This window comes from Dermochelys coriacea, chromosome 9 (assembly GCF_009764565.3).
Source record: "Dermochelys coriacea isolate rDerCor1 chromosome 9, rDerCor1.pri.v4, whole genome shotgun sequence".
In the NCBI taxonomy this organism is placed as follows: Eukaryota; Metazoa; Chordata; order Testudines; family Dermochelyidae; genus Dermochelys; species Dermochelys coriacea.
The window spans coordinates 54,951,248-55,095,426 of record NC_050076.1 but is presented as its reverse complement, the minus strand read 5'-3'; the positions used below and the strand labels follow the sequence as shown (position 1 = coordinate 55,095,426).

General features: G+C 47.5%; 1 protein-coding gene across 1 annotated transcript; it reads right to left on the bottom strand.

Annotated features, from left to right (window-relative positions):
- Positions 1–24,296: 24,296 nt before the first annotated feature.
- Positions 24,297–141,419, bottom strand: RAB6B (RAB6B, member RAS oncogene family). Its single transcript, XM_038417644.2, is given in 10 exon segments — positions 24,297–25,294; positions 38,512–38,578; positions 43,162–43,255; positions 47,755–47,866; positions 57,049–57,154; positions 60,979–61,032; positions 79,936–79,994; positions 141,119–141,248; positions 141,250–141,326; positions 141,329–141,419. Coding segments are annotated over 10 exon segments (840 nt in total). The 5' UTR covers positions 141,405–141,419; the 3' UTR covers positions 24,297–25,229.
- Between the last annotated feature and the right edge of the window lie 2,760 nt (positions 141,420–144,179).

Genomic DNA, 144,179 nt, shown 5'->3' with positions numbered 1-144,179 from the left:
AGCAATTGCCCCTCCCTTCCCTTTTTTATTTTTGCAAGTTACTCACTGTCCAGAGAACTCTACTGCTGCTCCCCACCAACTTCCCCTCCCCAAGCCCAGCAGTTATTCAGGCTCTAATGCCACTGACCAGCTCTTTTTGCTTGGTTAATTCTGTAACCCTTCTGCCAGGTGGAGCTAGCAACCACATGGGCCGGGTTCAGTTCAACTAGGGGTTGCTTTTCAACAATACAACACAAAACTTGGGACAATTACACACCACCCCAGGGTGCCTCTAAGAGGCAATACTTCTTCTTGGAGTATGTCCCTATGGGTGCTCCACTGTAGGTGTAGGTGTGCTCCTGTGCCTCTAATCAGAGATTTTTGGTAGCAGGGTCCTGTTGAGCCCGGTTGTATGTGCCCTCCCTCCCTCATGGTCTGCCTGGAGGCTATTTAGCACTGCACAGGGGAACCCCCCTCACTTCCTTCTCTACCGCCTTTGGCCTCAGACTGGATGAGCAGTTGTCCCTTATCTGTGTCATTAGCATAAGTAGTGTTTGTTTTAAGAACAGGAGTACTTGTGGCACCTTAGAGACTAACAAATTTATTTGAGCTTAAGCTTTTGTGGGCTACAGCTCACTTCATCGGATGCTTTCAGTTGTTCTCCTTAAAAGTAATGAGGCTAGTGTTTCTTTATTTTATTTTATTCCTTTGGATTAAAAAAAAAAAGACAGAGAGAGAGAGAACTTCAGTTTTCTGCCCTGTCTGGGGGGATCCCCCCCTTCAGGCACCTAGTAGACTCATAATTTTTTTTTTCAATTAAAAAAAAAAAGAAGTAAAGACATTCTTCTGCATTCCTCCCTGCTAGAGGATGACAGCTCCTGCCCAGGGGCTTGCTTGGCTCTCTCTGCTCCAAGTGGTGCCCCTCCTGCCAGGAGTCAATTCCTGTAATGACCAGACACTCACTATGCCTAGGAGAGCCTCACAGAAGTGCTTTACCTGCCACAGGAGCTGGAAGCTGAAGTTCAAACTCCTCCCGATGGAGAAAACACTTCAGTCTGCAGGGGACTCCGGTGGGTGCTGACCCCGGATCATCCCCAGAGCCTTCACTTCAAAAGGGGTTGAGTGGTGAAGAGGAAAAGAAGAGAGAGAGAAAAAAAGCCACCAGCAGACTCCCCCCTGAAAGGCTCATAAAAAGAGCTCCTCCGAGCAACTGGCCAGCCAAAGGGGTTCCCCCGTGGAGCCACCTCAGCACCGACCCAAACACACGGGTTCTGAGTAGCTGGCCAGCCAGTGGGGCTCAGCAGCTCCACACGGAGAAGGGGCCCCCTGCTGTGAGCTCTGCCCTGTGGCACGACTCCACAGTTATGCTCTGAGGCAAAGGTATTGCCCCCTAAAGAGGGGGCAATTAGAATCATAGAATATCAGGGTTGGAAGGGACCTCAGGAGATCATCTAGTTCAACCCCCTGCTCAAAGCAGGACCAATCCCAAATTTTTGCCCCAGATCCCTAAATGGCCCCCTCAAGGATTGAACTCACAACCCTGAGTTTAGCAGGCCAATGCTCAAACCACTGAGCTATCCCTCCCCACTAAAAGAGTGGCACAGCAAAACCCTTTGGTACCAGGTGCAACAAAACTCCTGTCTAGGAAGTGTTCTGCACCTTCCCAACCATCTATACTTGACAACATACTGCAGACACTCCTCTGTGGTAACACATGTGCTCTGGTACTCTGGAGACCTGTGGTCTCAGTACCCAGGGAGAGACAATTACCGTACCATCTCTAAAATAGTGGCACCAACAAACTTTCTGTACTGGGCACAACAAAACTCTCATTTAGGGAGTGCTCTGCCCAACTATTGGTACTGACAACGTACCACAAACACTCTTCTGTGGTACCAAATGAACCCATGGTACTGCATGAGCTCTGGTACCCTGGAGACATGATGGTTGGGGAAGAACCACAATCCCCATTACTTGGTACCAGGACTCCAGTATCGAGCACATCCTGGCACCCAGAATCATTCCTGGCACTGGGCTATATACTGCCAATACCCCAGTCAGTGCCACCCTTACCCACTGATAGAAAAGGAGTACTTGTGGCACCTTAGAGACTAACAAATTTATTAGAGCATAAGCTTTCGTGAGCTACAGCTCACTTCATCGGATGCATTTCATTCATTCATTACCCACTGATGAATCTGACACTGGCCAGGAGGAGATCATTTCCCTGGCCCCTCATCGTGGTCCACCATCACACTACAAGGGTCCTCCCCAATTCCATCAAGCCAACCTAAAATCATGGTAGAGGCCCCCTGAGGTAAGCTCACCACCCCTGCCCGCCTTCCTCCCTTGCCCCACCAAAGCCATATTGTAATTCTTGGGCAACGTACACACACATGTCGCAACCCTCCCTGGTGTCTCTCAGGGAGAGTCCACCAGAAGGTTTGCTACAGCCTGGCTGTCCAGAGCACCTGAGCTGGGGCAGGAGAAAGCTTTTGCAGAACAGGAAAAAAGAACCCGAAGAGGAAGCTACCTCTCCAGCACACTTCTCCTCATCTCTCCCAGATGAGGCTGTGCTGCCCAGCCCTCATCACTAGGTGAAGATTTAAGAACTTTCTGGATCTTACCAAGGGGGTGGCAGATGAGCTGCAGATTCCCCTACAGGAGGTGGCAGATACATATCACAAGTTGGTGGAAATTCTGCACACCACCTTCTCATCTAGAATTGTCCTCCCAATTAATGAAGCAATTCTGGATCCTACCAAAGTCATCTGGCAGACACCAGCCTCCATCGCACCAACCAGCAACAGAGTGTAAAAAACAAACAAAACAAAACAAAAACAAAAAAAAAACAAAAAACCCCCCAAAACACCTATATCTCTACCCAAAGAGGCAGACTTTGTTTTCAATAGCCACAACCCAGCTCCATCATAGCGGATGTGGTTAATGCACAAAGCAAGCAACATAATGCCAAGTCAACTCCATACGATCAGGCTTGGCAAGATGGCATATTCAGCGACAACATTGCTGTTTAAAATCATAAATTTCCAAACTGTAGTGGCCAAATACAATTTTATTAATTATGGGAAACCCAGTGTTCTGGAACATTACTGGAAACACAAAAAGAACAGATTCAGATCATTCTTAGAGTCAGTCAGTTAATAGCCAGACTGGTCCTAGAGACAGCACTGGATGTAGCTGTTACAGCTGCCCACCCAGTCTCCATGACAGTGGTACTGAGGCGGGTTGTGGGGTTTTGTTTTGTCTTTTTGGCTACAAAGAGCTACAGACTTCCAGTTTGAAGGGCCAAACTCTTTGCAGAGAAGACAAATTTTCTCTCCACATCCTGAAGGATTCTCAGGCCATGTTATACTCCTTAAGAATCTACACTGTGGGGCAGAAGAGAAGATATATCTCTCAACTGCACCACAGGTCACAACCTTCTCAATACCCATCATCTCAGTGCTCTTATGAGCCACAATGTAAGAGGACCAGGGCTCAAAAGTGAGAACAGTCTGCATCCCAGTCCGTGACCTCTCAAACTGCCTCTTATAAGTACTTTGATGAGCTGGTCGAGAGCCTGAACAATGATACCTTACAGCATCAGCTGTCATCTATACACTGTCACGCCACTCAGAAGTCACCTTGCCCTACTTCACAGCAGTTAGGACCAGCTCTAGAGCAAGGAGATTGATTTCTAGCCCTGAACCTACAGGATGCTTACTTCCATATCTCAATACAACCATCGTACAGGAGATTTCCTACTGCTTACCTTTGGGGCAGGATCATTAACTTGGATTTGAATAGAGATTGGGAGTGGCTAGATCTTTACACATATTGAATCTATTTCCCTATGTTAAGTATCCTCACATCCTCACAGTATTCTTGTCAACTGTCTAAATGGGCCATCTTGATTATCACTACAAAAGTTTTTTTCTCCTGCTGATAATAGCGCATCTTAATTAATTAGCCTCTTACCGTTTGTGTGGCAACTTCCACCTTCTCTGTATGTATATATGTATATCTATATATATCTATATATATCTTCTTACTATATGTTCCATTCTATGCATCCGATGAAGTGGGCTGTAGCCGAGGAAAGCTTATGCTCAAATAAATTTGTTAAGTCTCTAAGGTGCCACAAGTACTCCTGTTCTTTATTCACTGGCAGTTAGTTGCCCTCAAGTGGGGAAAGGGCCCACTTGTATGTCTTTTCCCAGTTTCCTACTCTATCCAAGATTCTTTTGAAAATTCTTTTGAAAATTCTTTTGAAAATGAGACAAAGCGAGAGTTATTCTGATTGCCCCTCTTGACCATGACAAGTCTGGCTCCCTTACCTGACACAGATGGCAATATGCCCTCCTGTTTCTCTTCAGCCCATCCCTCATCCACTCTCTCAAAACAATGGGCTGATCCTTCACCCCAACCCGTGGATCTTCTGCCTCCAGGCTTGGCTCCTTCTTAGTTCCAAGACTTAGAGGCAGAATGCTCTGACGAGCTGAAAGATGTGTTGCAACACAACCAAAAGTTGACAACGCAACATATTTATCTACAAAATGGAAACAACTCCAAGTTTGTGTCATTCCAAACAAACAGACCCAACCTCATCTTTCCTCCCTCTGATTTTGCACTACATTTTAAACTCTCACTCAGGACCCTTAAGGTACATCTCGTGGCAAAAACAGCTTCCCACTTGGTGTTTGCTCACCCACTAATGCGTAGATTCTTTAAGGGCATTGGGAATCTCTTCCCTCATGTGACACCATCTGCAGACTTTAACCTAGTTCTCAGGGCCTTGACTAGACCTCCCTTCAAGTCCAGGGCAACTTGTTCTCTCTTATACCTGTCCATGAAGAGAGCATTTCTAATTTCCATCACCTCAGCTAGGCACATATGAGAAATAGAATCACAGAATATCAGGGTTGGAAGGGACCTCAGGAAGTCATCTAGTCCAACCCCTGCTCAAAGCAGGACCAATCCCCAATTTTTGCCCCAGATCCCTAAATGGCCCCCTCAAGGATTGAATTTACAACCCTGGGTTTAGCAGGTCAATGCTCAAACCACTGAGCTATCCCTCCCCCTGATGGCACAGCCATCATTCACAGCATTTTTTTTTTTAAACACAAAGTAACTCTAAGGCCATATCCCAAGTTTCTCCCTACTTTCTCTGCACTTTCCGTATGACTCAACAGATCCATCTCCCTGTTTTTTCCCAAAACCACATTGACACCTGGGAGAAAATTTTGCATATGCTAGATATTAGAAGGACATTACCATTCTACTTGGACAGGACTAAGGACTTCAGGAAATCCCTTAAACTCTTCCTTTCGTCCACAGAAAGATCCAAAAGCTCTGTGATATCGGCTCAAAGACTATCCAAAAGGGTCTCTAGTTGCATTAATCACTTATCAAGGGCGCAACTTGCTTCTGTCCAGAGTCCATATGCACTCCACAAGGTCAGTTTCTACCTCAATCACATTCCGTAGGGATACCCCTATCTCAGCAATCTATAGAGCAGGGGTCAGCAACCTTTCAGAAGTGGTGTGCCAAGTCTTCATTTATTCACTTTAATTTAAGGTTTCGCAGGTCAGTATTGCAGTTTAACATTTTTAGAAGGTTTCTTTCTATAAGTCTATATATTATATAACTAAACTATTGTCATATTTAAAGTAAACAAGGTTTTCAAAATGTTTAAGAAGCTTCATTTAAAATTAAATTAAAATGCTGATCTTACGCATCTGGGGTTCTGTTCACCTAGGCCAGCAGTAGGCTGAGCGGTGCCTGCAGCCGGGGCCCCGGCTGGCAAGGGGCTGGCAGCCAGAACCCCAGACTAGCAAGGGGCTGAGTGGTGCCGGCGGCTAGGACCCCAGACCAGCAGTGGGCTGAGAGGCTCAGCCCGCTGCCACTCAGCCCACTGCTGGTTTGGGGTTCCATCCACTGGCTCCTGCCAGCCAGGGTCCTGGCTGCTGGCCCCGCTCAGCCCGCTGCTGGTCTGGGATCCCAGCCCTGCCCACAGAGAGTGGATACCTACCTTCTCCTTGATTCTAGCCCATTCTCTTCCTCTCTCTCTGCACTGAGCTGAGGGTGTGAGTGCACTGAGCACAGGGCTGGGGGTGAAAAAGCAGGCTGGGGGTTGGGGTGTAGGGTCTGGCCAGGAGCTAGAATGAGAGAGGAGGCTCAGGGTTGGGGCAGGAGGTTTGGGTGTGGAGTGCTTACCTGGGCAGTTCCCATTTGGTGCGAGGGGTGCAGGTGGGAATGTGTGTGTGTGGGGTGTGTGTTTGTGTGCAGGAGCTCCCGTTTGGTGCTCTGGGTGGGGGTGGGAATGTGGGGAGTGCAAGAGTCAGGGCATGAGGTGTGGGGGGCTGGGTGTGTATGAGAGGATGCAGGAATCACGGCAGAGAGCTGGGGGCATGTGTGGGGGGTGCTGGAGTCAGGGCTGGGGTCATGGGGGGGAGCAGGGGTCAGGGCAGGAGGCTGGGGTGTGTGGGAGGTGCAGGGGTCAGGGCAGAGGGCTGGAGTTGTGGGCTAGGGTCCTGGGGGTGCTCCCAATCCCCTGCCCAGAGCGGCTCATGGCAGGGGGCTGGAGGGGATATGCCCTGATTCCACCCCTCTTCCCCAAGGCCCTGTCCTCACCTCTTCTCTGCCTCCTCCCCGGAGCAGCGAGCGCACTGCAGCCGCTTCTCCCCCTCCCCTGCAAGGGCCATCAGCTGATCGGCAGCAGGGAGGGAGAGGAGGAGGGGCAGGAACCCAGCACAGTGGGGGAGGGGGAACCTTGCCTTCCCTGCAGCAGCAGCAGCTGACAGGACCAAGCTTCTTCACCCTGCCCCTGTGGAGGATGGGGGGGCGGGGAGTGGAGAAAAGCGGGCTGGGATGGGCAGGATTTTTAATGGCATGCCGCTGCCTGCCATGGTCCCGGCCATCAGCCCCGCTCAGCCTGCTGCCGGCCTGGGTTCAGCAGCGGGCTGAGTGGGGCCGGGGGCTGGGACCCAGCAGGCAGCACAGTGCCATTAAAAATCAGCTCACGTGCCGTCTTTGGCACGTGTGCCATAGGTTGCTGACCTCTGCTATAGAGCAACAACTTGGGCCTCTGCCCATACTTGTGCAGAACATTATGTGATCACTGAAGATTTGGCCGCTGACCCCATCTTCCACTCCACAGTGCTCTCTGTAGTAAAAGACTCCACTCCGAAGTCCCAGCCTCCAGTGGTGGGTACTGCTCGAAGTCACCTACAGTGGAGCACCCGCAGAGACACTACTTGAAGAAGTAGTTACTCACCTTCTAGATGTGTGTCCCTATGGATGCTCCACAACCACCCTCCTCCCCTCTACTTGGGAGTTCTCTATTGGGCTCTGTGCTAGAGAAGGAAGTGAGGGGAGTTCACCTGTGCAGTGCTAAATAGCCTCAAGGCAGACCACGAGGGAGGGAGAGCGCATGCGAGAGCTCAATGGGACACTGCTATCAAAAATCTCTGATTAGAGGCGCAGGGGCACACCTACACCTACAGTGGAACACCCATCGGGGGACACATCTTGAAGAAAAGACGGTGACCTACCTTTTGTAACTGTCGTAACTGTTCTTTGAGATGTGTTGTTCAAGTCCATTACAATTAGGTGTGCACGCACCGTGTGCATGGACATCGGAAACTTTTTCCCTTAGCAGCTCCTGTCAGGACAACAGGGGAGCCCCCCTAGAGTGGTGCCCTCCTGGCAGTGTATATATTACCCCGCCGGCCCGACCAGCCTTTGGTTCCTTCTTGCCATAGACTCTGACAGAGGGGAAGGGGGTTGGGTATTGTAATGGACATGAACAAGACATCTTAAAGAACAACAGTTACGAAAGGTAGGTAACGGTCTTTTCTTCTTTGAGTGATTGTTCATGTCCATTCCAATTAGGTGACTTCCAAGCTTACCATTGGAGGAGGGTAGGAATCATGGAACGATTGATTGAAGAACAGCTCTGCTGACTGCCACATCATCTCTGGCCTGTTGGTTAACAGCATAGTGGGCTGTAAATGTGTGCACTGAAGACCAGGTGGCTGCTTTACAGATCTCCTGGATAGGGACCTGAGCCAAAAAAGCTGTCGAAGATGCCTGTGCTCTGGTTGAATGGGCTGTGATTGCTGGGGTTGGGGCCTTGGCCAACTCATAGCATGTGTGAATGCAGTCTGCAATCGAGGACGATATGCGTTGTGCAGAGACAGGAAGAACCTTCATTCTATCAGCTATGGCGACGAACAATTGGGTCGACTTGTGGAAAGGTTTTCTGCACTCTGTGTAGAAAGCCAGGGCTCTCTGGACATCCAGCGTGTGTAGGCTGCAGTGTCTTGGGCTCATGTGGGGTTTTGGAAAGAACACGGGTAAGCAAATGTCCTGACCCATGTGGAATTGAGAGACCACCTTGGGAGAAACTTCGGGTGTGGTCTAAGCTGCACCTTGTCCTTTTGAAACGCCATATAAGGCGGTTAAGAGGTGAGGGCTCTCAGCTCGGACAATCTCCTTGCCAATGTAATGGCCACCAGGAACACCACCTTCCAAGAAAGGTAGAGGAGGGAACAGGTGGCCAGGGGCTCAAACGGTGGGCTCATGAGTTTGGAGAGGTTCAGGTTCCAGGTTGGGACTGGTGGGTGAGAATATGGGAACACCCTCTCCAGACCTTCGAGGAATCACCCCACCATGGGATTAGAAAATACCGAGTGCCCAGACTCCCCTGGATGGAAAGCTGAAAGGGCTGCCAGGTGTACTGTGATGGAGGAATGAGATAGACCCTGATGCTTAAGGTGTAGGAGGTATTCTAAAATAACTGGGATGGTAGCCTGCAGCGGTTGAAGGCACTTGGGTTCACACCAACAGGAAAACCTTTTCCATTTTGCCAAGTAGGTAGACCTGGTGGAAGGTTTCCTACTGCTGAGGAGAATTTGTCTCACTGACTGAGAGCACTGGCTCTCCATGGGATTTAGCCATGGAGTTTCCACGCCATGAGATGCAGAGATTGCAGGTTCGGGTGAAGGAGGTCTTGCATGATCAGATCTGGGTGGAGGGGCAGGGCAATCGGGGTGTCTACGGAAAGTTCTAGTAGGGTTGTATACCAATGCTGTCGGGGCCAACACGGGTCGATCATGATCACCGTTGCCCTGTCTCTGCGAATTCTGAGGAGGACCCGGTGGACAAACGGGTAGGAGGGAAGGCATACTTCAGATCATTGTATTAAGAATACATAGGTAATCGAGCCTGGACTGTGGTTTTGGAATGAGCAGAACTGAGGGCACTGTCTGTTGCTCTTGGTAGCAAAGAGGTCTACTTGGAGATAACCCCACTTCTGGAAGACTGACTGTATGATGTCCGATCTGATTGACCACTCGTGCATGTGGTATGACTTGCTGAGGCAATCCGCAAGCTCGTTCGGCACTCCTGGAATGTAGGATGCTTTGAGCTGAATGGATCGGGCTATACAGAAGTCCCAGAGAAGGAGAGCCTCATGGCAGAGAGGTGAGGAGTGGTCTCCGTCTTGTTTGTTTATATAGAACATGGTGATGGTATTGTCTGTCAGGACTGTCATGCTGTGACCTTGCAATGTGGCGTGAAAGGTTTGGCAGGCCAGACGAATGGCCCTGAGCTCCTTCAGGTTGATATGGAGAGGTATCTCATCCCTCGACCACAATCCTTGTGTCCTCAGGTCCCCTAAGTGTGCACCCCAGCCCAGATATGATGTGTCTGTTACTAACGTCAGAGAAGGTTGGGCCTTGGTGAAGGGGACCCCCTGAACAGACCACTGGTTGGTCCAGCCACCAGCGCAGGTATTGTAGAACATGTTCTGGGATCATCACCATGATGAGGTCCAGGGGGTCTCTGTATGGATGGTAAGACAGTGCGAGCCACACTTGCAAGGGTCTGAGTCTCAGTCGGGCATGCTTGACCTCGTGCGTGCATGCTGCCATATGTCCTATTAGCTGTAGGCAACATCTGACTTTGGTAGTGGGATACCAAAGCACTGAATTTACAATCTGCTCTATGGCTTGGAATCTGGGCTCTGGAAGGCTCGCTTTTGCCTGTACCAAGTCCAGGACTGCCCCTATAAACTCTAACCTTTGGGTGGGTATGAGAGAAGATTTGAGCACATTGAGGAGGATCCCCAGTCTGTGAAATGTGTCCATGACCATCGCCATGTGGGACTGGACCTCGTCCTTGGAACAACCTGTGAGAAGCCAGTCATCGAGGTACGGGTACACTCAAACTTGCCTTTTCCGCAGGAAGGTTGCCACCACCGACATGCATTTCATGAACACTCAGGGGGTGGTGGACAGGCCGAACGGGAAAACCATGAACTGGTAGTGATGTTGGTTTATGACAAACCAGAGGAAGCATCAGTGCGCCGGATGAATAGCGATATGGAAGTATGCATCCTTCATGTCGAGGGCAGCGTACCAATCTCCCATATCCAGCGATGGAATGATAGTGCTTAGGGAGACCATGCAGAACTGAAGTTTGACCATAAATTTGTTGAGTCCATGAAGGTCTAAATGGGTCGAAGACCTCCCTTTGGCTTGGGGATTAGGAAGTAACGGGAGTAAAATCCCTTTCCCCTTAGCTCTTGTGGAAACTCCTCCATCACTCCTATCTCGAGGAGTGAACGAACCTCCTGCATAAGGAGTTTCTCGTGAGAGGGGTCCCTGAAGAGGGACAGGGAAGGTGGGTAGGAGGGAGGGGAGGAGGAGAACTGGAGAGAGTATCCCACCTGTACCATGTGTAGGACCCAGTGGTCTGATGTTATATGGAACCACACACAGTAGAAGTGGGACAGTCGGTTTAAAAACCGTGGGGATGGATCGGGGAACTGGGTTGGTACACTGTCCTTGGGCGTGCCTTCAAAACCCTTGCTTGTTTCTGGGTTGGGGTTTATTTTGGCCCTGGTTAGGCATGTGTTCTGTCTCCGCCTATTATTTCTGCCCCGCCTGCGATACAGCTCCTGCCTGGGTCGGGGTTGATACTGCCTCTGCTGCGGAGGCTGAGGCCTGAAGGGCTTTCTCTGGGTTGCCGGCATATGCATCCCTAGTGACTTCAGGGTGGCCCGAGAATCCTTAAGGCCATGCAGCCTGGAGTCTGTTTGCTCCGAGAAAAGGCCCAAACCCTCGAAAGGAAAGTCTTGGAGGGTATTCTGGACCTCTGGAGGGAGGCCTGATGCCTGGAGCCATGCTGAACGTTGCATGACTACCCCCGAGGCAATGGTTCTGGCTGCAGAGTCCGCTGAATTGAGGGAGGCTTGTAAGGAAGTCTTAGTCACTGCCTTCCCTTCCTTGATTAAAGTCGCAAACTCAGAGTGAGAGTCCTGGGGCAGGTGATCCTTAAACTTGAACATGGCTGTCCAAGAGTTGAAATTATGTCTATTAAGGTTCGCCTGCTGGTTGGCTATGCATAACTGGAGGAGGAGTAGATCTTCCTACCGAAGAGGTCCAAATGCTTGGCTTCCAGGAACTCAGGACTCATAGCTACTGGAGGGAGTAAAGTATTTCTGTTCTATGCACCTGGCCATTGGTGTGATGGAGACCGGGGTCTACCATATTGTTTTGTAATTCATTTGTATGGTCTTTATGAGAGGAAGTGTGACTTGGAGGGACACTCGGGTGTCAGAGTATCCACCATCAGATCCTCCTGCTCAGCGGTTTCTTCCGCTTGGAGGCCCATATTGAGGGTGATCCTATGGAGTAGCTCCTGCTGAGCCCTGTGGTCGATCAGTGGTGGTCCTGAGACTCCACCGCCTCATTTAGGGAAAAGGAGGAAGTGAGGTGCTGCAAGTTGCCCTCATCTAGACCCTCCAGTGTGTCCTCATATGCCTGGGACACTTCAGGGCTCTGCGGGGCTGACACGTCTCGGGGTGTCACAGAGCTTGGTGCCACCTCGGGTATTGGGTCTGGGGGTGCTGGTTGCTCTTGTGGGTCCAGGGGCAGCCTAGAGAGAGTGGCCTCCCTTGTCCTTGATGCATGCCTGGGACCTGGAATGGCATCGCACAGATTGTCCAGACCTAGAGGCTCTGGAGGAGATGCCCTGTTGCTGGTGCTAGGCCCATGGGGTCCAGAAGGGCCACTGACCTGGAGGAGGCCATCGAGGCTGCCATGCTGGTTGGGATTCTCTGCTGGCTATTGTTCGATGTCTGCTATAGCTAGAGCAACCGGAGTCAACCTCAGAGCCGGAGGATGCTGACGGAGAGGACCAGAGCGGTGCCGAACATTGAGTGGTCGCAGGGTGCCGGGGAACCGGGGAGCCGTGCCTGGCTGATCGGGACTGCGAACAGTACTGGGAGTCTCGGGACTGGGATCAGTGTCTCACACTCGGTGCCGGTGACATCATCAGTGCCGTACTCTGGTGCCGGGCAACTGATGGTGTCAGGGACCGGTGTGCAGTCGCTGAGGGCACTGCTGGCTGGTTCACCTCCGGTGCCGTAACCTCATGCTGGGTCGTGGGCACCGGGGAATAATAGGACGCCGAGCTAGAATGGGAGTGGTGCCCTGAGCAGTGCCAAGATAGTGACCTCGAGCGGCACACCATTGCTGGCTTCCCTCTGGACAGCACCCTTTTAGGTGGTGCTGGAGGCTTCTCCCTGCACGGGAGGAGGTTTGGCGCCAACAACTCAATGAGGATTTTTGCTGCCTCGAAAGTGTCGGGTATGGAGGGGTGTTTGAGGACCTCCTCCAGCCCTTCGTCGGCACTGAATCCGGCGGGTACCAGACTCAATGGGGCCTGAGGTGCTGGAGTCGACGGTGCCGGTTCTTGGCTCAGGTCCGCAATATGTCTTTGCGTGCCGGGGGCATCTTTGAGCAGCTTAGTAGCTCTTTGGGGAGAGCGTCCTCTTTCCCCTTGCTTGTGCTGCTTAGTCGGTGCCAGAGAGGTCGACCAGTGCTGAAGTTGGTCGTCCCGTCTCAGTGTCCGTGATTTGCGGTGCTGGGTCACGCATGGATGCCAGGGCACTTTGCACTGAGGAAGCCGGTGTCAGTTGGTCAGAGGCTCATGGTTATAACACTGCCTCCATGAGCAATTGCTTAAGACAAAAGACTCTTTCTTTCTTGGTGCGTGGCTTAAAGGCCTTGCAGATTTTGCAGCGCTCTGCCTGATAAGACTCTCCCAGACACCAGAGACAGGAGTCGTGGGGGTCACTGTTAGGCATAGACTTGAGGCACGTGGTGCAAGCTTTGAAACCCTGGGCTTGCGGCATGCCCCGCAGCCCAGGGCTGGTGCTGGAACTAGCTTCCAGACACCTGAAAACAATGGAATTCTAATCAACTGATAACTATCTAAGAACAACTCTAACTAGAAGACTGAAAGGCTAAGGGATCACTCGCAAGCGAGAGAGAGAGAGAGAGAGAGAGAACGTTCCAACGCCTCCACGGACAATAAGAAGGAACTGAAGGGGGGGGCCAGGCCGGCAGGGTAATATATACACCACCATGAGAACACCACTTTAGGAGGCTCCCCTGCCGTCCCGACGGGAGCTGCTAAGGGAAAAAGCTTCCAATGTCTGTGCACGCAGCACGCACACACCTAATTGGAATGGACGAGAACAATCACTTGAAGAAGAGCCATTGTTGTTGCACAAGGTGAGTAACTTCTTCTTCCCCTCTTGCAAGCACAGAGTTTGAGTGTAGCAAAACCTTTTAATAAGAGGAGAAAAGTAACTCAGCATTAATTTGGGAAAACACCGCAATGAGGGTTAATAAATACAAACCATCAGCAAAAGACCCACCCCCAAGTAAGTTGGGCAGTGTCCTTTTCCCCTCAGGGTCTTAAGTCCAGCAACCCAAAAGTCCCTTTAACGTACCCGTCCCTTCTGTGCTCCCCACTCACAGTTGCTATGTGTCCTTGGCCAATGCAGCCCCAGAGTTCAGAGGTTCATCTGCAGAGTTCACCTCCCACCCTGGGAGGAAGGCAGAGAGGGTAAGGAGGCACCTTACACGCTCTGTTGCTCAGGCACTCGCTCGTCACCCTGCCAGCCAATTGCTGCACTTCTCTGCAGGGCTCTGCTCTGGCTCTCTCTACCAGCTACCCTGCTGGCCGCTTGCCACGCCTCTCCACCAGCGACCCAGCTGACCACTCAGCAAGATGTCTTCAGGACCCAGCACTTAACACAGTGATTTCAGCTGTTAGTGAGGGAGCCTCACTGTTGGTGCACACTGGGCAGTTTCTTGCAATAGAGACACTGTCCCAAAGTAGGTCTAATACTTAGACCTATGTATCAGTGATTTCAGCTCTGCAGCATATAATAAGACTCTCAATTGAGTCTAAATTAGCTTTTTTATTATACTATGGAGAGAGGAAGGGTCAAATGGTGTCTAGGACCCTTAAACAGGGCCCACACCACCAGGTCCAAGTACATGTTTTTTTTCATTTGCTATTATAAAAAAAAAATCAATGTTTTTATCAAACTCCCCTTCCCCCGATGTTTTACCTAGAATTGTTTTTTGTGTGTGTTTTTTTGTTTTGTTTTGTTTAAATAAATCTGTAGGAAGTTTGGAAAAACATTCCCCACAAAAAATAGGAGTCCGCTCTGCCCAGTGAGTGTAGACACTGCCATTCTGATCTGGCAGCATTGCACACCTGTTTTATTCTCTCTTTGCAGAGATGTAAATGCTACACAAGGTGCAAGAGTGAAGAGGCCAAACTTACATTCCCTGTATAGGCCAGAGATGCAAACTCCAGGGTCACTCAGCCAACCTGGATCCAAATCAGTGAGCAGTGGCTTCAAAACAGAGAGAGGGCCAGCCCTGCTCCGGCTGCTTCACACTGCTCCACAGATGCAAAGCCGGTTGGAAAGCTGGCTTAGTCAGCTACTCAGGGATCCCGCCAGGGTGAAGGAATTTTTGGAGGGTGGAGAGCTGGCTCAGCTGGAACCTACACACAGCTCTGTGCTCCCTATCTTGGAGGATGACCAGAAGAATGGGGGATTAACCAGAATGCTGCTATACTTTGGTGATCCCTGACTGGGCTGTAGTCTCCTTAGGGCTGCAACCAGCCATTGTAATTTAGAGCAGACCTGAGGCTGCTCTAAACTATGGTGGCAACAGTAGCGGGGTAGAACTGGATCTTGGGAAGGGGAGACTTAAATGGCTTCTTGGCACCCCACCCTCCACAGCCTCCCTGGGCCAGAGCTCCTGGGAATTGTTTTGGCAATAATGAGAAGGCCCATCAGATCTGCAGGAGTTAGTGATACACACTCACATTCTTTGTCTTGAATCCAGTCCATAGTCCGGTTTGTTAACCAGTCCCCAGCTGCATTTCTCATAGCCTGGCCTGGACGTTTGTTCTGGAGAACAGTTGAGCATGTGAATCAGGTTTCCAGACCCTGCCAATTTAACAGGCCAAACATGACAAACACCACGCAGCATTATTATCAATGCACTGATTACGCTGGGCCTGATTCAATCCAGGGTGTAATGCCTCTGGCTCCAAGACCTTAGCAGAATGAAGTGATCCTGGTAAAGAGCCAGCGATTATTTGTCATGCAGTGTGTGAGCTTGGAACTCTCAGCCACAGGTACTCACAGCCCCTCTGTGGTCATAATTAACTTGATAACCACTGGAACTGGTCAGGAACTTATCATTTTTATCAAGGTTTCATTGAAAATCCCCAAACTGAATTTTTATTTTCATTGAATACCTGAAAATTTTTGAAAAAAATTGACTTGTTTGGCAAAAATTTCTGTTTGGTGCTAAAGCCATTTTCCATCTCTAAAATGTTTTGAGGGAAAATTTTTGACCAGCCCTGTTAATGGTGGTGTGATGGGCTGACTCCCTTGACTTTATTCCCAGTAGTACTGCCTGGCTTCTGTGGTCCGTGCATGACTCCTGGAGGCAGGGAATTGGGGAGTAGCCTGTACTAGCTCTTTGTTAGTTCAGACTTGCCATAGTGACACATAGGTGGAACGAACCCAGAGGGGTCTGTAGTGGATCCTTGGTGATAATACAGCTGAGGCAGTGGGATTTTACTAGAATGACAAGCACAGAAAGGTTAACTGAGATCTCTGCCCAACCAGCACTTGTAGGTATAGTGATGAGTGACCCCCTCACAGAAATAACCACCAAAAGCACAAACATAGACCACTTGAGCTAAAGGATTAACTTCATTATCTGGTAGCAGTAGCAGGCTCTTATCCTACATGATCCACTTGGCCAGTGGGTTACATAGATGTTGGCTTTAATAAGGCAGCCCTTGGAAACAATCCATTGGGAGAGTAGGTTCTGTCACTGAAAAAACCCACGCAAGAGACTGTGCTTGAGAAGAAGTCAGTTTATTGTTTGTTTGACTAACATGCTAAGTCTTTTATACACAGTTTTATGGAAGGTTAACATGGCAGTCTGCACCCTCTGAGCCAAAAAGAAACTGAAACACCATGATGAGAACTGCCTACAGCCAGTCAAGTGATGAGGGAGGAGTCAGAGTGAGGAGTAGAAAGGGAAGATGAGAAGGGTGAGAAGAGAGGATGGAGAAGGGCTACTCAACTGATAAGCCACAATGTGATTTTGGCCTCACAAGCCAAGAAAGCCATCGCTTTGGTGAAGTAACTTAAAAGCTTGTTGACCGATCCAAGGAGGCAGCTGTTTGGCTTCCTTTGTGATAACTTTGTGATAACCCAGTAGAGAACCAGGTTTAGCTCCCTCAAGTTAGTTTGTAATTTCCCCATGTGGGTTGGTTTTGATTAAGTTTTCAGTTTTACGCTCATTTCATTTATCATTTGACCATCACTGTGAATGTTTAATTTGTTTCTTACACTTATCGGAACTTACTTTTGACTTGAACCACTTTAAATCCTGATGCTGGTAGGTTCTTGGCTTGTTTTCTGATGACCCCAAAGCAATGCCTTGGATTTATTTGTGCATCTTTTTGCCAGCTATAAGGGTTGAAATCAGAGGCTAGAACTCTGTGCATTTAGTCCATTCAGTTTCATCCCTCATGTTGAGTAGCTGCAAAGAATCCTGGTGCTATTTGCTCAATGGGCTGGTTTGGAGGCGTTGATAATCTGACACTTATGCATGATCTTCCATCCCTCAAAGTGAAACACAAACTATACCCAGTACATACAGGAATCAAGTCATAGCTGAAATGCAGCCACTGCTGAAGTTGACCATAGCAACTTTTTAATAACACGTGCATTAGTACAACACAACAGTTTAGGACATCAAGTGAGGAATAATATCACATACAACTGACACTTCTAGAAGAATTTAGGTAGAATGTAATTTCTATCATAAAAATTTGGCCAGAGCTAACAGCCCTCCTGATGCAAAAAATGACAGTTTTTTTTCCCATAAGCACAAGTGTGAACAAGGACACCTCCAACAGCATGGAGCCCTTCAGCACGTAGCTGTGGTATTGGTTCTGTGTTGAGTGAGAGGGAAGAGTGTCACATTCTGAACCTTCAAGATCTTCTGGAGTGGGAGCAATCTAGGCTCATAGAGGAAAGGGGAGAGCATCGAGGGATGGAGAGCTGTAGAGAGAGGTCTGGGTATAGGATGAGGCTCTGTCTTCTTCTAAGAGCAACTGAATTTCAGTGTCAAAACAGAGGGGGCTGTGTCACATTCTGGGACCACCGTAGCCATGTAACATGGCTATGGCTTTCTCTCCTGTCACTCTCCTCTTAAAAGCTGGTTTTGCTGTTCAAGGGTCTCATATTTATTAATGGCAACAGACTGGCCAGGATCCTAGCCTGGAAAATCATCCTGTAACATATTCCTCACTCCCCCTTTGTACTCCCCACAGCCTTAGTGTGTTCTCCTTTGACTTCCCTGAGAAAGTAGAGACAATTTGATTCTGCTTCCTTTCTTGGTGCCCTGACTACAATTTGCAAGGGTCTGGGACTTCCTACATCTCCCAAATGCCATCATGTCGGTTTAATGGTTCTCATATGTTCTTTTTGGAGGTTTCGCCGTGTCCCAAAAGTGTCCAGTTACCTGACTCTAAGTCAGGGATCAGCAACCTTTGGCACGCAGCCCTTCAGGGAAAACCACTGGCGGGTTGGGATGGTTTGTTTATCTGCAGCGTCCGCAGGTTCAGCCGATCGCAGCTCCCACTGGCCGCAGTTCGCTGTTCCAGGCCAATGGCAGGGTGCGGGGGAAGAGAAGGTATTATCCTATTTTAAAGTGATATGAGTTTGTAAGGAAAACTAGGTTCTCTGGGGAAATTCTGTTAACTACCATATTTCCTTTAACAGATTTTTGAGAAGGAGACAGCCATCTAATTCCATTGGCACCTCTAACAGAATAAGTTATTTAACAGATCTCAGTCTGCTGTTGGTTTTCCCCCTAAAAGCATGGGGGACTATTCTAGGGCAGGGGTTCCCAAACTTGGTTCGCGGCTTGTTCAGGGTAAGCCCCTAGCGGGCCGCAGGATACTTTGTTTACCTGAGCATCCGCAGGTATGGCCACTCGTAGCTCCCAGTGGCTGCAGTTCACCATTCCTGGCCAATGGGAGCTGTGGGAAGCGGTGGTGCTCTAGGGATATCTGCAGTTCTGGGATTTAGTGTTCCCATTGCACTCTTATATGGGACACAATGTTTGGAACATTGCAGTAATTCATTTATCTGGTATGGACTCACCTAGCTTCAGTCTTATCTGCCTGAACACCTGAAGTTTGTTACTGTGGGCCCTTCCTCTTCTATCATTACATATATGGTTTCAAAGATGTCCCTGGGGAGAGTTTGGTTTCTGCTTGTCTAGATTTACATGCACCTTCAGGTCAATAAGTTATTGGTGATGGACATCAATGGTCTCTGGTGTCAGATGTACATAAAAGCTATCTAGTTCTGGGGCAGATGGAGACAAAATGAGGTTCATATCAATCAAAACCATTGGGCCTCCAAACTTATTTGTGTATTTCCCATAATATGCTTGCAAAATTGGGTATAAACATCACCCAGTGCAATATCACCACTGGGAAGGCACTTCCCCTAGGATTAATCTGTAGCCCCATGCACATGAATGCTAGACCCCTATCCTATGCTCCCCACTCACACATCCCATCTCCAAACATGGTTCCCAAGCCCCTAAACTACCATGTCCTCATATACCTAAAAAATAATATTTATGTGTATCTTATTGTAACATTTGACATTAAGCTTTTCAATGGAATTGAAATTTATCCTTCCTTCTTCTTCCCCTTTGCACTGTCTCTTTTCTTCAGTCTAGTTAGTCTGTGAATTTGAGAACATTTCAATTATTTTTTTTCTCTGCCCATTTTCCTCTCCTCCATCTGACTAGCTCTCTCTGGCATTTCTAATGCACCCAGGGCATTTCTTCAGGTTTCTCTTCTATCTGATTCAACCCGTCTTCACCTCCTTAGTTGTTATCTCCCTATCTTCCCCATCTATATTTTCTCACATTCCTTCCTGGTACATTGATCTCAGTTTCTTTTTCTCCTTCCCTGCTTTCTTAACCCTTTCTCTCTCTCTCAGCTCTTCTTTCCCCTTTTCCTTTCGTTCCCTGTGTTCTCACCTTCCTCCATCATTCTTTTCTCTCTCATATTGCTCCCCTTTGAAATGCCAGGGGCCTGTTTTCTCCTCTGGGAGAAGGGGGATCCCATAGTTTTTTCCTGTCTTCTGGAGTGGAGAGTCTGTTCTTTTTTTCCTCTTCCCTCTGGGATCCATTAGGGGCCTGTCTTTCTTCGGTAGGGGCTGTTCCGACTCCCTCACATTGGCCCCACATTCTCCTTCACCCCTGAGATGGGGATGAGGTGTCTGTCTGAGCGCTCCAGGAAGGACTGGCCTCACAGTAGGTCTCCTGTTTCTTGTTAGAGTATCCTTAGTGCCACATAGACACCCAGTGGCCCTGCAGGAGACAGCAGCCCATTGTGCCTATTGCCAACATTCACTGCTGTGGAACTGGCAGCTGCCAGATGTTCTGTTCAGGGCTTGGCTCCACCTGTGCTTCACATCCGACCTAGCTGTGCCTAAAACACCATGACTTTGATTGCTCTTGCTGCCATACAGGGATCCTTTGGAGCGGTTCATCAAAGCGGCAGAGTCAATGGCTTAGGGGTAGCAATGACAAAGGCAGTTAAGCTTTTTATGATCTCAGCATGGTTACATCCATCCCTGCTCATTATCTTGTCATAGTTTTCATTCTGATACTATGGCTCTGAATGAAGACTGACAAGGAAGAACTGTTCTTGATGGGTCCCTCTAACACAGTGCTCATCTATCCACCCCAGTTGCTTCTTCTGAGGGCGGTTCCATTTCTCCCACTTCCAAAGCTGATATTCTTGGAGCCATCGCTGCCCTGGCTTTTCTTCAGAAGTCTACATTAGTTTTACTGAAAAGATGTCAAAGCACAATAACCTCCCCAGCATGCTTTCACCCCTTGACACCGAGATGAATAGGTACCAAGGGCAAGTCCCTAGTTAGACTTAGAAAACCTTTTAAAATGATTTGGTTAGCATTGATTTTTCTCTAACTTTTTTCCATTTCATCTGGTTTTATCATTTGCGAAGTGCTCTCTGATGTTCCCATGAAATATGCTAGAGAAGTAAAATTGGAGGGAGTCTTACTGGTAACTGTTTAAATCAATTATGTCCCAGGGATTTTCCATACCATAGATGGTCCATGTCCTTCCGCCCTCAGAAGGTTCCATATGACTGGCTCTTGTGCATACAAATGACAAGTCAGCTTCAGATAGCATCACCCCCAACAAAGGGCTAATTCAAGGTTCCGTTCCAGTTTTCAGAATGAAATTTAACAACACTGCATTCCTGACAGCATGGGAGGCAAACAGGAGCGGAAAGTACAGTGATGACAATGTAGCAAATAAAGAGATTTGGTTATTAACACAATGAATGGGACATAGTATAAGGCTGGAAAAAATTAAAGCGTACATGACATGAGAGTCTATATAAGTGATGTGACCGGGGGGAGAGAGGGGGAGCAGAGAGAGTAGGAAAACTGCCTTCTGACCAAGCAGAACTGATTACTAATGCAACGAGGGAGGAGGTAAACAAAATTCTAAATACCTCATATTCAGGTCTGGCTGCAAGTCACATTGAGACAAACCACTCTTATACTGAAGCTCGGCTATCATTTCTCTAAGGCTACTTATGAGGGGAAAAGAAAAAGGCTAAAGGTTCTCCAGATTGTGTGTGTGCATCTGTATGTGGAGCGGGGAGGTTTATTTTTCTACAGGAATATTGCATGAGGAAAGCTACTTCATGAAGCAAAAATCAGTACATTCATTAAGTTCACCCAGTATCCTGTCACTCAGGCCAAGTACTATACTAAAGATAAGACAATACACTGCAACCCAGGTGACACTGAATTGGTTTAAATTGCTGTGAGGTAACAGGCAATCTTTCAACAACCACCATTGTTCTCTGTGTTTGTGTTTACACTGAGTGTGCATCTGCACAACTCCCACATACAGATGAAGTGGATGTGGAGCTGTTTCCATGTGCATTTTTTTCTTGCTTAATGCACATCTATGTGTTATTTTATTAATGAGATGACAAATCACAAGTTATTTGACAATAACAAGAACCTCTTTTTCCCACACATTTCATTTTCCACAACTGTTGTCTAAAGCAGTTGCATGTCATAACAACAGTGGGTGAAACAAAAAGTATATGGTGTGTGTGTGTGTGTGTGTGTGCATGTGCCTGTGTGTGAGCGAATGGATGAGATTGATATCTATATCTATATCTATATCTATCTCCCACTGTTGTTATGACATGCAACTGCTTTAGACAACAGTTGTGGAAAATGAAATGTGTGGGAATAAGAGGTTCTTGTTATTGTCAAATAACTTATGATTTGTCATCTCATCAATAAAATAACACATAGATATGCATTAAGCAAGAAAAAAATGCACATGGAAACAGCTCCACATCCACTTCATCTGTATATGGGAGTTGTGCAGATGCACACTCAGTGTAAACACAAACACAGAGAACAATGGTGGTTGTTGAAAGATTGCCTGTTACCTCACAGCAATTTAAACCAATTCAGTGTCACCTGGGTTGCAGTGTATTGTCTTATCTTTAGTATAGTACTTGGCCTGAGTGACAGGATACTGGGTGAACTTAATGAATGTACTGATTTTTGCTTCATGAAGTATATATATATGTAAAATGTGTGTACACAATACAAAAATTACATCCATGTTACCAAAACAGTCTTCCCTTCTTAGAAGTCAAGACCTCCCCGATTCATCAACCACCTGCCTTTCTTTACTCATACAGAAAATGTTCCATAATAAAGAGCAACCATCATATATGGGCCAGTCAGTTGAAAAGTACGGTGGCCCCACTGGACAAACTTTATGATTTTGCGGTGATCTACAGGAGTGGCTTTGGCCACCATTTTGGAGCTGGAAGAGTTGGTGGACACTTAGTGCTCAATCCCCATTGAAAGTGAAACACATCTGAATATTGCCCAGGCTCAAACAGGCGCTTTCCAACAGGAACAGGATTTTTTTAAAAAAGGTATCAACTGTTTGCAAATACTTACTCCTATTTAAGGGTGAATGCAAAATGGTGGCCACTGTTAACCATGGTGAATGGAATTCCATGGGTCAACCATACTTTTTAAGTGATAGTAATGTAGTTTTTCCATATAGTCACTATAGCATGTGTGCCTCTCTTCTACTATACCCATGAGGAAAAAAAAACAACCAGTACATTATACTTCAAGAACTAGGCCCATACAACATTAGCAACTAAAAATTCTTAAAAACATTGATTGCTATACCAGTATTTCTGCACATACCCCCTCTGGGATAGTATAATACTGTGTAATGCATGATGGTGAGACTTACATGTATTGAACACTCTGTCTGGGAGTTGGGTAGTCACCCCTAAAATGTGAGATAAGAAGTGTATTACACTGCCCCCATCATATATTTCCCCTCTGTTTATCTCTCTCTAAATCAGGGGTGGGCAAACTTTTTTGGTCCGAAGGCCCCTTTGGGGAATAGAAATTGTATGGCGGGCCATGATGCTCACAAAATTGGGGTTGTGGTGTGGGAGGGGGTGTGGGCAGTGGTGAGCTGGAGCCGGTTTGCTGGAACTGGTCATTAAATTTAGAAGCCTTTTTAGAATCGGTTGTCCCAAGGGCTTCTAAATTTAACAACGGGCCAAAAGTGGCACCTTAGGCACCGACTCTGTGGGTGCTCCAGGGCTGGAGCACCCATGGGGAAAATTTGGTGGGTGCAAAGCACCCACTGGCAGCTCCCCTCCGCGTCCCCCGTCTGCAACTCCTCTCCGCCCCTGAGTTACGCTCTGCCCCACTCTGCATCTCTGCCCCCGCCTCCCCCCCCCGGCTTCCCATGAATCAGCTGTTCACACGGGAAGCCTCGGAGGGCTGAGAAGCAAGCAGTGGCTTCGCACTCAGGCCCAGGGAAGCGGAGGTGGAGCGGAGGTGAGCTGGGGTCAGGGGGGCACGAGGAGGGCCGCCCGTGCCAAAGCAGGTAACCCGGGAGGCGTGCAGCGGAACTGCTCCCTGCCCCAGCTCACCCCTGCCTCCCTGGGCCTGAGCGCAAAGCCGCCTCTTGCTTCTCAGCCCTCTCAGGCTTCCCGCGTGAACAGCTGATTCTCGGGAAGCTGGGGGGGAGGGGCCTTCAGGGAAGGAGGTGGAGGTGGAGCGGAGGTGAGCTGGGGCGGGGCGTGGGGTGGGGAGCTGCCGGTGGGGGCTCTGCACCCACCAAGTTTTCCCCGTGGGTCCTCCAACCCCGGAGCACCCACGGAGTTGGTGCCTAAGGTGCCACTTTTGATGTGATCAGTGGGGGGAGCAGCCGCTCCCCCTGCTCCCCCCCCCTGCTATGCTACCCCACCCCTAGGAGCCAGAGGGACCTGCCAGATGCTTCCTGGGAGCCGCCCCAGGTAAGCACCACCAGGACTCCCCACCTCGCCCCCGGCAGGTCCCTCTGGCTCTTAGGGACAGGGTGGGCACCCACTATTGTGGTCCACGAGACCCTCCTGCCCAGTTCCGAGGGCAGTCAGGGGACAGGGGCCCCAGGGGTGGGTGGGGATAGGCCACGACCCCCTCCTGGGGTTAGGAGGGAACCGGTTGTTAAGATTTTGGTAGCTCATCACTGGGTCCGGGCTTTGGGGTGGGGCTGGGGATGAGGAGTTTGGGGTGTAGGAGGGTGCTCTGGGCTGGGACCGAGGGGTTTGGAGGGCAGGAGAGGGATCAGAGCTGGGGTAGGGGTGCAGGAAGGGGTGCAGGTTCCGGTTGGGAGTGCAGACTTTAGGGTGGGGCTGGGGATGAGAGGTTTGGGGTGCAGGAGGGTGTTCTGGGTGTGGGGAGAGGCTCAGGGGTGCAGGCTCCGAGTGGTGCTGGGTTGGGGGGGCTGCATCTCAAGCGGCTCCCAGAAGCAGCGGCATGTCCCTTCTCTGGCTCCTACGTGGAGGCGCAGCCAGGCTTCCCCATCTGCTGGCACTGCCCCTGCAGTCCCCATTGGAGCACCGGAAGAGGTCATTGGAGTGCATAGCAGCCGAAGCAGGGCCATCCCGTGGCTTCCAGGAGCCGTGTGGTGCAGCCCCCCGACCCTGTGCCCCTGCCAGAGCGCTGGAGCAGGGCCACACCACGTGGTGCAGCCCCCGACCCAGCACCCTGGCTGGAGCAAGGGCCGAGCCGTGTGGTGTGGCTTGGAGGCCGGCTTAAAACAGCTCATGGGCAGGATCCGGCCTGCGGGCCGTCGTTTGCCCACCCCTGCTCTAAATCTAAATATGGAGATATAGTTAGAGCTATCACATCACACACTTATTTTATATATTTGCTGCATGATTTGTTCTACCATCAAATCTTTTACTGTACCGTTAACGTTTTGTTTAACCCATCAAGGACTAGTTTGCTACAAGCGATGTTCTATGTCAAATGCTGAAACTAACCAGACTGTAGTATTCTGGGGAGCTTTTCTGTAAGTTTACAAATATACAAAAACAAAAGACCAACCTCTTTCCAAAAAAAAACCATGTCACTACTTTTCATCTGGCAAAAAGTTGTATACACATGATTTAAACTTTCCTTTTTAAATGTTGAACTGGTTTTGGCAATTTTAATAAAGTACAATATATTACAACCAAACCAAAAAAAATAGCAAGTTTCAGTAACAGCTGTTAAGAGTGATGTAATCTGAACATTTTCACTCACCCCTCCCCAGAGACAGAGAGAAAAAAAATCCTCCCCCATCCGATAACTCAATTTGTTTCTTTAGGAAGCTAACCAATAGGAAGCAACACAACAAGCGTGTGGTATCAAATGAAGCTGACCAATCCTGTGCTCTGTATTAGCAAGAACACCCGCCTTCACTGGCTGGAGGATCCTGTGGTTTGTCCAACTTGATGTCAATCACTGATGGAGGAAAGAAAGGTTAAGGAAGATGATGATATCATTACTCAAGGTAAACCTGTGGATTCTGGGTGCCGGGGCAGTTACCGCTGCTTGATTTCTGGCAGGTGGGAATTAATTTTAGTGTGCATGGAAGTGATATACCAACTGGCAGCAAGCACAGTGCAGGTTGGTGCTGTGTATATCCACCCACCTATGCCCTAAGCCATCTCTACAGGACTTCTGCTTCACATGGAGGAGCCCCAAAATTTCTGCCAAAGCATTTCCATCCAGACTTGTAGTGTCCGCTGCTTTGGTCTGGGCAGAGATTGCCAAGTGTGCTGAGTTGGGCAGGGGATTTGGCAGACAAATATCCTCTAAGACAAAAGCACCAAACTCAAATCACATGGGACTGAAATCTGAAAGCTGTTCCGCGTACAGGCACACCTGGGAGCCGAGGCACGGACCCAGGGGGCTAGCCCCTCGCACCACCGTGGCCACACCACTATTTTAGACATGAGCTTGCTCAAAGCTAGTGTGTATAGGTCTACCTACCTGGACCTACACCTCTGGCTGCAGGGAGATGTACCTGTCCTCCAAAGGCTCTAGGGGGGAATTTGCTACAGAAAGAAGTGGTGTGGGAAGCTTTGCTGTAAGGTACTGCCTCCCCCCACCCCCACCAGCTCTTTTCCTCCTAGGAAAGGTGCCAAATAAGCTATAAACATGTACACTAGCCATAAAACATGGGAGCAAAATTGCAAGTACCCCACCCTGCTCTCACGTAGCAGGACTACAGGCCCTTGTTCTGCTGTGACGAATGTCGTGGAACCAAGAAGGCCAAACCTCCCCTGGCCCTAATGCCACTTGCTGCTGCTGCTGCTTTAAAACGACACAGCAATTCCATCTGGCTGTGCGCTAAATGCAGCTGATTTAATAATTCACAGGCTTCCCCGAACAAAGAGTTGAACTGAGGTGCACATGAACAGCCACAGCCAATGCTGAGAGCTGTGGCTGCCAACGCACGCAAAGATAAATACATTAAAAAATAATGAGCTGGGCTGATGTGCTGCGGAGAGGCAGTGTGACAAGCCACTTGCTAGCCTGGGCATGCAGGAATTTCTCAACAGATAGGTATGTTAAGGCTCAAGGCTAATCCTGGCCTCCTGGACCTGAGTATCCTACCTTAATGGTTCCAAGAGAGGACATCAGGTCCTCATCTTGCCTGAAACTAGCTTCTTCCCTGAATCCTCCAAAGGGACTACCAGCTCATCTCATCTGACCTCTTGTACCTCACAAGCCACTAGCCCCACCCAGCACGAACACACTAAATCCAACACCTGAAATGCGACCAAAGAATTACAGCCCCCTAGGAGACTAGACTATTACATGCCATGGAAGAGATTGGGAGGGACTGAAGTGCACCAGTGTGCGAGGCCGCGGCACTGAATCATAGAAGATTAGGGTTGGAATAGACCTCAGGAGGTCATCTAGTCCAACCCTCTGCTCAAAGGAGGACCAACACCAACTAAATCATCCCAGCCAGGACTTTGCCAAGCCAAGCCTTAAAAATCTCTAAGGATGGAGATTCCACCATCTCCCTAGGTAACCCATTCCGTGCTTCACCACCTTCCTAGTGAAATAGTATTTCCTAATATCCAACCTAGACCTCCCCCACTGAACTTGAGACCATTGCTCCTTGTTCTGTCATCTGCCACCACTGAGCACTGCCTAACTTCATTCCCTTTGGAACCTCCCTTCAGGTAGTTGAAGGCTACTATCAAATCCCCCCTCACTCTTCTCTTCTGCAGACTAAAGAAGCTCAGTTCCCTCAGTGTCTCCTCATAAGTCATGTGTCCCATCCCCCTAATCATTTTCATTGCCCTCCACTGGACTCTCTCCAATGTGTCCACATCCCTTCTGTGAGGGGCCCAAAACTGGATGCAATACTCCAGATGTGGCCTCACCAGTGCGAATAATCACTTCCCTTGATCTGCTGGCAATGCTCCTACTAATGCAGCCCAACATGCCATTAGCCTTCTTGGCAACAAGGGCACACTGCTGACTCATATCCAGCTTCTCACCCACTGTAATCCCCAGGTCCTTTTCTGCAGAACTGCCTCTTAGCCAGTCGGTCCCCAGCCTGTAACTGTCTATGGGATTCTTCCATCCTAAGGGCAGGACTCTGCACTTGTCCTTGTTGAACCTCATCAGATTTCTTTTAGCCCAATCATCCAATTTGTCTAGGTCAGTCTGGGCCCTATCCCTTCCTTCCAGCGTATCTACCTCTCCCCCAGCTTAGTGTCATCCATGACCTTGCTGAGGGTGCAATCCATCCCATCATCAAGATCATTAATGAAGATGTTTAACAAAATCAGCCCCAGGACAGACCCCTGGGGAACTCTGCTTGATACCAGCTGCCAACTAGACATAGAGGAAATCACTGGATGGTGACATCAAGAAAATGCCAACTAGACATCACTGGCAGCAAAATGATTAAATGAGAGAGACCCAGATAATCCTGGCAAGTGACCCTGCATGCACCTGCTATAGAGGAAGGTGGAAAACCCCCGAGGTTCATATCAATCTGACTTGGGGGAAAATTCCTTTCTGCCCCGTGAGGCAATCAGTTAGACCCTGAGCATCTGAACCCAAATCAGTCAGCCCAGCACCTGAGTGAAAGAATGCATGGTGCTATCTGAGAGCCCTGGCACATCCCAGCCAATGGCCCTCACTGATGCTTTCAGAGGAAGGAGATTAAAAAAAAACAACCCTCTCAGAATACATGAGTGGGAAAAATGCCTTTCTGACCCCTGCTCGTTGTTCCACATGGCCTGCCCCCATATTGTTTGCCGTGTGATGGGGTTGGGATTCCTTTGCCTTATCCTCTCCCATGGTTTTTAATCCATTTGCCCAAATGTCTAGTTCATGGCTCTGTTTCCTCAAAAACTTCGGGGCAGGTGACTGAGGAGGGACAAGTGCTGGGGAGAAGGAGTTGGGAGACAGGTCAGCGTCCTTGCCACCCAAGTCAGGGGGAGTTAGGCTCCTGTGAGGATCTGCGCTCCAGAAGAAGGCCCCTGAAGGGAGAGGCCAGGAGTGAATATGACAGATACCACTGGCTCCAATACTGAGCACGGCACTTTTAACTGCCCGCCTCCCACCCCATAGATCCGCCAATGGGCTGATAATCCATTGCGCTTGTGGAATGTTCACTACAGAAGGTGTTAAGTGTTATTTCCCAGCCTACTCCATATTACAGCTGCAGCGAGAGATACCCGTGACACAGAGCCATGAAAAGCCAGAAAACTGACTACTGGGCTCTCTGGGGCAGATTGTCAAAGGTTGTTAGGTGCTGAAAAACGCAGATGGGTGCCTAGTGGGTTATCTCATACCTAAGCAGGTTAGGTGCCTAGCTCCCATCGACTTCACTTGGAGCTGCAAGTGTTTAGCACATCCGGGAAACAAGTGCAAGTCCAGTGCTAGTGCTAGTGTAGACAGGGCTCCCAGCGGTCATCATTGGCCTAAGTACCATGTCCTCTAGCTTGGCTTAGAGCAGGTCTGCTCTAAGGTCCAGTGGGGCCAATGCGGGCAGTCATAGGCCCTTGTTTGCACTAGGGCCTGCAACAAGCACCAAACCTGGGCAGAGCATTTCAAAGCTGCCTAATGGATCTGGATGCCCAATTCCCATGAATATTAACTGAGGTCCTTTAGTTGGCTGTGGAAATCTCAGTCTTAGGGCTCAAACTGTGGAGGGCCATGATGCATAGGGCTGCGGGGGTGGCAGCCTCACAGCTCTGCAGAATCCTTCACACCACTGGGATCAGGAGGGAGCGCCTGGCCTGCTCCGAGGTTGCTGGGGCTCAGCTCAGCATGGCAACAGAAAGACATCCCTAGCGCACGGCTGCGAGTGGGAAGGGATCACAGCAGGCAGCATCGAGTGGGGTGCTGGGCACAGCTGATCGGAGGAGCTGCACTACAGGGGAATGCTAATTAGGTGCACACCTCATCACAAGAGCTCATGCCATTTCCTGGGAGGCAGCTTTTGCTCCCATGGTAACAGGGACAGGAATCATTAGCCTGGGCCCCTGCCTTGTGAGGAGGAACGGTCCTGCCCAGCCAGGCTTCCAGACATCTCCTCCTGGGCCAGGTGCTGGCGCCTTCAGTGAAATGATGGCACAGAACAGTTCCCTGGTGGGGCAGACCGGGTGGTTTTCACTGACACTGCGACAGTATTAGGATTTCCCCTGCTGTTGAGGCCTTTGTGGAACAGAAGTGTCCTTCAGCTCTGAAACTCTGCCTGGCTCCGTTAGCTGAACTGGGGATGGAATTTAGGATTTTCAGAGCCTACATTAGAGTCTGCCTGGTCATGGTTGAAGGAGGCTGCAGCACTCACAGCACCGTCCAGACAACTGGCAGGCACAGTCCCAGGCATTGGCCCTTCTGTGCCGCCTCCGAGTGCTTTGTTGTGGGGTGCGGAGTCCTGACACTATGGAGTCAGCAACTTCTGTGGGCTTCTCTTGGCCTCAGATGCTGGCTGCTGCTCCACACTCCCTCTCACCTGCCTGTGTGCCTCCAGGCCAGTGCTTGGAGAAGAAGAAACCAGCCCCTAGCTTCATTAATTTAAAGCAAGTGCACCTGGATAGCTCCTTCATCAGGTGTGTTTACCCCTCACATGGATTTTCCGTTGCTCCCCATCGCTGGCCGGGAGGGACTCACTGTCACCTTCAGTGGCCATGGCAACTGGGTTTGAAGAAAGGGCCCAGTCTTGTCTCCCCTCAGGGCTTTCAGCAAATCTGAGGGACAAGAGTGGCCAAAGGCTCCAGTTCTGTCCCCTCTTGTAGTCTGCAGGGACACTGACTCGGTTGCCCCACTACCTGGCAGACCCCAGGGAAGGGTGTGGGAGAGGGAGGGTGGAATGCCAGAACTGGCCATCTGCACCAGGGGCCATATGCAGGCTCTGACCTGCCCCTGAGACAACCTGAGCCAGGCACACCTCATTGCAAATTAAGGGGCACATCCTCAAGCACAGCTGTCTTCTCCATTCCCTCCCACAGTGCTGCGCTTCCATTCACCTCTGCTATCTGCCCATCTTTGACTCTGAACTCCCCTTCCCCTCCTCCTGTCCTGCTACCTGTCAATCTGTCCATCACGTCAGTCACTGTGCATCTCACTGCCTAGCTGGGCAGCCTCATCCAGACCAGTCTGGAGTCCCCTCCTGGAGTTGTCACACTGACTTCCAATCTGCACAGTGCCCCCAACGCTGGGGAAACAATCCCCACCCAAGAACTGTGTTGGTCCTGGGTACAGGAGGGGCTTCACTCACCAGCATCTCCATCTCATGAGGGCTTCATACAGAGACTGAATACCCTTTTGGATGATGCTTTAGCCAAGCAGTGCAAACCCATACAGATTTAAGTAAACACACTGATATCACAACCAACCCCCACCCCCCACCCAGGGTGAGCTGTGTCCTTGAACTGGGAGCCATTGACATCAATGCCCTTTAGGAGGGGGGAGCCCCTAGGACTTGGGGCTTAGCAGTCACAGCGCACTGGGGCAGTTTAAACCCTCTCTCGTCTGCACAGGGATTGATCAGAGAGCTCAAATGGCTTCTGTATTGAACACCCCCTGCTGCAGTGCATAATAAATACCATTGAATAGCTGCCAGTGTTGTGTAAATATTAACTGGGATTGGCTCAAGGCTGTCACTCCACTGTCTCAGGTCAGGGGAAGCCTTGCTGATACCGTGTGGGGACAATAGCAACTTGACACAAGCTGTCCTCATTCAGAAAACACTCCCTCCCTGCACTGTTCACTAAGGAACTATTTGCTGCTCCCTCTCTCCTGGCCCTGGGGGAGTCATTATTGCTGTGTTTAATTTAAAAACAGGGAACTTCTCTGTAATAAATACATTTTAATTGGAGCAGAACCATTTGTCGCCCAGCTGGAGGAACTGCTACATTGATGCTTTTCTTTTTGTTCATTCAGTAATTGGAGAAGGGAGACTATTAGCTTGGTCTAATGAGAGCACTAGTGTCTGCCAGAGCTTAGCTGTGGTGGAAGGGAACATTTTCTGTCTGCACACTGCACCTGCACACTGGGTACAGAGCAGTTTGCCCTGTAAGCTTCCTGATAACCCCAAATCTGCCCTCAGATGCTCCTCCAGTGGATGGCTGAGCAGTAGTCCAGAAGCACAAATGACTAAGGAAAGGTTATGAGGGGAGCCCAGGGAGACATGAGGAAATCCACCAAACCGTTCACTTTATCCTCTTTGTTATTAGCGCTTCACGACTGAGAACTAATGAGGGGTGAATCTAAAAAGGGATGTTTCAAATAGGAATCAGAAAGCTCAGCAGCTTTCCCAATCTCATCTGAAGCTTCCAGTCTGCAAAGCGTAGAAGATGAGCTGTACTGCAAGATTTCTGATCCTGACAAGTTTAGGCCCTGGTCCTGCAATGAGCTCTGGCTAGGCAGACCCTTCCTGACTTAACTAAGGCTCAGTGTTGGTAAGGTGATCATAGAAATGTATGGCTGGAAAGGATCTGAAGAGATCATCAAGTTCTGCCCCCTCGGCAAAGGCAAGGCCAAGTAAACATAAATGATCTCTGAGGGCACTTGTCCAACCTGTTCTAAACCACTCCCAATGACAGGAATTCTGCAGCCCTCCCTAGGGAACGTGTTCCAGAGTTTAATTCTCCTTAGAGTTAGAAAGTTTGTCCTAGTATCCACCTAATTCCATCTTGCTGCAGACTAAGCTGCTCACTTCTTGCCCTACCCTGTGTCGAGTTCAGAGCCTTTGTGTGAGTCAAAAGTACCATGAAAAATAATAGTCTCCTTCATGGTATTATGGTACTTTGATCACACTATAATAAGGGTACTGTGTGATTAAAGTGTGGCTACATTGTAGTTACAGTGTAATTCAAGTGCGATTTTTGCTTTTCAGTGTGTAATCACCAGCACCATTTATATCACGAGTGGGTTAGCTACACCACTGAATTACTTATCAATACCCCTTGTGGGTATATCCAGGTATATTAACTACATCGTATTCAGGTTGTAATGCCTCTCAGTCATGAAGCCAACTTTCCGGTGACAGGGATCAGCACTAATCACAGATCTCAGAAAGCAAAACCATAGTAGCACTATACTGTAATTGCAGTTACAGGACCCTTTGTAGCAAGCATGGAGGATACTTTTGGCTGGAAGGAGAAAGGGCCGAGGAAAAATCTACAAAACGTACTGAAAGTTTTGGAATTCAGGCACAGTCGAGTTTGAGCTTCTAGGTAACTCACTGTGTGACTTCTCTGATCCAAAAGGGGTGGGCCAGCCCTCCTGCGAACAACTCCCAGCATGCCCCCCTGCAAAACTGGAAAGATAAGTTGGTTTAGGTCACTATGCTGCCTGTTCTGCTAGCCCTATGGGATGGCAGCTGGGAACAGCGATCCCTGGACAATACCTTTCCTTGAGGCAGAAGCAGCAACCGCCTGATGTATTTCCTTTGGAAGGCTGGGTAGAAATCCAAGAGTCCAGCACTAAAGATATTGATCCTACTGCTGAGCTCTTTTACAGAGCTGCAACCCAGGCTCATGGAGGGGACGATAGAGCTGTGATGGGTTGTCAGTCCCAACAGAAAAACAAACCCATCTGCTGCTGGCAGACTTCATCCACTGGCGACTTTACACCACCCACCAGGGAGGGATGCAATGAGGGAAGCAAATTCTGATGTCAGCTTTGGGTCTCAGAGCTCTGGGTGTCTCCCTTCTCAGGTACCTTTGTCACTAGTCATTTTATAAAGCACATGTTCTAGAGCCTTAAACAGGAGAGGTCTGTTTGAGAGATGTGCTCACACAGCATGCTGGATGCACACCTGATGATGCAGCTAGATATACAAGGCACCTCCCTGCTGCAGCCTAGCCTGCACACAGAGATGTACCCATAGAAGGACAAGTGGAACTGTGGAGTTCTGCTGGTTTGGAGGCCCTGTAAATCCACTAGGATCTCCACAGGAGCCCAGCTCGCAGCGGCTACCTGGGGGACATACTGAATCAGTGCATACCCCAGCTGTCTTGGCCATCCACCCCTGCTGGCAAGTGCAACCCCAGATGTCCTGGCCCTGTAGCATTAGAAAGCCTGCTGCAATCTTCCTCCCAGGCAACCAGCATCTGCCCCAGCTTCAGGTCTTACAGCTAAGCTTTCTCTGTCATTCTGCCTTTGTGCATTACTATATCAAACTCAAGAATTTCCTTTCTATTCTGCCTGTGTCATTACATTTTGTATGAAGAATACTGTCTAAAAACATTGTGAGGTCTTACGTAAACCAGTAAGATATGGCAGAGTGTGGCCATACGCTTCAACCTCCATAGATTCAATGATGTTAGATAAAATTCCTGCACTCTGGAGTGTCTTACTTCTATGGGAGAATGGTTCCATTTGAAAATTAAAACCCCAGTTTATGGAAGAGAAATCCAGATTCTGTTGCTTCTCAAGCTTTCAAACTGTGGTGATGGCAGAGGCACCACTGCATGGATGAATCAGAATGAGCCTGGCTTTTGTGTTTGACCTGATACCCTAGTAAACTGGGTTAGGGCTCTTTGCTGATACACTGGTCTGATTTGTAATGCCAAAGCTCCTGCCTGTGCTAGCCAATGCGGAATAAAAAGGTGAGGAAACAAAAGCAAAATCTAAAGAGTGCTAGGCATGAACCACACAGAGGTATGGAAGGATGAGATTTGTATCGGCAAATGTGGATCTCACTGTACATACACAAACTGATGAAACAATATTTCCATTAATAATAATCCAAATGTGCAGCTAGTCACGTGAGAAAAATGTGGTTTGAGAATGTTTTACAGTTTGATTTAAGGAGCTTTACTTTGTATATTTTGTCATGTGATGTTGTCAGTTGTGTTTTAATGGTTATAAAGCTTTAATTTTTTGAATTTCAACATCTATTGTCATTAAATAATTATTGTCTGGCTCTCACCATAATTTCCCACAATCATGAACATTTAATTAGATAAACACTGAAAAAATGCTTAACACACATGATTTGGTGCAACTGTAAAAATGTAAGTCGAAAAAATAGGCTTAAAAATAAACATCAAAATACATCTGTCAAAATTATAAAAAAACTCAAACTCCAATCCTGCCAAGCCCAGCCATAAAGCATTGAGCCAGGCCTTCAGCCTCCAAGTAGTTACATGGGCCCTGTGGAACCGAAGGAAAAGAACCAGTGCATTAACGACTCTTTTCCTTCTAGCATGTTGGATGTGACTGCATAGTCACAGGGGACATACACATAAGTGCTTGATGGCTTCTCTCCACTTGAGTGAGTTTGTTTGGAGGCCTAAGGGTATTTTATTAGCTGCGCAACTCTAACACCCTCTAGTTGGCCTCTGCGTTGGGAAAGCATGGCTCGTCTCCCAGCATTCCAAAAGCATCAGACCAGAAAAATGGTATGTCCCAGACTGCTGCTTCAATACTGACATTCCATGGAATGCTCCGCTTTCCAAATGGCCTCTACACATTCCCGTGGGGTATTAAGTGGTCACAAGTTTCTCCATTATTGCTGTCCTTAACCTGGGGGAAGAAATAATGTCCCTTAGACGATGCTATTCTCTGTTTGGAGCAGTGCTCGAGTCTTAGCAGAGAAGTGCCGGAATGGTACTGGTGTTCCATTCCTCAGTGCTGGAGGTACCGGAATGCTGATCCCAAAGAAGTGCTGGAATGGCATTCTGGCATAACTTGGGCCCTGGCTTGGCTGCAGGACTAAGGTTACTGGGACATTATGTTATCAGAGCAGAATTAGGAGTAACATCGCTTGGGCATTGGAACTTCAGGCTGTGCTGACTGGGGCTGCTCTTTGGAGCAGGTCCAGTGTGTAGACAGAGCCTAGCAGGCAGTAGGCATTACTGGAATACTGATATAATAACAACAGCAATACTTCAGCTGGTTTTACTGCATTTGCTTGGCATGAGGAGCAAGATTTTGAGCATTGGCACTTTCTGGTGGCTTGGAGGAAAAAACTGGGGCATCAATTTTAAGCCCTGAGTGTGGCTCCCATGCACCCACTAGTGCCAGGGCTGTACAATGACTGTGTAACCCAATGCAGGGACCATGCTGTACTAAACAATGGTTCACACAAAGCCTTAGGGAATATTGCAGAGGCCAACAGTATTATCCACTGTGCCAGGAAATCTTTACCTTCCATCAGACGGACCATGACGATGGGCTCCTTTATAAAAATAATAAAAAAGAAGCTAGAGAGCCACCTGGACAACTGCCAGGGAAGTATGGAAAGACTTGGGTTAATTTTATCAGCTGAAGGATGAGGCGGCTAGGCCATGATTTTCAAGAGTGCAGCACACTGGGCGCTGAGGTCTTGAAAATCTGGCCAGGAGCGTCCCCTTGGGAGCGGCTAGGTGCTGAGCACTTTGGGCTCCCTGTCCTGTTTTAGGGGCAGAGCTCTTTTGAAAACCTGGCCTGCACCATGACTCTTGAGCCCTTTTGACAATGATACCTTGCTGGACAGGAACCCCTGGAATCTTGATTCATCCCAGCTCCTTTGTGCTCACTTTGTACCTCTCTTTCTCTGCTCTCTGTCTAGAACCCAGGCCAGCCTGCTCCCAGTGGGCACCCTGTACTGGAGGAGGCAGCCTGAGGGAAAAACTCAGCTTCTCCATTCCCAGCCTGGCTCTTCGCTGCAGGGAACAATGCTGTGTGGGGTGCTGGCTGTGCGATGGGCACAGCTACTGCCATGCTGGCTTGTCTCCACGGGAGTGAGGAGCCGGAAGAGCACTGGCTGTGGGGGAGCTCACAGCTACAACTGGGTTCCATGTCACACCCTGCCTGAGAGGGGACAGTAGTCTTTTTTGGTAGAAACTGAAGCTAATTCCTGCCTCTGCCAGCCAGTGACTCTGTGTGTGCAGGGCTGGAGCTGTAACAAATCCAGCTCATCACAAGTGCACACCAGCCCCCCAGCTCTCTTCAGCTGTTGCTGGACGTAATGACTGATGGGTGCTGGCTCTTTTATGCAAGGGAAGTTTTCATCTGCTAGGCCCTCCACACCCTTGGCCAAAGATAAGTCCTGGCCTGTTACAAAACACCACCCCTCCCCTAAGCCCCACTCCTGACATGGGGCTTCGCCACCCTCCCGGGTCTTACCAGAGCCCCCAGTACTCCCCAGTGCCCCTGGGTGGTGACTGAGCAATTGACTACAACCAGACACCGCGTGTGTGTGTGTGTGTGTGTGTGTGTGTGTGTGTGTGTGTGTGTGTGTGTGTGAGAGAGAGAGAGAGAGAGAGAGAGAGAGAGAGAGAGAGAAGCATGCAGCACTGACCATGGGTTCTGTGGATAGATTATACCAGCACCAAATGCACACTGGAAAAAAGAACTCTGCCTTGGTGCTATTCACAGTCCAACCCAGACATGATGTACAGTCCAAGGGAAGTGGCCTACAAGTACTGGCCATGTGGCACTTTTATCTGCAGCCTGTCTCTGACTTGCTTGGCTCTGAGAAGCCTCACGAAACACTGCACCATTCCCCATGGATTGTATGCACAACATGAAGGCCACTGGCCCAAGGCAGGCACAGATAGCAAGTGGGCTACAGTGGCACATACAAGGAAAAACCCCAACTGCTGGAACCACTGTTGGCAATTAAAACTTTAATACACAAACCACACATCAGTGACCATAGCTAGCCAGGGCTGGCTTCTCTAAGTATTTAGTTGTCGGATGCAAACAACCATCCAATGAGATTTTCCAAAGCACCCAAGCAGGGCTGGTGCCTAATTCCAATCGATTTCAATGGGAGTTAGGCACCAAACCCACTCAGGTGCTTTGGAAAATCCCCCTAGGCACCTATTGGCATCATCAGGCTCCTAACTCCCTAACTCTGACCTTCAGTGTCTCTCAAAGGAGCATCCTGGCCCCACGCATGCCACTAACAGCCACAAATCTGTTGCCTCTGTGCTCAACTCCTCTGACCCAGGGGATTTCTCTCACTCTCCAACTCCAGGTATGGTTTCTTTGCCCAACCCCGTCACCCTTGCACCTGGCCACTCCCGTGAGGACTCCTTCCCTTTATGTACAAGGCTTCCTTCGTCCTCTCCTCATCACGTCCACACACACACATTATTAAGTCCTCAACCCCCTCTTTCCAGTGCTGTTCCCCACATCAGCCCTATTTTCTACAGGTCTGGTGACACGGAGCAGCCCAGCCCCGAATAATCCCAGCTGGAATTCCCAGCCCACTCTGTGCAAACAAGGACAAGGGACGGTGCACTGGAGGATCGGGTTCTGCAGCTTTATGGATGTTTGTCTGCTCCGAAGTATTGTATATAGGATTCATGACTAGCTAAGATTGGGAACCCCTAGCACACAATAGTATGTGCTTGGGCACAGAGTAGCCCCATTGAAGTCAATGTGGTTACTCACATGAGTAACTCCACACCCATGTGAGTGAGGAGTTCACAGCCTTCCCTGCCTGTGGACAGGACAGAAATGACCTGTCTGAACAAAAGGCCCTGGCACTGTTTGCTGATTGCAAACGTGAGCCATCCAGGAAGTCTTGTGTTTTCATCCACTGGCTCACGCCTGCTCTGTGAGGCTGAGACAGGCCTGGGGGTCTGCAGGGGAAATGGGCTCAGGGGCCCGTGCTGGGCCTTTGCACAGCTCTGGAGGGGAGGCAGGTGTGGGACACCATTGTGTCTGCATGTACATCTGACAACAGGGGATGTGGAGTCAGCAAACTCTGCTGTGCCACCAGGATTCTCACAGGACTTGAGCAAATGCAGGTGTGGGACTACATGTCACATGTGGGATAACGTATGGGGATGTGGGCTCGGAGTTCACCCAGCAGCTCAGACAGCTCAACAGCGCCTAGGCTCAGGGCATGAACATGTCCATGCATGTGTCACATGGCAGGCTCCGAGTCCTGCGGTCATCAGGCAGTGCAAGGATGCCTTAGGTCCAGGTGCCGTGCTTCATCTGCCCATACTGTAGACAATGGTGCCAGGGCCTGTTTCAGATGGCGTCAGGGTGCCCAGGCTTGAAGTGCTGGGCTGGACTCAGAGAACTATGCCATCACTACACTGTTTGTAGGCTCTGAGTGCACAGCCATGCTGTGTAACTGTCACCTCCCTGAGCCTCAGTTTCCCTTGAGGGACAATGTACTAACCTTTGAGATCGATGGCTGAACAGTGCAATAGAAGAGCTTGGTAGTTTCATTAAAAAAAGGATACTTCCTTCTTTGCTCTTCTCTTGAACGCTCTCCATGCCGGGCAGGGCAGATGCAACACGTCGGAACAGCTGGCGTAGGTCGGGGGGTAAGAGAGAGAAGGAATCTGTCACTGAAGTTCAGGGTTTGTATCCATAGCCATCACTTTTCATTCTGTATTTGACACAACTGAGAACAGCAAAACTCATTATGTGCAATGTTGGTGAAGCTAAGTTGGGGGCTAAGACATGTGTCACTTCCACTCTGGTGTGACCAGGTCAATGTGTAAGGTCTTGATCATGGTAGAAAACTCAAACTGGTGTAACTAAATGGATTTAAAAATCACTTTATACCGATTTAACTTAATCCAGGAAATAAACGGATTAAACTAACCCTGTATAAACATGATTTACACTGGTTTAAGTGCAGCTACATAATGGATTTTCATCAGTGTAACTAAATCAGTTTAGTAATGCAAGCAGGGTCTGAATGAGTTCTCCCTGACACTAGCCAGGAGGGGGACAGACTTCAGGAGAAAACTGTATTTACATGAACACATCTACTCTGCCAAGATGTCCAGCAGATAGAGTGGTGTTGTTCAAAGTGATCAACTTTGGCTGGTGTTGGGTTGCAAATCACTTTCGCACTGAATGCAGGGGCAGTGAAAGGTTGTTATTAGTGTTGTTGTCTTTATTGTCTGAGTAAAGAGGATTAGAACTGTGCTTAACTGTCCCAAATGAGGGGGTCATCCCCATCTGAAAGGACCTCGTTCAGCCAGGGGCTCGAATGCCACACCCCTGTGAAAGTAAGAGGAGTGGGGACAGGTGTCCTAGCCAGGAGGTGTGCCTTTTCCATAAGGGTCCCTGGGCTGATTTAACCTGTTCCTCCCACTGTTCAAAGATAGAACTAAATAGGCTCTATTAGGAGCCATTGTTATTTTAGGTTTCAGAGTAGCAGCCGTGTTAGTCTGTATTCGCAAAAAGAAAAGGAGTACTTGTGGCACCTTAGAGACTAACAAATTTATTAGAGCATAAGCTTTCGTGAGCTACAGCTCACTTCATCGGATGCATTTGGTGGAAAAAACAGAGGAGAGATTTATATACACACACAGAGAACATGAAACAATGGGTTTATCATACACACTGTAAGGAGAGTGATCACTTAAGATAAGCCATCACCCACAGCAGGGGGGGGAAAGGAGGAAAACCTTCCATGGTGACAAGCAGGTAGGCTAATTCCAGCAGCTAACAAGAATATCAGAGGAACAGTGGGGGGTGGGGTGGGGGGGAGAAATACCATGGGGAAATAGTTTTACTTTGTGTAATGACTCATCCATTCCCAGTCTCTATTCAAGCCTAAGTTAATTGTATCCAGTTTGCAAATTAATTCCAATTCAGCAGTCTCTCGTTGGAGTCTGTTTTTGAAGCTTTTTTGTTGAAGTACAGCCACTCTTAGGTCTGTGATCGAGTGACCAGAGAGATTGAAGTGTTCTCCAACTGGTTTTTGAATGTTATAATTCTTGACGTCTGATTTGTGTCCATTCATTCTTTTACGTAGAGACTGTCCAGTTTGGCCAATGTACATGGCAGAGGGGCATTGCTGGCACATGATGGCATATATCACATTGGTAGATGCGCAGGTGAACGAGCCTCTGATAGTGTGGCTGATGTGATTAGGCCCTATGATGGTATCCATATGATGATATGTCCACATATCTATTCAGGGGATACCATCATAGGGCCTAATCACATCAGCCACACTATCAGAGGCTCCTTCACCTGCGCATCTACCAATGTGATATATGCCATCATGTGCCAGCAATGCCCCTCTGCCATGTACATTGGCCAAACTGGACAGTCTCTACGTAAAAGAATGAATGGACACAAATCAGACGTCAAGAATTATAACATTCAAAAACCAGTTGGAGAACACTTCAATCTCTCTGGTCACTCGATCACAGACCTAAGAGTGGCTGTACTTCAACAAAAAAGCTTCAAAAACAGACTCCAACGAGAGACTGCTGAATTGGAATTAATTTGCAAACTGGATACAATTAACTTAGGCTTGAATAGAGACTGGGAATGGATGAGTCATTACACAAAGTAAAACTATTTCCCCATGGTATTTCTCCCCCCCACCCCACCGTTCCTCTGATATTCTTGTTAACTGCTGGAATTAGCCTACCTGCTTGTCACCATGGAAGGTTTTCCTCCTTTCCCCCCCCTGCTGTGGGTGATGGCTTATCTTAAGTGATCACTCTCCTTACAGTGTGTATGATAAACCCATTGTTTCATGTTCTCTGTGTGTGTGTATATAAATCTCTCCTCTGTTTTTTCCACCAAATGCATCCGATGAAGTGAGCTGTAGCTCACGAAAGCTTATGCTCTAATAAATTTGTTAGTCTCTAAGGTGCCACAAGTACTCCTTTTCTTATTGTTATTTTAAGTGCTTAATTGGGAGCTGAAATCACTTGCGGTGGGACAGCAGTTCTGTGCAGCCTGCTAAAAGCTGAAAATCACTAAGAGACTGACCAGCAGAGGGGAAGGTGGCAGCAGAAGGTAACTGACAGTTGGCTGGCAGAAGTGGAATGAGCGGCTGGTGAGGTGGCCAGCAAGAGTAAGTGCTCAGATGGTGGAGAAAGCAAGGTTCCTTCTTCCCTGGGTGGGAGGTGAACTCACACAGATGTACCTCTGAACCCTGAGTCCTCACTAACCAAGGACAACCGCTGTGAGTGGGTCATGGTGAGGGAGCAGAGGGGGGCACAGCAAAGGAACTTTTTTTTCAGAACTCAGGAACACGAGGCAGAAGACTCTGCCCCATGCACTCCGGGGTGGGTGTCCTGCACACAGTTTTATGATTTTGAATCCTGCTTGTGGCATTTTCCCTAATTAATGTTGGGTGAATTCCACTCTGGTTTGTCTGTGAAAGTGTTAAGATGTTTTCTTTGGCAAGAGAAAAGAGAGTTACTTGGAAATGATGCAAGGAACATGTCTGATTTAAACAGAGAGAAGCAATTTACTCACATGACTGGATGACTTGCCCAAAGCTCTAAGAAGGTTAATTTAAGTTTGACATGTGCTGAGCAATCCTTCATTTCCTTCCACTAGAATCAAAGATCACCTTTGATTTTGTCACCTGTTTCCTGGCTGGATGTTGAGAGACATGGCACCAGCAGAGGAAGTAGCTAGACATCTAGGGCAGATTCCCAGCTGGTATAAACTGGCATCCCTTCATTTAAACTACAGTGATTTCCACTAGGTGGGGAGCTGGCCCTTCAAAGTTATCATTTGCACCTTCAGTTTACTGCGCCAAATAAGACTGTTTCTGAAAACCACTCCCCTGTATGTCTATTGCCTCCAGTCTGCGATATTGCATATTAGCATATTGTGTTAGTAAAGTGCTCTCAGAGCTATCAGTCATAAACTTCTTCCATGGAAGCTATTAGCATACATGGAGCCTTCCTTTCTGTAGTGTGGTGCAATGTGTGCTCATATTGCATTACTCTGTAAAGTAAATAACCTCAGCCAGGGAACAGCCATCCCCATCTGTAGTAAACATGCAATCTGAGATACTGCATGCGTTATGTGAAAAATCGTATTTTCTTCTTCTCAAATAATTTCTAAACATTTACATTAGATGATTAATTACAGGAGCACTGCTCATGTATCGCAAGTATGAGGCACTTTTATATCACATCTCATTCAGCAGAAGGAATGAGGTGATTTCTATCTGGAGGCCAGGACAAATATCTGTTAGAATTGACTGTTATTATCATTGTAGTTTAGTGAATCTACATCTGCTTTGCTGCTGCAGCTGTAGAGCAAAAGACAATGGCTAGTATTTAGATTTATCTCGAAGCTAATGCTGTGCTCAGGTGTCCTGTCCATTACACTTTTCAAATCCTACATTCATGGATCTAAACCAAGTCCTGGCTGTACAGTGACCTGGGACTTCTTTCCCTGAGATGCAAAAGGGAATACACATCCCTGTTTATTCATTTGTTCTAGTGAGATATTTACCTTTTGGTCATTATTATTGGTTATTTATATGGTAGTAGCCCTCAGGGCCCCAGTGCAGTCACCACAACAACAGGTAACAAACAATTATCAACAGGTTTTAACAGAGTGAAAAGACAGCTCGCACTGCAAAGATAGCACTGAGCAGTGATCTCACCTCCAGAGCTGTTGCAGCAGCTAACATGAAAGGGCCTCCCTGTTGTAATGGATTCAGTTTAATTAAATCTAGCAATCTGTTTCTGAGTCAAAGTTTTTCTTCGTCTACAACTGCCCAGCTGGCATGGAAGCTGCCCACGCAATCCTTCCTATTAGAGCCACACCTGCCTAACTCTATTCAGAGTTCAGTGTTGAGTTGTGCAGACCACGTCAGAGAAAGAGGCATGTATGCTGTCATGCTCAGAATGATATTGCAATGGGAAGCATCCTACTTGGGGCCTCACATGTGTGATCCCAGTTTTTATATGTGCAAAAAGCACATCATGTCTTGCAAATCTATCCCTCCAGAGGGCACCAGGAGGAATCTAAGAGTGCTCTACATAGAAATGAACAACGGATGGAGGGGAAGGTGGCAGAGCTTTCTGCTTCTATAGCCAGTAAAGATACAATATTGCATCCTTATGATCTTGCTACAATTCTGGCTGGAGCAGGTCTTCCCTTACCTGTTTTACATTGTAGCCTGTCTTTGCACTGGTCTCGATAAACATGACACTCAGTTCTTTGGCTCTCTGTTCTCCCTCTTCAATTGTTATCTGCCTGAGGACACACAGGAGAGAAGGGAAAACCGTAACTGTTCTAACTTTGCTGGGAAGGACTGGGGAAGGGCCTAGCTTAAAAGTCTGGAGGGAGAAAGGGGAAGAGAATTGCAGTTGTCTATGGTCTTGAACACAGGCCTGTTTCCTCGCACCTCAGAGCGCAGATGGTTGAGGTCTTGTGCCTACAAAGCCACAAGAGCCCACAAATAGATGCCATCAATTGTGCCTCTGTGACATGGGCTGCCTGGCAGACAAAGTTCAGGCAAGGGAGGGTTTCAGTACCTAAATCCTTTGTGACTCAGCAAACAGAACGAGGGGGAGCTGAAGAGCGCATAGGAGTGTTTGAACCCCAGGGAGGGGGAGCCAAGCCCGGTCTGATCACACTTTAAAAAGATGCTCAATCTGCTGAGAGTGGGAGCCTCATTTCGGCATCCTCAAGCAGGCAGGACATATTTTGTGGGTGGAGCTTGGAAGAGTCGAACCAGTCGAATCAATGTTCCCCTCCTGCATTCGGCCCCAGGTGTGTGGGTGAGGACAGCATGAGATGGGAAAATCATTTGAACCCCTTTCCTGGCTGGACTCTCAGTTTCTATTCTGTGCCCATCAAAGCAGCACTGTCCTGTGAGCTTGGCTTCTGGGCTGCAGCAGGAACCTTCTTTACATGCCCTGGGCATGTTGATCATTAAGGACATACCAGGCATGGGGCAGCACTGGAGGGTTAATGAATACATTGCCGACCTTTCTCTGTGCTGGCACAGGGTATGAGGTTCGATTGGCACTAAACAGTATTCTCCTCTTCTTGGATTCTAGCAAAGTGCCTAGTGCAGAGGGTCCCAGCGTGGGCGTGAGTGAATGCAGACAATGAATCCCTCTGCCAGTACAGGCTGGCTTCTCTAGATCAGTTTTCTGATCAAATGGTGGAAAAAGTAGATTCTCCAGCTGCCCCTGCAGTCACCAGATCTGAGCTGTCCCACACAGGATGTCTACACTGCACTTAGACATCTGCGGCTGGCCCAGGCCACTGGACTTGGGCCACAGGCACTGACTTCTACTGGCATGAATGGGTGCTCGACCTCCCTCTGCCCCAGCCCCACCCTGACTCCACCCCTGCCCCACCCCCTCCTACTCCCATTCCAACCTCTTCCCCAGAGTCCCCACCCCAACTCTGACCCCATTCCAACCCCTTCCCCAAATCTCCGCCTCGGCCCCGCCTCCTCCTCTGAGCGTGCCACGTACCGTTCCTCCCTCCTTCCTCCCTCCCTCCAGGAGCTTGCTACAGCTGTTTGGTGGCAGCAAGCGCTAGGAGGTAGGTGGAGGAGCGGGGATGCAGCATGTTCAGGGAAGGAGGAGGAGGTGCAGGGCAGGGAGCTTGGCTGCCGGTGGGTGCAGAGCACCAACTAATTTTTCCCTGTGGGTGCTCCAGCCCCGGACACCCATGGAATCAGCGCCTATGCACAGGGCTGTTTCATTGTGGTGTAGACAGGCTGGCACTGCAGCCCGAGCTCTGGGACCCTCCCACTGCACAGGGTCCTAGAGCCTGGGCACCAGCACTGCAGTTAAACAGCCACTTAGCCAGAGCTCCATCAGCTCGAGTCCGGGGGCACGGACCAGTCATGGGTGTCTAAGTGCAATGTAGACATAACCTAGATCAGTCTGTCTTCATAGGGCAGTCAGCCGTCTGATGCCAGTCAAATCCATTCTTCTGACTTACTGACATCCACATTCCCTGCCTCCTCAGCGGCTTTCTGGAGGCCTGAAGGAACAACCGGCGCCTCAGACCTCTCCTTGGAGAAGTGGGAGAACAGTGGAAACTGGAAGTCCTGCAAAGCTTAGCTTGATGCAGCCCTTCTTCCGTCTCCTCTCACCGCAGACAGGCCCTGGGCATGCCCACTGCTAGGCTGCAAGAATGCATCGATGGAGGAGAGACAGTGCATGTGCAGGCCCAACGGACATAGCTACCGAAGTTCTCCATCAGCAGCGGAGGGACTCAGACACACCTGCAGCGGAGCACCCCCAGGGACACACTTCTCTAAGATGAATGCCAAATTCCTCAGCAGTGGCGACAGAGGGGGGAATTGGAGGCTCTTCTAGCTGTTAATGGGTTGAAGGCTGGCTGCTGTTTGGTCCCTTTCCCTGCCCTCTACCTGCAGCTCCTTTTGCCCACAGATTGCTGGATAGCTGCCTGGAGCCACTTGGTCTGATGTTTCCCGGTGTCTTGGAGGGCCACAAGGAGAGTGGGGGCCCTCCCCCACCTCCCAGCAGTATGAGTGTGATTCTGACAACTCAGCTTTCTTCAGCGGAAACCAGGAACTCCACCTCCCTCTGCCTGCCCAGATCTCTACTATCACACCCCCCTACCATCTCCAGAGCACAGGCTCCCTTCCTGTCTCTCTACTTTATCCACCCCCTGCACCCTCTTGCTCACTCTGTCTATTCCGCCCCAGAATCTGGAATACTCCATCTCTCCATCCCCAGAGCGACAGTTCTCCCCTGCAGTACCCATTCTTTGCTACCAGATTGCTCTTGCTGCCCTCTAGCACACTCACCTTCTCCGTTCAATCGGCGTGGCACTGATGCTGAAGGGATGCTATCCTTGCAATCTGTGCTCCAGGATGGGAAGAGGCTGTGGCTCTATTCCACTCCTGCAGGAGGCTGGGTCCCCAGCTCTCTAGCTCCCAGAGAGCTGTTTCACAGGGTGTCTTGAAATTCAAAGCCCTTATTTCCCTACCACTGAATTCCAACTGTTCTGTTCACCAGGATGCTGGAGGGAGCTCCTATTAGACATCTACCTAGAAGTACTGCATTTCTTGCAAAGAGTTTATCTTTTTGTTCCATTTTGTCCCCCTCCCCTCCCATTTACTCTGGTGAATTTCAGTGGAATTCCATTTCCTCCTGGAATTTTTTTGTCAGCAGCTTTTAAAATGTTGGCAGTGTGACCAAGTTGATAGTGCACTGGACTGGGCCGCAGGAGACCTGGGATTCTAGTCCCAGCTCTGCCCCGGCCTATGGGCTAAGTTACTTTGGCCCATAGCTTCAAAGGATGCTCTATTTCTCACTAAAATCAATGTGTGTTGGGTGCCCAAATACCTCTGAGGACCAAGGCCTTTGGCTCTGTAGAATAAGGAGAATGAGGCTTACCTCTTGGGAGAGCACTTTGAGCTGTCTGGATAAGGGCTAGGCATTATTAGTCAGCAGCCACAACCAGAAATGCCCACTTCTTCCCAGCCTGTCTTCAACAGCTCATATTTTGGTCCAGGCTGATTGGGACCTGTGGGCCAGGATCCCCCAGCTAGGGTGACCAGACAGCGAGTGGGGGGTAATAGGAGCCTATATAATACAAAGCCCCAAATATCGAGATGTCCCTATAAAATCGGGATATCTGGTCACCCTACCCCAGCTGCGTGCCTGCTCTCAGCATGTCCCTGAGCTAAACCAATCAGGGGCTGCTGCACCTACTGCAGTCAGGCTCAGGACCCCTATAAAAGGCAAGACAGGCTGCTGGGAGGGAGACAGGATCCTGTAGACTAGCAGCCATGGCCAGGAGCTTTGCACAGAAACTGATCTGCTTATGGAAGGAGCTGTCAGCAGGGGGTTACTCCAGTAACACTTGTCATGGATCTGTAAAACATTTCCCATCAGCTTCCCCCCCTGCCCAATTGCACTCCTTGCCCCTGGTCAGGTAAGGGGGAAGATCCTGAGGTGGGAGGTGGCTGGGCTCTGGTTGGAGAGAATCCCCGGGAATGGTGGAACTGTGCACAGCGCCGCTGTGACTGCTGGATGTTCCAGCTGGGGCAGGTCTGCATGGGACTTCTGGGGGAGCAGTCACAGTTGGGCACAGAACCAGTGCAGAGGGACCCCAATGAGAGACACTAACTGAGTCTGGCTTGGGAACCCTCAAAGGCTTATTTGCTGGGACAGAGAGTGGCCTGGAGCAGACACTCCTGGCAATAGCCCTGCAGAGCCCTGGCTCTCTACTTGGCTGCTATTGTTCACTTAGTCTCTGTCCCTAGTGTGTGTGTGCGGCCTTCCCCTTTCCTGACAGCCCCAGTACAAAGCTCTCCCTGAGCCATGTGTCTCAGTGATTACTGGGACCCAACAGGGCTAGTGCAGCAGGGCCTTGCTGCTGCAATATCTCCAGTCATTGCCTCTAAGACATGGTACGCTGGGCACGCTACTGGCACCCAGTGCTTGGGGTACCAAGTAACCCCAGTAATGACACTTGATCAGACAATCTGACACTCACAGTATTTCAGTGCCCTTCCCAAGGCAAAATGTAAAACTCAATATGCTACCATTGAGTTACCATGGGGCACAGCAGGAAAAAGGGGGTTGCGGCTGTGGCAGCGATTTGAACATGGCCGGTCTTCCAACTGGTCTCCCAATGGTACGTCAGTGCTTATCAGGTGTGACATCTGAGAATCTGCTCTAGAACTGTGGGGCTGTAAGGATAACGCCGTTCTCTTCCCTACCCGGTTCCCACCCTCCCGGCCCCTCCTTTACCTCTTGTCTGCGAGGTCCGTCTTGTTGCCCACTAGCATAATGATGACATCACTTCCCCTTTCTGTCCTGACATCATCAATCCATTTGGATGTCTGCTGGAAGGAGTTGAGATCTGTGAGTGAGGAGACAGAACAGTGCAGGTGGTTGTGAGAAAGAGAATGATTTTTGCCAATTGTGTGATCTGCTGCGGTAACTCAGTGACTTCTGTCAAGTTAATCCAGTTTTTACACTGGTGTCACTGAGAAGAGAATTGGATTCTGGGTCACTTTGGACAAGTCAGGTAATATCCCTGGTGTCTCAGTTTATCTCAGGGTCTGTCATAAATATAAAGGGAAGGGTAATCACCTTTCGGTATACAGTGCTATAAAATCCCTCCTGGCCAGAGGCAACATCCTGTTACCTGTAAAGGGTTAAGAAGCTCAGCTAACCTGGCTGGCACCTGACCCAAAGGACCAATAAGGGGACAAGATACTTTCAAATCTTGGGGTGAGGGAGGGGGAGAAAGGCTTTTGTTTTGTGCTCTTTGTTTACGTGGTTGTTCTCTCTTGGGATTGAGAGAGGCCAGACAGAAATCCATCTTCTCCAACCCATCCTAATCCAAGTCTCCAATATTGCAACCAGTATAGGTAAGCCAGGCAAGGCGGATTAGTTTATCTTTTGTTTTATGTGAATTTTCCCTGTGTTAAGAGGGAGGTTTATTCCTGTTTTCTGTAACTTTAAGGTTTGCCCAGAGGGGGATCCTCTGTGTTTTGAATCTGAATACCCTGTAAAGTATTTTCCATCCTGATTTTACAGAGATGATTTTTACCTTTCTTTTTTTTAATAAAACCCTTCTTTTAAGAACCTGACTGATTTTTCCAGGAGCTCTGTTCCAAGATCCAGGGGTTTGGGTCTTTGATGATTTTGTAACCAATTGGTTAGGATATTATTCTCAAACTTCCCCAGGAAAGGGGGTGTGTAGGGCTTCGGGGGATATTTTGGTGGAAGACATCTCCAAGTGGTCTCTTCCCCTATTCTTTGTTTAAAACGCTTGGTGGTGGCAGCATACTGTTCAAGGACAAGGCAAAGTTTGTACCTTGGGGAAGTTTTTAACCTAAGCTGGTAAGAATAAGCTTAGGGGCTCTTTCATGCGGGTCCCCACATCTGTACCCTAGAATTCACAGTGGGGAAGGAATCCTGACAGGGTCTGATCACACTTGACAAGGATGTTGTGAGATTTAAAAATGTAAATTTTATACTGCACCTTGCGGTGTTTACAGAAAGGCACTAAGTGCAAAGCATTCGTAACAGTGTCATTAAGTATTGTTTGCAATGGTGTTGTAGCTGTCTTGGTCCCAGGATATTAGAGACAAGGTGGGTGAGGTTCAGTAAAAGAGATTACCTCACTCACCTTATCTCATTACGTATTGTCCTTTATGTTACACTACAGGCAAGCAAGGAGCTGTACAGTGCCTCATGGGCTGGGACATGAAGGGAGAAGGAAAGAAATCAGGGAAAAGAGAACACCAAGTGAGTGGCTTGTGCAACAGGAAAGATGGTGCTTGCAGGGACAGAGCCAGTTAAGCGTCTGGGTGAGCCCTTCCAGAGGAAATATTGGAGAAGGGCAGAAGAGATGAACAGAAAGATAATTAGACTGGGGAGTCGTCAACGGAGAGGTGCCTGACAAACCCATGGGAGCATGAAAGATCAGCAGGGGCTAAAGTAAGGAGGAGCATTCACATTGCCCCCTTCTCCTTGGCTAGTGCAAGGGGAGATCCCTTCCTGGTCCAACCCACGTTACCCTCTAAAGGGCACTAAAGGGAGACCATAGAGGGGGAGAGGGGCAGAGCTTGGGGGGCACATAGGAAGAGCTGCATAGTTGAAATCCACCAAAGAGAGGCTGACAGAGATGTCGGAAGAGCGAGAGAAGAATTGGAGGTGACGAATCAGTTTGAGGGCATCAGAAAAGTGATGGAGAGTGAGGACAATGGCCCTGGTTCTCCATTGCTCTGTGCAAAGTGTGACATGCTGCCCCCGGCGTGAGTGCATGGGAGCATTTCACACCCAGTTGCACAGGGGGACTGGTCTGCACAAGGGGCAAGATGGGGAGGGGTGAGGGAGTAGCCAAGAGAAGGATATTAACGCATTGGTGGCAGGAGTCTATGGTGGGAAGAGGCTGATGGCAGGAGGCCAAGCGGAGCTGGGGGAAGGGGTCATGTAAGCTGAAACAGATCCTGTGTTCAAGGAGTCTGCAGAAGGAGGAATGGGGCTGAGAGTGGAAACAAAGGCATGTGTGAATGCCAGACAGTCCCTAAAGAGAGAGAGGGTGCAGGAGAAAGGACCTGAGGGGAGGTACGGGGTGGAAGGTCAGACCATGAAGGAAAATGAGGAAAAAGAATCGTCGGTGGTTGCTGTCACTTTTGTCTGTAACTTCCCACCTGCGAACTGAGCTCCACATGTCACTGCCACACTGGCTGCATGCATCACTTCTACCCAACTCCTGCTGGGATAGCACCCGACCCACCCCTTTAATCTACAACAGCTGAGAGGTTCACTCTGCTGAGGATGACATATTCTCTCGTGAACGTAGCTTCACTGGGGACTGTTTCTCCAGCCAGTAACTCAGCTCAATACACAAAGGGCCGGGCCCAGTCTCTGCTCTGGAGCTCTGTGGAGAACCCACCACCCATCAGAGAGAGCATGCAGAGAGGAGGCACAACAACTGAAACAGGGACTTGGGGTGTAGTCCTGTCCTGAGGAGCCTTTTAGCAACACATTGTGAATAAGCAATACATCCCCAGATCATCTCCGTAACCCTGCCATGCTCCTGTTGCAGCCACCTCCCTGCCCCTGTGTCACTTCTCTGTCACTTTGCATTTCCATTTCTGTTAGCAGCAGCCACAACAAAAAACCCACGCCCATGCCACCAATGGGAGCTGAATACAAAGCAGAAAGAAAGGTCAGTGTGCCAAAGGCTGGCCTTGCCTTCGAGCTCCACAGCAGCGGAAAGGCACTGGGTCTCATTTTCAATCTCTGAAGCAGCAGAGCAGCCTGTAATTCTTGTTCAGTATGGAGACTGCCTTCTTGCTGGATAGGACTGACTTGTATGGGCACCTGTCATTGCCAGTGTACACAGACCAGGCCTGGTTCTGAATCTTTGTCTTTGCTTCACAGCTGCTGCATTGGCGAAGAGCTAGCTGAGAATCCTCAGGATAGGGCAATTTGCATAAATATGAATTCATTTACACGTATTTGCATTGCCTGCGTTGCCTGTTTGTCCCACTCACAGCCGCTTCATGTATTCATTCCAGACACTCCAACCTGCATTTATTCCACACCTCCTTTTACCACACCTCCCAACCTGGTCTTTCCAGTCACACACACACTCAAAGTGTGCAAATTCCCAAGATGCAACTCACCCTCAGTTTCTTCTGCACCCACCCAGGTTTACTGCCTGCACCCCCATCCATTGCTCATGCAGCCAGCTGGACCCGCCCAGGCTGTGGGTTTCCACGTTCTTCTAGAATGTTTTTGGGGGTGCAGGACACACTGGGTCACTGAGGAAATCTCCTCCGATGTGCTGCTTTGCCCATGCCTGCTGAATCTGAAAGGTAGGCCTGGCCATTTTTAGGGTGTCATACAGGACTGCCTCTTCAGGAAAGCCTTCTCCTGAGAACCAAGCTGCAGAATCGGCTGGCTTGCCCACCCTAGGAAAGGAACCACCGGGACTAAATTCCTTGTAAGCAAGCAGCTTTGGCTTGTGAAGATGGGAGCTTTGTTCCTCTTCTTCAAGGGAGCCATGTGCTTCCCCTTTCAGATAGTGTCACCCTCTCCTTGGAGAGGCCACAGGGATGAGACTCTAAGAGCAGGTCATCTTAGAACTATAGGGTTAGGAATAATTAATACACACCAGGACCCTGATTCTCCACTGCCATGTATCCTCATTTACACCTGAGCAAACTGGATGCTGAGTGCAATCCATCAGCATGGGAAAGGTCCGACTGGTGCAGCACAGAGGGCAAAGCACTAGCAGATCAGGTCCTATGTGTCACTTCCATCCTGACTGTGGCTCTGCTGAGGCCAATGGAGTTACCCCAGGCATGAATTTGGTTCTCTGTGGCAGCATCCCATCTGATATAACTGTCCCACTGCTTACTGCTGGGATGTTGTGTAGCTGCCCATGTTCCACAAGTCTATGAACACAAAGTACACAAATGTTCTAGGTCCATCAATGGCTATTAGCCAGGATGGGCAGGGATGGTGTCCCTAGCCTCTGTTTGCCAGAAGCTGGGAATGGGTGACAGGGGATGGATCATTCAATGATTACTTGGTCTGTTCATTCCCTCTGGGACACCTGGCATTGGCCACTGTTGGAAGACAGGATACTGGGCTAGATGGACCATTGGTCTGACCCAGTATAGCCGTTCTTATGTTCTTATCTAAAAGTGGCTCTTCTGAGATAGCAAATCTCAAATAGAATTTTACAAAAATAAACACGCAGCTAGCTACGAAGAGTACAAGCAGTCTTCTCACTGACGTCTTGTATGATTCAATCCATGAGCTATATCACATGATCGTCTAGTTCCTCAATGGGAGTCAATCAGCATAGCGCTATTGACTTCAGTGGAGCTGCAGCGATTCACACCGACTGAGGATCTGTCCCACCACTTCTATCCAAGAAATAAATCCTAGACATGTTTGTCCAGCATCTGATGACATGACAGCCAGTGAAATCACCTGCCTTTGGATTGATGCAGAGATTACAAATCAATCACTTCTGAGGCATTCTCTTCCTAGTTATGGCATGGACATTGAGAAAGGTGGACTGTGGCTGGCCAGCCCTACATGCAGTGCCACTCTCCATGAAGATAGGATCTAGCTCCCTGCCTACTGGCCCACCCGTCTGAGCAGTGCACATGGTCCCTTTCCTATGATGTTTCTTCCTTCAGGAGCAAGCATGTGAAGTCCTTTGTAGCTCCTAAGCTCATCTGCACCACTTACACCAGATTGTACCAGTTACAGCTGTGCTTCAGTGCTGCTGCTGACCATGTGAAGCACATCTCAGACCTGCACACGACTGAGCAGAAACAGGCACATGGATGGGGGAAACTCAGGCATCAAAGAATAGTTCATGATTTTGGCAATTAATTGATCTTTAACTATTCATGGTAAATAGGTGCAATGGTCTGTGATGGGATATTAGATGGGGTGGGATCTGAGTTACTACAGAAAATTCTTTCCTGGGTATCTGGCTGATGAATCTTGCCCACATGCTCAGGGTTCAGCTAATCGCCATAGTTGGAGTCAGGAAGGAATTTTCCTCCAGGGCAGATTGGAAGAGGCCCTGGGGGTTTTTCACCTTCCTCTGTAGCATGGGGCACGGGTCACTTGCTGGAGGATTCTCTGCACCTTGAAGTCTTTAAACTGTGATTTGAGGACTTCAATAGCTCAGACATAGGTGAGAGGTTTTTCGCAGGAGTGGGAGGGTGAAATTCTGTGGCCTGCATTGTGCAGGAGGTCAGTCTAGATGATAATAATGGTCCCTCTGACCTTAATGTCTATGAGTCTATGAACAGGGGTAGGGAACGGCTTCCATACGAGGAGAAACTAAAAAGATTAGGGCTGTTCAGCTTAGAAAAGAGACAACTAAGCAGGGATGTGATAGAAGTCTATCAAATGCCAAACAGTGGGGGGAAAGTGAATACAGAAGTGTTATTTACTTTTTCCCACAATACAAAAATCAGGGATCACTAATTAAATTAATTGGAGCAAGAGAAAGTACTTTTTCACTGAACACACAGTCAACCTGTGGAACTCATTGCCATGGAATGTTGTGAAGGCCAAAAGTATAACTGGGTTCAAAAAAGAATTGAAAAAGTTCATGAATGACAGGTCCACCAATGGCTATTAGCCAGGATGCTCAGGGATGTAACCCCATGCATGACTGCCAGAAGCCAGGAGTGGAAGACAGGGTGGATTGCTCCATAATTACCCTGTTCTGTACACTCCTCCTGAAGCTCTGGCATGGGCCATTGTGGGAGATTCATAGATTCTAAGGTCAGAAGGGACCATTATGATCATCTAGTCTGACCTCCTGCACAACGCAGGCTACAGAATTTCACCCACCCACTCCTGTGAAAAACCTCTCACCTATGTCTGAGCTATTGAAGTCCTCAAATCGTGGTTTAAAGACTTCAAGATGCAGAGAATCCTCCAGCAAGTGACCCATACCCCATGCTACAGAGGAAGGTAAAAAACCTCCAGCGCCTCTTCCACTCTGCCCTGGAGGAAAATTCCTTCCCGACCCCAAATATGGCTGTCAGCTAAACCCCAAGCATATCGGCAAGATTCACCTGCCAGATATTACAGAAAATTCTTTCCTAGGTAACTCAGATCCCACCCCATCTAACATCCCATCACAGGCCATTAGAATAGAATATCAGGGTTGGAAGGGACCTCAGGAGATCATCTAGTCCAACCCCCTGCTCAAAGCAGGACCAATCCCCAATTTTTGCCCCAGATCCCTAAATGGCCCCCTCAAGGAATGAACTCACAACCCTGGTTTTAGCAAGCCAATGCTCAAACCACTGAGCTATCCCATTAGGCCTATTTACCATGAATATTTAATTACCAAAATCATGTTATCCCATCATACCATCTCCTCCATAAACTTATTGAGTTTAATCATCCTAGTAGCCCTTCTCTGTACCTGTTCCAGTTTGAATTCATCCTTCTTAGACATGGGAGACCAGAACTGCACACAGTATTCCAGGTGAATACTTGTATAATGGTACTAAAAACTCCTTATCCCTACTGGAAATACCTCTCCTGATGCATCCCAAGACCACAGTAGCTTTTTTCACAGCCATATCACATTGGCGGCTCATAAGCATCCTATGATCAACCAATACTCCAAGGTCCTTCTCCTCCTCTGTTACTTCTAATTGATGCATCCCCAGCTTATAACTAAAATTCTTATTATTAATCCCTAAATGCATAACCTTACACTTCTCATTATTAAATTTCATCCTATTACTATTATTCCAGTTTACAAGGTCATCCAGATCCTCCTGTATGATATCCGGGTCTTTCTCTAAATTGGCAATACCTCCCAGCTTTGTATCATCTGCAAATTTTGTTAGCACACTCCCACTTTTTGTGCTGAGGTCAGTAATAAAAAGATTAAATAAGATTGGACCCCAAACTGATCCTTGAGGAACTCCACTGGTAACCTCCCTCCAGCCTGACAGTTCACCTTACAGTAGGATCCGTTATAGTCTCCTCTTTAACCAATTCCTTATCCACCTTTCTATTTTCATATTGATCCCCATCTTTTCCAATTTAACTAATAATTCCCCATGTGGCATGGTATCAAACGCTTTACTGAAATCTAGGGAAATTAGATCCACTGCATTTCCTTTGTCTAAAAAATCTGTTACTTTCTCAAAGAAGGAGATCAGGTTGGTTTGGCACAATCTACCTTTTGTAAAACCATGTTGTATTTTGTCCCATTTACCATTGACTTCAATGTCCTTAACTACTTTCTCCTTCAAAATTTTTTCAAAGACCTTGCATACTACAAATGTCAAACTAACAGGCCTATAGTTACGCGGATCACTTTTTTTCCCTTTCTTAAAAATAGGAACTATGTTAGCAATTCTCCAATCATATGGTACAACCCCTGAGTTTACAAATTCTTGCTAATGGGCTTGCAATTTTGGGTGCCAATTCCTTTAATATTCTTGGATGAAGATTATCTGGGCCCCCCGATTTAGTCTCATTAAGCTGTTCGAGTTTTGCTTCTACCTCAAATATGGTAATATCTACCTCCATTTCCTCATTCCCATTTGTCATGCTACCATTATCCCTAAAATCCTCATTAGCCTTATTAAAGACTGAGGCAAAGTATTTGTTTAGATATTGGGCCATGCCTAGATTATCCTTAACCTCTACTCCATCCTCCGTGTTTAGCGGTCCCACTTCTTCTTTCTTTGTTTTCTTCTTATCTATATGGCTATAGAACCTTTTACTATTGGTTTTAATTCCCTTTGCAAGGTTCAACTCTACTTGACTTTTTGCCTGTCTCACTTTTATCCCTACATGTTCTGACCTCAATAAGGTAGCTTTCCTTGCTGATCCCTCAGATAGGATACTAGACAAGATGGATCATGGTCTGACCCACTGTGGCAGCTCTTATGAGTCCAGTCCACTGCACAGTGCCCCTTGGTTCCTTGTCCTGTACCTATTGTCTCCGTTGTTCTGTGTTACGTCTGTGATATAAATACAGTTCCAGACTCATTAGCCAATTGTTTAATTAAGTATAACAAAAGCAGTGAATCAAGCCAGTTCCATAGCCTGTCAATGCTCCGCCCTGCAGGAGACCTATGGGAGCCAGCCGAGTTGTGCTGCATAGCCAGCCGGGGACGGGCACTGGCCTTGGAACAAGGGATGTCCTTGGGTCACCTGTGAAGTACAGGCTGTCCCCCAACCAGTGTACATGAGCTCCGGAGAGGGGAGTAGCCAGTGCTGTTCACTATGAGAACATGCTCTCTGACTCACTACACACAACATTCACTACATGCTGACATGGGGACTCTGCGGGGGGAAGATGAAGGACCTCCTGTGTCTAAACTGGTAAAACCGTGTTTCGTACAGCAATTAGCCCCAAGGTAATAGAAATAACAGTAAAGAAGAATGGTTACACAAGATCCCTGAGGATGGATCCTCCACCTCCCCGCACCTCGTGCAGGCCTGCACCCCTGTGCCGAACACTCCCACCACAGCTCTGGTTGCACTTTTCAGCCACTTTACGCTGATGGGCAAGACTCCCCCCGCTGGGCTCTCAGAACCTTTGGAACCAGCTTCCGGAGCCGCAGTGCCAAGGGCTGTAAAGCTGCCCTAACAGGCCATCCCTGATGATGTGGCAGCCCCCTGGAGTCTGTCATAAGAGACACAATTTAGAGCACCTCAGGAACCAGGGGAATGCAAAGTTGATGATCAGCCCCATTCGCCATCCATCACCCCCTCTCAGGTCCTGCGCTGACCAGAGCTTGGCCAGACCTGAGCTGTAGGAGACCTTGTATGTATCTGAGGTTCTAGACAGCTTTGATTTCCCTCTCGTCTGCACTTTCCCCTCCCCGCTACACAGCATTTTTTGCAGTACATCACACTTTGGAGCTGATTCTGGCTCCCTGCCCTGCATTTCTGCCTTCCTGAATGGTAGCCCACATCCGCGCTGGGTAGCAGCGGAGAAGCATCTGCCATTCCAGCACCAAGTATGGGCACACGGACATTGGGATGGAAAGCATGACTCACTTGTGATGTCATAGACAACCACAGCCACTGTGGAGTCACGAATGTAGCTGGGGATCAGGCTTCGGAACCTCTCCTGGCCTGCCGTGTCCCAGAGCTGCAATCGGACCTGCCAGGGGGCAGATGAGAGACAAACAATTAGCAGGAGAAACAAGAAGAAAGGAGGATTTGGGTGGTGAAGGCAGAAGGGAAGAACAGGAGAGGTGATTAGGGTGGAGTTTTCTAAAGAGCCCAAGGGAGATTGGTGCCAATGAGACTCAGGCTGCTAACTTCCACAGATTGTGTTGAAACTCCCAGCCTCGGACAACAGTTTTATGACTCTCTCTTCATCTATCTTTAACATTCCCTTTGGCATTCCATTTAGAAATATTGCAGTCCTCATTTACTGTCCTAGTCTGTTGGGAGGTGTTGCTGGGTGCTGTTAAGTGGCTGCCATGTTCCATCCCAGAAGGAGGTACATTTCAGGTGTGGGTGAAGTCCAAACTTCGTTAAATTGTTTGGGGCGATGAAAGGGAATGGTATAGAAATAGGAGCCGTTACAGGAGTGTGAATAGAGGCACACGGGATTTTTCGATTTGCTGGCAATTTTGGGGGAAAAATTAGTTTCAAGTTGACCTGATAATGCATTTTTCAAAATTTTGGCAAATCGAAAAGTTAAAAAAAAGAAATGCTTGTTATAGGTTGAACAAAATATCAAGCATTCTTTAAAACATCTTTAAAATAAAACATCGAAGGACATTTCATAGCAAGGTCATTTTGAATAAAAAAATCAAATAGTTTCATTTCAAAACCTTCTAACCAAAATGTTTGGTCTTTTTCAGGTTTTTGGGCTGGGGGGAGGGTTTTGACACAAACTAGTTGGCAGAAATGACACAAATCTGCTAAATGTTTCAATGTCTCCAAATCTGCTTTTTTTTTTCCAGCTGAAAATTTTCCACCCAGCTCTCCCCAGCTGGCAAAGCAGTGAGAGGGAGCCCAGGACTGAAGGAACATAGAGGTGGAATAACTATATATGTTTCAGTGCTAGATTGACAGCCCTGGCAAGTGAAGTTCTCCTTTTCCCCACAGAGCCGTTACAGCCCAGGCAGTGGCAGCGCAAGCCTCCCCACACTATCCTAGCTGTGTGCCTCCAACCTACTCGGGAAGGACATGCCCTACGGCTCAAAGAGGAATTCAGTCTCCCTGCCTCTGAAGTTCGTTGCCCTAGCAGCAAAGGCCATGTCTACACAGCCTGCGCCAGTGAACCTCCCAGCCTGGGTCGACAGATTCAGGCCCTTGCTACAAATGGTTGTGTGGACATAGCAGATTGGGCCGGACCTTGGCAGGGGTTAGCCCAAGATCCAGCTTGAGCCACAACTTCAAAGCACTGTCTCCACAGGTAGGTTAAGCAAGGTAACATAAGGCTTGCAGACCTGAGTCTGTCAACCAAGACTGGGAGGCTTGCTGTTGTGGGCTGTGTAGACATAGCCAAAGAGATCAACTAGTGCCAGTCATGGGGGTGGTTTGGAGAATATGAACATCGGTCCACTGGGAACTGGAGTGAAGCCACCAACTCTGGTCACCCAGGCCAAACAGATCACAGCCAACCTGGGATGGATTTCTACTGGCACACAAAAGGCTCCATAGCCAATTAATAATCCAATAACTAATCTAGGCTGAGACTTCCAAAAAGAATTTAAGGGAGTCAGGCACCACATTCCCCACTGAACATCAGCTCCCTTGGGCCCCATTGAAAATTCCAGTCCCTGGCTCCTGTGGAACAACTCCTCTGGCCAAAGGAAAATGCGGCTGTAGGGGGAATCCCAGGTCACAGCTGGCATCCAATTGTCGAGAAGTGAGATGGAGGCTGAACACAAAAAGGCTGATTCTCCTTGGCCAGGGGTGGAATCCGCTGGTGAAAGGACACATATGAAAACCTGAACCCAAAAGAGGTGCAAACTGGGAATTAAGTGTGTGTACTGAGTAAATAGTTGCCTATCACCCCTGGGAACCTGATTTCAAATCTTAGATTCACTCGAAGACATGAGTTTGGTGGGACTCAGCCTAGTCCCTATTTGTTCAGCTCCCCTACCCCCAACATCCAATGATTCTCAGACCTTGCTCAGGCCTAGTATTACAGGTCATGACCTTGGTGCATTGGCAGAGCTGTGTTAGGGGAGCTTGTTCAGTGCCAACTTGAATTCTAGTGACTCAGTGCTGTGAGGTTAGTCCCTCACGTTCATGAGCACTGCGTCGACCCACACCATTTCAAAGGCCTAAGACTATGATGTTTTTAAAGAATTGTGGGAGCTGAATTGTCTTCACCCTCCAGCTCTTGGGTCGGTGACAAATTCCCTTTGAAGGAATTTAGCCATGCCTTCCTGTAGTTACTCCTCCACTCTGACTGCGACTGAGCAGTGGATTTCATCCGAATGACTGGAGTGCCATTTGAAGTAGAACCAGCCCATTTAACCCAAGACAGATGTCTCTGAGTGCATTAACACTGCAACAATAGCGAGAGGCTGTTTATGGATGAAGCTCTGGCATCTTTTTCATTACATTTCACTTCCATTTCTCCCATTCCCTTGTACAAAATTTCCCCCCAAGATCAATAAATAAAAAACTTGAAACAGATTTCCTTCCAGTGCCATTTTCTGTAAGAGCTGTGAGCTGGCAGAATACAGGGGATGGCTGTCCCATGGGGATAAACTCTTGCCTTTGTCCAACAAAACTGAAGAGCCAGGGCATTTCTTCCCATTTCCTTGGGGCTCAACCATGCCTTGAAAGCACTGATCTGCACTAGAAGCAGGGCAGTCGTCCCACCCCACAGGTTGCTCAGGGAAGCACTGCACATGCCCCTCCCCAGCACAACCTTTCCCCTTCCCCAGCCCATTTGGGGTGAGTTGTGGTGCTAGCTACACGTGGTCATTGCTCTCCAGGGGCGGAAGGGCCTGCATGGGAGTTAGAAGAGAGCGTGGCCTATCTGGCCATGGACTGCCCAATCTGATCTTAAAGTACTGACTGGATGGACGGGTGTGGAGGTGCATCACCCCAAAGGGAGGGCCAAGAGGGAATGGAGGCCCAATCTCCCTCAGTGCTCCCAGGAACGCACACACTGCCCCATGCCCCTGCCCGGAGCAGCCAGCCAGCGTGGAAAAGAGGAAGCAGGGCCATATAATCCCCCTGTGTGGCAATTTGTACCCCTGGCACCTCATAGAGGGAGCTGCCCTTTCTTCCCCCCATACGAGGGCTGTGATTGTTCCAAACACTTTCATGGGGTGTGGCATGTGTATATGTGTGGCGAGAGAACCCTCTCCACACAAGTTCAGGGCTTCCATGAGATGGAGGGGAGCAGAAGGGCAGAGGAGATGGGGATCTCTAGGCTCTATATGCATGGCTGGGACAGAGTTGGCTGTTGTGCCAAAGTTCCCTCCTTTGGGGTGTTTGGTGTAAGTGTATCAATCAACCAGACTCTTTCAGCACAGTTGTGTGTCTGTAGGTTCCTGATGACTTGGATGGCCTAGGGCTTTGGTACTTTGAGGTCAGTTCTTGGTGGAAATGTCCAATCTTCATCCCAACCCAACTCTCCCTCTCTGCTCAAGGGAGGCAACAACTGTCATTCTGGTATGCAGCTATCCTTGAACCCCTCTACCAGTGAGGTGACCTCCTGCATGGGATGGAGGAGGTCAGCAGCGAAGCCACATGGGGGAAGTACTGTGCATGGAGGCAGGGAAGGGGATTTCAGTCCCCTTAAGTACCCAAACTGTGGATGAAGCTATCTGTGAAAGTCAATAATTGGCAGCATGAGGCGAAAGAGAGGGGTCCAGCTGGGGTATTTGCTGGGGTAGGTTTGGACAGCATAGTAGGGAATATAGCTAGTGGCTCCCTCTTCCAAAGGGTCTGCACAGAACTTCTTTTGGCATAGTCAGCGATTCAGCAGCATCTGCCACTTACTGTCCGATCTTCCAAGTACATGGTTTTTGATAAGAAGTCGATTCCGATTGTTGCCTGTAAGAGAGGGAGACAGGAAATGAGAGAACATAAGAACAGCCATACTGGGTCAGACCAAAGGTCCATCTAGCCCAGTATCCTGTCTTCCAACAGTATCCAATGCCAGGAGCCCCAGAGGGAATGAACAGAACAGGTAATCATCAAGTGATCCATCCCCTGTTGCCCATTCCCAGCTTCTGGCAAACAGAGGCTAGGGACACTATTCCTGCCCATCCTGGCTAATAGCCATTGATGGACCTATCTTCCATGAACTGATCTAGTTCTTTTTTGAACCCTGTTATAGTCTTGGCCTTCACAACATCCTCTGGCAAGGAGTTCTACAGGTTAACCATGTGTTGTGTGAAAAAATACTTCCTTTTGTTTGCTTTCAACCTGCTCCCTAATAATTTAATTTGGTGACCCCTAGTTCTTGTGTTATGAGAAGGAGTAAATAACACTTCCTTATTTACCTTCTCCACACCAGTCATGATTTTATAGCCCTCTATCATATTCCCCCTTAAATTGTCTCTTTTCCAAGCTGAAAAGTCCCAGTCCCAGAACACATGGAAGCTGTTCTATACCCCTAATCATTTTTGTTGCCCTTTTCTGAACCTTTTCCAATTCCAATACATCTTTTTTGAGATGGGGCAACTACATCTGCACACAGTATTCAAGATGTAGGCATGCCATAGATTTATATAGAGGCAATATGATATTTTTTCTCTTATTATCTATCTCTTTCTTAATGATTCCCCACATTTTGTTTGCTTTTTTTGACTGCCGCTGCACACTGAGTGGATGTTTTCAGAGAACTATCCACAATGACTCCAAGCTCTCTTTGTGACGGGTTGGATCACAGAAAACCGCTTGGAAACTGATGTGCTGAGACTACCTCTGAGCCCGTTTTCCCTGGCAGCTTGGGACTTCAGTGCCCTGCCCGGTTTGAGCCAGACACGCTAACCTGCTACAAACTCAGCCTCAGGTCTGAACCACGTCCCTCAAAAGCTGCAGGATAAACTGAAAACAGCTTAAGAAGTGTTTCTATCTCTAGCACTCAAGTACTCAGCTCCCAATGGGGTCCAAACCCCAAATGAATCCGTTTAACCCTGTATAAAGCTTATACTCATAAATTGTTCACCCTCTATAACACTGATAGAGAGAGATGCACAGCTGTTTGCCCATTCCCCCCCCCCCGCCCCGTATTAATACATACTCTGGATTAATTAATAAGTAAAAAGTGAATTTATTAAATCCAAAAAGTAGGATTTAAGTGGTTCCAAGTAATAACAGACAGAACAAAGTGAATTACCAAGCAAAATTAAATAAAACACACAAGTCTAAGTCTAATACAGTAATAAAACTGAATACAGGTAAATCTCACTCTCAGAGATGTTTCAATAAGTTTCTTTCTCAGACTGGACACCTTCCTAGTCTGGGCACAATCCTTTCCCCTAGTACAGCCCTTGTTCCAGCTCAGGTGGTAACTAGGGGATCTCTCATGACTTCAGCCCCCTTTTTTCTGTTCCACCCCCTTATAAAGCTTTTGCACAAGGTGGCAATCCTTTGTCCCTCTCTGGGTTCCCACCCCTCCTTCTAAATGGAAAAGCACCAGGTTAAAGATGGATTCCAGTTCAGATGACATGATCACATGTCACTGTAAGGTTTCAGAGTAGCAGTCGTGTTAGTTTGTATTTGCAAAAAGAAAAGGAGTACTTGTGGCACCTTAGAGACTAATAAACAGCTTATGCTCAAATAAATTTGTTAGTCTCCAAGATGTCACTGTAAGACTCCAAGCCCTCATTCCTCCCAGCCTGACTCACAGGAAGGCCTGCAAGCAAACAGAGCCATCCACAGTCAATTGTCTTGGTTGATGGGAACTATCAAGATTCTAATCCACCATTAATGGCCCACACTTTGCATAACTACAATAGGACCTCAGGGTTATATTTCATATTTCTAGTTTCAGATACAAGAGTGATACATTTATACAAATAGGATGACCACACTCAGTAGATTATAAACTTTGTAATGATAATTTACAAGAGGCCTTTTGCATGAAGCATATTCTATTTAAAATATATTCACACTTATTAGCATATTTTCATAAAATCATATAGAGTGCAAAGTCACACTCTTTCTTGAGTGGTAACAGCTAATGTAGACACCATCATTTTATATGTACAGTTGGGATTATATTTTTCAATGTACATTACTCTGCATTTACCAATATTGAATTTCATCTGCCATTTTGTTGCCCAGTCACCTAGTTTTCTGAGATCACTTTATAAGTCTTCACAGTCTGCTTTGAACTTAACTATCATGAGTAGTTTTGTATCATCTGCAAATTTTGCCACCTCACTGTTTACCCCTTTTTCCAGATCATTTATGAATATGTTAAATAGAACTGGTCATACTGGGTTGCATTAGTAGGAGCATTGCCAACAGATTGAGGGAAGTGATTATTCTCTTCCATTCAGCACTGGTGTGGCCACATCTGGAGTATTGCGTCCAGTTTGGGGCACCCCACTTCAGAAAGGATGTGGACAAATTGGAGAGAGTGCAGTGGAGGGTAACGAAAATGATCAGGGGCTGGGGCACATGACTTGTGAGGAGAGGCTGAGAGAACTGGGCTTGTTTAGTCTGTAGAAGAGAAGAGTAAGGGGTTCCAACTATCTGAAGGGGGGTTCCAAAGAGGATGGAGCTTGGCTGTTCCCAGTGGTGGCAGATGACAGAACAAGGAGCAATGGTCTCAAGTTGCTGTGGGGGAGGTCTAGGTTGGATATTCGGAAACACTATTTCACTAGGAGGGTGGTGAAGCACTGGAATGGGTTACCTAGGGAGACTGTGGAATCTCCATTCATAGAGGTTTTTAAGGCCCAGCTTGACAAAGCCCTGGCTGGGATGATTTAGTTAGTGTTGGTTCTGCTTTGAGCAGGGGATTGGACTATATGACCTCCTGAGATCTCTTCCAACCCTAATCTTCTATGATTTTATGGTCCCAGTACATAGGAGTCACCATTGTTTACCTCTCTCCATTCTGAAAACTGACCATTTATTACTGTTCTTTGTTTCCTGTCTTTTAACCAGTTACCAATCCATGAGAGAGCCTTTCCTCTTATCCATGACAGCCTACTTTGCTTAAAAGCCTTTGGTAAGGGACCTTGTCAAAGGCTTTCTGAAAATCTAAGTACAGTATATACACTGGATCTCCATTGTCCACATGCTTGTTGATGCCCTCAAAGAATTCTAGTAGATTTATGAGGTATGGTTTCCCTTTACAAAAACCATGTTGACTCTTCCCCAACAAATTATATTCATCTGTGTATCTGACAATTTTGTTCTTTACTATAGTTTCAACCAGTTTGCCCAGTACTGAAGTCAGGCTTACTGGCCTGTAATTGCTGGGGTCACCTCTGGCTCTTTTTAAAAATTGGTGTCACATTAGCTATCCTCCAGTCATTTGGTACAGAAGCTGATTTAAATGATTGGTTACAAACTACAGTTAGTAGTTCTGCAATTTCACATTTAAGTTTCTTCAGAACTCTTGAGTAAATACCATCTGGTCCTGGTGATTTATTACTATTTAGTTTATCAATTTGTTCCAAAACCTCCTCTAATGACACCTCAATCTGGGACAGTTCCTCAGATTTGTCACCTAAAAAGAATGACTCAGGTTTGGGAATCTCCCTCACATCCTCATTCGTGAAGACTGATGCAAAGAATTCATTTAGTTTCTCTGAAGTGGCCATATTGTCCTTGATAGCTCCTTCAGCATCTCGATTGTCCAGGGGCCTCACTGGTTGTTTAGCAAGCTTTCTGCTTCTGATGTACTTAACAAAAACATTTTTTGCTATTACTTTTTGAGTCTTTGGCTAGTTGTTCCTCAAATTCTTTTTTGGCCTTCCTAATTATATTTTTACAGTTCATTTGCCAGTGTTTATGTTCCTTTCTATTTTCCTCACTAGGATTTAACTTTCACTTTTGGCACTGTACCTTTTAATTTCTGTTTAACTAACTTCCTCATTTTTGTGTAGTCCCCCTTTCTGAAATTAAATGCTACGGTGTTGGGCTGCTGTGATGTTTTCCCTGTCACAGGGATGTTAAATTTAATTACATTATGGTCACTATTACCATATTCACCTCTTGGACCCAATCCTGTGCTTCACTTAGGACTAATTCAAGAATTGCCTCTCCTTTGTGGGTTCCAGGACTAGCTGCTCCAAGAAGCAGTCATTTAAGGTGTCAAGAAACTTTATCTCTGCATCCCATCCTGAGGTGACAGGTACCCAGTCAATATGGGGATAGTTGAAATCCCCCATGTGATTCAGTTTTTTATTTTTATAGCCTCTCTAATCTCCCTGAGCATAGTCACTATCACCATCCTGGTCAGTTGGTCAGTAATATATCCCTACTGCTATATTCTTATTATTAGAGCATGGAAATACTATCAACAGAGATTCTGTGGAACAGTTCGGTTCATTTAAGATTTTTAGTTCATTTGATTCTACGCTTTCGTTCACATATAGTGGCACTTCCCCACCAGCATGACCTGTTCTGTCCTTCCAATATATTTTGTACCCTGGTATTACTGTGTCCCATTGATTATCCTCATTCCACCAAGTTTCTGTGATGCCTATAATATCAATATCCTCATTTAAAACGAGGCACTCTAGTTCACCCATCTTATTATTTAGACTTCTAGCATTTGTAAATAAGCACTTTAAAAAGTTTTCACTTTTTAGCTATCTGTCATTATATGATGTAATTGAAGGGGACTCTTTCATCTGACTGTTTCTCATCAGAGGTCACTATGGGGCAAAGTCAAACCAGTCAAACTTTAAATTACAGTATGTGCAGCAAAAGGGATTCTTGCATCAGGTCTTGCTTGAGCTAGGCAGTAAGTATTCAGCAACCCTCCCAATTCCCCCACCTCTTTGCCATTTGCCTCCTTCCCCATGCCCAGCCAATGAACTGCAGAGTACAGCTGGGTGGGAAAGTTTTCCTGTCCTACCAAAGTTTTGTGATTTCAATTTTTTCCCCCAATTTCAAATCAGGACAAAAAGGTGAAACCTTGAAATTTTTTGGAATTGGAAGTGAGCTGTAGCTCACGAAAGCTTATGCTCTAATAAATTTTTTAGTCTCTAAGGTGCCACGGGTACTCCTTTACTTCTTGAAATTTTTCAGAAACGGAAAAGCTGTTTTTTTTTCTGTTTGGGTCAATTAAAATGTTTTGTTTACATTTTTATCAGTTTTAAGTTTCCTCTACTTAGCTTACATTTCAAAATAAAAAGTCATTTTGAAAACCGGAAAACAGATTTTTTTTCATCAATTTCTAAACTTCTCAAATGCTTTGAGTCAAGAAATTCACTGAAAAAGACCCTTTCCCTGTGAAGTTTTGGTTTTGATGAATTGGCATTTTCTGACAAAAAAAATATTTAGTTGAAATATTCCCAACCAACTCTATTGCAGAACCATAGTGATAGATAGGTTGCAAACTCTGTCCTGTTTCTGGAATAGGTGTCTTTACATGTCACAGCATGGGAATAACAACAATTCCTGGAACATTATGGAGTGATGGAGTTGTCAGGAGGGTATATCAAAAAATCTAGTCTCCGAACCTACTATTGATAAAGTGTGGGCAGGCTGGTGAGCCTGACTGGTACCTCATTGAAGTCACTGAATTAAAGCTAGGTTGCAAAATCTAAGTGGCTAAATTAGGCGAGGGATGTCTAAAACGCGTATGTAGGTGTCTAAATACAGAGTTACATTCACAACTGTAGGCCCCCACATTTGAAAATCTGGCTCGAGGTGTATGGCACTAAATAAAGTGGCCTCTACTATGAAGAACTCACTCTGTGAAGGCACAAAAGGACACAGTTCTACACAGAAAACACCCATATGGCAGCATCGCATACATACAGTAGATGGGGAAGGGCGAACAGACAAAATTCCTCTAATTCACTGTTGTGAACTGCACTCTGAGTCTATATCTGGCTGTATAAATGACATAACACTGAATTTAAATCCTGATCACAGAAAGCTCTTTTCTCTTTAAAATACAAATAATTTGATGATAGCCAGGTTCCAATTAGTTTCCTGACCCCGTCTACCAGGTCTGGGCCCACTTCCTTTGACACAAAAGCCTTCCCACCATAACTGTACAAGTGCTGTTGTTGGATTGAAAATGTTCCCATGTGCATAGTTCGTGAATGATGCAAAGCAGGGGCACCAGAACAGAAGGGACTAGGGGGCCATGCCCCCCCCCACTTTTTACTGGTCGTAAGGGCAAGCAATGGGGGGAAGGGGTGGAGAGGAAGGAGCAGGGGACAGGGTCTTCAGGGGAAGAGGAAGCTCAGGAGTGGGGCTTCGGGTGAAAGGTAAGGTGACCAGGTGTCTGGTTTTTGACTAGAATACCCTGTCGAAAAGGGACCCTGGCAAGTCGGGTCAGCACCAGCGCTAAGGCAGGCTAGTCGCTACCTATCCTGGCTGGCACTGCGCTGTTCTCCGGAAGCAGCCAGCAAGTCTGGCTTCTAGGTGGGGGAGCCACGGGGCTCCGCGCGCTGCCCCCTCCCCAAGCACAGGAACTGGCCAATGGGAGCTGAAGGGGGGGGACAGTGCCAATGGGCGGGAGCAATGCCTGAAGCCTCCTGGCCCTCCAACCTAGAACCCGGACCTGCTGGCCACTTCCAGGGTGCCTGCAGCATGGTACCAGGACAGGCAGACAGCCTGCCTTAGCCTCCCTGCTGTGCCAGAGGTAAGCCCCTGTCCCAATGCAAGGCCCTAACCCCCTGCCCCACCCCAAACCCAGAGCACCCTCTTGCACCCCAAACCTCTCATCCCCAGCCCCACCCCAGTGCCCACACCCCCAGCCCAGGGCCCCCACCCCCTCATGCACCGCAACCCCCTTCCTCAACTCACAGCCCTCTCCTGCACTCCAAATCCCTTGGCCCCACCCCCCAGCCTGGAGTCCCCTCCTGCACTGCAAACTTCTCATCCCTAGCTCCACCCCAGTGCCTGGACCCTCAGCCCAGAGCCCTCAACCCCTCCCACACCCCAACCCTCTGCCCTAGCCCAGAGCCCCCTCCCACACCCTGAACCCCTCATTTCTGGCCCCACCCCAGAGCCTGCACCCCCAGCTAGAACCCTCCCCCAGCCCAGTAAAAGTGAGTGAGGGTGGGAGACAGCGAGCCACGGAGGGAGGGGGAATGTACTGAGTGGGGGGCAGGGCCTCGGGGCAGGGGCAGGGCTAGGGTGTTTGCTTTTATGTGACTAGACAGTTGGCAACCCTAGTGAAGGGTTGGTGTGAGGGCAGGGCCTCGGGGGTGGAACTGGACAGGAAGAGGCAGTGGAGCGGGCATGGGAAGAGGTAGAATGGGAGTGGAGTGGGGGTAGGAAGAGGTGGAGTGGGGGCAAGGCCTGGGGATGAGGGGGGTTAAGCACTCTCAGGTAAAGGAGGAAGCTGGTGCTTGTGATTCTGAGCCCCTTCATTGCTCCTCCCCCTTTTAAATGCTTGATAGGGGATGAAGTGGGATTTAAGAGATAAAAGCAATGGAGCCAGTCAAGTGATTAGCTGGATATCTGACCATCCCCTCTCTCCCCCTCAGAGAGGTAAGTAACCTAGTTTCAATGCTCTGAAGCTCAGAGGCACTTAAATATATATCACTTAAGCACTCCTGCTGACTTGAGAACAAAAGGGGTGGGGGTGGAGAGGCAAGGATGGGGATGAGGAGAGCTGGACAAAGCAATTATATCCCTCCAACATGCTGGTGTGGCGGGGAAGGGAGAGAGGGGGTGAGAGAGAAGGCTGGAGAGAGGCAGTGACAAGCCCCAAGAAAGAGGAACATTAGACCGCACCTTGGACACTACTGCTGCTGCGGAGTGCAGAGCACGAGGCATTGGAAGACGGCATGAAAGGACAGGGAACGAGATCAGAGTGATGCACATAGGTCAGAATGAGGACCCAAGTCTGGAGATGCCCAGAGGGCACGTTAGGTGGCAATGCCCATTGCCAGACAGCCCCGAGTACCTAGCAGGCTGGTGCCGCACAGTGCAGTCCCCTTAATGGAGAGGTGAGAGAATGGTTAAGGGATCATTCCTGTGGCTGGAGGCTCTTAGGACGTGGAACACGTTACGCTGGGGGATGGGCACCTCGACTTAATGAACTGCTTTTAAAACTAGGCATCCTGCAGAGCATGACAAATGGGAGTCACGTGAGCAGAACTACCTCAGTTCTGGTGGAACAGTGAAGCAGGCCAACAGGAACCTATGCATTAAGGATTGTGGGTAGGTTGCCCCTCACCCACACACTTCAAATGGAGTGGTCAGCCCATTTCTCTAGTGTTTGGAGACGTTGGAATGGACTGTGCCTAATCTCTTCCCTGGCAGTCATCCTATTTTGGGGACAAGTTGGGGAGTGCCATTTATCAGGAGGCAGATTCAGTTGACTCACTAGAAGGCTGCAGTGGTCCCATCCTAGATAGAAATGTAGGGCTGGAAGGGGCCTCAAGAGGTCATCTGGTCCCTCCCCCCAGGCTGAGGCAGGACTAAGGATATCTCCCTGACAGGTGATAACTATGGCTGCAACCAGCCTCCATCACAGAACCCCACTTTAGCACATCTGTAGTTTTTGGTTTGAAAATTCAGGCCCTTAGAATGGGAAACACTCATGCAACCCTAAACAATGTGGCTGTCATGATTTATGCCCTCCCCAACCATGATTATACCTCCTCATATAGATGAGCCAGTCCAGGAGAGCATGAGTCCTGTAAGCCAGTATAAATAGTTTTACACTGGATGCTTTCCTTTGGAAGAAATCAAAATGAATTGTGATATATTTATGCACAAATACAGAATGGGGGAGAACTGGCTTGGCAGCAGCACTGCTGAGAAGGATCTGGGAGTTGTGGTGGATCACAACCTTGAAATGAGTCAACACTGTGATACTGCTGCAAAAAAAGCAAATGCAATTTTAAGTTGCATTAACGGAGGCATAGCATGCAAATCATGGGAGGTGACAGTACTGCTCTACTCGGTGCTGGTTAGGCCTCAGTTGGAGTACTGTTTCCAATTTTGGTCACCACTGCATAGAAAGGATGTAAAGAAACTGGAAAGGATCCAGAGGCGAGCAACAAAGATGATTAAAGGGATGGAATGCAAGGAATACGGGCAAAGTCTGAAGGAACGGGGTATGTTTAGTTTGGAAAAGAGGTGATTGCCGGGGGACATGATAGCGGTCATCAAATACTCCAAAAGCTGCCATAAAAAAGATAGAGAAAAGTTGTTCTCTCTTGCCACAGAGGGCCGTACAAGATGCAATGGGTTCAAACTACAGCACAGCAGATTTAGACTGAATCTCAGGAAAACTTCCTAAGTGTAAGAACAGTAGGGCAATGGAACAGATGACTAGGGAGGCTGTGGAAGCTCCTTCACTGGAGGTTTTCAAAAGGAGGCTGGATAGCCACCTGTCTTGGATGGTTTTGACCCAACAAATCCTGAATCTTGGCAGGGAGTTAGACTAGATGATCCTTGCAGTCCCTTCTAACCCTATGTGTCTATGATCAGAGTGCTTCTCACAGCACTCAGCAAACTGTCCCCACAAGCCATGTGTTAGCAGCTGTAAATGGACTGGTGCTAGGTCTGTTGGGTTGGGCCATTTTGTCATAGCACTCCCCCTCTGAGAATCAAGTTGGACACCCAAATATCACTAGCTGATTTTGAAAAGGGAGGCCTTCCTGTGTTTGTTAGTATAAGTGAATGTGATTTATCAGCTGGCATTAAAGAGAACTGGCACCCATGTGGCCAGCCCTGCTTTGAGAACTGCTGTCACCAATAGAAACAGGTCAGTTAACATGAACGGTGTCTGCTGTTCAGACTGAGCATAAGAGTTCGCAACCACAGAAATGCAAGCTCTCGTATGACAAGTACAAGACTGAATGAGAAGTCCAGATCCATCAGTTCAGGCCTGGCTGCAGCAGCTGTAATTGTTTTAGCGCAAGGCACCAAAAAAGAAACAGAAGAATAGTGTGTGAAATGGGGAACTTTAGGAAATTTGACCATTTGCTAAACCTTAGAGAAAATGTTCCCTCCCCTTGTCCTACATTCTGATGGCCATGTCTCTCCGATCACCTATTACAGGGATGCAGGATGTGAATAGTATGGGGCTGCAGCCAGCCAATCACGGATGCTGGCATTTAGAAAGGAGCCTAAGGGCTTATCTACATGGGGACACTCAGGAAAGTTAATCTAAAGTAACTGTCCAAGTTGATTAGTTGAACCTCATTAAACCCCAGTATGAACACTCTAATTCAGAATTAAAGTGGCCTGAAGTTGATTTAGCTTAATTCACTTCCAAAGTGAACTAAACTAAATCGAATTAAGGCCTCTTTAATTCTGAATCAGAGCACCCACCCAGGGGTTTAATGTGGTTTTACAAATCCACTATCAATTCACATGGTTCATCAATTTGGATAAACTTATCTGCGTGTCCCTGTGTAGACAAGACCTATGAGTACCTAACTCCCTTAGATGCCTTTGGAAAGTCCCAACCAGAGTTTCTGAGTATTGCCTCAGCTGTCTGACTTGAAGAAGGGAAGAGCAGTGAAGCACCTTCCTACCTTCCCTTATTGTCATTTCCTTTGAAATTCCCTATTTCGAATGAAAGGGCATCTCCGACAGAGACCATAGTCCAGTGAGGACTGGGCACTGCCCCGTGGGTCCTTCCAAAGTTCATTCCTTGCTCCAATAGTGGGGAAGAAACGTTGTTTTGGGGGTGCTGATTCAGCAGACAGTCCAGCTGGTGGAGCAGCAGCAACTGCACCGAAATGATTTTGCAAAACAGCCCAGAAACACATTTTCACAGGCAATCAGAGCAGAAGGTGACTTACCTTTACAACTGCTGCTGGTTTGCAGAGTGGGGCTGGTAAGATGGACCCCACCAGTGGAAGGCAGTTAGTCCATCTTCACTGGTCAGTCCCAGTTCCTCTAAAATTTGCTGGGATTGGCTGATAGGTCACGAGGAAACAGGCCACCTTCTACTTTCCCTGTGTTTAGCAGCGGGTCGGGTAGCAGCAGGCTCCATCTTTCTTGCTAGGACAGGATTATGAATGGGGCACCAGGGTCTGTTGCTGATGCCAGTCTGAGGGGGATCCTCTTGGACTTTGCACAGCGCAGGCAGAGTCTCCTAGGTGTGAGGGTGATATTACCGCTGGTATTTCAGCAGTGCCATGAGGCCGCAATCAGGGTCAAGGGCCCCACAAATGCGTGGTGAGAGACAGTTTCTGCCCCCAACGCTTCCAGGCTAAGATGAAGACAGAACATAACAAGTGGGTTCAACACACAATGAGAACGGAGGAGGAGGAGGGACTTCAATGGGAGTTAGGCACCTAAATGCATGTGAGGATCTGGGGCAGAGTCACATGCAACTGGATTTCTTTTAGTTCTTCTTTTTCTCTTATTATAAGTTCCGCTGCCTAGTTCCTTTCATAGAATCATAGAAGATTAGGGTTGGAAGGGACCTCAGGAGGTCATCTAGTCCAACCCCCTGCTCAAAGCAGGACTAATCCCCAACTTTCCTTGTATTTTGCCTTTGATTTGTTTCAATAGCAGTAAATCTCCACTCTTGCCTGCTTATTGACAATTTTATTCCACTGGGTAACAAGGGAAAGTCACGTATTCAAATGTCCATATTTCAGCATTAGCCCATGCTCCATTCCCCTTGTCCAGGTTGTAGGCCACACACTGCCTCCCAGTCATCACAACTGGCTCTTTCTTGGGAAGGTGTTTGTGTTGGGGGGGGGAAGGCTTCTCCTCCTGCAGCCTTTCCCTCCCCCTGCCTTCAGATTCCCACCCCTCTCCCAGCAAGCAGCCACACAGGGCTCCATCTCCATGTGCTTGGGGAGGGTGAGGGCACTGGGACCCTGCCTCTCCCACTGGTGTCTCTCAGGATGCGCTTGCTGGGACTTCCTGCCCCCTGCTGCTCTCTGAGCCCTTCGTGGTGCACAGGTGCACCCTGGAAAGGAGCTGGGGCTCAACTCCTATGTGCTCGGGCAGGGACGGGGGAGAGGGTGATGATATCATTATTTCACAGGATCACCACTATGGGCATTAATGAATGTGGGGGGTTAGAGCTCATATGCCTGCGGAGGTTGAGAAAGGGGGCCAAAGGCCTTTCCCAGAAAATCAGATATCAACCCACCTTGCGCTTGGATTTAGTGCTTGTGGGGAGGTGTGGGGCTCCTGCATGCAATAGGGGCTGCAGGCCTTGGGTTTACTGATCCTTGGGATCCTGCCTGTTGTTAAACTTGCAGCCACTTGGATATAAATCAAATGCTTGGGCCCATCACGGGCACTTGCCGCCACTGGCAATGTGGTGAATTGCTGTGGAACTGGTGGGAATGGCTGACCAGCAAACATTACCATCGGCAGCCATCTTGGAGCAGGCAAGAGCATTTTGGAAGTGCTGCGTGCCTTGATAACTGTTATCCTTCCTTTACCCACAGTGCTGTACAGTGTGAAACTGACTGTACTTCTCTCCCTAATTGGGACAGTCAGAAGAGAAGCAGAAGTCACCAAACTATTTAACTCGGGACAGCAGCAATCAAATATTTACCGAGCACAGCTATTGCTTGTGTTTGCAGAATCCAGCATGGCCTTAATGAACATGAGGGAGCCTTTAATGCACGAATTAATACAGCATGCTCAGACTATGCCTCTCTTTTGATGTATTATTTAATTGCTTGTAAAAGGTGAAAGAACTGTTCGTTCACCTCAATCAATTGCAACACTGATTAGATCAGGTGGCCCTGGGATCCCAATATCACTGAGAAAATGGCTGCCAAATGTCACTAGTTCTTTTTCTCTCAATTAAATGGCATAACCTCTTTCAAACTACATGTGAGCATACTGGCTCTTGGCCCCACTGGGAACTCCTTCTAATCTGAGGAGGTGAAGGGTGCCCTCCAGGTCAGGGATTAAGAACAGTCAGCAAAGAAGGGAGGGAAGTGGGGACTCAGCAAATATGGACAGTGACGTCCTGTGATGCACTGTACCTCAAGACAGTGCCCTGTAACTCTCACATTCACTCACCACTTGTATATGGTTCTGATATTTTGTACAAAAAATGCCTTTTAAGGTCATGATCTGATGAAACTCATTGTTCTGTCCAAATATATATATCATTATTGTATATAGAGTTACAAGATTTTGGTATAAAGAAAAGGAGTACTTGTGGCACCTTAGAGACTAACAAATTTATTAGAGCATAAGCTTTCGTGAGCTACAGCTCACTTCATCGGATGCATTTGGTGGAAAAAACAGAGGAGAGATTTATATACACACACAGAGAACATGAAACAATGGGTTTATCATACACACTGTAAGGAGAGTGATCACTTAAGATAAGCCATCACCAGCAGCAGGGGGGGGAAGAGGAAAACCTTTCATGGTGACAAGCAAGGTAGGCTAATTCCAGCAGTTAACAAGAATATCAGAGGAACAGTGGGGGGTGGGGTGGGGGGGAGAAATACCATGGGGAAATAGTTTTACTTTGTGTAATGACTCATCCATTCCCAGTCTCTATTCAAGCCTAAGTTAATTGTATCCAGTTTGCAAATTAATTCCAATTCAGCAGTCTCTCGTTGGAGTCTGTTTTTGAAGCTTTTTTGTTGAAGGATAGCCACTCTTAGGTCTGTAATCGAGTGACCAGAGAGATTGAAGTGTTCTCCGCCTGGTTTTTGAATGTTATAATTCTTGACGTCTGATTTGTGTCCATTCATTCTTTTACGTAGAGACTGTCCAGTTTGGCCAATGTACATGGCAGAGGGGCATTGCTGGCACATGATGGCATATATCACATTGGTAGATGCGCAGGTGAAGGAGCCTCTGATAGTGTGGCTGATGTGATTAGGCCCTATGATGGTATCCCCTGAATAGATATGTGGACAGAGTTGGCAACGGGCTTTGTTGCAAGGACAGGTTCCTGGGTTAGTGGTTCTGTTGTGTGGTGTGTGGTTGCTGGTGAGTATTTGCTTCAGATTGGGGGGCTGTCTGTAAGCAACTTGACTTGAAATCAGACGAAGTTTTTTAACCATCAGAGGAGTGAAGTTTTGGAATAACCTTCCAAGGGAAGCAGTGGGGGCAAAAGATCTATCTGGTTTTAAGATTCTACTCGATAAGTTTATGGAGGAGATGGTATGATGGGATAATGGGATTTTGGTAAGTAATTGATCTTTAAATATTCAGGGTAAATAGGCCAAATCCCCTGAGATGGGATATTAGATGGATGGGATCTGAGTTACTATAGAAAATTCTTTCCTGGGTATCTGGCTGGTGAATCTTGCCCATATGCTCAGGGTTTAGCTGATTGCCATATTTGGGGTCGGGAAGGAATTTTCCTCCAGGGCAGATTGGAGAGGCCCTGGAGGTTTTTTGCCTTCCTCTGTAGCATGGGGCATGGTTGACTTGAGGGAGGCTTCTCTGCTCCTTGAAGTCTTTGAACCATGATTTAAGGACTTCAATAGCTCAGACATGGGTGAGGTTTTTCATAGGAGTGGGTGGGTGAGATTCAGTGGCCTGCGCTGTGCAGGAGGTCGGACTAGATGATCAGAATGGTCCCTTCTGACCTTAGTATCTATGAATCTATAAGCAAGGACTGGCCTGTCTCCCAAGATCTGTGAGAGTGATGGGTCGTTCTTCAGGATAGGTTGTAGATCCTTGATGATGCGTTGGAGAGGTTTTAGTTGGGGGCTGAAGGTGATGGCTAGTGGCGTTCTGTTATTTTCTTTGTTGGGCCTGTCCTGTAGTAGGTGACTTCTGGGTACTCTTCTGGCTCTGTCAATCTGTTTCTTCACTTCAGCAGGTGGGTATTGTAGTTGTAGGAATGCATGATAGTCACAAAGTCACAAAGTTCAGCCACCAGGTTAGCCGTGACATTATCGGGGATACTGTTCCTGACGGCTTGTAGTCCATCTTTGTGTGGAATGTTGGTGTAGATGGCTTCTACATCCATAGTGGCTAGGATGGTGTTTTTAGGAAGATCACCAATGGACTGTAGTTTCCTCAGGAAGTCAGTGGTGTCTCGAAGATAGCTGGGAGTGCTGGTAACAAAGGGCCTGAGGAGGGAGTCTACATAGCCAGACAATCCTGCTACTCTGAAAGATTTTGGTATATGGTTGTTATTGAAATAGGTTGTGAGTCTCAAACGAGGTGACCCACACCCAGTGACCAGCCATTGACCAGCAGGAGAATTGTAAACAAGAGAGTTACAATTCAATAAGAGACACTTGCTCCAGCTACACACAATGGCACTTGCTTAACTCTGTGACTCGGGAAGGCCTTGGGACATGTGATGCTTAACTCCATATTTGAGCCAGTATTTTTCCAAGCACATTAACTGAGGGTATGAAATAAAGGACAGTGGCACCATGAGATTCTCTCCTCCCCCACCTATTCTGAAGGCAACATGAAATTTTGGAAGAAAAAGACACTGAACTGGGGAGATTGGTCCCAGGCTAAGCAAAGAATTCTGCCTGTGTATTAAAATCTGTGAACTGCTTACAATGTTTAGTGGGGTGAGAAAAACTGCTTGATTCAACTCTTGCTTGGTATGATAAAGTTTAAAATTTAGAATGCGTGTTTACTTTTTATTTCTTATGTAACATTCTCTGACCTTTATGCCTACCTCTTATAATCACTTAAAATCTATCTTTCTGTAGTTAATAAATGTATTTTAATCTGAACCAGTGAGTTTGTCCTAAGTGCTTGGGGGAACTGCTTAGGTTACAAAGGCTGGTGCATGTCCACTATCCTCGGATGAAGTAGCAAACTAATTAATGAGCTTGCATTGTTCGAGAGAAGGTCTTGAGCAGTGTAAGATTGGTACATTCCTGGGGTGCAAGGCTGGGGGGATTTGCTGGTGTTTCCCTGTGTATAATTCATGAGTGGCTTAGAGAGCATTCAGGCAATTCAGCTTGGTGTGTCTCTGCATGTTGTTGGATGAGTGATAACAGCACCTGGAAGGGTCTGCTGCTTGTCACTGGCATAGCATTGTAAGAGACAGTCCAGGCTAGAGAGTAAAGGCACCATAGCGGTCCCACAGTTCCAGATTGTACCCAGGGGTCTGTCACACTTCCCCTCTGGTTTCTTTGCTTCAGCACCCTCCATTCTCTTCTGCACAGGGAGACTTCTTCAGACACTCAGCAATCCTGCTCCCAAACACAGTCCCATAGATACAGCAGTTCTTGCCCTCAGAGCCCCAGGTCAATAAATGCCATTTAGGGAATGTCTGTTCTCTTCATTAGCACAGGGAAACTGGGCTCAGTACAGGATCCTGTCACTTGGCATTGGGTGGCTGTTATTTTATGTACAGATCTTACCCCAGCGTGGTTCACAGTGGACAAACCAGCAACCGAGAGAACCCAGAAGACAGAATCCTCAGCGGGGCTGGACCCACCTTCAGTGCAGGTCCAAGCCACCTTTCCGCTCCCTTGATCGTAGGGTAGGGTGGGGACCGGACTGGCCCCTGGCATAGCACAGACTAACTACAGGACCGATGATGGCTGGGGGATTCCATGACCCCAAGGGAACCCCCAGCTGCTCCGGACTCAAGGCAGCTTTCCAGCTGCACTGTGCTACCTGGATTGCTCTGGTTCTCCCAGATAGTTCCTTCAGTCCAGCTGCAGGGCTTCCCCACCTCTTGGGGGGGCTCTCCGACATCTAACACCTATGTCTTGCTCCTTAAGGGCTCTCCAGCTGTTCCTGGGATGATTGCTTCTCTGCCCTGACTGACTCCCTTTGGGTTAGGCCATGCTAGTCATCTGGGGCCAGCATCTGCTCTCCTTGTGCAATGACCATCATTGCAGCTGACACACTGGGGATCAAACCAGGGACCCTCTGAGCAAAATGGGTGACACTCCCACTCCACAGATCAGCAGCTGTGCTGTGAAGGCAGGCCCTACCTCTGGAAACCTGGCTGGGGATGGACAGGCAGCAGAGCTGACCTCTGAGCACAAGCTGGCTGGAGGGCTAGCAGGAAATCTTGTCCCTGCTGCCAGCTTTTCTGCAAACAGGGCTGAGGGATGCCACTTGAGATAGGACAACACAGATACTTCAGCAGCAAGCCCAAGGAGCAGCTGGAGCATGTGACTCCTGGGAACCTGCCCCAGACATACGAACCAGCTACAGCCAAAGGGCAGGAGCCGCTGTACCTGGTCTGCCGAGGCCATTTGTAACTGAGTGAGGTACGTCTGTTCCCACTGACTGTTCTTTGCAATGACACTGAGGTCCTGTCCAGTCAGGGTGCTCGGAGAGAGTGGGTATTGGAGCAATCGCTGGGCGACTTCCTGCCTCCTCAGAGGGTGTCAGACGCCAGACCAACCTAGCAAAGCAGGGAGACCCCACCACAAGGACCTGAGTTTCTCCTGCATATGCAAAGGATCCGGACTCTCTCACTGGGGCGGCAACAGAAAGGCTCACTCTGTGGATCAGGCACAGAGGGGGACGTGTGATGCACACTGACCCAGTGAGTTACACACATGCTGAGCAGTCCCATTGACTTCTGCGGAGAATCCATGGAGCACAGTTCCGGTCACCATGAGTGGGGCACCAGGGTCTGGCCCCTCGTGAGAGCTGCCCATGGTTTCATCACCATCAATGGCACAGTCACTCCTCCCTAACAAAGGTGAACCCTCCATTTCAGGGCCAAGGTATCTTGGCGAAGTGCACAATCAGGGCAGCTCACACCTGCATACTGAGAGAAGGAGGAGTCCTACAGACAGGAAAATGCCTCTGAAGGGGGTCACATGCAGATGGGGCTTTCAGGCCATGCATTGTTTGAAAGGTCACATTTTGGCTCCTCTGCAATGGGAGCTGCTAGCAGACACACGTTGTGATCGATACCATTCTCTCTCAGCTAAACTACACTTCATATAGCTTGGGTTGACCGCTTGCCCCAAGGGCAAATCCCTCCTGAGAGAAACAAACCCAGGAAAGGTGGAGACACCAGTGAAAGGGGAAGTCTAGATTGAGTTACATTTTGTTCATTGGCCCCAGGGGGATGTTGTTCAACGCACAAGAAACAGAAATAAAAGCGGAGAAATCCCTTTGTCTGAATGCACAATGAAAGGAAAGAGAAACCCAATTTGTGTCTTTGGGGTCCCAAGCTAATTCAGGAAGACTCTAGTGGACAAAGCAGAGTTAGGATATGAAGAACTTAGTCCTAATTCTCCTCATCTTTACACTGACTTCAGTGGAGTTACTCCTAATTTACACCAAAGCAAGAAGAGAATCATGACCCCTACATTTTGGCAACAGCATCAGTGTGGAACTTGGAAAGTCTGAGGTGATCACACAGCTGGCGTTTACTTCTCATTACGCATCCAGAACTCAAAACAATCCCTGTGAAATTATAGACATTATCTGCATAAATTAATTAGAGTACTCCACAAAACGTATAGACTATGTCACGATGGTTGCAAAATGCGCCAATGCCAGCTACTGCAGGAAATGGGTAATGTAAAGAGTAGCCCAAGTGCATGCATGTCATTCACCACTGGAAAGCCTGTTGGTAGCCAGTTTGCAACACAAGTTCATGTGCTCACACCACTACACCCATTTTGGGTTGCTAGGCAGAAGTGTTCCGCAGCAGACCCTGCTGATTTCATTCATGCACAACGAATTGGATGCAAGTATGTAGGCGCCTTTGAAAATAAACAGCCCTATAGTCTAGATCTCAGTGCCGGTCTATACGAGGAGTCATAAGTGGGCCGTGTTCACAAGTCCATTTCCCACCTCTGAAGAAAGAGAGCTTATTTCTGCTCCGAAGTGGGTCTGACGCTGTGCACAGAACATGGCTGGGGATTGACAGGGAGTAGGCGGTGCACTGGGGTTACTGTCACTCCAGATCCAGAAATGGAAAAAGGGTCTCACCTGATACGTGTTGTCAAAACTGTCGTACATAAACCTTGTGATCAGGGATGTCTTCCCAACTGCAAGAGAAGAAGGAACAAGGGATTAGGTGTAGAAGTTCACAGTCAGGCCCTTCACTTTCTTTTAAAGATCACAGACGAAAAGGTGACAAGAAAAACTCATGCTAATCCCAGGCATCTCCCTGTACACCCACACAGCAGAGAGCAACCCACTGACTGATAAGAATATTCCTGTGGGTCAAGGGGCGTAGGCCTTGGCCTATTATTCTTCTGCTTTACATTCTTAGGGAGAGGTAAAACAGAGCATCCCTTTAAAGTCATACAGCTCTCAATCCCGTCCATAGGCAGAGGGGGGTTACAGAATTTGTGACTATAAAGGCTGGCTTGGGGGACAGTGGTGTTAGAAGAAAGGCATGTGTCCTAGATCTGTAGCTGTGGCTATGTAAAATTAGCCACAGCTCTAACTCCTGTGATGTCAGAGCATTATTGTTCTGCAAAATGAGGGTATTTCCGCCAGTGTGATATTCCCTCACTGCCAGCAGTCCACAAGGTCACTGGAATGGAAAGTAACCAAACTTTTCTCCCCTGGGGGCTGTGCACTTCACCCCACCAACTGCAGAGGTTCAGTGCATGTCTGTTAAGCCTCAGTAAACCACTGCCACCTCTTTCGGTCAGCTGTACTCAGAGTGTGCCGCTGTCTTTACTCCACCTGATCTATGTGTCATTTTCAGAGGATGCAACCGCAGCTCTGGCTCTCCCCTTCCACACTCTCCCATGGCTGTATTAAGACCCTTACGATAGTTATGGGGTTTTCTTTTGAAAGAACTTGGTCATGCTGGGCCAGGCCCTTGGGGGGTGAAAATCAGATTATGTTGATTTACACCAGCTGAGGATCTGGCCTTCTCTTTGTGATTGACTTCTCTTCCTTTGAAGAGAACAATAATGCATCCAATCTGGCATGGTAAGTGATTCCAATTAAATGGCACAATGATAATTCCCTCTCCTATGCAGGGCTAGTTATTTTGAATGTCAAAATATTAATTTTCAGAGGGAATTAGGTCCCTAGCGTGCACTTATATTCAAAAGCCGTTGGAGAATTCAGAATGGCGTCTGCTGAGCAGGGACCCTTTCCAAGACAATCTCTCCATCTTTTAAGGTTCACCCATCATGATGGAAACCTCCCGCTGCAAGTGCCTGGAGTAGACAATGAACTTGGTCAGCTATTGGTGCAGGCATGACATTGTGTGGTGCAAAGCTGTGGGCCCATGTCAGGTGAAATATGGATTTAGCAGACAACACACATAGGGCATGTGCAGCGTCTATGGTGCTGAGTATTATGTGGCTCAGAGACACTGGATGGATTGTTTTGTGACTCAGAAATTTAATACTCTGTTCCTGAGCCAGTGGAAAGACTGCCATTGACTTCAGTGGTTTTAAGATTAGGCCCTAGATCTCCCCGATTTTCCGCTGCACCACTCCCCAGAAGCAAAGATTTGCTGGAGAAGGAGAACCATAGCAATGTTCTAGCCCCCAGAGAATGCTACCCCCACATCGTGCTGGGCGAGCTGCTTGACATTCATGCCTGAACTTCACAGCCTCTTTTCCACATCAGAGGAACAGCTGAAGCTCACTTGGCGCCCAGTCTGACATGACCTGGCCAGAGACATGGGGATTTTCTCCTCTGTGATTGTTGCACAGCTGAGAGATCTGCCAGGCAAACTGAGGACACTGGGCCTCGAGCAAATGGAACATGCTGCATGCACTGCATCAGGCTGGTGGATGCCAAGAGAATGGAAATGCTAATAGACCCACAATGGCACGGTGGGGGCTCTTGGAGCCACACTTCACAATGTGCCTTGGCCCCTCATACTGCTCTGTCGGCATAAAGGAGTATGGAGCCAACCCCCAGCCAAGGCCTCTGGGGTCAGCAGGTCCCTGAGGTGAGATAGATATGCCACCACAGATCTCCACGGCATCCTTTGCAAAGCTTGGTGTAAGGGGCATACTGGGGGTCTGGTCAGAATGCACTGTGATCCAGCTGACCTTGGGGCCGTTAGCAACTTACATAAGGTAGAGCAGCCCTGAGGCAGAGCCCAGAATTCAGGATATGCAAAGGAAGCTTAATTTATTGTCTCAACCTAGTTTTAGTCAACCAGCAATGCTGGATTGCCTGAGCTGGGATAGCCAGGGTGGTTGCTAATGAGTAAGGCTATGTTTCTGTCACGGTTATTTTTAGTAAAAGTCATGGACAGGTCATTGGCAGTAAACAAAAATTCATGGCCTGTGACCTGTTCATCACTTGTACTATACCCCTAACTAAAACTTGGGCCGGGGATGCTCTGGGGCGGTGGTTGGAGGTGGCCACAGGTGCTGAGGGGGCTGGCCTAGGACCTTTGCTGGTGCTGCGGGGAAGGCAGGAGGTGGCACGTGGCTTGGGACCGCTGCTGGTTTGGAGTGGAGGGTGTTGGCCCATGGCCCAGGACCCCCACTGATTGGGGGGGCACGTGACAGTGCATGGCCTGGGACCCCCACTGGTGCTAGGAGAGGGGGGTGGGCAGTGACTCACGGCCCGGGACCCCTGCTGGTGCTGGGGAGGGGTGGGTTGGCAGGGCTGGCAGACTCCCTACATGATTCCGCATGTCCCTGCAGCTCCTAGGGGGAGGGAAGGCCAGCGGGGTTCCACAAGCTGCCCCTAATATGAGCTCTGGCTCCGCAGCTCCCATTGGCTGGGAACTACAGCCAGTGGGAGCTGCGATGGTGGCACTTGTGAGCATGGGCAGTGCGTGGAGCACCCTGGCCCGTCTGCCTAGGAACTGCAAGGACATGCCAGCCACTTCTGGAGAGCCCCGCCCCTCAAAGGTAAGCATACCCCGTACTCCAATCCCCTATGCCAGCCCTGAGCCCCCTCCCACACTCAAACTGCCCCAGCAGCGGTCAGTGCTGCCAGAGCTGCTCAGGCAGCCCCGGAGCCAGCCGCACCGACCGCTGCAGAAGTCACAGAGGTCCTCCATGACAGACACACAGCCTTCCTTACTCATGAGCAATCAATCACTGTTCCCTTCCCTTCCCCCATGGCCAGAATACAGAGCTCTTTCTGCTACCCACACACAGATCTAGCCTGGCCAAGGCCTGGTGCCTTACTGACCAAAGATGAAAGGGAACAAAGGTTCCAGAGCAATAAGATTTCTACTGATTCACAGTCAGCACTAACACTGGTGAAGTAAACAACAATTCAGGCATAAGCCAAGCAGTTGCTGATATCCCATTAGACTCACATAGTCCGATTTGAAAACAACACCTAAAGTCCAAGCAAACATTATAACCTAAAAATCATTCTGCAGACTCCAAGCCCAAATCCCACAGAAGCACACTACCGACCTGTGGAGTTTAAAACACAAGGCACAAAGCAAGCTTAAAAGCAACCACACAAATATCAATTGAAAAGGAGTACTTGTGGCACCTTAGAGACTAACACATTTATTTGAGCATAAGCTTTCGTGAGCTACAGCTCACTTGCATCCAATGAAGTGAGCTGTAGCTCAAGAAAGCTTATGCTCAAATAAATTTGTTAGTCTCTAAGGTGCCACAAGTACTCCTTTTCTTTTTTGCGAATGCAGACTAACACGGTTGCTACTCTGAAATATCAACTGGAGGCTCAAATCTGAGTTGTGGGCTCAGTCTTGGGATTCCGTTTAGAACTTTAGTTGATAAAACTGGAACTATGGGTGTGACACTCTGGACCTTAGGGGAACAGCCTGCACCCCCTTGTTCATCCTTATAATATGATTGTGTGGTATCCAATGCAAAGTTTGTCAAGTCGGGTGTCTCCAGAAGGCTCATGATGCACTGAGCATTGTTGTTATAGTAATGTTATAGGTTGTAATTTCAGGTATATAGTTATGAGGCTGAAAATATGTCCTCATAGCTTAGAACAAGCCCAGGCAAAAACTCTCCAGGAGCAGAGGGGCAGTTCACACCTCATCAGGACATATATGGGACAAACCCAGCCCAGCCTCCCAGAACAAAGGACACTGGCCTAGGCAGCAACAAAGGATCTGTTGGACTCTCGAGTGAGTCACCCCTGACTCTGAAGCGGGGGGGGGCAAAGCCAAGGGGGAAGAAAGGACATGATAAAAGGGAGAGATGTTTGCCATGCTCTCTGGGCACATCTGACAAAGTTACAGAGCCGGCAGTAACAGCGCCGCTCAGAGACTGCAGAAAGAAAACAGCTGTTATGTGTTCACACTGACAGCTGCCTGTGCAATAGTGTGTTCACACTTGCAGTACTTGCGGTGCTATTTGGAGCGGTGCACTCTGAACAGCTATCCCACAGAGCACCTCTTTCTCTTTTGCCGCTAAGACTTGTGGGAAAGTGGAGGGGGTTGTGGGGCATCCTGGTTCCAGTCCCAATGCCCCATGATGCGTTCCTTCACATCCCAGCATACCCTGTGCTTCCATCCGGATTTGGCACCAACTTTCAATGGTTTGTGTACTGTGCGCCCTGCCTCTTTTAGGCTGCAGGAATGTATCCCAAACTGCTGACCAGTGTGCTATTCGCTCTGACCAACACGTCACGAGTGACAGTGGAGCTATTTCTTAAACTGACCAAACGTGCTCACTCACGTAACTGGGAGCAGCTTACATGCTAGAGGCTGTGTGTGAACAGCCCAGGCGTAGGGATTCTCACAGCACAGCAGGGTAAGGCTGGCTCCCAGAGTTGAGGATTGGAGTGACTTAGCAGATCACCAGTCCAGATAACACCAAGGGAACATCACAATGGGTAGCTGCAGCTGAGGCTAACCCCTCAATATTCTTAGAATAGGCAGACATTTTCAAAGGAGCTGGGCTGCTCCCCAAAGGAAAAAATATTCCTTTCATTGTGACTTGAGCCACTCCTATGCATCCAGAAAGGTAATACTTGGGTGCCCCAAACAGGAATCGGATCACATGACACATTCAGAACTCATTACTGGAGCATGACAGAGGGCGAATTTACACTACAGCTGCTAAAGAATTCTGCCCTGACATCTGCACCAGGGATTGGGTTGGTCTAACTACGGTGCTCAGGGTATGTAATTTTTCACAGCCCTGAGCAACATAGCTAGGTCAGACTAATTTTTAAGCTTCGACCAAGCCAGAAACCACATTTTTGGTTAGCTTACTAAACGTAAAAAAGCCCCAAGCAGACAAATTCACTCAGTCTGGAACTGCAAAAATCTTAAGCAAATGGTAAAAACATCCACATGAATCTTTCTCAGTCTTAACAGATGTTACACAAAGGGTCACTGGTGCTCCTGGCATCAGAATGGTAGATTCAAAGTCAGAATATTGAGCAATTAAATGTGTGTGAAGAAATGGAAACGTACATGAAAAATTTTAATGTTTTGAAATTCCTGTCATTTCCAAAGGTTTGAAATAGAATCATTTAGAATACCCAGAGTATTTTTCCTGAATTTTTTTCCAATTTAAATTTTTTTTGGAAAATATTCTCAAAAAACATCAAAATGGTTGTTAACTTCTTTTGTTTAGCAAAAGCTTGATTTTCAGTAAACAAAATATTGCAACAACTATTTTGATATTTGAAGTAATTGTTTTTAATAAAATTTACCCATCCCCTCCAAAAAAATTTTTAAAGGCAAACATTTTGCATTAAATGAAAAACTTTTACGGCTTTTTTTTTTTTTTTGGGTGGCAGGGAGAACACAGCTCATTTCTGGTCAAAAAATGTTGACAGCTCTACTTCAGTCATCAAGACTAACCATTCTGAACAAAGAATTTTGCTAGTACAAGTCCCTTGGTCTGATTTTGACAACAGGATTGTATTAGATGTAAGCCTGATGAGACACAGGAGGGACTCAGTGAAGCTGGAGCTGCTGCCTAGATCTGATGGCTCCAAAGTAGAACACAATGTAACCCTTTCATGTGGTGTTCAGCAGTCACTTGTGAAAGGTGTGTACTATGTCTCAGCTCAGGCAACGGCGCAACCTGCTTTCCCAAAGTCAATTCTTTCAGACAGTACCTGGCTCCATATGGGATCCGACCTGGCCTAGGTAAAATCAGCATGATAATGAATACGGAAATGCCCCAGAGTCATACAGAGACAAATGCAACCATGCCCCACTCAGATCCATTCAGAATGTAGCTGCAAAGATAATTTTCCTAGCCCACTGCTTTGTCTGTGCCACCCCTCTCCTTGAATTCCTCCACTGGCTCCCTCTTCTCCATCGCATCAACATATGCTGCTTGTCTTCACTTCCAAGGCCCTTCACAGTCATTTCCCACCCTACCTCTCATCTCTCTTTTGCTCTCAAGCCTCTGATTAGCCCATGATGCTGGCGTCCATCACCCTCTTGGTACATTTTCAAATAAGTCCTTTCTGCCAGGCTGCCCCTCACTCTTGGGAGGAGCGCCAAGCCACCTCCCTATCCTCCTCCAAAACCCTCCTTTGCAATGAGGCCTACAGAACATTTGACAATGCTGAGGCTGTTGGAGTGCAGAGACCACTGCCTGTCATGCTGACCAATACTGCTTCATTGTTTACTTGTACTCCCCCATCTGTCTGTCTAGGTATAAGACAAGAGACAATAGTTCAGATTATAAACTCCCTGGGGCAGGGACTGTCTTTCTGTTCTGGCTTTGTACAGCACCTAGCACAATGGGGCTCTGATCCATGCCTGGGGCTCTTAGGTGCTATGGTAATACAAATAAATAATAATAATAATCACCCATTGCAGGAGGTTATATGCCAGTCCCTTCTGATGTGCTTGGAGACAAGTATGGCAGAAGCTCCAAGCACCAGGCTCTACCAGAATCCAGACCTGAACACACATTGTGAAGATAACATTCCTTTACTAGATGAGCCAGAAATACAAGGTGCAAATACCCTAGGGCAGCGTTTCTCAAATGTGGCCACTGTGGCCGCATGCAGCCACCAGGGACCTTTCTTAAGGCCACAGCCTCCTGGGCTGGGGGAGGGGAGCCAAAGTAGGGGGTCCTCTCCCTCCCTGTTGCTCCTGGATGCCCTGCCTTGGTGTTGGTTGCTGGGGCTGCCAGGAGGGGTTGGGCTGTGCCCCCTTTGGAGACACCTGGGGCACAACTGGAGAAGCAGGCACCCAGTGAGTTCCCCACATTCCCAGGGGTAGTAGGGCTCAGGCTTTGGGGTTGAGCCCTGGGGTAGCAGAGGCAGGCTCGTCTTGAGGCTTCGGGCTCCAGTCCCCAGCTCCAGTTGCACGGCAACAGGGCCCAGGAGATGGGGTTTCAGTCTCTAGCCCCCCATGCCTCCCCTGGCCTCCCATCCAGGGCTTAATTTGTCCCCAGGCTTGGCAGGGCTGAGTAAGTCTTCTGTGAAAAGTGCTACTTGTATGTTTGTTAATATCACTTTTCACAACGGACTTACTAGCTAGCAATAAATTAATTACAATGATTTGGACGTGTATATGTGCATATTCATTTGTTTTTTCTAAAGCTAATTACATGTTTTAGGAAAAAGTGTGAGAGCAGCCACCAGCAAGAGTTGTTTCAGAGTAGCAGCCGTGTTAGTCTGTATTTGTAAAAAGAAAAGTACTTGTGGCACCTCAGAGACTAACAAATTTATTTGAGCATAAGCTTTTGTGAGCTACTGGTTACAGGTATCATACCTGATGGTATTAAGGAATGCAGATCCTTACTGATCCCGAAAACGATGGACCCAGAGGCTCTAAAGGAACTAGGGAATTGGAGGCCTCATACAATCAGGTCCATCGTGCTGCGGTTATTCTCGAGAACACTGACAAACAGGCTGGCGAAAGCGTGCCCATTGAATGCGAGGCAAAGGGGGTTCATTGCTGCACCTGGCTGCTCTGAGAACTTAAAGGTTCTCCACCTCATCACCAAGCAAGCCAAAAAAAGAAAAAAAGCCCCTGGGTGTCATATTTATAGATATAGCCAAAGCATTTGACTCAGTATCCCACGATCACATCATGTGGTTGCTGCGGGAAAGAGGCCTGGACCACCCCGTGATCAACATCATTAGTGACTCCTATAGGAACGTCCATACCCATATGGAAGTAGGGAAGGAGCTCACCTTGCCCATTGCTATCGAAGTTGGGGTTAAGCAAGGAGACCCAATGTCACCACTGCTATTTAACTTCAGATTTCAACGCTAGAAACGGCTGGCAAGGGATTCTCGGTTGGTGCGGAAAAAGTAACTGCACTCGCCTTTGCTGATGACTTGGTCATGCTCAGCAATTTGTGGGAAGATATGAATGCAAACATCCAGATTCTCGAGTCCTTCTGCAAGCTCTCTGGACTCAAGGTGCAAGCCAGGAAATGCCACGGATTTCTCCTGAGCCCAACCCATGGCTCTTTCACTGTCAACAACTGTGAAGCCTGGAAAATCGGTTATGATAGTCTGAATATGATTGCTCCAGGCGAGTCTGAGAAATATCTGGGACTCAAGGTCGATCCATGGATCGGATTCACCAAACCGGCATTATCCAACAAGCTTGACACCTGGCTGGAGAGGATCAACAGGGCCACTCTCAAGCCTTCGCAAAAGCTGGAAATGCTTAATACCTTCACCGTACCACGAGTCATCTATCTAGCTGACCACACTGACTGTAAGAAGGCACTGCTTTCTTCCCTCGATGACAACATCAGGAGGGCCGTCAAAGAGTGGTTGCACTTACCGTCCGACACCTGTAACAATTTAATCTATACCAGATCCAGGGACGGAGGACTGGAAGTAACAAAGTTCGCCAGCCTTATCCCTTCTATACAGGCGAGGCAGTTACACAGAGTTGCACACTCTAAATCCGATGAAGTGAGCTGTAGCTCATGAAAGCTTATGCTCAGATAAATTTGTTAGTCTCTAAAGTGCCACAAGTACTCCTTTTCTTTCAGCAAGAGTTGGTGGCCGCACTCTGAGGCCACCAAAAATTTTTTTCCTGAGAACCCCTGTCCTGGGGCACAACTGTATAACAATTACAACAAAAAAAATCTAAATGGCAGCTCCCAACCCAGCCCCTAGGGGCAGTATGGTACAGGGTTTTAAAGGTGACAGTCTCCCCACTGTGCTTCTGCCTGCACTCCCCAACCTAGCCCCTAGGGGCATTGTAGTATACAGGTAATGGTCTTGTGTAATCCCGCCCCACTGTGCCCCTGTTGTGGCTATTACTGGCCCATGCCAGAAGCAGTGTCTCTCCTTCAGCTCTCAGCCTCTCAGTCCCAACCGCAAGCCACCCGCTGCCCAGCTTTCCCATCCCAGTCACTTCCCAGGCTTCTACCCTGCTCTCAGGCAGCCTTCCTGCCCTCAGCTTGCACTTTCTGTTGCTGTATCTTGGGGACTAAGGGGCTGTTTGCTGGCTGGGTGCAGAACTGCACCACAATGAGCTGGCAGGTTCATTACAGTATGTTTACTCACCTGTCCAACTATGCATCAAACTTGCTTGAGATGCATTACTACAAAAGCTGCTAAACCAAGACACTGGATTTCTTCAGGCTAAGCACCAGAGCAGGGCTTTCCAGAACACAGAGGGCTGGGACATAAGGGAATGATCAGTATCACCAAGTGTTTGCCTGCTTCGATCCTAACAGCACTCTCTGCACACGGATGCATCTGAGAACAGACATAGTGGAGGAGAGGGCTGGTAAGTACAGGCTGTGCAGGAGAACCTAGGAGAAGGGAACTGACCACGTCTAGGGAGCCAGGCATCAGGTGTTCCGGGCGCAGGTTCAGCTGAGGGCAGGCACAGAGAGGAGGGAAGAAGGTCAAGGCGGGGGGAGGGAAGCAGTCACTGGTTGCAGCACAGGCTCTGTCACAGGCAGAAGAGACAACTGAGCCATGGCCCATCCTGGGCTTATGCTGTGGAAGGAGCCAGATACATAGGACCACTGGGTTGACACATGGAGACTTGTAGTCCGACACTCCCTGATAGGGTCTGCTGAGCAAAGGGCATGGGACCTACTGACACAGCTAGCCAGCAAGGACATGGCACAAAGGGACCCCTGAGAAGACTACCAGTGGACCTACAGACTAAAGTCTCATTTGCCCTGAAAGAGAGGGATGTACTGGAAGGTACTAAAGCCACAGAACACGCAGGGCACTGTTAAGCTTACACTCCTCAATTAAACAGTTTATGAAATCAAAAAGCCCTACAACACTGCCGGGTTGTTGTCCCCCTTTCTGTAACCTCGGTCTGTCAGTTTATCCACAGGTGACGAAGTCTTTGGAGAGCAGACCATCCCAGCTTCTCAAGTATCTGGAAATCACCTAGACCTTTGTGGACACAACCATACATAAACTACTGCAAAATACCAGTACCACAACAAATTAATGCCTCGCTTTGGTGCACGCTCACACAGATGTCTGGCAGAGGAATAGCCACTGACTCAGCTCACCACAGTACGTCCATAGAAAATGGACGCTTCAGTTTGCCTGTCCTTTTACTCACACGCTTGGGAAGTGTTGGTGCCCACCCTGCTAGCAGAACCCCATGTAACAAGAGTGTGCCATTCACCCAAAGTATGATGTAAATGGCTCCCTAAAGCAGACAGCAGCTCTTCCATCTCCATGCTGCAGTGTTGAGGACTGACTGAAAATCTAGCTTTTCCCAGCCCCCACAATAATGAAAGTCTTCCAGGTCGTACTAACTGCACAGTAAAAGGGGAAATGTTGAAAAAACTCTTTAATTTAAAGCCATCACCTGAGGACATAGATGTTAATTAAGAAACTATGTAATGCCATTCATCAGGCACTTTAATTAAATATGCTAATTCCCTGCGTGTTGTGCACCCAGATATACCAGGGGAATAAGATCCTGTCGGGTTTGCCAGCACTGGTTCTAGGGTGGTTCTAGGGTCTATGACTGGACCATAATTCAGAGAGATGGATCATATTTTGCCTCCCAGCTCGACTGCCCTTTAGTAATGGTGTGCAACCAGATGGCTTGGTGCTGCAGCGTTCCAGGACCTCCCTCACAGAGACTGTGGCTACATTGTTGAGATGATGTGTTTGGTCTCTGGAAGGGGGTGCCACTGGCATTTCCATTAGGTGCCCCATGCAGGTTGGCTCACAGAGTGGCAATCATGAGCCATCATTAGAAGTAATGGAAGAGGAGAAGGACCTTGGAGTATTGGTTGATCATAGGATGATCATGAGCTGCCAATGTGATATGGCTGTGGAAAAAGCTAATGCGGTTTTGGGATGCATCAGGAGAGGCATTTCCAGTAGGGATAAGGAGGCTTTAGTACCGTTATACAAGGCACTGGTGAGACCTCACCTAGAATACTGTGTGCAGTTCTGGTTTCCCATGTTTAAAAAGGATGAATTCAAGCTGGAGCAGGTACAGAGAAGGGCTACTAGGATGATCCGAGGAATGGAAAACTTGTCTTATGAAAGGAGACTTAAGGAGCTTGGCTTGTTTAGCCTAACTAAAAGAAGGTTGAGGGGAGATATGATTGCTCTCTATAAATATATCACAGGGATAAATACAGGAGAGGGAGAGGAATTATTTCAGCTCAGCACCAATGTGGACACAAGAACAAATGGGTATAAACTGGCCACCAGGAAGTTTAGACTTGAAATCAGACGAAGGTTTTTAACCATCAGAGGAGTGAAGTTTTGGAATAGCCTTCCAAGGGAAGCAGTGGGGGCAAAATATCTCTCTGGTTTTAAGATTCTACTTGATAAGTTTATGGAGGAGATGGTATGATGGGATAATGGGATTTTGGTAATTAATTGATCTTTAAATATTCAGGGTAAATAGGCCAAATCCCCTGAGATGGGATATTAGATGGATGGGATCTGAGTTACCCAGGAAAGAATTTTCTGTAGTATCTGGCTGGTGAATCTTGCCCATATGCTCAGGGTTTAGCTGATTGCCATATTTGGGGTCGGGAAGGAATTTTCCTCCAGCGCAGATTGGAGAGGCCCTGGAGGTTTTTCGCCTTCCTCTGTAGCATGGGGCATGGTTGACTTGAGGGAGGCTTCTCTGCTCCTTGAAGTCTTTAAACCATGATTTAAGGACTTCAATAGCTCAGACATGGGTGAGGTTTTTCATAGGAGTGGGTGGGTGAGATTCTGTGGCCTGCACTGTGCAGGAGATCGGACTAGATGATCAGAATGGTCCCTTCTGCCCTTAGTATCTATGAATCTATGAGCCTTAGAGGGATTTTGAGGCAAGGTCTCAGAATGATCCGGAAAAGAAGTTCTCAGCAGAAAACTCAACAAACCATTTTAGTCCCTATCCTGCTTTTCAGTCCAGTTCCTAGTGCTCCCAGTGTCTAATACATTAGCTATGTGACAGAGAGATTCCATCAGCTGCAACCATGAGGCTAGGAAATCATCACAGCAATCACATTGTCAGACTCCAGAGTTCTACCCTGGCTCCAGAATCTTCTTCACTTTCTTCCAGGGTCGGTGCGGGACTCCTCCATTGGGGGAGGTGGCACGTGCTGGGACCATGGCCCTGCCCCAAAGCCCGCCCCTGCTCAGCCTCCTTCCCCCCAAAGTCCTGCCCATGCTCCACCCCAAGTCCCACTCAACCTCCTCTCCGAGGCCCTCCCTGCCCGCTGATCGTCATTCCCTCCCTTGAGCCCCCCCCACTCATGCACACCTCTTCACCCCCTTCCACAAGGCCCACATGCGGGCAGAGCAGAGATGGGAAGAGGCAGAGCCTGGGCGGGGGGGAGAGAAGATGAGTTGGAGCAAGGCCTCAGGGTGGAGGAGTGCAGGTGGGGCCATGGCCGGGGCGCTCACTCTTTCAGCGGCGGCATGCTCAAAAGGCAGCGGGTGGTCCGTTTGGGGAGGTTCAGCCTCCTCTGGCCTCTTTACCCACCACCTATGTCTTCTGCCTCAGTAAACTGAGCATCAGCTCAAGCAATCAGGAATTACACCAGCTCAGTAATGAAGGCAGCATCTTCCGAATTCAGGAAGGAAAAACCTTACAAGGAGTGTTGGTCAGAGCATACACATTAGTTTCTTCAAAAAATCTGGAAGGAAACGAAAGAATTCATTTCCTTCCAAATTTTGTGGAAATTGTTGATTTTCTGACCAAAAGTGAAGCTAAACAAAAATGTTTGTTTTGAGTTTAAATTTTCCTTTTGTTTTTTGGGTTACTTCTGCCCTGCTCCTTTTTCATTTAATCTTCCCCCCCGGAAAAGTGTGAGTGGGGAAGGGAGAGGACACCCCCCCCCCAAAAAAAACACCTGAAAATCAAACGTTCAAATTATTTTCAGTTTTCAAAAATGAAAGTAACAAAACAATTTTCAGTCAACATTAAACAAAACTGGTTTCCCTTTGCCAAGAAACTTTCAGTAAAATCAAAAAACTTTGATCACAGCCAAATTTTTCTATTAGGTGTCAAAACCCTTTTTTTGTTTGGGAGGGGGAAACCTACTTTTTTTTTTTTTTTTAAACCATTTCTACTTCTAGTAGAAGAGGCCCAGTATAGTACCTTTGGGATCAGATCTATGGACTCAACCAGTGCTTAATTTGTAATGAAAGAGGCTGAGCGGGGGCCCTGGCATGGGACTCAAACAACTTTTTCAACTTTCACAATTCATGCAGGAAGCCCAGAGGTTCCGGGGTTCTGAACTGCCAAGCCCAGAGGTGCCAGGGCTCAGCCCTGGCACAAATTAAGCACTGGACTCAGCTATCCTTCTCCAGGAGAAAGAGAAACCCTCCTGGGAATTAGAGCTGTGGCTACAGCTCCCTATACAGGGGAGACCTCTGAGTTGGAGATATGCAGATCCCCCTTGCAGTGGAAGACAGAGGCAGCTCCCTTGTGACAGAGGATGACTCTCCAGAGGAAAAAGCAGGCCCAAGAGCTTGTCAGAGGATAAATGATAATCATTATCAGCATTCTAATGAGGCCAGGACTGTGCGGGGTTCTAGACTCTGTCTGCCTATCAGGTCAGCCCATAGCCAGTGTTTGTTCTAATTTATTAGGAGGAGGCAGCAAGCTAAAGACCCCACTTCAGAGGACAGGAAACTTCATCACAGCCTCATCTGCTCATCAGCTGAGCAATGGCCTGCTGTGTGTGCACACAACAGACTGGGTCCTGAAGTGGAGGGGAAGGGACAGTAAGCCACCAGGAGTACTAATTGATGAAGGCCTCCTGGAATTGCTCACTGTCAGTTTCTCCTTTCCTCATCCCACCGATGGATGAAGGCAAGCCTTCGTTTCACCTGTGCCCATGCAGAGGATCTGGGTCGCACATCACTGGCTAATTACATTAGGCTTTAGCAAAAAGACCCCTAGTCTTTTGAAAAAAACCTCTAGCTTTGATTATTTTATCCACCCATTCATTATACAAAACCAGGGTGGATTTGATTTAAATCAAATTGATTAAAATCACTAGTCAGGAAGACTCGATTTAATCATGGATTTCTACATAAAAGTGCATTCTTGGTGGTTGTTATAACTTTAATACATATTCTTCACAACTCAGAGATAGATGTAGGTTTCATTTTTAGAAGGTACACACTATACATTTTTAAAGTGATTTATTCTGAAAACTTTTCAGATTAGTTTTACAGCTATATCAGAAAATGAATGACTGTTTGGTTATTTCATTTACCAAAGGTAATTGAAGCAGATATTTATGAAGTCACTGGGAGGTGAACTATCTCCAATTCAACAGGTTAATCATTAATACTTGGAGGATTTTCTTGCCATGCTGTATTAGGAGGAGAACATCACCAGACAGACATTTAAATTGTTTTATTTAACTAAAACAACGTTATGTATTCTGGATTTTTTTCTTCAACAGCAAACATATCATATTTTAACAAAACAAGCATATGAATTTTGAATTTAGTTAAACATTCAAGATTATTAAAATCAGGTTTCAGAGTAGCAGCCGTGTTAGTCTGTATTCGCAAAAAGAAAAGGAGTACTTGTGGCACCTTAGAGACTAACAAATTTATTAGAGCATAAGCTTTCGTGAGCTACAGCTCACTTCATCGGATGCATCCGATGAAGTGAGCTGTAGCTCACGAAAGCTTATGCTCTAATAAATTTGTTAGTCTCTAAGGTGCCACAAGTACTCCTTTTCTTTTTGTAAAATCAGGTTTGTGTTTGTTAAAATTGTTTTTAACTAAAATAGTTAATGAAGTATTTTAAAAAAAAGACAACAAAAACTAAATCAGCTATGTCAGCCAGGTCAACATGAGAAACTTAAAATACTGGCTTCTGCAGCTAACTCAGTCGTCTTCACCTTCATTTTCCTGTTTGTTCATAAGCTGAAAAAGAAAAACAAGCTTTCCTGCCTTTTCAGGTCCCAAACAATTTCTCAGTTTGGAATGAATTAGTCCAAAGGAAGAAAATATTCTCCTACACTAGCAGAAGAAGTTACTGCTGTTAAACGTGAGATTATCACTTCAACAGTCTCTGAGTCCAGGTACTTAAGTGACTTCTACCAATTCACTTTCCTTTAAAACATCATCAGCAAACGTGTATTTCTTGAATGGTTCACCCTCAGCTCTGAAGTTTATTATTGTTGGCATTATGGAGGGATGATTGCTGGATGTCCATGTCATAACCAGCTCCTCTTATTCAGTAGTTAAGGTTTGACCTTGGTACCAAGTATTAAGAATATTTGCAAGAAAGTGAGCTGGAGATAGTGCTTGTCCCATTTGTTTTTTTTTAATGCTTGTAATTTAACTCTGCCATTGCATATTTCTCGTTTTAAGATCTCACTCAGTTCCTTCCAAATGTCAACAGCATCAGCAATAAAACAGCGATTCCCCTGCATTTTGTTCAAGGCTACAGAAATAGGCTTCAGGGTACTCAGCATGTGTTCAACATTTCTCTTAAGCCCAGTGTTGAGAACTGGGAAGGAAGATGGGAGGGATCAGCAAGGAAAGCTACCTCATTGAGGACAGAACATCTAGGGATAAAGTGAGACAGGCTAAAAGTCAAGCAGAGTTGGACCTTGCAAAGCGAATTAAAAACAATAGTAAAAGGTTCTATAGCCATATAAAGAAGAAGAAAACTAAGAAAGAAGAAGTGGGGCTGCTAAACACGGAGGATGGAATAGAGGTTAAGGATAATCTGGGCATGGCCCAATATCTAAACAAATACTTTGCCTCAGTCTTTAATAAGGCTAATGAGGATCTTAGGGATAATGGTAGCATGACAAATGGGAATGAGGATATGGAGGTAGATATCATATCTGAGGTAGAAGCAAAACTCGAACAGCTTAATGAGACTAAATCGGGGGGCCCAGATAATCTTCATCCAAGAATATTAAAGGAATTGGCACCCAAAATTGCAAGCCTATTAGCAAGAATTTTTAATGAATCTGTAAACTCAGGAGTTGTACTGTATGATTGGAGAATTGCTAACATAGTTCCTATTTTTAAGAAAGGGGAAAAAAGTGATCCGGGTAACTATAGGCCTGTTAGTTTGGCATCTGTAGTATGCAAGGTCTTCGAAAAAATTTTTGAAGGAGAAAGTAGTTAAGGACATTGAAGTCAATGGTAAATGGGACAAAATACAACATGGTTTTACAAAAGGTAGATTGTGCCAAATCAACCTGATCTCCTTCTTTGAGAAAGTAACAGATTTTTTAGACAAAGGAAATGCAGTGGATCTAATTTACCTAGATTTCAGTAAAGTGTTTGATACCGTGCCACATGGGGAATTATTAGTTAAATTGGAAAAGATGGGGATCAATATGAAAATAGAAAGGTGGATAAGGAATTGGTTAAAGGGGAGACTACAACGGGTCCTACTGAAAGGTGAACTGTCAGGCTGGAGGGAGGTTACCAGTGGAGTTCCTCAGGGATCAGTTTTGGGACCAATCTTATTTAATCTTTTTATTACTGACCTCAGAACAAAAAGTGGGAGTGTGCTAATAAAGTTTGCAGATGATACAAAGCTGGGAGGTATTGCAAATTTAGAGAAGGACCCGGATATCATACAGGAGGATCTGGATGACCTTGTAAACTAGAGTAATAGTAATAGGATGAAATTTAATAGTGAAAAGTGTAAGGTCATGCATTTAGGGATTAATGACAAGAATTTTATTTATAAGCTGGGGACGCATCAATTAGAAGTAATGGAGGAGGAGAAGGACCTTGAAGCATTAGTTGATCACAGGATGACTATGAGCCGCCAATGTGATATGGCCGTGAAAAAAGCTAATGCAGTCTTGGGATGCATCAGGCGAGGTATTTCCAGTAGAGATAAGGAGGTGTTAGTACCGTTATACAAGGCACTGGTGAGACCTCACCTGGAATACTGTGTGCAGTTCAGGTCTGGTCCCATGTTTAAGAAGGATGAATTCAAACTGAAACAGGTACAGAGAAGGGCTACTAGGATGATCCAAGGAATGGAAAACCTGTCTTATGAAACGAGACTCAAGGAGCTTGGCTTGTTTAGCCTAACTAAAAGAAGGTTGAGGGGAGATATGATTGCTCTCTATAAATATATCAGAGGGATAAATACAGGAGAGGGAGAGGAATTATTTAAGCTCAGTACCAATGTGGACACAAGAACAAATGGATATAAACTGGTCATTGGGAAGTTTAGACTTGAAATTAGACGAAGGTTTCTAACGATCAAAGGAGTGAACTTTTTGAATAGCCTTCCAAGGGAAGCAGGGGGGGCAAAAGACCTATCTGGCTTTAAGATTAAACTTGATAAATTTATGGAGAAGATGGTATGATGGAATAATATGATTTTGGCAATTAATTAATCTTTAAATATTCAGGGTAAATAGGCCCAATGGCCTGTGATGGGATGTTAGATGGGGTGGGATCTGAGTTACTACAGAGAATTGTTTCCTGGGTTTCTGGCTGGTGAACCTTGCCCATATGCTCAGGGTTCAGCTGATCACCATATTTGGGGTCGGGAAGGAATTTTCCTCTAGGGCAGATTGGAAGAGGACCTGGAGGTTTTTCGCCTTCCTCTGTAGCATGGGGCACGGGTCACTTGCTGGAGGATTCTCTGCACCTTGAAGTCTTTAAACCATGATTTGAGGACTTCAATGGCTCAGACATAGGTGGGAGGTTTATCGCAGGAGTGGGTGGGTAAGACTCTGTGGCCTGCATTGTGCAGGAGGTCGGACTAGATGATCATAATGGTCCATTTGGACCTTAGTATCTATGAGGCTATGAAACTTTGGCTGTAACAGTGCCATCTATTTTTTCATGATTTTGTTCACAAACGGTCATCAGATTAGGCCAGTTCTTGATATAGTGCTCAAAACATTCCACTTGTGAGTTCCATCGCACGTCTTGTCAGAGAGTTAGCTTGGTTCCTCCCACTTTTTTCAGAGCAGCTGCTGCAAAGTAGTTGTTTCGGAAGTATTTTGCAATTTCAACAACATTAGCCTTTATTTCTGGAACACTGAAGTCTTTGGCTAGGAGGTGCCTCAAATGAGCATTACAACCATGTTATTAGCTTGGGACTCTCTTCACCCTCTTCTCAATAATTTCTTCTCATCTTGGATACATTTGCAGCATTGTCTGTGACCAAGCTGCGTACTAGACATTTAAATTTTTTTCAATTTGTTAGAGCTTTTAATGCTACTACTTGTAAGTATTCTGCTGCATGTGCATTTCCTGATGTATCAATTGTTTCTGTATGGAAGACATTCTCTTTTCCTGTTGTCACACAAGCACATACAACAAGATCATTGTGGACATTGCTCCACCAATCAAAACTCAGGTTAACAATTTCACCCTCTAGAGCTTTTGCACACTGCTCAATTTCTCTCTCATACGCTTTATCCAGCAATTTGCCTGTGACATTTGCTCTGTTGGGTGGACTGTATCCCGGTCTCAATGACTGAACCATGTTAATGAAGCGTGGGTTCTCAATCATACAGAAAGGAGAGTTTGTTGCATAAACAAATCGGGCAATTTTTTCATCAATTACCTCTTTTTGTAATCTGCTGGTTCTTATCACAAATTTATCAATGGTTGTTTCTGGATGATGGAGATTTTTTTTTTCTTTTTGCTACTGTAACTATGTGACATATATGATGTGACTGAAACACTATCATTGGCAGATAACTCAAACTATATAAAATGATGGTGATCTTGATGGTGGATAGTCTTCAGAATCCTGTATGTTGAGGATGGATTCTCCTAAACAAAATAAGTCAATGTAGTTATTTAATTATTGTTACGGTACTGCTCATTTAGTATTACTCATTGCATTCACTGACACTCAGTACTACTTTAAAGGTGAAATTGTAAAAGGAAGATCTGCCTATTTCAGCTATTTATTTTTTATCACAACTGCATCTAAAATGATAGTACCATAGAGTAACAATTATATTTTTTGATCAAACATGAGAATTCAAGACCTGTCCAGAAGGAAGATAGGCAGCGCTTAAGAAAGAAATATGAAATAAAAAAGTTCACCAACCTGAACATCCTGCGTGTTCAGACATGTTCCTTTCATCATCTTCAACGCAGCTTCTTCCTGAGAAGGAACACTTCTCGTCATGTTGTTTCATTCGGGCAACCAGGCCTTGCATTTCTTTGTTGCACTGTTTGCATTTTACACACATGCCTGTCTTACCCACAAGTTGAGGAACTTCATTAAAATATTCCCAAACTGTGTCTCTTTTACGGCCTGTTGCCATTATAGGTTTTCCCTTCTAGTGAGAGAATGGTATGGTAGATCTCAAATCAATGAAGGCTACACTCAGAAAGACCTCAAGACTTCTGGAATACGCTGCTCAAACAGTTTCACTTTTGTTTCTGCCGCCTGTCCCTCCCGTCTCACATTTATCTCCAGACTTCTTCTCCTTGTCCAGATCTATTCTGCCCTCTCCAACAATCTTCTATTTATTGAACTTTTTGAAACTTTGCACTTTTAGAGAGGGTTGAGGTCTGTTATTTCTCACCTCTACATATTATTTATTTATTTTAAAACATTTTTGCTGTTAAGAATCACGTTATCTCTGGAGATACAAATCCAGTCGGAAAACTACAAAACTAAGCATCTATGATGGTTCTTCTAGCCTGAGCACTCAGTCCCATTGGGTAGACAGAAAGATTAACCTAAATAATCTATACAGAAGCCCCTGGAACCCCACAAGATTGGGTCCCTAATCCATGAACTATTAGAACTCATTTACAAAACTTTTCTTAATTACATGAATATACTGTCTCACACTATAGAATTAGTATTTATAATCCCTATTCTATGGTGAGATATCTTTGAGCTATAATGTGTCTTAATTAAAACTATCTTTAGATAGATTTTTCCCTCAAAAAGCATTTCATCAAAAAAATCCGATGTAAATAAAAAAATCCAATTTAAAAAAAAAATAATTGATTTTTATCCACCCTGATCCAAATGCAGCCCCTTCTAACCTCTGCCTTGGGAGGCAGTGGACCCTCTTCCTTCAGATTCCACACCGTACCTCAGGGCTTGTCTACACATACAGCACAGCTGTACTTCCATAGCACTTAATGAAGATGCTACCTATGCCAATAGGAGAGCTTCTCCCGTCAGCATAGGCACTCCACCTCCCTGAGAGGCAGAAGCTATGGCAATGTAAGAAGCCCACCTGTCATAGTGCTGTCTACACCAGGAGTTCAGTCGGTATACCTGTCACTCAAGGGTGTTGAGACCTTATCAGTGCCGAGTAGAGTGGAAGAATTACTTCTCGAGTCTTGCTTACAACATTCCTGCTAATACTTCCCAGAATGGTGTTACCTTTTTTGGAAACAATGTTACATTGTTGACTCAGATCCCCTTCTGCACCACGCCTTCCTAGGCAATCATTTCCCATTTTGTATTTGTGCAACTGATGATTCTTTCCTAAGTGTAACAACTGTCTAATCATTGGCCTCGTAATATCTAGCATCAACGAGATCCAAAACCTAGTCTGTGATCTGTGTTTCCTTCCATCTGTTTTAAATGTGCAGCCCTGCATTTCATTGACTGGCTCTGGGTGTGCATTACAGAAAGTGGTGGTGGTGAAGTGCATGCATGCCTAGAAAGTGTTTGGGGGTAGGGGCTTGTTTAATTGTGCCTGAGATTCTAGGGTGAAGTCCATGGGAATTGGGGGAGGGGGGAGGGTTGATCACATATGCTCATTTGGTGCTTGGCTGAACCTTTTGGAGTTTGCCATCACTAATATGGAGTCTCTTACACTGAACTCCCAGGCTACCAGATAGATATTCCCCTACTATTTTATCGAGGTGGCTGCTTTGAATAAAATCAAAGGAATAGATAAACCAGACAAAACCTATGGTCTTACTTACAGGGTTACTATCCTGTTCCAGACTGTGGTCTATATCAAAAGTTGTACAGCAGCGATACACAATCCAGAACAGCCAAAGAGTCAGCATGGAATGAAAAGTTGTTGCGGAGAAAAACAAAAGAATGGAACAGATTTACAAAACCAGCTGTAAGCAGGGTCTGAATGAATGCTTCCCTGACAGCTAGCTGGGAGGGAGAGAGACTCTGGGTCTGGTTATGTAAATACAGTTTGCTCCTGCTTTGTTTAGATTTGCTTAGATATTCACCAGATGGAACAGTGTTTTGCTCATTGTAATCAACTTGGCTGGTGTTGGGTCACACCCAAAGGCCCCTAATAAAGCCTATGTGGCTTCACTCTTTGAACAGTGGGGAAGAACAGGTTAAACCAGTCTAGAAAAGACCCCAGGGGGTACAGCCTCCTGACCAGAACTTCTGTCCCCTTCTATCTTTTACAGGCGTTTGGCAGTTGAGCCTCTGGCTCAATGAGATCCTCTCCACTCAGGGTGACCTCCCGCCCACCGCCATTTAGAACAGGTTAAGCACAGTCCTGTGTGTAATCACAGTAATCATAACATTGGTAACAGCATTTCACTACTCCTGCATTCAGTACTAATGTGAAGTGTAACCCAGTTAAAAACTAGGCTAAAAATCAATGGCAAAATTCCCATTGATTTCAGTGGGGCCAAGATTTCACCCTACATGTCCAGATACTGGTACCTGCTGTATACAAATAATGAAACGTTCCTCCTCTAAATCCCAACGCTTCGAAACAGGGTGACCCTGTCTCAGAGAGCCTCTCTAGTCCAACCTGGCTTTCTCTCTGCCTTAGGGGCTGGTGGGATGGTCAGGAGAGGATGTCAGCTCCTGGCAGCCCTGTGGGCTGTTCCTATGCTGTGAGAGTAGCTGGAGCTGGACCTGCAGGGGGGGAGCCTGAGAGAGGAACCACGCAATATCTGCTCCCACGCAGACGAGTCTCTCCTTTTCAGATGGGTTACCACTGCCTCTGCATTACACACCTGCAGCTCTCCAGACTTGCACCATCCACCCCAAGCAAGCCCAGTGCTGTTGGGCTGGGGAACCATGAGCAACGCTGTTGCAAGAATTGCCAGTAAAGAAAGGGAGGAAGGGTGGCCCAGCAGTTAGGGCACTAGCTAAGCTTTAGGAGGCAATAGTTCAATTCCCTGCTCCATCACAGGTTGCTTGGTGATCCTTAGCAAGTCACTTAACCGCTCTGTGCCACCCTTCCCACACTGTGCAATAGGGATAATAGCACTTCCCTATCTCACGGGGAGACAAGAGTGTGAATCCATGAAGACTGAGGTGCTCAGATATTGGGACCATGTAAACCATGTAGACAGAAGCCGTCCGGAATAGAGGAGTGCAGTCTAAGCCGCCATGTCCCTTTCAGGGCAGTGGTAGTTGGCAACTGTATTCCACAAAGACTGCCAGGATCTGCTAAAGCCAAGCTCCTGCCAGGTGTCTGGAGTACAGGTTACATTGCTGTGTCTGACTGTACTCTGCCAATCCAGCCTGTGAGAGGAGTCAATATCCTGAGTGCATGGGACCTGAGCTGTTTTATGGTATTCACGTTGCCATTTCATTTATTCTATGTACTGTTCAAACCTCTACTCCCATTTCCCTTTTTGCTGGGCCTTTGGCAAAAGCTTTTCGGCCCCTGCCTAATGAGAAAGTGAATGACACAAACAGCAAGTCATCAGCTAAGTCAGCAGATCACAGGGTGACAGTGCATATGTTCTTCAGCACTGGTTTTCAGTAGGGCTGTCAAGCAATTTAAAAAATTAATCGCTATTAATTGCATGATTAATCACATTGTTAAACAATAATAGAATACCATTTAAATATTTATGATGTTTTCTACATTTTCAAATATATTGATTTCAATTACGACACAGAATACAAAAGTGTAGAGTGCTAATTTTTTTATTACAAATATTTGCACTGTAAAAAACAAAACAAATAGTATTTTCCAATTCATTTCATACAAGTACTGCAGTGCAATCTCTTTATCATGAAAGTTGAACTTACAAATGTGAAATTATGTACAAACCTGCTCCCCCCACATTCGAAATAAAACAATGTAAAACTTTAGAGCCTACAAGTTCAATCAGTCCTATTTTTTTGTTCAGCCAATTGCTCAGACAAACAAGTTTGCTTACATTTGAAGAAGATAATGCCGCTTGCTTCTTGTTTATAATGTCACCTGAAAGTGAGAACAGGCGTTTGCTTGGCACTGTTGTAGCCAGCATCGCAAGATATTTACATGCCAAATGCACTAATGATTCATATGTCCCTTGATGCTACAACCACCATTCCAGAGGACATGCGTCCATGCTGATGATGGGTTCTGCTCGATAATGATCCAAAGCAGTGCGGACTGCCACATGTTCATTTTCATTATCTGAGTCTGATGCCATCAGCAGAAGGTTGATTTTCTTTTTTGGTGGTTCGGGTTTTGCAGTTTCCACATCAGAGTGTTGCTCTTTTAAGACTTCTGAAAACATGCTTCTCGCCTCGTCCCTCTCAGATTTTGGAAGGCACTTCAGATTCTTATATCTTGGGTCAAGTGCTGTAGCTATTTTTAGAAATCTCACATTCGTACCTTCTTTGCGTTTTGTCCTTAAAATGAAAACACGTGCTGGATCATCATCTGAGACATGAAATATATGCAGAATATGGGTAAAACAGATCAGGGGACATACAATTCTCCCCAAGGAGTTCAGTCACAAATATAATTAACACATTTTTTTAACGAGCATTATCAGCTTGGAAGCATGTCCTCTGGAATGATGGCCGAAGCATGAAGTGGCATATGAATCTTTAGTGCATCTGCCACATAAATATCTTGCAAAACCAGCTACAACATTGCCATGCGAATGCCTGTTCTCACTTTCCGGTGACACTGTAATTAAGAAGTGGGCAGCATTGTCTCCCATAAATGCAAACAAACTTGTTTCTCTTAGCGATTGGCTGAACAAGAAGTAGGACTGAGTGGACTTGTAGGCTCTAAAGTTTTACATTATTTTGTTTTTGAGTGCAGTTATGTATCAAAAACCCTACATTTGTATGTTGCACTTTCATGATAAAGAGATTGTACTACAGTACTTGTATGAGGTGAATTGAAAAATACTATTTTTTAAATAATTTTTACAGTGCAAATATTTGTAATATAAAGTGAGCACTGTACACTTTGTATTCTGTGTTGTAATTGAAATTGATATACATTTGAAAATGTAGAAAAACGTCCAAAAATATTTAATAAATTTCAAGTATTCCATTGTTTAACAGTGCAATTAATCACGATTAAATTTTTAATCGTGCTTAATTTTTTTTAGTTAATTGTGTAAGTGTTAACTGCGATTAATCAACAGCTCTAGTTAAATGTACTCCAGTTAGAACAAGGAACATGGGGCCAAGTATCCGAAGTGGAGCATCTGTGATCTTGCAAGGGTTTTTTTGGGAATGAAAGCACTTCAGACTTTATCCTCTACTGAGCACTGAGGGGCATTGAAAGTGACTCTCCCCCACTTCTCCTCCTCCCTCTTGACCCTGCGGGCAGCCAGTGAACAAACTGCCCTCAGTACAAGTCAAAGCACTGTTATGAAGCTCCCTACTTACAACAAGCCTGGCTGTATTCTCCTTTACCTTCTTATTTTTCTTTAAATACTTTTTAAAAGAAGCATTTTCTTTGTCTCTGCAGCACATGCTCATGACTACATGGCAGCTGTGACTCCACATAGCAAGCAGGCTCCCAGGGATGCCCAGGCTCTTTCATTAGCTCACCAACAAAATGGGCTAAGAAAAGAAGGAGAGGAAAAGGGGCCATTGATATTTGTAGAGCAGCTCTAGCCAGTTCAACAGAGGACATGGTGCTAGAGCTGAATTTCAGTTGGCTGCCGGGATTGACAAGGCATTGCATGATGTCTGTTCCCTAGAGATGCTCTGGCCCTTTTGGAGGAGGCCATGGACCAGTTATACTTTTTGAAATTCTCATGTTGCTTTTGAGGCTGTGACAGGTCACAGTGTTGGAGAATAGGAAAACATATATGGGGCACAGGTTTAACTAAAGAGCCTAGTCCAGGGGGGAGCAGGGTTCCTTTCTGCTAGTGTCTAATGAGGAGTTTAGAAAGGGAATTCAGACTGTCACTTCATTTGTATGCATGTGGAAGGGCCAGATCCTTAGCTGATGTAAACCTAGGGGCTGATTTACACCAGTTAAGGAGCCAACCCTTTGCTTTTTATTCTAAATTTTATTTCCAGTTCTCCCTCCATCTTCCATCAATATGGCAGAATCCTTCTAATCAGGGCACCATCCCACTAACCTCAAGCCAAAATGTATTTCATGCCCATCCATGCAAACCCAAATTATGTCATTTTATTCCTGCCCATTTATCATCTCCTGGGGATGTTTCACAATCTAAATGATCTATTCAATTTCCTAATTCTTATTTCATTTAAAGCATAGCTCTACTCTGAAGAAGTGTCTCTGTAACAAAAATGGCTACTAATTACTCCGAGTCAGAGCTGATGACTTGAGACAAAGTGTTTCCTTTTTTTTTTTTTTCCCCACTCACATTACCACTTAGAAAATTCAGTTAAGAGAAGAGAGTGAGTTGGATTTTATTTCTAGATGCCCCAGATCAACTGAATTCTTTAACCTCTATATGGCCAACCCCAAGCATTCAAAAATCATGAGGCAGGACTCAACATTCACGAGTTTTTATTTTTTAAACAAAATCATCAAATCTGGGGTGTTTTGTTTTGTTTTATTTCAGCTCCTGGCTTTTGAAGCTGTGACTGTGTGATCCCTACATTTGCAAGCTTTTCTCCACAACCATGAGGCCTAGAAACTTATTTTTTTAAAAAAACAATTAAAAGAAAGCTGAGAGTTTCACATGTTCTTGGCTCCAGGAGCAGATGCTCTTAGAAAAACACTAAATATCACAAGACCCCCTTCTCCCCCCCCCCCCCCCCATCACAACTATTTGCAACACTCTAACCTCTGGTTAGTTACCCCAGGGCAAACCTATTAAAGACAGTGTCTCTCTAAGGCAAAAAAAAAAAAAAATAATAATGAGGAATACTTGTGGCAACTTAGAGACTAACAAATTTATTTGGGCATGCTTGGGGGGTCGCATAACTAGTTAGCATGCAAGAGTCTGGTTTGTTATCGGAATTAACCAGACAAATCGCTCCACCAACTAAGAACGGCCATGCACCACCACCCACAGAATCGAGAAAGAGCTATCAATCTGTCAATCCTTTCCATGTCCGGGCCGGGTGAGGTTTCTAAGGCAGTGATTCTTAACCTGCAGCCCAATCAGCCTACAACTGTGGCCCATGTGACATCCTCAGGGCCATACAGGTAGTATTGGATGCAGACCACAATGGTAAATAGGTTGGAAACCACTGCTCTAAGGGCATAATCTGAAGACAGTGGAATTGCACAGGAGTCACTGCTGCTGTAATTCGACCTGCAGAACCCACATGGTATTAATGGATGGAAAGAAAAAGACCCATTCTGACTCTGAGAATCCAGGCAGAGTTTGGAGACCTGGCAGTTAAACCTCTTTCATTGTGTTACTTGTAAGCTGAGCACTCTTTATTTGGAAATAAACAGGGAACCCCTCAGTACCATTTGTATAGTTGTATTTCAGAGGTCGGCACTTCAGCATTTAATATTAGCTCTGAATCAACATAGGTTTATATTGCAAGAACTCCAAAAACAGTAACATCCTAAATTAGAATCAGCATATCATTTGAGATTGGCACTTTCGAAACAGCCTAAAGGAGCTGGATGCCCACCTTGAATTTGCACTGGGAGTTGGCACCTTATTCCTTTAGACTCTGTTGAAACCTCTAGTCAAAGTGGTATTTTCAAGGAGGTTAGCTCAGGGATCATTTCAATGCTATCAACTCTTCAGATATGAATTAAATCGGACATAGCAGATTTATAGGATCTGAAAAGACCTCCGGGTGCTGGATTGTAAATGGCCATTCTGAGTACAGAATGAAAACCCAATGGACATAGGCCGAGCAGGGGAAAAATATTCTGTAGTTGCATGTTCCTAGATTAAAAAGCCAGAAAGGACCATTAAGATAATTCAGTCTGACTTCTGCATAGCACAGGCTGAGCATGTTACCCAGCGCTTCTTTCAGCAAGCCCATGACTGGTGGTTGAGCTAGAGTATGTTGTTTAAAATAGAGATCCCCATCCTGATTTACAAGGCCTCCAAGTGATGGAGAATGCACCATGTCCCTCCTGCCTCAACCCACTTCCAAAGCTACCCTGAGTACGTCTGACCCTCACAAGCTCCCTCACCCTTAACGTGCGCTAAGGGCCACATTCTGCCCTCAGTTACACTGGCGCAGTTTCAGTAACGGCTGAGGCCCTGAGCCAGGAGAGCACATAAGCACATGCTTCGCTACAAGCACAAGAGGCACCCCATTGACAAAGGGAAGGGCCTATGTGTTTACTGGATTGAGGCCCTAGTGGGGGGACTATCTAAGCTTGATGGCAGAACATGATCCTGGGAGTTTCTGGCACCATCTCTCTCCCAGAAAATATATTCCTTGCTGCGATGGTAGGGGAGAGCCACCTCCTCCTTCAACAAAAAGGTCTTTTTTATTGGGAAAAATAATTTTTCTTTTAACTTCGGTAGTGGGGGGCCATAAATCTGGGAAAGTGCTAACGTAACTACTGCCGTGTGACCTATATTTTTCCTCTTTGGCTTGGAGAACTGATCTCCTGGACGATGATGGTGCGGTTTGTGTGTGTCTTATTAGTGTTAGCTCTTTGTGAAAGCAGAACGTGGAGAATCGCCATAAAGAGAGCTTTGCTTCACACCCAGCAAACTCATCTCAGGGACCTTCTGTTCCATAAATAATACCAGGTCCCTCTCACTATCTGCGATACCAAATCACCTCTGGTTCCAGAGCTCAATTTAATTACATAGAAATATAGTTTCCTTTCCAGGAAAGCCAAGGTGTAACATAAAAGATTCTATTTGCATTGTTACTGAGCTGTTCCAGCATTCTCTGTCCACAAGACCCTGTTCCCAGGCTGGTATCATGCTGGGAGCTGAGCACATTTCTAGGTGTGGTACAATAATAGAACCCCTGGGCTCAATCATTCCTCCATGGATTCCTCTGCAGATCTCCTCAATCCTTTATGGAAGCAGGGAGAGTCTCTGCAGCACCATTCCCCTCTGACCCAGACTCCATGGAGAGCCCTCCATGAGGTCAGGGATCCAAGGCTGGTGGGGGGAGGGAGCCAGGGCTAGGGAGAAACACTAGGGCAAAAGCCACCAGCAGAAAGCTAAGGCATCTTGAGGCTGCAACAGCTATTCTGCGATTCCCTCTGCATGGGAAGGGGGGGGGGGGGAATCTAGAGGCTGCTAGGGGGAGCCCTAGGTGGGAGGCTCCTTGCTTGTCACTTAGCAGGAGAACAAGGAAAGAGCCCCAGAGCTGGCATGGAGCCCAGAGCCTCTATGGGTCTGTCAACACTGCAATCAGATGCCTGTGGCTGGCCCATGCCAGCCATCTCAGGCTTGTGAGGCTCAGGCTGTTTCATTGCTGTGTTGACTTTCAGTCTCTGCTGCAGCTGGAGCCCAGAAACCTACAAACAACCCCACAGCTGGAGCCCCACAAGCCTGAATCAGCTGGCACGGGCCAGACAGGTTTTTAATTGCAGTGTTGACAGACCCCTAGTTGATACCGCCATCCTCCTGCAGATCCCCCAGAGCCCAGCAACATCCTAGCAAAGCTGAGAGATAGCATTCGTGGAGACTAAATTCTTATCTTAATCCAATTCTTAATGATCTGGAGGATGGTCTGGATTGCACCCTCAGCAAGTTTGTAGATGACACTAAACTGGGAGGAGAGGTAGATACGCTGAAGGGTAGGGATAGGATACAGAGGGACCTAGACAAATTAGAGGATTGGACCAAAAGAAATCTGATGAGGTTCAACAAGGACAAGTGCAGAGTCCTGCACTTAGGACAGAAGAATCCCATGTACCGCTACAGACTAAGGACCGAATGGGTAGGCAGCAGTTCTGCAGAAAAGGATCTAGGGGTTACAGTGGATGAGAAGCTGGACATGAGTCAACAGTGTGCCCTTGATGCCAAGAAAGCCAATGGCATTCTGGACTGTATAAGTAGGGACATTGCCAGCAGATTATGGGACGTGATCGTTCCCCTCTATTCGACACTGGTGAGGCTTCATCTGGAGTACTGTGTCCAGTTTTGGGCCCCACACTACAAGAAGGATGTGGAAAAACTGGAAAGCGTCCAGCGGAGGGCAACGAAAATTATTAGGGGACTGGAACACATAATTTATGAGGAGAGGCTGAGGGAACTGGGATTGTTTAGTCTGCAGAAGAGAAGAATGAGGGGGGATTTGATAGCTGCTTTCAACTACCTGAAAGGGGGTTCCAAAGAGGGTGGATCTAGACTGTTCTCAGTGGTAGCAGATGACAGAACAAGGAGTAATGGTCTCAAGTTGCAGTGGGGGAGGTTTAGGTTGGATATTAGGAAAAACTTTTTCACTAGGAGGGTAGTGAAGCACTGGAATGCGTTACCTAGGGAGGTGGTGGAATCTCCTTCCTTTGAAGTTTTTAAGATCAGGCTTGACAAAGCCCTGGCTGGGATGATTTAGTTGGGGATTGGTCCTGCTTTGAGCAAGGGGTTGGACTAGATGACCTCCTGAGGTCTCTTCCAACCCTGATATTCTAGGATTCTTTTTGCATCAAAACCAGTTCAGCAGGGACATGATCAGACCCAGATACAGTCCTTATTTTAGCAGATTATGCCCTTTGCATTAGCGATCTTGTTTAAGAGCACATCCACTGCCATATATAAATAACTGATGGAGCTGGCAAAACAGCGTATAGCTCTGTGTATTTGGGTTTCATTTCTTCGTAACAATCTTTATGATTATAGGCTGGAGTCAGGTCCAACCCCACACTTCCAGTCTCTATCTGTGCTTCTCTTCCCACCACACTGCTCGAACGAAGGAACAGGGTGCAGTTAAAATCCCCTCCAAACTGCTATTTATCCTTCTGATTTGGAGGAATCTGTCTTGCCCCTAACTGGGAACATTTAGTGATCTAACGGATCCTACTCTGCTAGCTTTTACTTTATTTACCATCCCAGCCTTTCCGCTGATCTCTACTTTAAAAGGCTGAACTGCAGTCTAATCTAGTCAGTCAGTATCTTACATACCCCTCTTCCCCCTGCCCCATGCTATTGCTAATGCAAACAGGGGTTGTGAGACCTATATTCTCATTATGCCTATTTCCGTGCCTTTCACAGAGGGGTGTTTCTTGTGAAAATATAATCAGAGACAATGGGGATGGGATCTTACATTGTCTCTTTACACCATTTAACAGCATTGTTTAGCTCTTAAAAAAATAATTGCTAAAATTGTAATAGGAACTGCCATTTTGTTTGTCCAAGAATACATTTGATGATCTTTGGTGAGAGCAGCTTTTCTATGGTACATATTTGAGGGACACTGCTAGGGCTACACAGTTCCAGACCCTATACCAAATTCCAGGGCAGTGGCGACTCAAGCCCAGCATTCTTTATTTTTTTTTTTTTATTTTTCTTTTGCGGGGGGGGAGGGGGCAATGATTTTTTCCTCCAAGAGCTGAACTACGTGGAGGATTTCCCCTCTCCCCGTGTAGTTGTACCAGTATAAAAAGTGACCTTTCACCAGCATGGCTTATTCTGGCTTCAAGCCGGCAGCTGCACCACTGAAAAAAATCCCCCCCCCACTTCTTAGTTTTCATTCCTTCTTTTTTAACAGTGTGTCCATCTTGCTGCCCCTAAATCATCATTGGCCTAGTTTCTGACATTCTGCTCATGGTAAATAATCTTCGCTTTCTTATCTTGACGCTTTCTCCTCCTTCTGGGTTTTGCTGCTTGCCAAACTCCTGCTTCCTTTTCTTCTGTATTTACTCCTTCATCTTCTTTTGCTGCCCTCTTTTCTGAGTCCAGAAGAAGCTTTGGCCTTTCTTAGAGATCTCTCACAATAGAGCTGCATCTTTGATGGCTAAACAGGAGCTTAGAGGGAAAGCCTCATATAGAATGTATGTCCTTCTGTCTGAGCTCTTTGGTTATTTCTCTTTCTGTAGCCTCAGATTTAATGTAGAAAGATCTCAAAATGTTTGTATTTTCTGATGTTGCACAAGTTCCTTTTGATCTTTTGCTTTTCTTACCATTGCTGCTTTTTGCTGAAAGTAACACAGCTTAACTATGCTGTCCCTCAGACAGCTGTCACACATCATTATTGGACTATTGACAAGGATACCAGCATAGCAGGAGTCTTGGAAAGCAAACAACAGCACTAAAACCCCCCAAAAATCTGACACACAAGCAGAAATACAGGAATAACCCTGCCCCTCAAGATAACTCTCTCTTTATCTAACCTCCTATTCCTTGTGGTAGAGCACTCCACCCTGGGGGTGAAATCTTTGCCCCTCCTGAAATTGATGGATGTTTGGCTATTTATGTCAATGGTACCAGGATCTCACCCTGGTCTAGAGGTCTGATGTGTCACACGCAGCTTTTCATTCTTTAGAAGAACCATCCAGCCCTTTTAGGCTGAGTACTGACATATTCAATGCACCTACTAGAAGAACCTGAGACTTTCCATCCCTACACTCAGGCTAAGCCCACAACAGCACTTCTCAAATCTGCATCCTCTGTAATGGTGTGAAACTAGCAGGGGAAAAACTCATGCTGGCAGAAGAGAGAAGCAGTCCCGCCCCCCAAGCTGGAAAGATTTCTGTGCTAGCCCTCATGTAAGCAGGCTCTAAAAGAATGCTTCCCTGACAGCTAGCTGGGAGGAGAAGAGACTATGGGTGTGTTTATGTAAATACTGGTTTCAGAGTAGCAGCCGTGTTAGTCTGTATTCGCAAAAAGAAAAGGAGTACTTGTGGCACCTTAGAGACTAACAAATTTATTAGAGCATAAGCTTTCGTGAGCTACAGCTCACTTCATCGGATGCATTTGGTGGAAAAAACAGAGGAGAGATTTATATACACACACACAGAGAACATGAAACAATGGGTTTATCATACACACTGTAAGGAGAGTGATCACTTAAGATAAGCCATCACCAACAGCAGGGGGGGGAAGGAGGAAAACCTTTCATGGTGACAAGCAGGTAGGCTAATTCCAGCAGTTAACAAGAATATCAGAGGAACAGTGGGGGGTGGGGTGGGAGGGAGAAATACCATGGGGAAATAGTTTTACTTTGTGTAATGACTCATCCATTCCCAGTCTCTATTCAAGCCTAAGTTAATTGTATCCAGTTTGCAAATTAATTCCAATTCAGCAGTCTCTCGTTGGAGTCTGTTTTTGAAGCTTTTTTGTTGAAGTATAGCCACTCTTAGGTCTGTGATCGAGTGACCAGAGAGATTGAAGTGTTCTCCAACTGGTTTTTGAATGTTATAATTCTTGACGTCTGATTTGTGTCCATTCATTCTTTTACGTAGAGACTGTCCAGTTTGGCCAATGTACATGGCAGAGGGGCATTGCTGGCACATGATGGCATATATCACATTGGTAGATGCACAGGTGAACGAGCCTCTGATGGTGTGGCTGATGTGATTAGGCCCTATGATGGTATCCCCTGAATAGATATGTGGACAGAGTTGGCAACGGGCTTTGTTGCAAGGATAGGTTCCTGGGTTAGTGGTTCTGTTGTGTGGTGTGTGGTTGCTGGTGAGTATTTGCTTCAGATTGGAGGGCTGTCTGTAAGCAAGGACTGGTCTGTCTCCCAAGATCTGAGAGAGCGATGGCTCGTCCTTCAGGATAGGTTGTAGATCCTTGATGATGCGTTGGAGGGGTTTTAGTTGGGGGCTGAAGGTGATGGCTAGTGGCGTTCTGTTGTTTTCTTTGTTGGGCCTGTCCTGTAGTAGGTGACTTCTGGGTACTCTTCTGGCTCTGTCAATCTGTTTCTTCACTTCAGCAGGTGGGTACTGTAGTTGTAGGAATGCATGATAGAGATCTTGTAGGTGTTTGTCTCTGTCTGAGGGGTTGGAGCAAATGCGGTTATATCGTAGCGCTTGGCTGTAGACAATGGATCGAGTGGTATGATCTGGATGAAAGCTAGAGGCATGTAGGTAGGAATAGCGGTCAGTAGGTTTCCGATATAGGGTGGTGTTTATGTGACCATCGCTTATTAGCACCGTAGTGTCCAGGAAGTGGATCTCTTGTGTGGACTGGTCCAGGCTGAGGTTGATGGTGGGATGGAAATTGTTGAAATCATGGTGGAATTCCTCAAGAGCTTCTTTTCCATGGGTCCAGATGATGAAGATGTCATCAATGTAGCGCAAGTAGAGTAGGGGCATTAGGGAACGAGAGCTGAGGAAGCGTTGTTCTAAGTCAGCCATAAAAATGTTGGCATACTGTGGGGCCATGCGGGTACCCATCGCAGTGCCGCTGATTTGAAGGTATACATTGTCACCAAATGTGAAATAGTTATGGGTCAGGACAAAGTCACAAAGTTCTGCCACCAGGTTAGCCGTGACAGTATCGGGGATACTGTTCCTGACGGCTTGTAGTCCATCTTTGTGTGGAATGTTGGTGTAGAGGGCTTCTACATCCATAGTGGCTAGGATGGTGTTTTTAGGAAGATCACCAATGGACTGTAGTTTCCTCAGGAAATCGGTGGTGTCTCGAAGATAGCTGGGAGTGCTGGTAACGAAGGGCCTGAGGAGGGAGTCTACATAGCCAGACAATCCTGCTGTCAGGGTGCCAATGCCTGAGATGATGGGGCGTCCAGGATTTCCAGGTTTATGGATCTTGGGTAGCAGATAGAATACCCCAGGTCCTGGCTCCAGGGGTGTGTCTGTGCGGATTTGTTCTTGTGCTTTTTCAGGGAGTTTCTTGAGCAAATGCTGTAGTTTCTTTTGGTAACTCTCAGTGGGATCAGAGGGTAATGGCTTGTAGAAAGTGGTGTTGGAGAGCTGCCTAGTAGCCTCTTGTTCATACTCTGACCTATTCATGATGACGACAGCACCTCCTTTGTCAGCCTTTTTGATTATGATGTCAGAGTTGTTTCTGAGGCTGTGGATGGCACTGTGTTCTGCATGGCTGAGGTTATGGGGTAAGCGCACACCCCTGGAGCCAGGACCTGGGGTATTCTATCTGCTACCCAAGATCCATAAACCTGGAAATCCTGGACGCCCCATCATCTCAGGCATTGGCACCCTGACAGCAGGATTGTCTGGCTATGTAGACTCCCTCCTCAGGCCCTTCGTTACCAGCACTCCCAGCTATCTTCGAGACACCACCGATTTCCTGAGGAAACTACAGTCCATTGGTGATCTTCCTAAAAACACCATCCTAGCCACTATGGATGTAGAAGCCCTCTACACCAACATTCCACACAAAGATGGACTACAAGCCGTCAGGAACAGTATCCCCGATACTGTCACGGCTAACCTGGTGGCAGAACTTTGTGACTTTGTCCTGACCCATAACTATTTCACATTTGGTGACAATGTATACCTTCAAATCAGCGGCACTGCGATGGGTACCCGCATGGCCCCACAGTATGCCAACATTTTTATGGCTGACTTAGAACAACGCTTCCTCAGCTCTCGTTCCCTAATGCCCCTACTCTACTTGCGCTACATTGATGACATCTTCATCATCTGGACCCATGGAAAAGAAGCTCTTGAGGAATTCCACCATGATTTCAACAATTTCCATCCCACCATCAACCTCAGCCTGGACCAGTCCACACAAGAGATCCACTTCCTGGACACTACGGTGCTAATAAGCGATGGTCACATAAACACCACCCTATATCGGAAACCTACTGACCGCTATTCCTACCTACATGCCTCTAGCTTTCATCCAGATCATACCACTCGATCCATTGTCTACAGCCAAGCGCTACGATATAACCGCATTTGCTCCAACCCCTCAGACAGAGACAAACACCTACAAGATCTCTATCATGCATTCCTACAACTACAGTACCCACCTGCTGAAGTGAAGAAACAGATTGACAGAGCCAGAAGAGTACCCAGAAGTCACCTACTACAGGACAGGCCCAACAAAGAAAACAACAGAACGCCACTAGCCATCACCTTCAGCCCCCAACTAAAACCCCTCCAACGCATCATCAAGGATCTACAACCTATCCTGAAGGACGAGCCATCGCTCTCTCAGATCTTGGGAGACAGACCAGTCCTTGCTTACAGACAGCCCTCCAATCTGAAGCAAATACTCACCAGCAACCACACACCACACAACAGAACCACTAACCCAGGAACCTATCCTTGCAACAAAGCCCGTTGCCAACTCTGTCCACATATCTATTCAGGGGATACCATCATAGGGCCTAATCACATCAGCCACACCATCAGAGGCTCGTTCACCTGTGCATCTACCAATGTGATATATGCCATCATGTGCCAGCAATGCCCCTCTGCCATGTACATTGGCCAAACTGGACAGTCTCTACGTAAAAGAATGAATGGACACAAATCAGACGTCAAGAATTATAACATTCAAAAACCAGTTGGAGAACACTTCAATCTCTCTGGTCACTCGATCACAGACCTAAGAGTGGCTATACTTCAACAAAAAAGCTTCAAAAACAGACTCCAACGAGAGACTGCTGAATTGGAATTAATTTGCAAACTGGATACAATTAACTTAGGCTTGAATAGAGACTGGGAATGGATGAGTCATTACACAAAGTAAAACTATTTCCCCATGGTATTTCTCCCTCCCACCCCACCCCCCACTGTTCCTCTGATATTCTTGTTAACTGCTGGAATTAGCCTACCTGCTTGTCACCATGAAAGGTTTTCCTCCTTCCCCCCCCCTGCTGTTGGTGATGGCTTATCTTAAGTGATCACTCTCCTTACAGTGTGTATGATAAACCCATTGTTTCATGTTCTCTGTGTGTGTGTATATAAATCTCTCCTCTGTTTTTTCCACCAAATGCATCCGATGAAGTGAGCTGTAGCTCACGAAAGCTTATGCTCTAATAAATTTGTTAGTCTCTAAGGTGCCACAAGTACTCCTTTTCTTTTTATGTAAATACTGTTTGCTTCTGCTCTGTTTACATATTCATCAGATACAGCTGTGTGAAAGGAGCAACTTTGGCTGGTGTCGGGTACAAATGACCTTAGTGCTGAATGCAGGGGTAGTGAAATATGGTTACTAGTGTTGTAATTATTGTAGGAAAGCAGGACTGTGCTTAACCTGTCTCAAATGAGGGAGGTCACTCTCAGTTGAAATAAACTCGTTAAGTAGGGGCTTGAGTGTCAGAGCTCTGTGAAGTGGGAGTGGAATAGGAATACTAGCTATGAGGCTGAAGGGTCTGGTCTGGCTGCTCAAAGAATAGAATTAAATTGGCTTTATTAGGAGCCTCTTTTGTTCTTTTAATTGTTCACTCAGAGCTAAAAATCACTTGAAATGGGGCAGTGTTTCTGCCCAGCCTGTAAAGACCTGCTAATTACTAGGAGAATGCTATGCAGAAGTCATAGCAGAGAGGCCGGTGGTAGGTGACTGAGAGGCCAGCTGGTGAATGAGTGGCCAGCCAGGTGCCTGGTAGAGAGGTATGATGAGCAGATGACCAGCCAGGTAACTGGTGGAGAGATGTGGTGTGAGCAGGTGGCTAGCAGAAGCAGTGAGCAAGAGTGGCTGGCAGAGAGGGGCAGTGAATAAGGTATCTCTTTACCCAATCTGGGAGGAGGTGAACTCTGCAGCTGCACCTCTGAACTTTGGGTCTGCACTGAACAAGGACAGCAACTGTGAGTGGGGTGCAGAGAAGGGTCGGGCATGTGAAAGAGACTTATGGGTTCTTGAACTTAAGAGACTGAGGGAAAAAGGACACTGTCCAACCTAGTTGGGGGTGGGTCTTTTACTCACATTTTATGTTTATGAACCCTGTCTGCAATATTTCCCCAAACACACACCCAGTTACTTCTCTCCTTTTATTAAAAGTTTCTTTTCTACAGTCAGATTCTCTGACTGGGAGCAGGGAAATATTGCCTCTCCGAGGCACCCAGGGTGGTGTGTAAATTTCCCAGGTTACTGGGTGGGGGCTCGAGCTGGTTCTGTGTTGTATCAATAGAAAGGAATCCCTAGATATTGAACCCGGCCCTGGTTGCTGATGGCTTCACCTGACAGAAAGGTTATACTCATAATAACCGGGGAATTGGTTTGAGGCAGGTTCTCTCCCCTCTCCTCTCAGGAGGGCTAGACAGGGTCTTCCCCTTCCATGTTGATACCAGGATGGAGGACTGTACTTCTCCGCCTCCTTCTCCTGGCACAGTCAGGTGAATGGGGCACTGCGGTCTGGCTGCCAAGCAACGAGGCTGGCTGCTGCCGCCTCTAGCTGTGCTGTGTCAGCAGCAGCCAGGCAGGGAAGGATGGACGTTTGTGAGCTGAATATCACCGGCATGATACCAGGCAGCACTCAGCTAATTGACTAGCCCCAATATTCATGCTGTCCAGCTAAAGCAGCCTCCTTTAGTTGCCTGTTGCAGGTAGCTGCCTGAGCACCTTGTAGCACAGGCACTTAACGTTGTCGGGAGAAAACCAAACACACACACTCCCCTCCTCTGGCATGCCGATGGGTGTGCCAGGAGTGCATCTCAGGCAGGGACAAGCAACACCCCTTGGGAAACGAGGGAGGGAAGATGGGTTGGTTTAAAGCATTCAACAGAGACTCAGGAGACCCTGAATTTTACTCCTGGTTCCATCACAGCTTCCCTCTAGGACCCGGGCAGGCTGCACAGTGATTCAGCTCCCCGTCTGTTTATTTCGCAGGGCGGGGTCTCTTAGTACATATATGCCGGAAGCATGCAACTGGCAGCCCTCAAATTTCTGACATCAGCAGGTGAGAAAGGAGCAAGCTCCAGTTCCAACAGATGTAGCAGATATTAAGAAGTATTTTTATTCAGATTTCCCCAGGTCCAATGTTACTTCCCATCTGAGACTCAGGAGTTATTTTCTGCTGACTCCTTCAAACGGAGATGTTCACATTATTTTCTCCTTCTAATCGGCTTCTCCTGGTATTCCTAAATAAATGTTTTGTTTTGAATATCTCTCAATAGAACGGAGTCATGCTGCAAAGCTGTGGACTCCTAGCTCTTTAGTTTCCACAACCCCACTCTGCCAGTGAATACAAGCGAAGCCTCCTCATCCTGAGGTCAGACCTGCCCACAAAGGATGACTTGGGTGCCTTCAGAAAGGATGAGAATGGCTATGCACCTGGAAGAGGGTCTGTAAGTCCCAAGCAGGGTAATCGCAGCGCGTATGTGTACTATATGCATGCTGACATCTTCATAACAAAATTCACAATTTTCCTCACACCCCGGGATGGGGCTTCTGCCCCTTCCCAGGAAAGTTGAATGGTATGGTAAGAGAGGTGAGAGACAATTCAGCATGTTACATTTGCAGGGATTTTGCAAGGTCCGTGGCCCTGCAGCATGTGAGGATGCAGAGAGAGCAGCTCCACCACCCAGAGCCTAGCCCATCAGCATTTAAAATTTTCACACAGGCCCCCAGCGTTGACTCCATTACACTTAGATCAAGGAAGGTGGGTGGTTATTACTGGTAGTGTCAGACCCAAAATTGAGGGGGAATGATTCCTTTCTCCCCGATTATAATGAACAAACAGCAATAGCTATATCTATTGTGTTAACAGCTCAGGACCTCAGTTAGGGATCAGGGCTGCAATACACTTAGAACATTGTACTACCTGCCCCAATACAGGCCCTGCTCCAGAGAGCTCAGAGACTACAAAAGTTTCCCCCGCTTGCTCAGACAGAGCCCCCTTCACTAGATGCATTTCAAATCAAGGGGAAATCAAGGGGAAATTTAGAAGATGGGAGACACACCTAGGAGGATGAAATGCATCCAATGAAGTGAGCTGTAGCTCACGAAAGCTTATGCTCTAATAAATTTGTTAGTCTCTAAGGTGCCACAAGTACTCTTCTTTTTGCAAATACAGACTAACACAGCTGCTACTATGACACCTAGGAGGGTGGCAGAAAGGGTGAATAAAGCAGAAGGGAAGACAAGATTATGATGATTTATAGGACAATGGCATCTAATGACCCCGCCAAGATGAGGGCTCCATTGTGCATAATGAATGTACAGGGGTGAGAGGCAGTTTCTGCCCCCCCGCCACTCCCCCAGCTTGCTATCTAAATAGACAAGCCAGACAAAGGATGGGAGAAATAATACATCAGCCCTATTATATAGAGGGGGAACAGAGGCACAGAGAAATTAAGGGCTGGATTTTCAAAGGTTAATAATAAAAACCTACAGTCAATGCCAGCTAGCTGTTACCTAGTGCCTTCAGCAGGCGATCACAAAGCACTGTACAAAGCAGGTCAGTATTATTATCCTTATTTTACTGATGGGGAAACCGAGGCACAGAGTGAGTATGTGACTTACCCAGGTCACCCAGCAGACCAATGGCAGAGCCAGGAATAGACTCATGGCTCTGAGTCCCAGTCCAGTGCTTTGCCTCTTTAGGTACCAAAAGATCCAGATACAAAAGCACCTTGGCAGGTTAGGCACCTAACCTCCTTGGGCTCTTCTAAAAATCCAAGGGGTCGCCTATTTGCCTCCTTAAGTGTCTAAATCCCTTTGGAAATTTGGTCCCAAGGACTCATAGGGAGTTTGTGGCAGAGCCAGAAGAGGACGCCTGATCTCGCGAGTCCCAGTCTAATGCCCTAGTCACAAGAGCACTGAGAGCAAGGAGGAGAGAATCCTGCAGAGTGGAAGGCAAGATCCCATTGGGCTTTACTGGAGTGATGCACAGAAACAGAGCCAGTCTCCAAGGGGGAGCGACCCAACGGGGGAGCTGCTTAGGGGGCAGCATGGCAGCCTCTCAGAGGGAGGCACAGTTTATTCTAGAGCAATGCTTTCTCCGCATGGCATTAATTCTTCAAACCCTTGTTTGAGGACAGCAGTGGGGAGTTAATGGATGCTGTGACCCTGAGAAAATGCAATGCAATATGAGGAATAGATTGATGCTGTAATTGTATCCCATTTCCTACCAAGGGCCAGCAAGCAGCTCATCAGTCACATGCATGCAATTGTATGAAGCCATCCGCTGGTAATAGGTGCACAGAATTAGCTCCCCACTAATGCACCCAGCTGCTACTTGTCACTTACCCTGGCAGTTAGGGAAAATGTTCATTCCCAAAGCAAAAAGCTTCAACCACTGGAGAGGTGGTTTCTGGGCCTCCCCCGCCCCCCTCAGTACAGAACCCCAGGACAGATCTGCAGGATGAGCATACGGCAGGGGACTACCTGCCCCACAGACTGAGACAGGGCTGCGTGAAGGGCTAGGGTCCAGCATTAGCAGCAACAGGTTCCCTGGAAGGCGATGGGGAGAGAGGGGGAGGTACACCATCCAATTCTGGCTGACTCAAACTTCTTTGGCAAGTATATTCGGCCACCCTGGAAACACCTATGCAAGAGGCAGGCCCTGGTGACTCGTGTGGAGAGATGAGGTGGGGCCCATCTTTACCTATGCCGTTTGGGCACCCATTAGAATCAATGGCTTCAAGTGGCACTGGCACTAGCAGGGCCTGCAGGCCTCATTGGGACGATGGCTGCAGCGGGCCCCACGGGGCTGTAGGGATTTATCAATACTATTAAACGCTGGCACTTACATCCTGCATTCCATCTGAGGTGCTCAAGCCCCACCCCCATTTACCCTAGCAGCCCTGCCTACATCCGGATGCGTTGGATGTGCACACAGCCACTTCCAGGAGAATTGCACTCCAGTACACTCAGAGAAGGCTGGGGGCTCGGCCACGTAATGCTCTCAGCCACTAGGAAAAGGCTGCAGCGAGTCTCCTGCTAATGCACTGGAAACAGCTAGAGAACAATCAGAAGCTGGCAGTCGGCTTCCTTGAAAGCAGGGCTGTGGTACAAGGCAGGCATAGGTGTTCAGGAAAGGAAATCAAACTGGAGGGAAACAGCATAAAAAATCCCCAGGCAAGATTTCTACTATGAACTGACCCAGATTTTACTTCCAGGATCCAAAAAGTTTGCATTATTTACTTTAAACGCTCTGGTTTTTAACCTCTACCTGGGTAGAGAGTTACCATTCTGCAAGCAAAGCTCTTCCCACCTGATCTCCTGACTTACAAGAATCTTACAAGAGGTTTGCTACTGGGTTGTGCAGACTTGTCTCTGGCATGAGCAGAGGGCAGGCAAATGAGCTGGGTATTGTAGGTGGTAGTTAGTGCTGTGTTAGCAGCAGGTCTGCTTGTATGGAGCTTGATCCTGAGAAATGCTCAGCACCCTGCAGCATCAAGCAAGCAGCATGTTGTGCTTTCTCGGAGGCCAGCCCAAGACAACAGAATGAACTGCCCCAGGAACTATGGACCTTCCCCTCCAAGTGGTAGGTGCATTTCTTTGACCTGCCTTCTCTAATGCAGCAATGTGTGCGCATTCCCAAACAAACCACTCCACTGCACACACTCTTCCCCCTGGGGAGAGGAGAAGAGAACAAATGCATGACAGATATTGACCACATCACTTACGACACGACTGGAAGATGAGGGTGGTACAAGAATCTACATGGAATAAAATAGATGCTCATGCAACCTTAGAAGCACCAAGGCAACTGCACATCAATAGACACAGCTGTGTAAGTGCTGTTATGTGGCTATATAGCCCCTGGCACAACAGGGCTCTGATCCCTGATCGGGGCCTCTAGGCACTACTGAGCCTTCCAATAAGCCTGGAAATGAACCAAAATGAGTTGCAGTTTGGTAAAAGGCCTGCCCCATCTGCATACCTCCCCTGGTTTTTTCTTGTGCATGTTAACAGCTGTCAGGCATGTTGGAAGCATGACATCCATGTTGACTGGAGTCAGTCATACATCCCTGAAAACAGGTACAGTGCAGGAAGCAGTGCCAGGAACTTCTACACACATTCCATGGATGTGCTCCAACCCCAATCATTAGCAAACACCTCTCGGGCTCCAAAGGTAGCTTGGAGTCTCCCTTACCTAGGGCCTGATTCACAAGACCCTCCCAGCACATGCCCACCTTTAGACACCTGAGAAGTCCTATTTACGTTAAAATCATGTGCTTAAAGTTAGGCACGGGCTTAAGGACCTTGCAGAATGGAGGCCTAAATCCTTGGACTCTGGAATGATCCAGCCAACAGCAGTGCCAACGGTGAGGCCAACTCATCTTCCATAGGCCACTAACCAACCATCTGGGGGTGATAGTTTCCCCCTCAGCCAGCCTGCCGGAACCAGTGACTTAGACATGAATTCCATCACAGCCCATCACCCACCCCCTTAAGCCACCAGGGTCTCTTAGTAATGCTGAAAATAAACAAACAATTACAATAAACAAATGACCTCCTCCAATGATGCTGCAGGAGATTTATGGTCCTTTTCCAAGAATACACCTGTGGGGGCTAAACAGGTTGACCATGTTCCTTTCAACCATTGCAAATCCCCTTGGAATGGCTTCCAAACACAAGCAAATATGCTACAGAGGTGAGATTCAGGAGAACCCTGAGTGGGAGGAGAGAGGTTATTTTACTTGTCTATTTGGCACTGGTGCAACTCCTGCTGGAATCGTGTGCCCAGTTCTGATGTCCACAGTTCAAAGCAGATGTTGATACACTGGAGAGGGCTCAGCGCAGAGCCCTGAGACTGATCAAAGGATTGGAAAACCTGCCTTAGAGTGATAGACTCAAGGAGCGCAGTCTATGTATTTAGCATGACACGAAGATGGTTCAAGGGCAATTTGAGTATGGTTTGTAAGTGAGACAGATATTGCATGTGATATCTGTGGGGCCATAGTGTGTTAAGTGTGTGAATGGTTTACACATCACCGTGGGATTGTATGCAACTCCATGGTGGGGGAGGGGAGAGTTACCACAGTTCCCTCAGGAACCACCACCAGTGAGGAGTGATTAAAGTGAGCCCTTCAGGCTGCAAACACCTCCATGGGTGGAACAACCTTTAGGGTGACCAGATGTCCCAATTTTATAGGAACAGTCCCGATATTTGGGGCTTTTTATTATATAGGTGCCAATTAAGCCCCACCCCCAGTCCCGATCTTTCACACTTACTATCTGGTCACCCTAGCAACCTTGCAGATACTGGGTCAAACTGAGTTCTTCCTCAGACCAGACAAACAAAGGACTTTTGCTATAAAAAGGCTGTGTTCAAACTGACAGCTTCTTTCTGATCCAGCAAAAAGACAGGCCCCATTACAGAAGGGTTGGGAACACTCTGGTCTGCTCAGGCCTGATAAGGTGCCCTTGGATAAGCTTTCAGCAGGTGCATGGACTGGTTACGTTTTCGCTGTAACACTTTTACCCTAAGAATAAAGGTGCTATGCTATGTGATGGCTGGTTGGTACCTGGTGGACATTGCTGTAGCCCCTGGGGAAAGGTTCACCACAGGGGCTGGAACCCGATCAGACCTGCTGGGGAAATCAGGTGAGGTGCAGGAAGACTCCAAACCTAAACGCCAGTCTGGAGGGAGAGAGATAGGCCTTTGCCCGAGAGTGGTGACCACTGGGAGCGGGGGGAAAGTGAGTGCCTTGAGGAAGATCCAAGGGCAGGGGTGGAGGGCTCAAAGATGCAATTAACCCTGAAACTGTGACCAAAAGCACCTACCTCGAGAACAAATATTTGACAATGGGTTTCAGTCCGACAGAGAAAGGTGAAGCTAGACGGATTCAGACTGGAAATAAGGTGTACATTTCTAACAGGGAGGGTAATTAACCACTGGAACAATTTACCATGGATCATGGTGGATTCTCCATCACTGACCATCTTTAAATCTAGGTTGGATGTTTCTCTAAAAAAAGACCTACTCTGGGAATTATTGCAGGACAGTTCTCTTGCCTGTGTTACACAGGAGGTCAGACTAGATGATCACAATGGTCCCTTCTGGCCTTGGAATCTGTGGGTCTTGGTGGGAAGGGGAGGGAGCATCCTGAGTGGGTCCTTGGCCCTGTAAACCTGGCACAGAGTGGGAGCGACAGGAACCCCCTTCCTCCCCCATGGTGTGTACAGCATTTTATCTACAACTGCACGAGGTTGGTGCTAATTCTCCCCTTGCAAATCCACACACAGTCAGCCACACAAAAATCACAGCAGACTCAAGCTCTTCTCTGCACTAGTGCTGTGTTATTAAGACTGCCTTACTGTTACAGAATACACATTTACTGGCGTGCTAGGAAGTATTAGCATCAATAATTCAAACTCAGCAGCACTTATCCAAATAAAGGAACAAAGTGTATAAATCGGTGCGGCACTATTGCTGTTCTGCTGCATACCCATCCTCACAAGACCGGATCCTCCTGTCACATTGCTATTACCCTGATGGACCCCACGGATTCCTGCAGGATAGCCTCTGCTTTACACTGGATTTTAGAGGGAGCAGAATCAGGCCATGGATTATTTCAAGGGTTTCACCATGTCAGAATTCAGTTCAGCATCAGACACGTTCAGGTGTATTTAAACAATGACCTTTGAGCACAGCTCACCTGCAGGCGAGGCTGGGGTCTGTGTGTAGCGGATCCTGTAAGGAGACGTGTTGTCGCACCAAGCGCTTCTCGCTTCCGCTGGGATTAGAGCTGTTGAGATCACAGGCCGCTCTAGGCTGCCCCCTCCCCAAGAGGAGCCCGTTGAAGGGGGCCAGAAGGACAGGACTGCTCAGCGAGGTGCTGGTGTGGCTGCGGAGTGGTGGGCAGGCGATGACTCCCAACCTTGGGGATCCAGGGCCCAGGGAGGCCTAGATGTGCAGAAGCAGGAATGATCCAGGATTGCCCCTGCCTCCCTGGCTGCTGGCTCTCCTAGCGATAGCTCCGCAGCAGCTGCAGTGCCAAACCAGAGGGGCAGCCATGACTTCTGGCAGCACTTCTGAGAGTGCAGCCATGGGGAAGGACCAGTTCCCTGCTCTTGTCTCACCTGCCCCATCTTTGGAGCCCTTTCTGCAGAGAGTCCCCACAGAGGGACATCCAGGTAGTGAGGGGACAGGAGTGGTAGCATAGGTCCTGGAACTAGGGGTGCTGCTGCACCCCCTGGTGTGAAGTAGTTTTAGTTATATACAAGGTCAGAGTTTGGTTCAGTGGCTCTCAGCACCCCCACTATATACATTGTTTCAGTAACCCTGGGTGGCAGACAGAGGTCCCAACCCACCACCGTTATGACATGTTGTCAGGCAGGAAACCTGCATGAGGCCGAGGATCTGCTCCAGGCACCAATCCCACATACATGCCCTGGCTGTCTGTGCTGAGCAGTGAGAGCTCTGCAGGACCAGATGAATGCCAAAGCCATAGGGCCAGAGTCCCATCTACATTAAGGCCCCTTGGCATTGGCAGAGCCGCGGAAAGGGGCCCTAGCGTGAATGAGAATCTGGCCCAGGATCTGTGTGTGCGTTTCAAACACAGACTGATTATGGGGGAGCGGCAGGAAGAACCTGAGCTGCGCTGAGCTACCCACAGACACCATCTGAGAAATCCAGCCACCACTCAGCAAACACTAACCGCATCATTTATATTCTGAGCCCATGCCCTGGCGCCCCGTTCAGCATCTCCTCAGAGAAAGGCCAACCTTAAAATAATTCGTGAAAAGTCACTGAAAAATTGCTACGTTCATTGTTCCCTTAATATGGTATTTCCTTAATAACAGTGTCTCTGCTCCTCTGGGTGAATTCTATGCATAGCAGGAAGCATTTGGAGAGGAGGGTGGATATCTCCTGCTAGTGACACCTCCTTCCCGGATAGCTGTACCTAAAGGTGAGGTCTAGCATGCCATTCCTCACGCTGACCAAGCAGCTGGGCCTCTTGGTTGCGGGGAACCGAATTAAACACCTAACCACTGAGGGTTTAGTGTGAGAGATTATTTCACGCTGGAGCGAAGGGGTCTGCCTTGATGCAGAACTCCACCCCACTCACCCCCGGACCTCAAAGGACAACGCACTGGAGTGGTGACACTCCAAAAGCATTACGTCATCAGAGTCACACACGGACTGATCAGACCCCGAGCCCAGAACACTTTTTATTAGCGGCTTCTGAAAGCTGCAGGCAGGCCCACAGGTACCTGAGGATACCCTAAGTCTTCCTCCTAGGCACCGCTGTTTCTCCTGGAGAGTTCTCTCCCAGTGAGTTCTCAGCTGTACAAAGATTGGGACCATGGATGGCCTAATCCAGAGCCCACAGGAATGAACAGAAAGGCTTCAGGGGACTCAATCAGTCCCTCAGCCAGTGGCCATGGTGCTAAAGGGGTTGGCAGGAAGGGTATGTTAATGCAGCAGCGATGCTGCCTCCTCTCTGAGCTCCCTGAAGCTGTTCTGGAGAAGCTGTTCCAATAATGCAGTTGCTGGAGCAGGGGGCTGGATGCTGGCTCTGAACCCCAGGCCACAGAATCACACTCCTACTGGCTCTCTCTGTCCTTCATTATCCCCAAGGAGTAACTGAGCAAGTCCCATGGCGGAAGAAGCCACAGCTCATTGTCAAGCACCCTCCCGAGAGGTGGCTCGGCTCTGCCAGTCCCTCCTCCCCATAGCGGGCGGGGGGGACTTGGCCTGGGGGTCCCACAGTACCCCAACCCCTAGGCTGAATAACAGGGGAGCGCTTGCAAATCGGGCATAGGCCATGAAAGGGTTGGCTGCTGAGCACCCCAAGCAGAAGGCGGCGCCCCCTGCAGCTCGGATTCAGGTGACTGTCTCCGAGAGAGGGGCAGGATTTAGCGCACACACACACACCCCCAGGTGTGGCAGCTCCCATTGGCACGCTGGCTTGTGTGAAGCCCATTCGAAGGCACCCAGCTCCCCACCCGTGGCAGAGGGAGCCTCAGCACCTGACTCAGGCCTTGGGAATCCCAGGGATTTCCTAGGTGCCTAAAGATCTGTGTGGTCACACCAAAGTACCTGTGTGAATCTAGCCTCATGTCCACAGCACAGTAAGGTAGACTGGGATCACGAGACGGGGGGGAGGGAGAAATCAAGAACTGAAATGGGGGGGGGGGGGAGAACACACATGGTGGGAGCAGGGGTGCCAAAATGGGTGGGAGGGGGCTGTCCTGAATCCCAGCTGCAGAAGCCCCCAGCCCCGGCAGGAGCGGCCAAGGGAGGAAGCCCTGAACTCAGCACCCGGAGCCACACAGGAACCGTGGTGGGGGAGGGGCAGAAGCCCCAACCCCAGGCTGGCCCAGCTGGAGCCTAGAGCCCGGGCTGCCCCAAACCCCAGCTGGAGTGGCAGGAGGTGGAAGCCCTGAGAACGGAAGCCCCCAACCATGGCAGAAACCACTGGGGAAGGAAGCCCCAAGCTCTGCACCCGGAGTCACAGTAAGAGCCACAGGTGGCGGGGGGAGAGGGGCAGAAGTCTGGAGAGTACCACGTTCATTTCTGCACTGCCTCAGGAGGCAGGTCTGATCTCCCCACCAAGAGTGGCCGTGCAGGGGAAAGACAATTCCTGCCCCTCCCCAGCCCGGCTGGACTAGCAGCTAGGAGCCCCAGATTCCCAGCAGCACTGGGAGATCAGATTTCATAGGGAAGGGGTGATTTCATGGTCTGTGACACGTTTTTCACAACCATGAAATTGGTAGGACCCTACTAATAGCTATTGATGAACCTATCCTCCAGGAATTTATCTAGTTCTTTTTTTGAACCCTGTTAGTGTCTTGCCCTTCACAACATCTTCTGGCAAGGAGTTCCACAGGTTGACTGTGCAACATGTGAAGAAATACTTCCTTTTGTTTATTTTAAACCTGTTTGTTTTTAAACCTGCTGCCTATTAATTTCATTTGGTGACCCTAGTTCTTGTGTTATGATAAAGGAGTAAATAACACTTCCTTATTCACCTTCTCCATACCAGTCATGATTTTATAGACCTCTATCATATCGCTTCTTTTCCAAGCTGAAAAGTCCCAGTCTTATTGATCTCTCCTCATACAGAAGCCGTTCCATACCCCTAATAATTTTTGTTGCTCTTTTCTGAACCTTTTCCAATTCCAAGATATCTTTTTTGATATGGGGCAACCACAACTGCACACAGTATTCAAGATATGGGCATACTATGGATTTATATAGAGGCAATATGATATTTTCTGTCTTATTATCTATCCCTTTCTGTTTGCTTTTTTGACTGCCACTGCACAATGAGTGGATGTTTTCAGAGAAAACACAATGGCTCCAAGATCTCTTTCTTGCATGGTAACAGTCAATTTAGACCCCATCATTATATATGTATAGTGGGGATTATGTTTTCCAATGTGCATTACTTTGCATTTATCAACATTGAATTTCATCTGCCATTTTGTTACCCAGTTTTGTGAGACACCTTATAGATCTTTGCAGTCTGCCTGGGATTTAACTATCTTGAGTAGTTTTGTATCATCTGCAATTTTTTCCAGGAATATTAGGCTGCCACAACTCAGACAGGCCCTCACTGCTGTTCAAGTCATCTGTGGCTGCTCCAGTCCCCTGGCAGCTCAGTATTGGAGGGTGCTATCTTCGTGCCTTCCTCTACCACAGCCTCTGGCCCCAAACATACAAATGCAAACACATAGCTGGATTTCAGCAGGATGCATTTTCAAACAGATTTGCCTGTATTACCTGCCGACAGCTGGGAATCGAGAGCCTCATGGACACGCAGCTACATACACACACACACACACACACGGTTTCAATGGGTACTTCTAAGAGCCTATAAGCTAACTGTGTCCCTGAATAGGAGCACAGATACCAACTAGCAGGCCTCAGTGCATGGTTTGCGGCTTGACACATGAAAGGGAACAGCCAACAGAACTGGGAGCCCAACCTCGCAGTTGCACCGGTACTTGCAAGTGTCCATGCTAATGATGTATTTCCCAGTACTCTGCTGGCAAAGCTTTATTCCCCATTCCTACCCATCAGTTTACTTGCAGGAGCATGGTGAATTTTGAAATAATTTTGAAAAATGACTCTGTTTCATTTCCTTTGTGTTACATTGAGCAAGACACAATCCCCAGAACCCACAAGCTACTGTGACAAAGCCAGGGATGACAAAATAAGTAGACAACACATTTTTAAGGGCATGACAGTACAGAACCTTATAAAGCCCAAATCCTGAAAACATTTACAGATGGGGTCATCTTTATCCACCTGAGTAGTCCCATTGCCTTCACCAGAATTGTTCACACGCTTAGAGTGTCTTGTGAGAGGACTTAAATCATTCTGGTAAACAATGTAAATAAATACAACTTAGACATGTGAGAGTCACTGTCAAATACAGATCCAGAAAACAACTTACTCTTAGGAGATGAACATTTGTCCCAGGGCAGAGGATCTATGCACCATGTTCCTGGAAATCTTGTAATAGCCCATGCACTGGGGCGGGGGAGGAGGGGAGAGAGATTTCATCGAGGGAGATGAAACCTCAGACTATATCTGGGTGCTCGTGAGAACCCCCGTTTTTGAGACTCCAAATCTTAGAATCAGTTGGAAAATGTCCCATAGATTTTTTTTTAAACAGGCCTTACATTGAGGCTCATCAATCTTTCAACACCTAAATTAGGCACCTGACATGCAGGTCTGTCTACACCTAGGTCAGCCTGTGAGTAGCAGGCACTACACATGTGCCTACATGCTGTGATGGGAGCTTGGCTTGTTTAGCTAACTAAAAGAAGGTTGAGGGGAGATATGATTGCTCTCTATAAATATATCAGAGGGATAAATATAGGAGAGGGAGAGGAATTATTTCAGCTCAGCACCAATGTGGACACAAGAACAAATGGGTATAAACTGGCCACCAGGAAGTTTAGACTTGAAATCAGACGAAGGTTTTTTAACCATCAGAGGAGTGAAGTTTGGAATAACCTTCCAAGGGAAGGCCAGTGGGGGCAAAAGATCTATCTGGTTTTAAGATTCTACTCGATAAGTTTATGGAGGAGATGGTATGATGGGATAATGGGATTTTGGTAAGTATTGAATCTTAAATATTCAGGGTAAATAGGACAAATCCCCTGAGATGGGATATTAGATGGATGGGATCGATTTACTATAGAAAATTCTTTCCTGGGTATCTGGCTGGTGAATCTTGCCATGTGCTCAGGGTTGGCTGATTGCCATGTTTGGGGTCGGGAGGGAGTTTTCCTCCAGGGCAGATTGAGAGGCCTGGAGGTTTTTTTGCCTTCCTCTGTAGCATGGGGCATGGTTGACTGGAGGGAGGCTTCTCTGCTCCTTGAAGTTTTGAACCATGATTGAGGACTTCAATAGCTCAGACATGGGTGAGGTTTTTCATAGGAGTGGTGGGTGACATTCTGTGGCCTGCGCTGTACAGGAGGTCGGGACTAGATGATCAGAGTGGTCCCTTCTGACCTTAGTATCTATGAATCTATGAAAGGCAGTTTGCATCTATGGTGGCACAGCTATCACGCTGCAGGGAAAGGTTCTGGTAGGGAGGAGCCAGCAGGGGAAAAGCTCCAGCAGCTCCTTTCCCCACTGCTGGAGCCTTTCACTGCAGTGGGACATCACACTGCTAAAATATTAGAGTAGTATGCTGGAGGCACATCTTGGGCATGGTAGGGCACTCTGCTCTACTCACCTGAGCGAGGTCTCACCGCATTACAACTGCTATTTACACCCACACTAGGCTGGGCATGTGGTGTCTGTACTCTACAAACCACTGGAAGTGCAAACCTAGCCTCAGAAGTGCTGAGCCACCCGAGCTCTCATTCACTTCAGTGGGAGCTGCTGGAGGTTCTGGACTATGCAGGGATGGCGCAACCCAGAGAACATGCTAAAGAGAACCCAATAGCATAGCAGCAATGGAAGCATCAGGTGGCATAGTCTTCTATGGCAGTGTGGTTCTGATGTCACAGGAAGAGACCTCCTAGCATCAGGAAATCTTCTATGCATAGGTATAAAATAGGCATTGGGCAGAGACCAACAAGAGTGACTCATTTTTCCTCTTAGAGACACTATTTAAAAACTTGCATAATCACAGGTTTCAGAGTAGCAGCTGTTAGTCTGTATTCGCAAAAAGAAAAGGAGTACTTGTGGCACCTTAGAGACTAACAAATTTATTAGAGCATAAGCTTTCGTGAGCTACATTAAATGCATCCGATGAAGTGAGCTGTAGCTCACGAAGGCTTATGCTCTAATAAATTTGTTAGTCTCTAAGGTGCCACAAGTACTCCTTTTCTTTTTATTTAAAACTTCTCAAGCAGGAGGCAGTTTGGCATGTGTATTGTAAGGCTGTTTCTTCTCTTTGGCCCCTTTAGTTTCCTTTCAATCCTTCTCTTCCCAGGGAGGCTAGTCAGTGTTGCTGATTGGCAGCCCCTTGTGATATTCCCCCAGGTACCGTCCAGTTAGTCTGCAAGGTTTCCTGATAGCCTCCGGTGGTTATTAAAATTAGGTAATTACAAACCAACGCATTGTTAGGATTCTACTCACCAACTAAACTCCACACAGGGTCAGTTTCCCAACATAGGCGGTGACTATGCAGAATCAGTAGTGGTCCCCAGGCACCCAAAGGATGGTTTACCAGAAGGTTCCTAGTCCAGACACGAGCAAACAAGTCCATTGTATGGGCCAACTTGTGCTCAACCGTTACTAGCTAGTGTAGAAGCAGGAGGGAATCCCCATGACTGGCAAGGCTTGGAACGGGATGCATGGTATGCTGTCTTTACTCAGCTGGGTTCCACTCTGGCTTCGTTCACAACTGAAATGAGTCCAGTGGTCTCAGCTCAACCAACCAACCTGGCACACTCGACAACTTCTGCTCAGGGGGTGTCTTGAGATCGGCACTGCAGGTCAGGAGTGAGCCACGTGAAGATGCTGGATCGGAACCACAGGGCACTCCTGGAGGTGTAAATTGAGGTGCCGTGGTAGAGCTGGGACAGAACTAAGGATGCAAATAACTGGGTGTATTGCAGCTCAGGATTCAAGCGTATTGGCTGAGCTATTTGAGGGAAGCTTATGCAGCATCCAGCCCTACGTAGAGCTGCCAGGCTGTCATCTTCCCAAACATCAGGGTGCACCAGAGATATTTGAAGGAGAAAAATTAAAAAATGGCATGTAAGCCGGCTCCTATTTTAATTGCCTTCTCCATGCATGGGAGGGGACTTGGATTCCAAGGGGATTACATGAAAAGGAGGAGTCCAAACTGACAGACACAAGAGTTAAGAAAGAATGGGAGGTGGGGGAGGGAAGGGAACATAAGAAAGGGGAAGATCAGTTACGAACAAGATGAGTGAGATGGAAACAAGAAAAGCTGGTACAAAGAAAAGAGAAAAACCAACAACTGAGTGAACGAAATGAGAAAGGGAACCATCAAGCATCTTGATGTATAATTAAAAACCATTCTGGTTCCCCTGCTGAGTGGAGCCGGTCCTGTCTATGTCTGCACTTCTAAAATAGCGATGCTTGGGCAGTTGGAGCATACATCAAGCCTACCAATGCCTGCAGAGCCAGACAGCCCACAGGAGAGCTCTGCCCCAGGAGCATCTTCTGGGACAAGATCTCGCTGGAAAGAAGGAGACAGTGGCTGGGTAGGTGGGCCGATTGTAGGAGGTGGGAGCTTCTGGGACTGCAAAGCAATATTCAGCTGACTCCCTTGTCCTTGGGGTGGGGCATGTGGCCAGGGTATGAACACAGTGCACCGGGCCCCTCTTGGCTTCCCACCCATTTCACATAGCTCCGCCAGCTCCCAGCAACGCCTGCAGCCGGTCTTGGGGCAAAAGCCTCATGACCGGTTTGTTGTTCAGCACTGACTTTTTTAAGGTTTCACATGCAATCCTAGTGGCAGGGGAACACATGCGGAGCGCATGGGTGGTGGAACAATTTTGATAATGGGGGTGCTAAGAACCACTGAACCAAACTGTAAACCCTGGATATAATGGAAACCACTTCAAGCCAGGGGGTGCTGCAGCACCCCACGCACCCTTAGTTCCAGCACCTATGGCAGAGCAGCACCCTGACAGATGCCTGCCAACTACCAGCGAAGCGTTCGAGTAAGCCAGAGAGGTCAGGAAGAACAAATAGAACCACCGTGCTCAGCTCCTGACCAGCAACACTGGTGTACTGGCTCGAACACTCAGAGCTCTACAGCTCCCCTGAAACAGCACAACAGGGGCTGGCTCCTCCGCAGAACTGGTGACCCCAGAAGGGCCGAAGTTTGGGTGGAATTCAGAGAATCACTCCGAAGTTTAAATGTTTTTCTGCAGCTTATCTGAACCTTTGGCGCCCCTTCCCCCCCAGCCATGTGACTTCTCTTCCCTCCCCATGCAACTCCCACCTTCCAAACAGTTTAGACTTCCGAACACCTAAACTCCTGGGCCAGGAAGACAACCACTGGTATGAAATGGCAGGGACAAGAGATACAGGGGAAAGAGTAGTGCCAAGGACAATTTTTCCATCCCAAGAGTCACTTCCAACGAACAACCAAGGAATAAATGTCCTCAAGAGAAGATCAAGGAGTCCAACCACGTAACTGCAGATGCATGAGCTCTGGTGGAAATAGGAAATGACTGTGAAAAGCTCCTGGATTGACAAAAGCCATGTCAGAACTTCTTCCAGCACAGATACCTAGTGAGGATAACCATCAACTGAACCAAGGGACACCACATAAATCCACAGATAGTGAAAGGGCAGTTAAACTGCATGGTAATTTGAAAACTTCATTCATTAGATTCATTTGTAGGGAGATGCTAGGAGTGTGCTGTGTAATTACACACAAAAGGTACACTTTAAAAAAGCATATTATTATGGCTGCACAACAACTATTTCTTGTATCATACTTTTCATCCGTGGATCTCAAAGCACTGCAAAATCTTTAGTGTCTTTATTCTCATAATATCCCAGGAAGGTAGGGAAGCATTAACAACCATGCTTTGTGGGACAGCAAATTGAGAGGCTAAGCAGCATATCCAAAGGTCACACAGGAAGTTCATGGCAGAGGAGGGAATTAAACCTGAGTCTTCACATCCTAAGCCAGAGCCCCAGTCTTTTGTCACATGATCACCAGCACTTTTTCCATGGAATCCCTGCCTCATTCAGTGCGTAGGCTGGACTGTGATCACTGAACAAGCACCTACTCAATAGTTTGTTGTCTTGTTGGTATTCAATGTGTGGCCCCGATTTTATTTGTTGCCCACTATGCAAACCCTGTTCTGCAAACAAAATGATTAATTTCTTCCTGGGCTTTCCTATGATGCTATCATGAGAGTACCTGACGGCTTCACAGACATTAATCATAGAATCATAGAATATCAGGGTTGGAAGGGACCTCAGGAGGTCATCTAATCCAACCCCCTGCTCAAAGCAGGACCAATCCCCAACTAAATCATCCCAGCCAGGGCTTTGTCAAGCCTGACCTTAAACACTTCTAAGGAAGGAGATCCCACCATCTCCCTAGGTAATGCATTCCAGTGTTTCACCATCCTCCTAGTGAAAAAGTTTTTCCTAATATCCAGCCTAAACCTTCCCCACTGCAACTTGAGACCATTACTCCTTGTTCTGTCATCTGCTACCACTGAGAACAGTCTAGATCCATCTTCTTTGGAACCCCCTCTCAGGTAGTTGAAAGCAGCTATCAAATCCCCCCTCATTCTTCTCTTCCGCAGACTAAACAATCCCAGTTCCCTCAGCTTCCCCTCATAAGTCATGTGTTCCAGTCCCCTAATCATATTTGTTGCCCTCCGCTGGACATTTTCCAATTTTTCCACATCCTTCTTGTAGTGTGGGGCCCAAAACTGGACACAGTACTCCAGATGAAGCTTCACCAATGTCGAATAGAGGGGAACAATCACATCCCTCGATCTGCTGGCAATATCCCTACTTATACAGTCCAGAATGCCATTGTCCTTCTTGGCAACAAGGGCACACTGTTGACTCATATCCAGCTTCTCGTCCACTCTAACCCCTAAGTCCTTTTCTGAAGAACTGCTGCCTAGCCATTCGGTCCCTAGTCTGTAGCGGTGCATGGGATTCTTCTGTCCTAAGTGCAGGAGCTGCACTTGTCCTTGTTGAACCTCATCAGATTTCTTTTCGCCCAATCCTCTAATTTGTCTAGGACCCTCTGTATCCTATCCCTACCCTCCAGCGTATCTACCTCTCCTCCCAGTTTAGTGTCATCTGCAAACTTGCTGAGGGTGCAATCCACACCATCCTCCAGATCATTTATGAAGATATTGAACAAAACTGGCCCGAGGACCGACCCTTTTTTTTCCCCCAACACCCCTGTGAGAAGATGGCGTACCGCCGTCCCCATTATACAGGTGGGGCACTGAGGCCCATGAGATTAAGGCCAAAAGTATCCACTAACTTTGGGTGTCCAATCTGTGATGCCTTGGACCTGGTTTTTCAAAGTACTCAGCTTTCTATAGCACTTTCTATTTGCACAGCACAGCTCCCATTGACTTTAGTTGCAGCTGTGAGTGCTCAGCACTTTTGCAAAGCTGGTCCCAGGTCTCACATCAGGCCCCCAGAAAATGAGGAACACACAATTGGTGAGCTCTTGTGAAAATTCTTGGCTAAGTGATGTGCCCAGCATAACATAGGAAATCTGTGTCAGAGAGGGGGAGGACCCAGTTTTCCAGGGCAACATTCAATTGCCATCACCATGGCACCCTCCTTTCTCTTCCTGCAGTCTGTCTGCCTCATTCACGATGTGCCTTCCCCCAGGGCGGTAACAGTCAGCACTCATGGCTTGGAACACCAGGCCTTCGGTAGGGCCCCAAGATGTCTTGCTGCACTGAAATACTCGCACGTGCCCTGCGGGAGGTTTCTGCCTCTGGCCCTCTGGAACCTGTTATCGGCCCCCCACCCATATGCCTCTCCAACATGTCACTGAATGACATCAGATGGTCTGTATATGCTGAGGCTTCAGACGAGCCACTTCCTTGACCTCATGTCCCACCCCAACATCATAGGTGGCAACAGGTCCAACCACTTGAAGAGCAAGAGACCTTGGTGGGCCAGTCTGTGCCCTACCATGGTTCCACAGCCCACCAGAGATATTAGTGGGTAGCTCCTCCATAGAGCCATAAGCATGGGTGTGTACCTGGCACCGGTCATGAACTGCCTGACACCTGTTCTTTCTGCAGTGAGAAAAAGACCCTGGTGCATATCTATGTGGAGCATATCAGGCTGCAGCCACTCTTCCGGATCCTCTAGAACCTCGTACTGAAGTTCTGGATGCATTTTTCCCCGCACCTCCTGATTCATGCACACCCCATCTACGGCCCCATGAAGTCATAGGACCTCCTTGTCAACCTCCTCCTGATGCTGTACAAGATGGCTGTCCATCATATCAGGAAGCTGGATGTGGGGGGTTTCTCTGTGACCGTGGGGCCTATTTCCGATCCTTCATCCAATCACGCCTCTGGGCAGAATTCCTCTGGGCAGTGTCCACTGACTCCTCAGATGCCTTTGAGGAGCAGTGGGCACTATCGGAGGTTCTCTGTTCCATGTCCCCCTCTGGATCCCTGAGTTTTTAAGCCAGAGTCTTTCAGTGCTACACATGCAATGGGCCTGATTCTGATTTCCAGTGTAATGCCATTGACATCCATGGAGTTACTCCTGATCCCCAGGCATATAAATGGATTCAAAATCAGGCCCACCTGGTTTCCAATTCCTCCGGTGGCGGCATGTACAGCTGACCTGAAAACTGGATGGGAATATTACTCGAAATAAGAATCAGTGGGAGGAAATGAAGTGTGAAGCTAATCTTGTTGCTAGTTTAACAACCAGTTGAGCGACATGTTTACTGGGATGGGCTGTAAGACACAAGGGGTTGGTACAGCACCACAGATAGAATCAGCCTTAGAGCCTCTGAGCAAAAGTGCCAGGATCTCACTTTAATGCAGAGATGTCCATGGATGCACATCCTCTCCTGAGTGGACAGAGAGGACACTTGCTGAGGACCTGGCACTCTGTCCTGTGAACACAGGGCACTTGGTAGCCAGCATGCTAGATCGATGGGGAAAAGGCAGTGACTTCTTTTGCAGGAGACACCCGAGGTCACTTGCAACCATCATTGCCCCTCCTCCATACTTATTTCAAATGCTTCTGAGAGCTGACGATAAGCTGTATGACCTGTTACAACTGAGCTCATACAGCCTTTGATCAATAGCACTTCAGTCAGACTACAGTCACTGCCTGGGGGCATCTCCTTGCTCTGGCTCTGCTGGGATGCACTGCATCCGATGAAGTGAGCTGTAGCTCATGAAAACTTATGCTCAAATAAATTTGTTAGTCTCTAAGGTGCCACAAGTCCTCCTTTTCTTTTTGCGAATACAGACTGACACGGCTGCTACTCTGAAAACTGGATAGAAAGTTTCATGTGAAAACAGAAAGGGGCATTTTAATCATTCCTGTTTCCCAAAGCAGCCCTTGGAAGACCCTCCAGTCAACAATCAGACTCCCGATCCACTCATGAGCCTTATACAGAGGAAATGGGATCAAGGGTGTGACTTGCATGCAATAAGGAAGGATTGATTCAACTGCCTCTCAAGGCTCTCCCTGGCTCACATTCTAAATGTGCTGGTTAATGTGCAGATGGGAGACTTATCCTGAGAGAGGAATAACAGTGATTTGTCAGACAAGGGGGGGTGTGCACGTGCGCGTGCGCAAAAAAAAAATCACTCATGCAAGACCCTGCAGCTGCAGGTCTTAGATTCGGTAGTCCCTGACCCTCCAACCCTTGCAAAGGCTTTTGGTTAGAGGGGACATAGAAAAGACAATAGCCAGCCCAGGCTCTGTACATTACATCACGCAGTAGGTTTCTCTAACGAACTGTTCCTGTTTGAAAATCTGGGGCAAATGTGGATCTGAACAATAGAAATACTGCCACAGTTGTAAAGGAACCATTTCAAAACAGAAATAATGGTGGCAAAGTTAAGCTTTGAAAGTGTTCATTCCAGATTTTATACCATTTTTCTGTAAAAAAACCAAACCAACTAACCAAACCACCCCCTCTATATGAGGTGATAAATATACTTCTCCCCTTAGAGACATATTTTATTGGAAGATGGTTACTATCTCTGATTGTCAATCAATACATTTGCAAGAGCACTTAAATCACTTTTTCCCCCTGACTTTTCTTATGATGCAGCACTGGAGGAATCGTTAATGTCATAGAAATGGTAAAAGGCAAAGGTGCTCAGATACCCTGGTGAAGGGCAACTAAATAGAGACATAGCAATTTAAAAAGCAACACTTTTGATATACAGACTACCTAGCTCAATGCAGCCAGATGTGTGGGTGAAAGCTTCTCTGGTGACCCCCTCTATACAGATCAGAAGCACCTTTCAAGGTAACACTCCTCAACCTCAAATCACAGGCTGCCTTTGTCTAATAATTGGTCAGCAGTGACTGTAGCTTAATGAGTTTGTCCCCCATTCTCTGAAATTCCACACTGTGAACAGAGGAAAAGATGAAATACCATTGAAAAGTGGACTGATTTCAATTACAGCTGTGCTTTTGACAGCAACTATCAGGCTGTGGTTTGCTAGCCAGCAAGTAAATGACAGATTCAGAATTTGGGGTCTGTCATTAGAGGAAGAATAATGGAGGCTGCAAATGGAACGTAAGGGGTTCTCAATGGAAAGGTCTGAGTAAAGTTCATGGTTTCTGTACATAAAGGAAGGGTATTCAGCTGTCTCCTTTCCCTATTCACTGACAAAGGTCTCAGGCACTGGGAGCACAGCTGCTAATTTGGAGGGAGCGTCTTCATTTGCTGCTTTGCTGATTGATGGTGGCGAATCCATAACTTCAGAGACCCCAGTGGGTTTTTCAGAAGTGCTCACTGTGGACTCCGTTCCCACTCAAGTCCCTGGAGAAACTCCGACTGGTTTCAGTGGGAGCTTAGGCCAGTGCTGAAAATCCCACCCTATGGGTTTTCAGAGCTAGATAGCTGAACAAGTCAGCCCTTTAGAGGGATCCCTTCACTGCCCCCATGGCTACCCACACACCCCAGAGGAAGGCAAGTAAGTTGCTACAGGCCTATGAACAATAGCTGCTAACAGCCCTGTGAAGGATGTTAATAAAGTGACAAAGGTGGGAAAGAGTCTTTTGTTCTTGCTTATCTAGCCCCCGCAGGGCGGGCCAAGTATGGAGAAGCTCAGGGCAGGGAGGAAAAAGGATGAGAAAATTGATCATCAGCCAGGAGTTCTTGTTTTGGTTCTGCATGTGTGTATGAAGCCCGGGTCATTTGGTCTCTCCTCCACGCGACACAACATTCATCCAAGACAGTCAAAAATATCATTAAAAATGCATAGCTCTGGATGATCTTCACACCATTCCTGAGTTCCTGGGGCAGTCCAGCCCCCCTTCCCAAATCCATATTGCTACTTCTTGCACTTTTCCATCATGAGACGCCCTCCAGTCACGACAAGATTGTTCTGTTCCCCTCCCCCTTACTGCACATATGGCAAATATTGTTCTCTAGACATTGCAGCATCTTCTTTGTCAGAATCAGAAACTCCTGCACACCTGGGAGCCCTGCATGCATGCGCCCATTGAAGGAGGGGGCAAATTGGGGAAGGGGAGCTGCTCTGGGACGCTGTCCATCAATGAGAAAGAAATGACAGGAAACAGCAAAGCCATGAATAAAGAAGGCATTGCAGGATGGGCAGCGTGTAGCATCCTGCAACCTTTTGTTCCATCATCCAGGTTTGGGAAAGTCAAGTTCAGCCCTAAAGAGAGGGCAACTGAACATGCTGCTCGCTGCCAAGGGATCTGGATTAAAGAGCATCTTGAAGCAGAATCCTGCTGGGAACTCCATCTAATCCACTCTGTCATCAATGCCAGACATTTACCTTTATCCTCATCCCACCTCCGCCCTTTCAGAAAGTCTGAGGAACAGGCACGTTCTGCACAGCATAATTAAACCATGAGCTGCAGTCATGCAATGTGGGTCTCATACAGCACCAGCTCCCTCTTCCCCAGTGCTGCAAACCAAAACCATTAAGGACGTTATAGGATAATCACTCTGCCCCAGAACCCCTCCAGGTTTCCATATGAGCTCTCCTTATATTGTGCAACAAATGCCTTTCATTCAACAGCCAGGTGGCACATCGGACGCAGGGAGCCAGACAAAGTTTGGTTACAGAAGAGCCACTGTTAGGGTCACGGATGGTAGAATCCCTGGCAGGAGGCTGTGAGCTGGGGGGATATTAATAGATAATTTTATGGCCAGGTCTTGCTGACTTGTTACCCCCCCCCAAAGGGTTTTTAATATCAATATAGGTGTGGCGGGGAAGGGAGGCCGCAGCTCAGGCACTTGGCAAGCATCAGGGTGTGTCTCCTTCTCCTCTCCTCTTTATTTTCACATCCAGCTTCTACAAAGCTCAGCAGGGCTTCTTTACACCAGACTGCCCAGTACAATCCCCCCCCCCCGTATGTGTAAGACATGCCAGCTGCTTGAGAGACAATCCAATAGCCACCAGCGTGCCCCCCAACCCAACCCACCCACCTCAGGAAAGGGGCAGCCCTGGAATTCTCTGCACCCCCAGGGCTGCGGACAGATGCCCGTCCCTGCTCCAGCAGACAGGAGCTCAGCTACAAAGCGGAATGCAAAATAACAACAAAGTTCTTGAGCAGGCCCCTTGGGCAGGACCCCGGGTGTATTAGCACTGGGTCATTGATCCTGCGGTTTCCGTTTGGCCTGAGCCCTCCCCTTGGAGCAGGGCTTGCAGCTTCATCCCCGGACGCCTCCCTATGCAGCACAGTCCCGCAGCCCGAGCCGCCCTCCCCAGGAGCCAGCCCACCAGCGCCATGTGCCAGGCGCCGCTCCCGGGTCACTTTCAGCCGCGCCCCTCGGCACAGCTGCCCCCCTCCCGCACCTGGCTCCCTGGGCCCGGCCGCAGGATCGGGGCCGCCCTCCGCAGCCGCAAAGGACACGGGGGGCGCAGGCTGCAGCACAGGCGGGGCCGGCTCCAAGGGGACCCCCCCCCGCCCCACGGGACCGAGCCCAAGACTCACCGCTCTGCTCCCCCAGAAAGACCAGCTTGAATTTCCGCAGGGGGTTCCCGAAGTCTCCCCCCGCAGACATGGTGCCGGGCATGGGGCAGGAGGGGGTCCCTGGGCGGGAGGAGGCTCCTTGCCTTCCCTGGGCTCGCTGGCCGGCGGAGGGAGCGGCCGGGCGGGGCCGGGACGCGCCGGAGTCGCTCCGAAGCGATGGGGATGCTGCGAGCACCGCGCTCTGCCCCCTGTATCTTCTCTCCCCCTCCCCGGCGCCTGCGCTCTGGCTCCCCGCTCCTGATGTCATGCGGGAGCGGCCAGCCAATGCGGTGCTGCAGGGAGCTTTGCCGGCTGCGTCTGGGCGGGCAGGGCTCCTTGGGCAGCAGCCCCCCGGCCTCAGCGGCCCTGCTAGAGCCAGCTCCGGCTGCAGGGGGCCAACCTGCAAAATGCTGCCTCACCTGAGAGAGGCTGGGAGGGAACAAAGTGACCTCGGGGCTGTGCAGCAGCAGCAGCACATAGTGGGGGGGAGAAGAAGTGGGCAAAATTACCTCCTCCCAGAGCCCCCAGGCCAACACCCCCTGCTCCACACCAGCATGCCCAGACCAGAGCCAGACTCCTTCCTTCCCCTCCTGCCTAGGGAAAATAAAGGCTAGGCACAAGCATCTCCTTACTGCCCGAAGGTGACCAATGCCGTACTGGTTTCAGAGTAGCAGCTGTGTTAAATGCTGCACTGTTTAACAGGAATAACAAACCCTACAAAGGAATCGCACCCTGCACTGCTAAAGTGCAACTTGGTGGTATGGTTAGCATTATAATAGGGCTCAGAGGCCCCCTGGTGCTAGGTGCTGGATACACCCATAACAGGTGATCTCTGCCCAGTTTACACATCAGGGCTCTGGGGCGACCATGTAGTATCATGGGCTAAATGGAGAAAAGAAGTATTCTCATTTTACAGATGGAGAGTCAGAGGTCAGAGAATAAGTGACTGTCCAAGATCACATAGCAAGTCCCTGGAAGAGCTCCTGTAGCCCATTGGAGATCAACCAGGTACCTCTGGGGTGGAATGCATCAGTTATTTAACTGCACTTGGGAACACCACCGCATGGTTCATGGGGTGTGTGCCTTATATGACTGAAATTTCAGAGTGAATTTGCATCGTGAGCTCTGGAGAGGCACTTTTTAAAAAACAAACATAAGGGAGTCTGCCTCAGCAGGGTGGAATGGAATAAGCTAGCTGTAATGTGGCCAGGTAGCACTGGTGATCTGGAAAAAGTGACAGAGCATCAAGACTGTCTCAGAAGGAAAAATGCCACTATCAAGTTAACGAGCATCACTAGTCTTTGGGGCTCCCATGCACCCAGTTACCAGGCTCAAACCTGCTTAACTTGTGATATGATCATAGGACCATAGGGAGGAGTACAATCAACAATAAAGATAATCTAGGCATGGCCCAATATCTAAACAAATACTTTGCCTCAGTCTTTAATAAGGCTAAAGAGGATCTTAGGGATAATGGTAGCATGACAAATGGGAATGAGGATATAGAGGTAGATATTACCATATCTGAGGTAGAAGTGAAACTCAAACAGCTTAATGGGACTAAATCGGGGGGCCCAGATAATCTTCATCCAAGAATATTAAAGGAATTGGCACCTGAAATTGCAAGCCCATTCGCAAGAATTTTTAATGAATCTGTAAACTCAGGAGTAGTACCGAATGATTGGAGAATTGCTAATATAGTTCCTATTTTTAAGAAAGGAAAAAAAAGTGATCCGGGTAACTACAGGCCAGTTAGTTTGACATCTGTAGTATGCAAGGTCCTGGAAAAAATTTTGAAGGAGAAATTAGTTAAGGGCATTGAAGTCAATGGTAAATGGGACAAAATACAACATGGTTTTACAAAAGGTAGATCGTGCCAAACCAACCTAATCTCCTTTTTTGAAAAGGTAACAGATTTTTTAGATAAAGGAAATGCAGTGGATCTAATTTACCTAGATTTCAGTAAGGCATTTGATACCGTGCCACATGGGGAATTATTAGTTAAATTGGAGAAGATGGGGATCAATAGAACATCAAAAGGTGGATAAGGAATTGGTTAAAGGGGAGACTGCAACGGATCCTACTGAAAGGCGAACTGTCAGGTTGGAGGGAGGTTACCAGTGGAGTTCCTCAGGGATCGGTTTTGGGACCAATCTTATTTAGTCTTTTTATTACTGACCTTGGCACAAAAATGTGCTAATAAAGTTTGCAGATGATACAAAGCTGGGAGGTATTGCCAATTCGGAGAAGGATCGGGATATTATACAGGGGATCTGGATGACCTTGTAAACTGGAGTAATAGTAATAGGATGAAATTTAATAGTGAGAAGTGTAAGGTTATGCATTTAGGGATTAATAACAAGAATTTTAGTTATAAGTTGGGGACGCATCAATTAGAAGTAACGGAAGAGGAGAAGGACCTTGGGGTATTAGTTGATCATAGGATGACTATGAGCTACCAATGATATGGCTGTGAAAAAAGCTAACGTGGTTTTGGGATGCATCAGGAGAGGCATTTCCAGTAGGGATAAGGAGGTTTAGTACCGTTATACAAGGCACTGGTGAGACCTCACCTAGAATAACTGTGTGCAGTTCTGGTCTCCCATGTTTAAAAAGGAGGAATCAAACTGGAGCAGGTACAGAGAAGGGCTACTAGGATGATCCGAGGATGGAAAACTTGTCTTATGAAAGGAGACTTAAGGAGCTTGGCTTGTTGAGCCTAACTAAAAGAAGGTGAGGGGAGATATGATTGCTCTCTATAAATATATCAGAGGGATAAATACAGGAGGGGAGAGGAATTATTTCAGCTCAGCACCAATGTGGACACAAGAACAAATGGGTATAAACTGGCCACCAGGAAGTTTAGACTTGAAATCAGATGAAGGTTTTTAACCATCAGAGGAGGGAAGTTTTGGAATAGCCTCCAAGGGAAGCAATGGGGGCAAAAGATCTATCTGGAAGATTCTACTTGATAAGTTATGGAGGAGATGGTATGATGGGAGAATGTGATTTTGGTAAGTAAGTGATCGTTAAATATTCAGGG